This window comes from Salvia splendens, chromosome 15 (genome assembly GCF_004379255.2).
Source record: "Salvia splendens isolate huo1 chromosome 15, SspV2, whole genome shotgun sequence".
Lineage (NCBI taxonomy): Eukaryota > Viridiplantae > Streptophyta > Magnoliopsida > Lamiales > Lamiaceae > Salvia > Salvia splendens.
In genome coordinates this window covers 2,917,475-3,028,821 of record NC_056046.1, presented here as the reverse complement: position 1 = coordinate 3,028,821, position 111,347 = coordinate 2,917,475, and the positions used below count along the sequence as shown (strand labels likewise).

The window sequence follows — 111,347 nt, the reverse complement described above, 5'->3', positions numbered from 1 at the left end:
AAATAAATAAGTATATAGAGATAAAAAAAAAATGTGTTTATTAATGGGAGATGACCCAATCTCATTAGAGAGAAAAAAGTCAAAAAACAAAGTCTACTATGTTTACGACAAACCAAAATGGAAAGCGCGTCTATATGATGCCGCGCTTAAAACACAAAATTTAATTAATGAAACCCAAAATTGCATTTTCTTTTCTTTTTGTACGTTCTATTTTACAATTGTATTAATGGATGGATTGAGCAACAGCATTTGCAGTGTTATGGAGTAGTACTTAGAAGAGGATCTAATTTAAAATGGTTATATATATGAATTTAGATGTGAGGAAAAAAAAATCTCAAAACCGAATTAATATCCGATCATAATCAAATCAAAATTTAATTTTTTTTATATATTGTGCTATTTCGGTTTGATTTTGATAGTTTTGATTTTTTTTTGAATATTTGGATATGTTTATGCAATTTGGTTTTTATGTTCATGCCAATTTTTATAATTCGGATTTAAGTTTTTTATGGAGCAATTTCGAATTCCAGACTCCTATTACGCAAAGAAATTAGAACAGAGTTGAATTTGAGAACGAGATTACTCGATACATCATGTATTTATTACTCCAATATTTGTATCAAACACATTATCATGGAGAGCAATCACGTGGCTTACAAGAAATTTGATGGATTATGGCGTCGGTACACGTGTGAACGTATAAATTTTAAATTTTGACTTCGTAATTTTGAGACAAAAATTTACTCATGTTAATTATATGGCCTTTGCATAACGAATGTTATACGAATGAGTTGATCCTCCGGTTTTTGTTGAGGATCTTCTTTTATCATGATTCATGAGTTTACGATTAAAAAATTGGATTTAGATTTTACAACATGATTTATCGACAAGGAAATCTTGTGGGTCAAAAATTGTGTATATTAATATATGTAAGTGTCCACTATAAGGCGAACACCCAAATAGCCCCGTCCCAGTTTTTGTCCATAGCCCCAGTTTTTTTGTCCACAGCCCCAAATTTTTGTTTCCGCCACTATGGTGGACACTAATAGCCCCAAAATTTTTATTTTAATGTTTCAAGCAATTATGAATAAATTTATCGGACTATACGTAATTAGAAGAAAACGACTATACGTGAAGAAATTAAAATTAAAGTACAAATTTTCGTCGTATTAAAGTACAAATTTTCGTCGTATTAAAGTACAAGAAAAATTATACAACGAAAATTTAATCTAGTGCAAATCACAAAGGTGTGAAAATAATGAATAGAATGGGGTGTATTTATAGGTGAATTAAAAAAAAATTCGCCGCCTACCGCCGCGCCGGGCACCGCTCCACTATAGGAGCCCCGCCTATCCGCCGCGTCCGCCCCGGAGTCGCCGCATGCCCGTCCGCCCCGGAGTCGCCGCATGCCCGTCCGCCTACCGCGCCCACACTCCTCGTCCGCCCGAGGGCTGACGTTACCTCCACTATAACCGCCCCGAGATCGCCCCGGCGGGGGCTATAGCCGCGTCTATACCATAGTGGACACTCTAAGATTACGGATGCGTTACAAACATATGTAGTAGTATTCTTTTTTTTTACTATTAAAATACCTTTCAACCACTAGTGAAAATTGAAAATCAAATTTATTAGATTCGAAACTCCTTATTGGTTGAGGCAACTCGAGTTGTAATCAAATTTATCACTTTCGATAAATATGAAATAAGTGATCCACAATCGGAACTCACATATGATACATGCGTATAAAATCAATTAGGACTATATTTCCCCCAAACTTCCTCAAAATATTTCCACTTTTCAGCATTATTTAATTTTGTTTCGACACGTATATCCGATCAATTTCTTTTTATGAATCCAAATATATGTTCGACTAATTATTTAGTTACTCGATATGATATACGCCCAAGCACAAACTAAAGAACTAAGAAGATATGAAAGAAAATGGCAACAAACTCCTTCACCAGCGTCCAAATCAGAGCCCGACACCGGTTGCCTCCGGTCGAGTTATTCACCCGCTACCCGTGGTTTTGATCAACTCGGAGTAATTAAAATTTATTTTAAAAAAATATTAAAAATAATCAACAATGATTCTTTATCCATGTAGTTTAGTCATTCAAACCCTCGACCTATAATTATTGTCTACTACTTACACGTCGGGATCGAAACCCTATATTAATTGGATGACTGACGATAGTTGAAGGGTGGCTTCTTGTTACTAATACAATTAACATGCTTACAACATAATTTTTGTTTTGAACAAGCCTATGTACTTTATTTTTTATTTCTTGAAATCTATAATGTGACAATACTTAATTTAATCAGCTTGTAGGCAATTCATTAGCAACAATTTTTACTCATAACTAGGAGGATTAATTGTAATCAAATTGATCAAATCATACCTAAATAAATGATAATTATGTATAATTAAAATGGGATTGCTAATAGTAGCAAAATTCATCTAAATTAAACAGAATTATTGCACGAGTTGTCGAATATGGAAAATGAAAAACAAAAAGTACTACTACTACAACCAAATTAATAGCATGGGGGAAAGAAATCAAATTAGTTGAAAAACCCATCAATAGTTCAGATAGCAATCCCAATCAGTCAAGTTACATTAATTGCGTGTTATTTACGTTGATTTTACAAAAAAATTGAAATGATATTTCCTTTATGTTCATAAAAATAGCAAATAATGAGAACTCAAAGATTGAACCGGAACTCAAATATTAAACATAGTCAATGACTGAATTCATAAAACAAAGATCCGGCTGAGGTTGACTTCTCAGTACGATTATTGGTCTTATACAAAATACTTGGATAATTTTTTAAAAAATTGATATTTGGTTTTATTGGAAAAATGTGATTCAGGTATTCAACCAGTGTGCTCATTAATCATAATGAAGCCAAAGCTGTCGAAATTGACTAATTATACAATATTTGACTGTGTCCCTTCCTCCATATTGCCTTTGTCATAACATAGAAAGGGGCCTAACAAAAACAAAATGCAGAAGCTTTAAATTTATTTTCGATTTAGATAATTATTATTTTGACCAATTTTATTTAATCACATATGTGTTCATTTTACCTTTTGATTTAGGATTAAGTACTACAAAATAAAGTCTATATCGTTTGAACATATATGCGATATAGAGGGAAAGTGAAACCGTGTAATAAACACTTAAATTAGTTTAATTCCACAAAATATATCAAGGTGTACATAAAAAATACATGTAGGATTTATCTATTTTTCTCGATCTCAATTATCGAATTAGTAAACATATCTTTGTTTAGATTCAAACTTAGGAGTATATTTGTCTATGTAGGGCAAATTTTGAGTTTTGTGACAAATAAGTAATGGAGGAGAGATAAACAAGTAAACAAAAAATTTTAGATTCAAATTCATGTTTATAAACTCACAAAAGCAAATTAGATGCATAAAGTTCTTCGGGAATCTACTATGCAATTATCCTGGGGTCAAATTAAATATTTATTCCATAAAACTATTAGTAGAATTTTGATACTAGCTAGTTTGACTTTGTAACTAGCCAAATAAAGCTATATACACACGAAACTTCCTTCCATTTGGGTTATTTTTGATGGGGCAAAAGATATAATGGTAGAAAATTCCACTCTCATCAGTAAACTAGTCTTCATGTCATGTGGAATATAACATGTCTATTGAAATCCTGAGTGGTTTTGACTGAAAAATCAATGTTTGGACAATCTTCTTAAAAATGGATATTTATTTTTTTGTTATGTAACTTAAATATAAGAATTAAAATAAATTCAACTCTTTTCAATTAATTCAATTTGATTAAAAATATCTGTTCAAAACCATATCTTCGTCACTTAATACCTACGTAGTCAATGCAAAACGAATCACGCCACAAATAATACATTATTTTAACTGGAAATTAAATTGGAATTATTGAGACTCCACATACAAATAATACGAACAATAATTTCTCACACTAATTTTCAATATTTATTTAAACTTAAATCGTTTTATTCAAACATTTTTTGTGTTGTAAATAACACAATCAAACACGTACGATACCATAAACAACACTTAAAACTAACAAGAAATCGAAAATGGAAAGTGCATACTAAAATAATAATGCCATATAACTTCCTCCATCATACAGACTTTACTTCCACACTATATTTGGGTAAAGAATTATTTTACTACCCTGTAATTGCATTTTATGTAATTTAGAAATTTTCAAAACATTATTTTCTAATATTCTTATTCAAAATATGAAACCTGGTGAGTAACTATAGAAAAGGAGATATGTTGAATTGTAGCTATGGCTAGTAAAATCATTTACATTGACTGAAAATTCTGAAATACTAGACATACATGTTCTACATAAGAATAAATTGGAAGCCATATAAAAATCAAAGCTTATAACACACTCCAATATTTTACAGGCTCAGAGTGGTCAAATTTGGGAATATTAGCATCAACTAATTGATTGCAACAAAAAAAAATCCAGTTACGACCTTTCAAGATTTGACTATTCTCATGACAATGAAAGGTGTTTACTTTGGTGACTATCAACCAAGAAAATCAAGCTTCAAATATTGCTTCTTACCAACTAACTAAAAAATTCGATGATTTCCCCCCTTTTCCTATTATGATAATTCAATCGTAGTACAACTTTTCTTTCTTTAACAATTTCAAATATCATAGAACTGTTTAAGAGTGAATACAGTACATGCCAAATCTAAATCAGATTTATATTATTGACGTGTCACATTAGTTTTTTCAGGTTATGTACAAATAGTCAAGATCACTTAGCGATTTCGGATTGGCTAATTTCAAGTTCACGCAGGCAGCCCATTCCATGGTCCACCTCGCTCTCTTGCACTGGACGATAAGCCCCCAACCAAATAGTATCAATAATTGTGAGTACTAAAAAGTTAGTCTTGTATTATCCCTAACTAGCTATGCAAAATTTGCAATCACATTGCCAAAAAACAATGATATTCTGATACGAGGCTTATCTAGTTTAGCATATCTTCTTTTATTATTTTGTTTAGATATTATAGGGATTTAACATATCTTTTTATATCCACACATATTATAAATATGTGTGTAGTCTTCCATAATATTCAGTCAATCAATATATGAAATTATCGATTTTGGCTCAATTAATTGTGCATCAAGAAACCGTCTTTACCGCTGCCGACGAGAACCTCTCTCGCGCTCAGCAACCCTCTGCCGGAAGTCTTCGCCGACCCAAATCTCTTGGGCGCTCGACGGCTACGGTCTTTGTTCTTGATTACGTGTGGAATTCAAAGTTAAGGAGGAAGATCCTTAACAAATTGGTGCTTTCATTGAGAGCTCATCCTCCGTCTTCTTCATCCATCACTCAAATCTGCATGCCGCCAACCGGCCTCCTAACCGGAGGCAACGCCCAGGAGTTAGGGGGGCGATCAAACCAGACGTTTCACGGCAAGCGGTCGCTGCGGTGATGGACAGCAGAGGACGCGGCGCGACGAACCGGAATCCTGCAGCGCACCGCGCGATGTCACGGGGCGTTCGACCCTACTCCCTCGGAGCAGGACAAAATTATGGCGCGGTTCGATCAGTTGGAGTTTAGATTGGATTCGATGGATAGGCGGGTCGATAAGTTGGAGGCAATCGATCGACATGTGACAAAATTGCAGGCATCAAAAGCAGTGTATCGACGTTACTCGTCCAACTAAGATATTGATCCCTATTAGGAACCTACTCGTTTTCGCCCCTACCACGAACAGCCTTCCGGCTGGCCGCCACCGCAACGCTCACCCCCAAGTTGTTGGCCCGCACAGCGGCGCTGGCACGCCTACGAAAGGCAGCAGCAGACACACGCCTATAGGCAGCAACACGAACCTGTTGCTGCACATATGGATCCCCTCAATCGGTTTAGCAATTCCCCGGCAGCCACAACCCAAAGCCGATCCTGCCACGAGGAGCCCACTGTTGTGCTACAGCCGCTGCTCAGTCCGACAAGTCTCCAACACTCAGCAATACCACCGATGGCATCTGCTGCTGTCCCACCTCCCTCCTCGCATCTACCAAGTACCCGCCCGACTACGCAGCTTGTTTCTTGTGAAGAGATGCACTTGGGAGTTGAAGATGATTCACAAGTGTTAAATCAAGGGGACTTGCGGCTCAGCGTGATGGAATGTCATTCTGTGAAGATGAGGATGATTCAGACTTGCATTGGGATGTGGTGGGAGTGAGTGATTCATCTTCATCACCATCATGTGTTGATAATTGTTCACAACAGAAGTGTTTGGACTCTGATGATGATTATGAAGATGATAGAGTAGATGGTGACGAGAGGCGTTCCTACAACCTCACTGCTGTGGAGTTCCAGCTGTTAAAAGTCCCTGTGCAGCGGTTCATGGAGGACAAGCAGTTTGGGGGGGGGGGCGTAGAAATGATGCCGATGTCAGGAGCCGGTGCATGATCTGGAGCCTCCTCCAAGTCCCAACCATCAAGGATGATTTTGTGAAGACGAAGGCGAGAGAGGAGAGGGACGGCGTAGAAATGTTGGTAGGAGTCATAAGTGAAATGATGGTGATCTTGTTCCTAATCGCATTCAATCCAGGAGGTGACGTTTCAATGCGTTTGTTATCGTCGACTTTGCACGTGGTTCCGTGGTTCCCATGTTGAGGACAATGTGGATTTAAACCGTTGGGGAGTTGATACGAGCCTTATCTAGTTTAGCATATCTTCTTTTATTATTTTGTTTAGATATTATAGGGATTTAGCATATCTTTTTGTATCCACACATATTATAAATATGTGTGGAGTCTTCCATAATATTCAGTCAATCAATATATGAAATTATCGATTTTGGCTCAATTAATTGTGCATCAAGAAACCGTCTTTACCGCTGCCGACGAGAACCTTTCTCTCGCGCTCAGCAACCCTCTGCCTGAAGTCTTCGCCGACCCAAATCTCTTGGGCGCTCGACGGCTACGGTCTTCGTTTCTTGATTACGTATGGAATTCGACATTAAGGAGGAAGATCCTTAACATATTCATTACAACGTTATTAACTTATTACTACTATAAATCATGATATATGAATCCCCATGTAATTTCCCACTGTTTTCATAATGAAATCACTTGTGTCAACGATCATTATCACTGATTTTTTTAATTTTACATGGAATTCAAATATATGATCTCGGGATTAGGAGTTTCAGACATGAATAACACGGACAAAATAATCAGATTTTTAATTGGTCAATCTTTGAAATATGATTCCGGTCTTAAAAATTAAATGAGACAAAAACAGTCAAAGATTATTTCACATCAGTGAAATTGACTTATGAAACTCATCATTCAAATCAAATAAAAATAGACAAAAATGAAAACAATAAACTAATTATAGGCCGCTGTGATATTTTGGTAGTAGTATTTATCAGTTTTTTGACTCAATTTATATTACTATGTTATTGGGGGTGGCTATGGAAAGATGATTACTACTCCCTCCGTCCCGAGCTACTCGCTCATTTCCTTTTCGGCACGGAGATTAAGGAATGAGTGTATAGGAAAGTCAAAAATGACGGCTATAGGTGAAAATTTTTACTAAAAATGGAAAGAGTGCAAGTAACTTGGGACGCCCAAAAAGGAAATATGTGCGAGTAGTGCGGGACGGAGGGAGTACAATTTTCCGTGATTCGCCAGTAACAATTTTACCATTTTGATAATATTTGTTTTAAGAGAAATATTTATTATTATATGATACATAACTATTAGCTCTATAATAAAAAAAAATCATATATTATCGTTCCGAAATAATCAACCAAATTAAAATTTATAAATTAAAATATTTGAAAACTATAGCATTTATGATATACTCCTATGTAAAAAAAATTAATTAAATATTATTGAAAGTAAAAATTATTAACAAGATATTGTGAAATCAATTTGTAGAACAAACGATCACGTTCGAATCATTGAAGGCGCCGTGTGAACAATGTGATTTGCCACAACGTGTGGTCCCAGTCTCCAAATTGACTAGAAGGGGAAAAAAATCAATTATTAAATGTCACATTATTGATGTAGGAGTAGAATATTACGATGGCATAACTCATGTATTAAGGTTATTTAGATTTAGATGTCATTACATACGTATCGCTAGAGTTTGTATAAGTCAAGTCAATTAACATCACCAATTTTCATACTCCCTCAGTCCCATAGAAGTAGGCCCTTTTAAGATTGACACATGTTTTAATGAGTAATTTGATAAGTAAGAGAGAAAGATAAAAAGTAGTTAAAATTATGCAGTGGATCGTGGGGTCCATAAATGATAAAGTAAAAGAGAGGAGAAAAATGTTGCCATAAATGGATATTGGTTATTTCGATGAGACAGACGAAAAATGAAATATGGCCTATTTGTATGGGACGGAGTTGAGTATGAAATATCATGTTTGGGCAACCGGAGATGATCATCTATTCTATGTAGTAGTATTAAAATAAATTTAGACACAAAAAATTGCCATGCTTCAAAATAAGAGGTCATTACAGTGGACTTTGTAACCTAATTTATTTACTCCAAAATAAATCGACGTATTTCTTTCTGCAACTAACCAGGTCATTAGATTTTGTCAATAACTAAAATACTCACTAGTGAACTCGACTTATGAACACCATGCCTTCGGATAGACGGCGGTGGGGTCACATGGTTCGGGTGACCCCATTATTATCCTCCGAATACTGAAACGCTCAATTAAATTCGATTTTTTGAGCCACTATAAGGGTGTCCACTATGAGACCGCCGCGCCTATAGCCCCGGCGGGGGTGATCCCGGGGCGACTTATAGTGCAGGCGACGTCCGCCCCGGGGCGGACATGCGAAAGGGGGCGGATGGTCATGCGGCGAAATCGGGGCGAGGACGTCGCCTGCACTATAAATTAACTCTATAAATACCACTCGAATTTTTTATATTTATTTTCTAAATTAACTCTATAAATACCACTCCTCCACCACCCATTTTTTCACCATGTTCACACTCTCCCTTCATTCACTATCTACACTTTCACTCTCTAAAAATGCACGGTGGAGACGACGAATCACCCGGCTCGCAGGAATCGGGCTATGGCGGCAATCCTTCACAGCCGTCGGCGGCTATCCTTCACAGCCGTCGGGATATGGCGGCTATCCTTCTCAGCCATCGGGATATGGAGGGTCTCCGTCCCAGCCGTGGATTTGGAGTCAATCTCCCCTACTGTGGGCATCGAGTCCAAACCTTCCTCCATCTCAGTCGTGGAGGTCTTCTCTAACGCCCCAACCTTTTCAGATGAATCTAAGACGCTCGGCGTTTGGAGATTACATACCCAACCTCGACGCGCTTAACCAGCCTCGTCCGGAGTCCCCTTTCCTATCCAGCCAATCTCCTTACACCGAAGCAGATCAAGACGCTCTGGATACCATGATGGGTCTACTCAGTTCCGGCATCCCGGATATGCCTCAGCACGGGTGGAAACGCCCATTCCGACCCGAAGCAGTGTCGGGGGCGGGGGCGGTAGGGGCGGCGGTGGCGGTGGCGGTGGCTCGGGCAGTGGCGGTGGCGAGGACAACGACGTCGGCAGTGGCGGTGGCGAGGGCTCCAAACGGGGCAAGCTCTACACCAAAGCGGAGTCCATTGCCGTGGCGAGAGCGTGGGATGCCATCACGTCGGACCCCATAGTGGGCACCGATCATACCGAGGGGAGCTTTTGGAGGCGCGTCCTGATGGCATACAACGAGTTCAAACCTGCCGGCTCCCGAGAGCGCGACCCAGAACAGATTCGTAAAAAGTGGTCTAGGATTCTGCCGGCTACGAAGCGGTTCGCGAGCATATACCAGAACAACCTTCTCCAAGCTGAGAGTGGCTAAAGCGAAGCAGACGTGAAGACCCCGTCGATGGGCCAATACAACACGGAGGGCTGGCCGAAGTTTACAATGTGGGAGGAGTATCTAGTCCTCGCGGATTATCCGAAATTCAAGGACATCTGCGCGCATGCGGTCACTGGAGCTCCTGTGCCGAAGCGTACAAGACACAACCTTGCCGGGGACTACAATAAAGGAAGCGGCTCGCACTCATTCGAGCAGAACGACGAGCAAGTCGAAGAGCCCGCCACTACACACACTAGGCGAAGAAGGCCCCCCCGGGACAACAGGCCTCTATCCGCAGCGCCAGAGGGGCTAGAAGTGTCTCCCGCCTATCGTCGGTCGCGTCTGGATCGCGCATCCGGCAACCCTCCCCATTCCCACAGCCCATGGTTCCTGGTCTCCCACGAGGTCTTGAGGGAGAACCTAGATGTGCAGTTGATGCAACAACTGCAGGACGTCTGCAGCAAATACCTAGCCATCGATGACCCGTACATCATGAATATATACCAGAAGCTCATCACTCGGATTGAGGGAGGAGGAGGAGAAGAAGAAGAAGAAGACGAGGAAGCCGACTCCGACACCGAGTAGACGGTGGCAGAGTTTTTATTTGTATTTTATTTTAAATATTCGTTGTATAATTTTACCATTTTCAATACAACGAATATTCGGTCCCAATTACCTCGTTTTCTAATTATTTACATTGCGATGATTTTAATTGTACTTGATTGAAACTAAAAACATTTTAAAATGAAAATTGATTATAAAATTTGGGAGCTATTGGAAGTGTCCACCATAGTTACGAAAATAAATTATTGGGACTGTGGACAATAAAATTGGGACCGTGGATAAAAAAGGGAGCGGGGCTATTGGAGGGTCCGCCTTGGACACTTTAAACTCCATGTCTGGCAGTTCCGACTCCATGAGAATCTTCTCCCGAATTCTTTAATGCTACCATATTGTTATTGAATATTAAAATTTTACTCTATAATAGTAATAACGCTGTTTCGTTACAATAAAAAAAATATGACGACTACACATTTAATGGGCTTCTTAAAGCCCAAATCAAGTCCACGTACCAAAAAATATTTCAAATCCAATTATTTACATTTATGAGCTGCATAACTAATTTGTAGCTGAAAGTATCATTTCCACTAATCTCTCTTAAAAAAAATCAAAATCGAAACAAAATTCTCTAAACCTTTGCGCAAATTCGGTCGAAAACCCCTCCGGCGACGGCGAACGAAGGAATGAGAGGAGCTAGCGTGATCCTACGCCGTTTAGTAAGCCGTCGGGCACCGTGCCTAGCTTCTCGATCTTCTTCTATCGGCGACGACCTTATTGTGTCCTCCTCCGCCGCCGCTGCTTCGTATTCTACTCTGATCCTCGCCGAGGATGCGCGACCACTTTTTGCTACAATGGCTGCCTCTGGCGCCGTTTCAGCTTATCACCTCTCTTTCACGAATCAGTCGCGGAACTTCTCCTCTGCTGGCTCGTCAGGTTGTTTCTCTGACTATGTAGTTGCTATTGACAAGCTTGAGGATTGGTTTTCTTATGATTGTTGGATCTGTACGGTTTATTTTCATTTGAATTGAGTTTTCATTTGAAAATATGTGTTGAATTTGTTGCACTCCTTTGTAATCTAGAAGGAATGATCATGATTTTAGACGTGGGGTGGATTTTATTTTTATTTGTGGATTCGAGTGAAGAATATGTTGAATTTATGAATTGATAAAGGCTAATGCAGTTCTATTTCTCAATCATGTTAAGGGTGATTATCTAGAGAAATAGATTCGTTGTATATGTACATGTGAAATGTAAGTTTTAGGGTTCGTTTGTTTTTTTTTGGGGGGGGGGGATCAAATACTAGTACCATGCATTATTCGATTATGGTTGAACAAGTATTTGCCTATGAGATGAATCACTTAATGTTTTCAATCCCAGGTGTTATTACTTTTACGTGAACTTAGGAGCTAAAATTGACCTAGATAATCATGTTAGATATGCATTATTGATTCACAGATTCATTGAAGGTGGTATCAATCGAGTCTGAGGAACAGTTTAATGATTCAATTCGCAAAGCTGAAGGTATATTGGTAAAACACTTTTTGTTTTCTCGCATGTTCTTAGGCAAGTGCTGTAACATAGCTTATTTTAAGTTTAGCCTGATCTGAATTTATATCTTATGTAGAGGAATCTCAGCCGGCAATATTCTACTTCACAGCAGCTTGGTGCGGCCCCTGTAAGTTTTGCTAACAAATGTACTGATAGTAATCTGAATGCATTTAGTAGTTAAATTGTTAGTGCAATTGCTGACAAATATTCTGCAGGTAGACTATTATCACCCATGATCGGGCAGCTTACTCAGAAGTACCCACATGTAACAACCTATAAAATAGATATTGATAAGGTTCGATGCATGTCAAACTCTTTATGTCATCTAGTTCTCATGAGTTTGCTAATCTGGTAGCTTCATCTAATGACATTCTCAACTTTGAAAATGTGCAGAAAGGGATAGAAAATGCTGTGAGCAAGTCAAATATTCACTCTGTGGTAAATCTGCCATCTCTTTTGATGATTGCATTCAGTTTTGTCATGATTTTGTGAAAAATGCTCAAATGAGAGATTCCAACAAGCTATTCATGCCCTAAAGATAGTAGATCGTAAGCAGTAAAACAACATACTTATTCCTAAATATCTAGCTTGTATTATTTTGTTGTGTGAGTGTATTTGTAATAATACAAAAATGGTGCATGGATGGGCATGGAAGAGTTGATGATTCAGAATGTAGGATAGTTAGTTATGCATGAAACACTTTGTGAATCGGAACACATGGACACTTTCATTTCTCTATCCTGTATGCTAGATAGAAAATTTAAGCCTAACTCATCTGCACTCCTTCCAAAACAATTTCCATTGACTAAAACTGGGAGCATTTCCCCCCCCGAGTTTTAGGTTCATGTTGCTGTGTAACTGCAAGTATATTCCAGCTCTACTTTGTAATCTGTCTTTTGTTTAATTTAGTTTTCTTGCATGTAAGAGTTATCCTATTGCAGCCTACACTGCACTTCTTTCAGAACGGTAAAAAGGCCGGTGAAGTCATTGGTGCAGATGTTGAACTCTTGAAGGACACCATGGAATCACTATACAAGTGAAAGCAATCATGCTTTTGCATTTGTGCTTGAACTTTCTGCTGGAAGACCTTTGTCCAAAAGAAGTTTGTCATGCAGACAGCATTCCATGCTGTTCTCCCTTCAGAATCCAGTTTCATTTGTCATCAGAAATATTTCTTGTTTTCTTCACTTTACTGTATGAAGTTGTTCTGTGTTCCTCAAGATCTAAATATTGATCTTCTTTCTTGGCTATATGAATTCTTTTCGGTGCCAGAAATAATTCCTTTATTTGTTGTAGATGAACTTGTAAAATTTCAATATTCTTAGTTTCTTACTACTATCTGAAAGATAGAATTAACATAATAATGAACTCATTCCTATTGTGGAATAAATGTTAGTGGATTCTCCTTTACAGGAGTATATGTTTTTAAAACAATTCTTGATGGTTTCATTTTGTCAATTAAGGGTGATGATTTGAATTGTTTTTAAAACAATTCTTGATTGTACATATGATTTTTGAACTTGTGGACTTGGGAGTTTGAATGTGATTCGTGTTATGCAAAATAAATGTGATAGCCTAGCCAGGCCTTTTAGCCAGTTTCTTCAGCTGTGCTCTTCTTCCTTTCGATGACTCACAAGAATACTGGCATCTGGTTTCTACATACTTCTTGAACTTGGAGGCTGCTTTCCAAGGTAATCTGCCACTTCCCTGCTTTGCATTTCTACATTTTATGTGTCATGATGCTGTATTTGTCTCATACTGTTATTTAATTGTCAAGTTAGTAATAGTATTTATTAAGGTAAAGTAATGGCAAGAAAGTTTAATCAATTTTGCTGCAAACATGTGTCTGAACTAGATTTGGTATCTTCATTAGACAAGGTGTGCAAGGAATTTGAACTGAGTGGTGTGGCCCAACTGCTAATTAAACTCCAATAAATATTGAAGCTCAAGGAAGGAGTACTCACTTGCTATGGAGTTGTTTTCCAGGAATATTCTTTTGACTCTACAATTTGTGGATAATTGATTTATAGGTATATGACAGTAAGATGATTTTTATGTTTATAGTTAGTAATTTTTATTATTTACTATTCCTAATTCCTTGATATATTCGACTCTCATTATCCAAGAAATATGACTATTTGATTAAATTTATGATGCAGTGGGGAATGTTTCTTGTTCGACTTGTACAACCGACACATGTACGTACTTGGTTAGGCTTACAAGGTAAATTTATGATGTACCCTTTTAAGTGTGAACTATGAAAACTATAGAACTCCCTCCATCCAACTAAGTTTAGTTATTTTATTCTCTTTATTTTTCCTATTTTATTCATCTTTCTTTCTTTTCAATATAATTTTTTAATCTTCGTGTTTATAAGTTTTGCTTCAACTTAGTTAGGACGGAGGAAGTATATTATTTGTGTGGAAGAAGTATATCATCTTTCTCAAAATGCTTCAAAAAAAATTTAAATGACTTTCAGAAATTCCAAAATAGTTTTTTTCTTAGGCCATCAGCAGTGGGGCACCCTAAGGCACGCCACGTCAGCATTTTTATCCTCCTCCTTCTCCACCTGCAGTGGGGCGCCCTAAGGCGCGCCACATCATCAATTTTGTAATATTTACAAAATACATGCGAATTAAAAAAAAACTAAAATACATTTAAAATACGAATTTTAAAAACTTCATTCATTTAATAAAAATTAATACATTACAATGCGAAATAATAAAAAACGCAAATTCAGCGACGGCGGTTACGAGCCCACACTTCTTCAATCATGTCGCTCATGAGCTGCGCATGCTCCTGTTGGTTGTGCATTGAGGCCTGCCTAGATAAAACCTCATCGAAACCTAACGGTAACCCTCTATCGGGTGTCTCGGTCGATGTGCCGGCAGAGCTAGATGCACGGTCGTCGTCATTCCAATCGGTGATGCTTCCGCCTTCACTCTCGACTATCATGTTGTGCATGATTATGCACGCATATATGACATCAGCGATGACTTCCTTGTACCAGAAACGAGCCGGCCCTTTCACAATTGCCCACCGTGATTGGAGCACCCCAAATGCCCGCTCTACATCCTTCCGCGCTGCCTCTTGCTTTTGCGCAAATAAAACCCTCTTCTCACTAATCGGGCAGCTGATCGTCTTTAGGAAAACTGGCCACCGTGGGTAGATGCTGTCGGCCATGTAGTACCCCATAAGGTATTGGCGTCTGTTGGCAGTGAACTCTATGGCCGGGCTGTTGCCGTTACATTGGTCGGTGAAGAGGGTGGTCGAGTTGAGGACATTGATGTCGTTGTTCGACCCGGCTACGCCGAAGTAAGCATGCCAGATCCAAAGCCGATAGTCAGCGACGGCTTCGAGGATCATCGTTGGGTGGCTGCCCTTGTATCCACTTGTGAATTGGCCTCTCCACACCGTCGGACAGTTCTTCCACTGCCAGTGCATACAGTCGATGCTCCCGAGCATCCCAGGAAACCCGTGCGCCCTCTCGTGCATCTGCATCAGACCCTGGCAATCAATGGCTGTCGGCTTGCGCAAATATGTGTCGCCATAGGCCTCTACTATCCCCCGACAAAAGTACTTCAGACACTCGCGGCCTGTAGTCTCCCCACAGTGGAGGTACTCGTCAAAAAGGTCCGCCGTGGTGCCGTATGCCAACTGACGAATAGCAGTCGTGCACTTTTGCAATGGTGTAAGGCCGGGTTTCCCGATGCCGTCCTCCCGAAACGTGAAGTATTCTTCACGTGAAGACAATGTACGAACAATGCTGAGAAAAAGGTACCTCGACATTCGAAACCGGCGGCGGAACACAGTCGGGCCCCAACGTGGTTGATCGGCAAAATAGTCTTCAACCAGACGCATGTGAGCTTCCTCGCGGTTGCGTCGGACATACGTCCTATGTCGAATAGGACGATGAACTTGCTCAGCCGCCGCCTTCTCGCGCTGCATTTGCGAATAGCATGCCGCCATGGCCTCTTCAACGGCTGCATCTAATGCTTCGTCAATCGAACGACCGGAATCAGACGAACTAGAACTATTGGTGTCTTCGTCGGGATTCATTTTCGTTGGATGTTGAGAGAGAATATGTTGAGAGATAGTCGATATGTTCGTATGCACAACTGAATGAGAAACGAGATTTATATAAAAAAATGAAACCGCGTGCCATCGTCCGCGGCCTTCACAATGGGGTGGACGATGTCGCGGACGATGGCCATCGTCCGCGACCATCGTCCGCGACGTCCGCAATGGAGCGGACGATGGCCATCGTCCGCGGTTTAAGTCGCGCCCGAAGCATAGGCCGCGACTATCGTCCGCGGCCTATTCCACACACCCACAGTGGGGGCGGATGATGAATGGCGCGGACGATGCGCGCCATCGGGCGTGCCATCGTCCGCCCATTGCGGATGGTCTTAGCTATGATTGAAACCCAATTTAAATTATGCATTGGTAGAAAATGATAATTTGTGTGGGTTAGTTTCTTCGTGGTTCAATCTCTTAAAAAATCATTTAAAATGACACAAAAATTAATGCACAATTAGTAATTAAAAGAGATAAGAAAAAAGATAGTTAAGTAGTGATTGTGGATAGGGAGATTCATATTATTATTAATGTTTGATGAGTTGTAATGGTGAGCCGAGACCATAATGATATAAGTTGTAAATGAGTTAGGTATAATTTTTCTATAAATAGAATTATTCATATTTTTATTGGACTGACCAAATTTTTTTGAAAGGTGATTATATTTTTAGAGACTTTATAACCTCTGATTATATTTATAGTTTTATTTACAGCACTAGCTGTCACTTCTTGTCTTGGCAATTATAGAAGATATTGCGCTAGTCATTTCAATAAATTGCACTTTGAAAAGAAAAGGATGATTCAGTTGGTTGGGCAGAGGCCTATTTATACCTATAAATGCAATACCTACGCCTCTGCGTCAGCAAGACTGAAATGAAAAGCATACATGAGATACAAATTACATAGAGCCATCTGTCAAAATAGAGATTGAAAAATCATTCAGCTATTCCCGTCCTGTCCCAATCCTCTTTTCATTTGGAAATGGCTATTTTCCACTGGCATAAATGGTTTAGAATAATAATGTTGAAAAATCTGATAATATATATGGTAGCAGTATTGGGAAGGAAATTAGTAGAAGGAAAATAAATGGAGAGAGAAGATGCATGGCTTTGATTTGACCTGACAATAGCAGAGGTAGATAGGTAGATGTAGTAGAAGGTGTTAAAAGTGACTTCACTAATGGTAAGACAGTAATCCAACAAGCCGCCAAATTAGAAAACAGAAAGAAGATGCTAGTTGCTAAAAGCCTGACCTTGATAGGGATGGATGCGATGAGACGACGAATACCAAATCTCTCAGTCACTTACTCCCTCCGTTCCTTGTTAATAAAGGCATTTCTTTTCGGCACGGAGTTTAAGAATAGTGTGTTAAATGGATGGTGAAAAAAGTAAGAGAGAGTAAAGTAAGAGAGATGAAGAGAGAATAAAGTAAAAAGAAGAATTACTTTTTGCTAAAAATAGAAATGACTCAATTAACTTGGAACTTCCCAAAATAGAAAAATGACTCTATTAACATGGAACGGAGGGAGTACTAATCACTCGTCTCTCTTACACACACATTAACTCATATACTGAAACTTCGAATTAGTGCTTGCCTTAGAGTTTTGGGCCTGCAATATTAAGAAAATTTGTCTCTCTTGTTGCTATGAAATGAGTACGAATTCAAGAGACCCCATTTAATTCTAATTTTATGGCACTTTTTTAGAGTAAAGTTGGACCAACTCCGAATTGGTTTTGAGCCATGTACACAGAGAAGTACTGAGAGAGTTGCTTGTATTCGCACACACATAGTATATTACTCCTATGTAATAGGATAGTGTTAAAAAAATAATAATCAAATCCTAGTGCATAACCAAATAACTGAAACTATTTAAGACATTTTTAGATTGATTTAGTTCATAACATGGATGTCATTTTTAGATTGTTTTAGTTCATAAGAGTTTAGAGCATCAGCAATGGCGCCCGTCCCGGCGAAATTCCGACCGGCGTGCCGGAAGTCTGCGCGGGACGTCCGCCATTGTGCAAGGGAGGCACGGATACGGACATCCGCTGCCGCCACCGGAGTTCCGCGGATATCCGTCGCGACGTCCGTGCGGACGTCCGCCATTGTGTAGACTCCCACGGACGTCCCGATTATTGCATTAATTTTTTTTATTGTGGGAAGTCCGTTGGGATGTCTTTGGGGATGTCCTTCACTGTACAGTGGGATATCCGTATGACGTGGCATCTGCTGTGGAATGTCCGTATGACGTGGGAGGAGGTGTTTTTGGGATGTCCGCTGGGACATCCGCACCACTGCTAATGCTCTTATACCCCTCATGTGAACTAAACGATATTAAAATGAATGTATTGGTATTTAGACATCCGTGTTTTCAACATCATCCATTTTTGATACTCCGTAATAGTTGAGATTTGATCATTAGTAATGCATTACTAGAATTTAGTTTTTTTTATCACTACCCTTGTGCAATATGTGCATGTATTCAATATAAATCTTATTTATGAGAATCTAGACTCTTAACATAGTTGCACATGCATCATATAGGAGTAGAATTTATATCTAAAAAGAATGAAGGTTTCTGATTTTTCATTATTTGATTTTCTTGCATGATAACATTAGCTTAGGGAGTTTTAATGGTGTAAAGCTTAAGTGGCCCAAATCAAGTAGAAGACAAAAGAGTTCAAAATGAGAGTGTTAATATAGGGGGGGTTTTATCACACGTCGCTCGCACATAGTTTTTGTACACAACTATGTATTACCCCCACTAACAAAGTATAGCGTGTGTATAGTATATATTTTGACAAGGTATATGTATACGACATAATTGAATTATTGATTTATTTCCGAGAATAATGCCTATGGATGAAAGTTGGACCAATAATTGTGCAATTTTGGTCCTAGTCTGCACCACATCCAATTATAGAATCATCCTCAATTACTTTGACCAATTGACTGGCTTCTATTGCTAGATTTACCCTTTTCCATCTTGCTCTTTTCATTTCGATTTTGAACTCTTTACCATTTTCTATGACAGGGACGAAACATATCATGTGTATACCAAGTTGTCTCTCAGAAAAATGGTCAGTTCCTTCTCACCCATTATAGAGCTGTATTTTGTGCTTTTTTCTCTTTCTAATCCCAACATCTCTAACTACTATTTCAATGTTGGTTGATTCCTTAGAGTATAGTTGTCCCTTGCAATTATATGAGCTGTGTGGTCTTCTCCTTCATTATTCTGACCGTGCTTTATTTCAATAATTACATTACCGGGGTTCTTGTTTTATCGTGGTCTTTTTTGCAAAAGTTCTAGTTTCATCGTGGATGAAACGTATTTTGATGTAAAAAAATCGTAAAGTAAGAGATATTAGAGAGAAACAGTGATGCTAGTATTATTAGCTGATAATAAAATTTACCGCATGAAAAAAATATGAATATTGATTCCGGATAAAATGTGTATTAGAGAACTTAGTATGTACTTATTGTTATATGAGAAATGTGAAAAATTAGAATTAAGGGTTTATTGCTCCCTCCATCTATTAAAAATTATCTCATATTTTCATTTCCCTATATCAATCAAAATTAGTCTTATGCTAAAAATCAAAAGTAATTCTTAATTAAAAACCTATATTTTAATCTTTGTCTCCCGCTTTATCAACTTTATATCTTTCTCTTTCATATTTTACAAATTTTGTGTTAAAATATGTGTTGTCTATAAGATTATTTATGGTTCGACGGAGAGAGTGCTATGTTAAACAATAGAAGTACTTGCTACATCCGTACCAACTAAGTTTAGTCAAAACTTTTAGGTCGGAGATTAAGAAATTATGTTGAAAAATAGGAGAGGGGAATAAAGTAGTAGGAAAGATAAAGAGAGAGTAAAGTATATGATGGAATAAAATACTCCTATGAGTGATGAGATATTATGTTTTTTGCCAAATAAGAAAATGACTCAACTTAATTGGGACATTCCAAAAATGAATATTACTTAACTTAGTTGAGATATAGCAATTATCTAGTAGTAATTCTTGTAACAAGGTATCTAAACTGCTCCCAATTTGAAAATCACGAGGCTTCATGGCTATCAATCATCATTGCTTTATATATGTCGAAAAACAGATTTCAGAGAGTGGACCATGTTGCTGGTGAGTATTATTCTTTGGTGCTAGAGAACAAGAACCTTAATCACGTCAAAACATTATTGGTATTCTTCTTTAAGACTTTTTCGAATTTATGCTGCTTTGGAAGGAGTACTATTTTATAATCAGATTCCTAGGAGTGCTTCTGCAATCTCCCATAACTTTGATACAACCTCCTGCAGGGTGCCCGCACCCTTTTGTTGCACCACATTTCTACATTTGCTTTATCAGTTAAATAGGTTAATTCTTACTATCATGACTCATAATACTAGTTTTAATTAGTACTAAAAAATGTGAGATGCACTATAAAAAAACGGGATTAGATTATTGTGAGTGGAGAATAAGATGCACAGATAAAAAAGAGAAGCTTACTACCAATGGGTTGCAGTGCAGAGAGCTATGATAACTTTGAGGCTACGGGTTCAAAATCTATCATCCGTTGAGAGACTTTCGGCCTAAATCCCCAAATCGGGTCGAATACACTTGTGGTCAAACTTTAAAAAGAAGGCTTACTGGAATTAGTTGAAAATTTTGACTCCTTCAGCCCTTCCACTACATTGTATCCTTAGATTTGATTCCTTTGAAAATAACGTGATTATTTCTAGCTTTCCAAATACTCTGATATTCATAAATTGCATTTACCCAGTTTTACTACTCCACTAAATTACAACAAATTGAGCTCTTTGATTCATGAAAGAACAAAACAGAGATGAATATGGAGTCCGTTGGATATCGGAGAGCCACCACTCTTTTTTACTTTTCAGGCTCTCCTGCGTAAAATTCAGTACCCTCTGCCAAGACTAGCAATCAATTAGATTTTATTTTATTTTATTTTATTTTATTTTATTTGTATATTTATGACATGAATTCTCTTTTAGTTTCTCTGAAACTCAATTAATTAATGTCTTATTAAATTAATACTCCATTTCTTTTTTTTTTTTGAATAGAGTTTAAGAAATTTAGATGTTTATTGTACTAAATGGATGGATAATAAAGTAAATAAAATAAATTTAAAAGAAAATTTTGAAAATAAAGAAGGAAAATAAATAAAATAGTGAATACAACCTTCTCCCGATTCGAAAGGTTGGTAGGCTCACATTTATGAATAATAGATGCTCCATGTAGGAAAACGATAGTGCTATATATCCAGACAGCCTGCATTGTTTATATTAAAACTCAAATAACGAGCTACACTTATGTTCTAAAAATAGTAAATATACACTACTCCTATAATATAACCCATAGTTATCTCTTAATGTCGTATGCGGAGAAATAAAATGCAGGTTGATATGGTTGGCCATTGAATAGTCGCCACGTGGCACTTCCCCGTTAATCCGTTATGGCTCTTCAGACACGGCAAGCCTAATTCTAATTTATAGAGGTCGGGCCCACCCCTCCGCCACCATGTGAACTCCTCAGTCTCTCTCTCTCTCTCTCTCACACACACAGACACACAGTATATATATGTAACTGTACGTGTATAATGCTGTGGCCTGTGTAGATCTTTTCTTTTGTTGTTCTAATCAAGAATAACATGTGGCCTGTGTAGATCTTTCTTTTGTTGTTCTAATCAAGAATAACGTGTTATGGTGATATTTCTATCAGCATATAGCACATGCTATCTTCCTTTAATATCTGAAGAATATTGCAAAACAATTAATTTCATTATTTTTTGAGTTGTCTTACATTTTCTTTTCCAATTTCACTTGTGTGAATGTATACAATAATAGGACAAATAAAGTATTTTATCTGCAATGCAAAAAGTTAGTATTAGGTCATCTCCAACCATTTACATCAATCTCAAACTCATTTTTCTATTTTTTCAGTTCTGTCATATTAAATAGTAATTCTACTCCAACCATTTACACCAAACTCAAAATCTAAAAGAATATTCCATATTCACCTACTTTTTTTACTTTTTCAATCTTAACTACATATTTATTTAAATTACACATTAACCCCACAACACTTTGTCAATAATTTTCCAAATATAATTAAATAATTTGAATACAATTATTTATGATAATATATTATATTTATATATATTAAATATATTATGCATTCCATAAAATTATTTATATTAAATATAATTTCACAAATCATAGAAATTAAATAATTAATACTAATAATTAATATAAAAAATATACTATCAATTGACTTTTTCAACTAAATATTAATGAAACCGTCTGTATCCTAAAACAAATAAATACTCTCCATCATTACATTGTACATATGATAATTAATTAGCCCATCTCATATATGTAATTAATTAGCCAATCTCAAATTCAAAAACAAATACTACATATGTTTAATTAGCCCATGCCATAAACTACATTCTAACTACTAAACCTAATTTTCTCTCTTCCATCGCCGCTATCTTCTTCTATCTCCCCCTTCTACGTATTTTCGTTTAGTGGTTGCATCTCCAAATTTTCTTCTTCTTCTTCAATCTTCCCCTTCTCTGTATTTTCATTTTCAGTGGCCGCATCTCCAAATTTTCTTCACAAGTTCTTAAACCATCTACAACTCTCTATAATTAGGTAAGTCGTTTCTTCGTCCAATTCTTCTTCTCCATATTTCCGTTTCTGCGCATCTCTTATCTCTCTGTCTTCTTCGAATATCATCAAATAGGAAGGACTCAAATGCAATTTCAGATGAGTTTTGCGTCGTGCTACAGTGCTACTGCAAAGATGGAGTAATAATGTTCAAAAACGCAAAAAAAGGACGATTTGGGATGCGTTTTGGAGTATGATTGGAGGAGTTTTTTCACTGTAAAATTGCGTTTTGCCGTATCGTTGGAGATGCCCTTATTATTCGTAGTAGTAGTATATGTTTTTCTACCCTAAGCCAAAAGCATCTAATATTCCAATAAAATTATTAGTTTTGCCGAATACATTGCCGATGATATAGTAGATTCAATACAATTTATATTTTGTCGTGATTTTGCTAGTATTGCTATTTATTCCATAACTATGAGAAAAATAACAATATTACTAGCTACTCCTACAACATTACTTATGAAATTTCACATGGATACTCAAATCTCGAACATATTTGTAGGGGAAAGTATTTCACTTTCCTATGAAATTACTCTTTATTAGTGCAAGTATAATAAATTTATAGATCTAGAATTATCTATTGTAAAACTACATTGTGTTTCGAGCGTGTCACACTCAGTTTCTACCACCAATATTTATTACTACTAGTAAGTAATTTGTCCAATCAAACATACAATAAAATGAACAGAAATAGGTCAGTTAATATCACAACATCTCCATTTTTCTTAATAGTATATATTAAGCTCCAGCAACCGGTGAAAAATCGGTGATAAGAAAAAGCTTAAATGTGGCCATTTCCAACAAAATTAAGCTAACAACTACCATCCTGGCTGATACTGAAGCTAATATCCACAATTAATTTAATATTTTTACAATATTAAGCATTAATACAACCCATTGCATTTAACATGGAATCACTCCGCTTTATTTACGATTCATCACAATTAATAAAAAACTATATTCTCTATCATTATTATCAATAAGTTTTATCAAGAAAGTGGAGACCTCTGTGGCGCTCCTTTTCTTCTATTGCCAAAAGATAGCATTAGAAGTCCCCTCTTTTTCTTGGATCCTCCATATCCCTCCAAAATGGAGCTCGGGGTGACGTGGCCGCCCTCGTCTGCCATGTCAACCCTCAGGTCTTCGAATTGAGAGATGGAAAAATCTGAGTGGTCGAATTTGTACAAGATTTGTGAAAGATTCTCGCCTTGGTAAACCATGTAGTTGACCTGTATTCATTAATATTTACTGGTTAAATAAAATACGAGATACGAGATCAATCCTATCTCAAATAAAAGTAGTAGAATTAAGTAAAGTAATTTGACCTTGCAAGAGAGGGAACAGAAGTGGAATGGGTCCTGAAGAATTCTGTAACATGTGTAACAAGAATTTGCAGAGCCATTGCAAGATCTCGATTGCGGCCTTTGATTCAAGAATATCACTTTGGCACTGTTTATCGTGTAGGGCTGCAACAATTTGTTACCAAAAAATAAGAAATTTTTTTATGATCCACTCTTTTTTAGTTTCATCCATCGAAAATGATTTATTTTTATAATGAATACTCTATAGTCTCTACTTTATTTTCTTTTCTATTATCGCACAAAACAAAATTGTAGAGTATACAATAAAATAGACCACCTCTATATGTATATTACTAATATTTAAATAAGACCATCACATTACACCTCATTTCATTTAATGAAACCAAAACTATGGCAATGCATCAGTCACAAAATGTCATGACATTTCATTTAATGAAGCCAAAAATGTGGCAATAGCATTGAACTTGTAAAACTATTTATAAGTGAATGAATTTTATAAGATGGATTCAAACCTAAGAACTTTTTAACCTTAATTAGACATAATCATACTTTAATTAGTATTCATGCAAATGAAAACACTTTGTCAATGTGATTACAATTCTATCTCTCATATAATAGCATTATGTAATTCAAGAATCGTAATTCAAAAAACAAAGATTGTCACAACAAGCATAGAATTATGGCTCTACTGGGAAATAACATGGTACCCACGTTTCCACCAAAAGAATTTGAAATAAAAGAAAGTGGGTATGGTTTTGTGATAACAATAATTTGAATACCTGAATGTATGAACAGTCGATGAGCTTTTCGAGGTCGTCCAATCTGATCACATCTTGGTAAACATATCTCCTTACCTATACTCATCATTGCAATTATATCATTATCAGGAAGTGTTCGATTCGTTAAACAAGATAACATATGACTATATGAGGTAGCCAGTAGGTCAAAATTGGGTTTGTCTAGGATAAATTAGTGATACTTGTGAGATAGCATTATAGAGACGGATTGGCCGAGCTTTCTAAGAAAAAGCAATTGAATAAATGACAAGAATAGACATGAACTCTAGTAATGAGTAGTTAGGACAAATAAACATTCCCATAATGGATTATATAGAGTAAATTACTAAATTTGGGATAATTTATGCTTCTACTTGGAAGTCTGAGATGGCCAAATCGTTACTTATCAAAATATCGTTATTTTCAACCAAAATTAAACGTGATTAACTTAAATGTAACCAAATTAAGCTGAAAGTTCAATAATTGTCCAACAAACTTTAAAATTTGTCGTATTTAACCAGATTTAGATCAAAGTTCACTAGTGTAGCACTATTATTACCTAACTATAAACAAGAGTCAAATAAACATAAAATGTTGACATCTAACATTCTTGGAAAAATAAAAAATAATATGGGGAAGTGTGGACAAAATAGATAAAGGGGTCAAACTGTGGTTTTGAATGAAAGCAACAGGTGAAGAAATTGGATAGTATACAACCCTTCTAAATATGGCTATAAAAACAAGTGTTTAAAGTCGTTGCCAACATGTCCAATAGTAATCTTCTCACAACTCATTTATGACAACCCTAATTAACACATGTAATAACAAAACAGTACTCACTAACCTAATTACCGTACTCTTAATTCTATTCATTGTTACGACAAATGTTTGTTCCAAACTTATCTAAAGCATATTATAGAATAGTACATTCAATTTTATCACACATTCTATTCCTAATTTGTTCATCTTTATCTTCTATTTCAACCTTACGTTCTTGTCACGATTTATTGACCTAATATTATCATTTGTTACTACCTAATGTTCTCGAATTGTCTGAATTGAATATGTATATGTGCATGAAAGTGAAGTATTGAATTTATTCAGCCCAATTAATCAATTGTACTTTAATTTTTGAAAGTTTATCAATATTCCCAATCGAAAAATTCTCAATTTAATTTTTGAAATTAATCAATATTTTCCGGAATTCATGATGTTGAGCTGATGATTGATGTGTATGCTAATTAACACACACACACATGTATGTATAGTTGTAGTGCATATATTCAGCTCAATTATGCTGGGTTTTTCAATTTCCAATAATTGCACTACAAAATGATCTTGCAAAATTGAAAATTTCTCAATTTAAAGTAATTGAGTTTTTTTTAAAATATTTAATTTCGAAACTTATCAATATTTTCCGGAATTCATTTTGTTGAGTTAACTTTAGACCAATTGAAAATTAGGAGAGCCAGATAGATTAATTTGAGAAATTTTTGTTTCAAAAACAAAATGAGAAATTATGCAAACACACATATATATATTTGTTGTTGAGTATAATTGTAGTGTGTATATATGTATATGTAGAGAGAGAGAGAGAGAAGGAGAGGAAATTAATTAATACCTGAAGGAGAGGGTGGGAGGGGTGATGAGAGAGAAGGCAGTGAGGGCAAAAACTCTGGCAACAATTCAAGCAGAAAATGTTCTTTTCGTTTTTCCTGCAATTCTGGTGGACCCCACAAGCAGCGAAGAATGATTCCGCCATTAAACCTTCAAGCCATGCAGGCTTCATCGCTACTACTCTTCTCCCTCTTTCTCAAACACAGTCAAGAATGAGAGCAAATTACTATTTTAAATGAGGGGAAATGAAAGAGTGTTGGTGGCTGCTGAAATTAACCTAATTATATACTAGTACGTCTGTGCATATGGTAAGCTACTTCTATTTTTATTTTATTTTATTTTATTTTATTTTATTTTATTTTATTTTATTTTTTTCTTCCAAACTTATTCAGACTACCAAGTAGGAGTACTACTAATATCGATATGACAAAATGTTGAGTAAAAAGATTTTGAATTAAATATTTAGTGAGTCATTAATTCTATATTATTAATTAATCTTTGGGTGAGATAAATTGTCAGAGAAATTATACATGTAGTAAATTATTAACAATTTTTTGATATTATAGGAGTATTATATTTGAGGTAAGGCTATACGATATCACGAGGCTACATATCCACTGACTATTTATTTTCTTTCTTAGTCGCTCTCAATAAAGTCACCCTGCATTTATTCATATTCCTTATTACTAGTAATATTTATGTATTTCCATGCAAAAATATTGGCTAGTTCAATACTCCTATAAATTTTTTTTTATATTATACTGAATTCTATAGTTTCGTTTCTTTTTATGTCTAAATTTGTCGATGTTGATTTGACTTAAATGTCCCACGATCAAACTTAATACTACTCCTATTACTAGCATATCATCAATTTTCGATTGCAATAATTTAATGCCATTTTTATCATAACTTTATAAGTACTTCTGTTTAATGTAATTAATTTTTACAACTTTAGGATTCCATAATTGAATATGTCATATTCGAATGTGTCCGAACCGAGTATTCAGAATTTAATTAAATTAGCATATAAATTTTAGATTCTCGGTTAATTAAAAGAGCATTGAGAAACTAAATTAAATACTGTGGCACGACTATATTTAATTCTCTCAAAAGGCTGTCGTAGCCGCGTGATTAAAATAGGAAGGAGTAGGAAATATCAGGAAACCGAGTACATAATTTGGGCCAATTTATTTAAATATTGGGCTTTTAACTTAAAAGGTAATGGGCCTTTAGAAACTATATTCAATTTAATGACCTATCCAACTTCTTATATTTTGAGGTTTAATTCTGAATATTGTTGAATAGAAGAGATCACCCTTCGATTTATGAATTGGGACTTTCACGGGTCTAATATATTTTCTGGGTGTTTGGTTTGCAAGACTGTATCCGGGATTAAATTTGTAGTGTGTTTGATTCATGAAACTCAACCCCACAACTCAACCCTAGATGAATAGTTATGGGATAATTAGTCATAGCTAACCCCTTATTACTAAAATAATCTCACAACTCAATCCTAGATTGTATCTTGGTATTATTTTATCTTGGAAACCAAACACCACCTTTGTAGATAGGTGAGAATAAAATTAATACTTTTGTTTTCTAGGAAGGATTGAGGAAAAGGGGAGGTGCCGAAAGAATTATTAGTATTTTTTAGAATTATGTTGATATCTTGGAGTAGAAATGTACAATACTAGAAGTATATAGAACTCTATAGAATATAAAATAACATAGTATTAGAAATTTTGAATTGAAGTAAGCAATACAACATTTTGAAATATTTTTGTATATGTTTGAAATTTTAATCGAACCCTTATAAAGAAAATATTTCATTTCAAGCTCTGCTTGTTATTTATGTCTTAGGTTCCAAATTTCTGTCTTTAATTAAAACTAAATATCATTATCTGCATGTAACTCTCATTTATATCTTCTTGCATTACTCTCTCTTTCGTCCACATATTTTAATCAGCGCAGTTGTCGGTGGCGATGAAAAAAAGGTTTAAAACCCCTACACTGAATTAGTTTAATTTGTTGGCGCAAATCGACAAAAATCAAAGCTAGATTACGTGCTTAGTGTATATAAAAAGGTAGAATAATCGCATCATTTTTATTTGCAAAAAAGATAACCACATTTATCTTAAATAATTGGCTTTTAATAACATTTTTTTCGATTTGCTTTTAAGAACGTAACTAGAGGTACTCACCTTGTCATTCATGAGAGAATAGTGCATAAATGCATTAGATTAATGTAAAATAGTACTATAGTTACAATTTTGGAATCCAAAAGACGATCCCATAAATAAATTATTAATAACCGTGAGAAATTATTTTGCTATAATAAGTCATAAAATTATGGCACTGTAAAGTAGTACTATTATTTTGTTTTTTAATTTAATATGCAATTATTAAGGTGCAATGGCTACATCTTCATAACAACTGTTGGGTGATTTCAAACACAACAGGTCACCTAAAATAATTATTTTTTACATGGAAATTTTATAATCATATAAATCAAACAAGAAAAAAAAAGCTTTAAATAAGTTTTAATAGTTATAATTATTTATAAAATCCAATACTAAATATGGGCAGATTCCCACATTGGTTTTCATATTTAATACTCCACTTGATAGTACTTCATACCTTGCTTGGATAGTACTCTTTATATTGGATTTATTTATTTGTAATCTGATACTCCTAAAATAGAAAGTATTTATACTAATTTACAATTTCAATTTATATGCATGTCACATTTATATTCCATTTATTAGACTTGAAAATATATAATTCTAGCATGGGAAGTCCTAATGCCCCCAAGTTTGTTTGAATTTTTTTTCTTATTAAAATAATGTTAGTTTTTAAAATTAATCTATGAAAATAAAATGTACTTGACGTATTAAATAATCCACAACTACACAAAGAAAGGGAAAATGTACTATAACTTTTTGTATTTAATAAAATTTAGGGACACCCACCCTATGATTAGATCGATGATTAGAGGGAAAAAGCTTTCTATTTTTTAGAGTTTTTGCATAATTATTGATGAAAAAACATATTATTAAAAAAAGACAGGTCCATGATTAAAACCGTATAACCACTCGTGTCCCAAATCCTTCATTAGTGATCGGATTAAGTCGCACTAAATTCCCTAAATTACCCCTGACCTATCGCACCACAGCGCCGAATAGTTCTGTAATTCCGCAGCTTCGGAAGGAGTACTTTCGTCATTTCAAACACCTTCAAACTGATTCTTGTTTCACAGCTGCTTTCTCTCTTATTTAACCACCAAACTGAAACTACAAAATTCTCTCTCTTCATTTCGTTGCATATATAGAAACTCAATCTCGCTCTGTCTATACTGCCAAGTTAGCCGATAGATCTGGCGGAGATCTAGAGGAGATTCGAGAATCACGCGATGAGGGAACCGGCGTCGGAGAATAATGCGCTGCCGCCGCAGTCGCTGCTCGAGAGGGTTAAGGATTACGGCCAGGAAGACGTGTTTGCGCTGTGGGATGAGCTGTCTCCCGAGGAGCGAGACGTTCTCGTCAAGGATATCGAGGTCAGTTGCTCGTTTTAATTCCGTGTGGAGGAAATCTGATTGAGAGATTTGCGTTTCGTGGTGTCGGATTTTAGTTCGATCACATTAATGCGTCAGGAGTTAGTGATTCGGAATGATTTTGAGATCGGTGTTTAATGTGAAGTTGATGAGTTTATTGCGTGGTTTGATTTTTGAATTTTGACATGTGTTTGTGAGATTATATTGTTTGAGTAGCTGATTTTATTGTTTGAGCGTGTCTGATTGTTTTAGGATCTTAAAGTTAGTTTTGCATTGCTGCAGGGTTTAGATCTTCCGAGAGTTGATCGGATTATTCGGTGCTCATTTCGGTCTCAAGGTATTTTCATAAATGGCAATTTCCATATTTACATGTGTAGATATACTGGTTTTGTATGTGTAATTAAGGAAATTGGATTGATTGTGTAGGGATACCTGCAGCAGCAATAGAGCCAGTTCCAGAGAGTAACGTTTCTACGGTAGAGAAGCGGACAATGGAAGAAAGGGAGAGGTGGTGGAAGATGGGATTAAAGGCCATATCAGATGGAAAATTGGGCGTGCTACTTTTATCTGGTGGACAGGTTTGTTTGATCATTCACCATTGATGATAAAGATCACCTTTTTTGTATAATTCGTTTTGGGTTGAGTTTTAGAGATAGGCCAAACACTTTGAAGTTTGAACAGAGTATTTGCTTGAAGGCATTGTTATTGGTTGATGGGTGGAAAAAGATGGTTGTTTTGGTGATAAGAGTTTGGCGAAATGTCACTATTTATGCTAGTGCAAGATGACTTCCGATGATTCATTTCATGACTTATTGGTATATAGGATAAGAAAAGTATGCTTTTAGACCTAGTAAACATCATACTTCATGGAGCTTGCGTGAGTTTCACTTCTTTAAGGTAATTGCATCTGCCACATATATATGGGAAGTAAGTACATACTAGTGCATGACTTAGTTGAGAATACTGGGATCGAGATATATATTCTTTAACGACTTAGTACAAGTGTAGAACATAACTTAATATATGCCTGTAAGATAAATGATATGCCATTTTGGGTCATTTACATGCAACAATATGTTGCCACTTTATGTGCATGTAAATTGTTGTGTTCACTTGTAAGTTTGCATACATGGAATTGTTCCATTACCGAACTTTATTTCATGTAAGTTACTCTTCTCTGTGGTGATATTTTAGCTCCTAGCTCGGTAGTGGTTCTTCACGTTCCCATTCTGATTTCTGAATCTCCTGAATGTAGGGAACTCGTCTTGGAAGCTCAGATCCAAAAGGGTGCTTCAGTAAGTATAGTAGGCATTGCTTTATTTAGATAAGTGCTTAAGAAGCGATACGCAAAACTATAGGAGAAAACTTTCATTTCTTTGTTCTTGACGAGATGTTCATGTGGTCCTTGCTTGCCTGCATAAAACAACTCAACAGTAAATATAAATCCACTGGTCACAAAAAGAAATAATAATTTTTATTAGTTGTAAACTCACTTTTCAGTCATTATTGTGATGCATTAATTGTTTGATGCAAGAGAAAATGTCCTGTTTACACAACTTCTTGTCCTTGAAAAGTTACTATTTTCTCGTTTCTTATCCTTTCAGACATCGGACTTCCCTCTGGGAAATCACTTTTCCAACTTCAAGCTGAGCGAATTTTGTGTCTTCAAAGACTGGCAGCTCAATCTGTCAATGAAGGTGTGTACTCCTATACCACGAACTCTTCTCATTTGTTAGACCTGCAGCCTTGATCACTCTGAAATGTGCAGGTGCAAATATCCCACGTATACATTGGTACATAATGACCAGTCCATTCACTGATGAACCTATCCGCAAATTCTTTGAAAGCTGCAAGTATTTTGGCCTTGAAGCCGATCAAGTAAGAACATTCTGGCTATCTAGTTGTGTGAGTTATAGGATTGTGAACAACAGTGACTCAGTGAAAGTGGACTACAGGTCACGTTCTTCCAGCAGGGGACAATTCCTTGTGTGGCAAGAGATGGTAGATTCATAATGGAAACTCCGTACAGAGTAAGATTCGTTGGCAATTACCTTAATATACTTCCATATTTTTACTATTTCTTGATAAGTAGTGTTTTCACTGTTTTGACCTGCATAATACCTGTTATGATTAGTTTAATTAGGCATCAGCATGTATGCTTGAAAATAAGTTTTCAGAAAATCTCAAAAAGTGTACTTAATTTTTGTCTTTGTTGTCATTTCTGTAATATATGCAGTTTATTAGTTAGTATATACCTAAAAACATCTAAATTTCCAAAGCCAGGTTGCAAAGTCTCCTGATGGGAACGGAGGAGTCTATTCAGGTACAGTACATCACGCAACCTGCTTGCATCTACAGTATTCTTTGTTGTGACCCTTTGTAGGATTAGTGGTATATATTAGGCTAACAAGAAAACATAAATTGACAGCTTTGAAATCATCAAAGCTGTTGGAAGATATGGCTTCACGAGGGATCAAATACTTGGACTGTTATGGAGTTGATAATGCTCTGGTTAGTAGTTTTTTTCCTTTTTTTTAGTTTTGAGGTGGTGTTTACTTTGATACATGTTCCAAACATAACCAAAATGAATGTCTTGTAAACAGGTGCGTGTTGGAGATCCAACTTTCTTGGGTTATTTCGTTGATACAGGCGTGGCAGCTGCTGCCAAGGTTGTCCGAAAGGTAAGTCAACTTCAGTTATTTGTACAAGAAAATCCAACTGTGATTGCCATATGCCATATTTATTGTTTCCTGTTTATTTATTGGATGAAGGCGTACCCACAAGAAAAGGTTGGTGTATTTGTTCGCCGAGGGAAAGGTGGACCAGTGTCTGTGGTTGAGTACAGTGAACTGGACTCGTCAATGGCTAGTGCAATCAATCAGGAAAGTGGTCGCCTTCGCTATTGCTGGAGTAATGTACTAACCACACCCTACTCGTTTTCTCAACCTCCAAATTCCTTACTTGTTTCCCTTGAATATTGCAATGGCCATTGTGCTTCTGGATTGTCAAATGCATTCAAGGATTTCACAAATTGCTCATGAAGTTATGTAGTATGGAGATGCTGTTTACAATTCATGCATTTTGATTTTTGATAATAAAATTTGCAGGGAAATAATGTGGAGTAATTGAAAGAGCATAAATTTGAACATATTTATATCCATAGGTCAAGCTAAACTGCTGCTAGTTCGTGCTTGCAGATGCTATCAAGTAGGAGATGTCGGTTCAAAAACCGAAGAATGAACTAAATCTTAGAACTGTTTTAGTTTGGGTGCCTATGATACATGACCCTTTTGCTAATGAATGTAGATATTTTCTGGTGCCTATGACATGCTTTGTTGTCTTATATCAAAACATGCACCTTTTCATTTTTATTTCCTTTTCTAATGCATCCTTCCTATTTCAGGTCTGCCTACACATGTTCACCTTAGACTTCCTGAATCAAGTAGCAAATGGCCTTGAGAAAGACAGCATGTCAGTATTGTCTGTGTGTCTATTCATGTGTATGCGTTTTTGCTGCCATCTCAATTTTACTATTTTGAGTGCAGCTATCATCTAGCCGAAAAGAATATCCCTTCAATTCACGGACACACGCCAGGGTACAAGCTGGAGCAGTTCATATTTGACGCATTTTCGTATGCCCCTTCCACAGCACTTTTTGAGGTACACTCACACCTCTACTCCTTCTCACATATACCAAATGTTATGTCCTCTCCAAATATGCACCATAGTTAAGGAAATGAATCCATCCATTAACTTTGATAGGCATTGCGTGAAGAAGAATTTGCGCCAGTAAAAAACGCGAATGGATCAAATTTCGACACCCCAGACAGTGCCCGTCTGCTTGTCCTTCGCCTGCACACTCGTTGGGTGGTTGCTGCTGGTGGCTTCTTGACTCATTCAGTGCCCCTATATGCTACTGGTACTACTTTAAATATAACTAACTTTACTTCTCAAATCAAGACCTCCTAAAAACGGGTTTGTTTGGATGATGAATTAGGCGTGGAAGTTTCGCCTCAGTGTTCGTATGCAGGAGAAAACCTCGAGGCCATCTGCCGTGGAAGAACATTCCACGCTCCTTGTGAGATTGCATTTTAGTTTTTCAGAGATTATGTATCTGATTTTAGCAGCGTGTGTGATTTTTGTCTTCTATTTGAGGCTTTGTAAATTGTCAGTGAGAATGAGATTTAGATTTTTTTCATTTGGTTTTGGCCTTTTGGGGATGGCTGTATGCTTGAGCACTTCTCTTTTAGCTTTTGTCATATTTTTTACAAATCATCTTTTTGTAAAAGAATGATTTGTTGAATGGGATTCGTACACAAAATTACATTCGATTCGTTTTTTCAACAAAATGGACTTGGGTCCAGCACCAAGCACTCCATTTATGTATTTTTTTGTGTATTCCATATCAAAATTTAAAATTTGTTTCACTTCTGTTTTAGTGATTGTGGCTTGTATATTTGTGTATGGCTTAATTACAATTTACACCAAATCTCAATAAAAGCAAATTCACAAAGGAATTTCAGAATTTAGATATAACATCTGCAATTAAGTGGAGAATTTATGCTTGTATACATATAACAATTAAAATAAGATACTACGGAGAACAGTTTATTATGCCAGTAGTGGACATTCCCTTTTTAGCATTACAATAATAATAAAAATTGAATTGCCATAATACTAATAAAGATACTAAAAATGACTTTCTACCTTAATCAAGTTGTAATTAATTTTAACCCAAATTGAATTGAGTTATAGTTTATTTTATTTAAATGACTTTATTTAAATTATTGTTGCAATAAAGCATTAAACTAAAAATAAATCCTTTAAAAATAAACCATTCAATATTTTTTAAATAATACTACAAATACATAGTATTAATTTCCCTATTGTAATGTAATAATTTAAATAATACTACAAAGATTTAAATAGTTCATTTTTAAATAACACTACAAAGATTTAAATAATTCATTTTTAGATAACACCACAAACATTTAAATAATTTATTTTGAAATAATATACAAAGATTTAATAATACTACAGAGATTTTTATTCTTAAAAAATCACAAAAAAAATACATAAACAATAAAAAAATCACAAGTTTGGTTCTCAAATCAAACTAAATGGACAAATATTACCCTCAAGGGCTAAAGGATAGAATAGTAAAAATCGAAACTTAATTTTAGATTTATGAAATTTTTAACTGAAAATGTTATTTTGTAAATATTAAGCACTTAAGGTGCAAATCTCACTCTAAGTAAAATTAATAAAAAAATGCAATAAAAAAAACCAAATATCGAAGAAAGGAAATCAAATTTCAAGATTAAACCGACTGAAAAACCCCAGTTAGGGTTCAAGGCTCTCTCTCCCTCCCTCTGACAAGGTATGCATTCGATCTCTCTCCTCTCAATCTATTCTAATGCTCAGCAATGTAGCAGACATTCGTAAGATTTAGCGACTTTGAAAGTATTCCTGCATTAATTTCAATCGGGAATTTGTTTACTGTCATCGGGCTAGTACTCGGTTGAAATGGAATAAGATTGTTCAATTTATCCTCCCCCCTTAGTTTTATGTTTATTAGGATTGCTGTTTGGAAGGTGGTGGATTTCCGATTCATATGTATTTTAGCTCGAGGTTTTGGATCCTATCGATTTTTCTGCAAAAAGGAATTTTATTTAGCATAGAAATGGTGCAATTTGAATCTCCATGAATTTTGGGTTATTTGCCTTATTGTGATTATGATCTTTTGTCGATTGTAATTTGTTCTACCTTTGGATTCTCTTGCTCATCTAATTACTCGAGATCGTTGTTTATTTGTGGCATTTCCCTTTTTTTCAGACTCTAAATGACATTGGTGAGTTAAAATCAATCAATTTACAACTGGGAGTTGGAAATGAGTTTGCTTGTTCGAGCCAGGCATCGTTTATGCAATGGATCTTTCAGTAAACACATATACTCTCCGGTCGTTGCATCTGATAAGTCCGTAACCAGACACTATGCTCAAGCTGCAAAGTCTGAGAATGACGATGAAGAAGAAATAGAGATAGACCAGAGGAGGCTTCCAGCTGATTACGATCCTTCAAATTTTGACCCCACAGAGCACCGGAGTCCTCCATCAGCTACGGTCTGGAGACTCGTTGATGAAATGGCTGCACTCACTCTTGCTGAAGCTGCAGAGCTCTCTCTTATAATGAGGAGGAGGTTGTCGATGAAGGATGATGTAGTCGTTGGGGTCATGAAACCGGGGGCTGCTGGGGTTGCTGGAGGAGCGACAAAGGCGGCAGCAGCAGCAGCAAAGGCAGACATAAAGCCTGAAAAGACGGCCTTTGAGCTGAAGATCGAATCTTTTGATGCAGCTTCGAAGCTCAAGGTGATTAAAGAGATACGGAGTTTTACAGACTTGGGGCTGAAGGAGGCTAAGGAGTTGGTCGAGAAGGCACCGGCCGTGCTTAAGAAGGGAGTCTCGAAACAAGAAGCAGAGCAAATTATTGAGAAGATGAAAGCAGTTGGGGCAAAAGTGGTCATGGAATGATCTTTTTGCTCTTTAGACATTTTCTCTAAGTCCAGTTATTGGGATATTGAGAAAACAATATAGTTCCATTGTTTGATTTGGATTTAGTAATAATATTGGAGGTTTCATGTATGTTTAGTGTCCAAATAGATTTCTTATAACTTCGACGTGAGACTGGACAGATCCTTACCCTCTTTTGAGTAGTGTAGTAGTATTACATACTACTCCATAAAAGAAGTAATGGTGGTATTTGGAGTATTAGATTTTCATATTATGGTATGATTTTTAAATTTTCAGATCTTGATATAGGATTTTCAGATTTTTAGAGTATATTTTATGCAATTTTGGATTTTATGGATCAGATCAGATTTTATAACTAGGATTTCATATTTTTGGATTCAGATTTCGAACAATTCGGATTGAATCAGATTCATTTTTCATAAAATTTCAAATTTTCTGATCAACCAAAATCCGATCTGAAGTCCGAATGCTCACTCCTAGAATGGATGTTAATTTAACCAAGTTACTATATTGTTCATGATGAATAAATGTTAAAGAAAAATAAAATAATTAACAGATCCTTACATATTATGCTCTCAAGAAACACCCCCAAAAAACAAAGAAGTTAAAAAAGCAATTGCTATAATATTGGGCCAGACTTATTGGGCCGCACCAGTAACTAGAGCCCACTAGCCGACGCGATTTTGGGTGTCGAAGAAATCGGGTTTACTTCTGAAGAAAATCATAACAACTTTACAACTAAACTTAACGACTAATCCAAGAAACAGGCGGCGGCTCCCGTTATCACCGCCACCGTCACCGCCGCTCTACTGCCGTGTGTCTATCCTCCCCTCTTTTCCCACAGATAACAATCTGCAGTTCTCGTTCAGTTCTCCAGCTCGAATTCTTCAGCAATGGATCTGGCGGAGGAGCTTCAAAACCTCAGCGTTTCCGACATCCTCAAGGAATCAATTTCGATCCCCAAGCAATCCCCAAAAACTTTCTACCTCATAACCCTAACCCTGATTTTCCCCCTCTCCTTCGCGATCCTCGCTCACTCGCTCTTCACGCACCCGATCATCTCGCAGCTTCAATCCGACTCCCCCGCCGCCGCCGCATCGGACTGGTCGCGCCTCCTGATTTTCCAATTCTTCTACCTCATCTTCCTCTTCACGTTCTCGCTCCTCTCCACCGCCGCTGTGGTATTCACCGTCGCCTCGCTCTACACCAACAAGCCCGTTTCCTACTCATCCACCGTCGCCGCCGTCCCCAGCGTGTTCAAGCGCCTCTTCCTCACATTTCTGTGGATCGCCTTGTTGATGGTCGGGTACTACATCGTTTTCATAGGGTTTCTGGTGCTCCTAGTCTACTCCGTCGACACCAAGAATGTAGGGCTGTTTGTGTTCTCGATTCTGGTGGTTTTCACATTGTTTTTGGGGGTTCATGTCTACATAAGCGCATTGTGGCATCTAGCCAGCGTTGTTTCAGTTCTCGAGCCCCTTTATGGATTTGCCGCCATGAAAAAGAGCTATGAGTTGCTCAGGGGGAGGACATACATTGGATTTTCGATTGTGTTCGGTTATCTGACTATCTGTGGAGTGATCAATGGCATTTTCGCATCCATTGTGGTGCACGGAGGGGATGATTACGGCGTGTTTACGAGGATTATGGTAGGTGGATTCCTGGTTGGGGTGTTGGTGATAGTGAACTTGATCGGGTTGTTGGCGCAGAGTGTGTTTTACTACGTCTGCAAGAGCTACCATCACCAGACAATCGATAAGAGCGTGTTGTACGATCATCTTGGAGGATATCTTGGGGAATATGTGCCTCTTAAGAGCAGCATTCAGATGGAAAACTTGGATGCTTGAATCCGGTATGGCTATGTGCTAGGGATGTGAAATTCCGTAGATTTGAGAATGAAATTCGTAAAAAGTTGAAAACATTTGGAGAAGTTTGTGTGAATGTCTGTTTGGGATGCTTTTTCAATTGAAGTTGTGCTGTTTGTGTCTGCCTTATAATAAATATTCTTTGGTGTTGAATGCTTGTTTTCTTTTGTCTTTGGTAAGATTATTGACTTTGTTAGCTGCTTTGTTACCTATACATGGCCTAGGAATAGCATGTGTAGATGTATCTTATGCGTTCTTGGTTTAATTTGGTTCTAAGTTGTCAAACCTAGTTAAACTATAGTTAATTAATGTGTTTACTTTGTTTGCCAAATGGAATAGTAGCTCTGCATCTACTAGGGCAGAAGAAAAATCAAAACCATTAAACTAAAGAGGGACATGGTTCACCTTGTATTTACTGTGGTAAATATAAAGTAGTAAAAAAAGGAGTTGGTTCAGTTTGTGTCTATTTTGATGTTGCTGGTTGACTGCATTTTTTGTACACTGAATTAGCCAAGAGAATATGGAGCTTAAACTTCGATTTGAGAGTTTTCTCTCTATATTTTCTGTATTTGTATCTTTTTTTTTATAATAATTCAAACCTTATTGGTTATAATAATGTTGATATTTGAAAGACCTCTGATATTATATTTCTCCATCCTCATTGCTATACTAGTATTTGTGCATCATCTAAATGCGTTGTTAACCTGCTGAATTATTTTGCTTTAGGCTGGACCCAAAATCATCACTACGTGATAGGTAAATCGTACTATGATGTTGGGAGTTTGATCGATTAAATCACATAGATATGTGCACATCTCAGTATATGATTAAGTATTCATAGTTATTGGAGGATCTCAAGACCCCCACAGTAGCTTTAAAAACTAGTGTCATGGATGTTCGTCAACCTTGAAGAGAAGGTGGCACGAGTACTTTTCCCATTTCTCGCCTATGAATATGCTGTTTCCAAAAGATGCCAAATGAACTATTGGCTTAGGGTTGTGTGGCAGGTTTTAGATCTCCCAAATCATGAAAGTTAGGATAATTTGAGTTCCCCTATCTTCTTTCATCAAGTTATCCATCATTCTGATAGTATATGTGATTTCAAAAATTAAAGGTGGATACTGATTTTCAGAACTGTGGACCAATTTTCATGTGGTTGAAATTAGGCTTAAGAGCAAAGAGCATGGATGTTGGCCTGAACCCACTTTTATTACTTTTTTACTCCCTGCACTTAGGCAAGAGCACAACCCTCACATCCATGCCCTTCCGCAAGGACAAACTCAAGGGTCCCACCATTCTATTATTCAATTTAAATAAAAATATTTTCACAGTATTAAAATGTATTAAAAATACCCGGAATACTATTACAAATTACAAAAAAAATTAAAAATTACATAATTAAAATCCTAAAAATTAAAAACTACATAATTAAAATCTTAAAAATTAAAAATTACATAATTAAATTCATAAAATTAAAAAAACCCACTACTCGTGGTTGAATTTTGCCCAAATGTGTTTGATCAGATCTTCTTGTAGCTCAGTGTGGGTTCGGGTATCGCGCATTGTGTTTCTTGTTTCGATCCTCTCGCCCACCGTCGTATGCACACCTCGGCATGGGGGAGACCTCGCGGTTGAGCTTCCGGCTTCATCCTCGTCGTAAAAGTTAGCCGCCCTCGGTCCTTCGTCTGCTATAATCATGTTGTGCAAAATAATACACGTGTACATGATGTCGGCTATATTCTTAACGTACCACAGCCGAGACGGAGCCTTCACAATGTTGAATTGGCCTTGAAGGACCTCAAAAGCTCTTTCGACATCTTTCCGAGCAGACTCTTGACGCTGAGCAAAAAGAACTCGTCTCGGGTCTTGCGGATTGCTGAATGTCTTCACGAAAGTCGACCACATTAGGTAGATACCATCGACGAGATAGTAACCCATGTGGTATGCATTTCCGTTGACGGTGAAGTCAATCGCTGGTGCTACACCATTCAAAATATCATTGAAGAGTGGTGAAGAATAGAGCACGTTCAAGTTGTTGTTGGATCCGGCAATACCGAAATATGCATGCCAAATCTATAGGCGGTAGTCGGCGACCGCTTCAAGGATAAGTGTTGGGCCGCCGCCTTTGTAGCCGCTTAAGTGTTGCCCCCTCCAAGTAGTCGGGCAATTCTTCCACTTCCAATGCATGCAGTTAATGCTGTCAAGCATACTGGGAAAACCGTGGACTGTTTCGTGAAGATTAAGCAACCGTTGACAATCATCGATGGTTGGTGCCCGAAGGAATTCCTCACCGAAAGCAGAACGAACGCCGTCGCAAAAATTTTTAAGGCATAGGATTCCAGTTGACTCACCGACATGCAAATACTCGTCGAAGAGGTCAGCTGTTTGCCCAGTAGCAAGTTGTCGGATGGCACAAGTACACTTCTGCAACGCCGAGAGACTTTGCCGACAGGTTGCGTCTGTACTTGTTTGAAAGTATTCAATACGGGCGGACAATGTGTTGACAATACGCATAAAAAATCGTTTTGACATGTGAAAATGGCACCGAAAGTAATCTTCTGGAAACCGCGGCTGGTCGAAAAAATAGTCGGCAACGAGCCTTTCGTTGGCTCCCTCCCGGTCACAAGGGATGTAGCGGCGAATTGATCTAGTTGGTTGAGGAGGAGGGGCGGGGGTAGTGGCGGCGACATAGGCTTCATAGACGGTACACTATTGTTCATAGTATTCTTGTTCTTCGCGCTCCGCTTCCGCCATGATATCGGTGAAATCCATTTGAGAGGGTTTGAGTGAGAGAGGAAGATGTAGATGAGTTGTATGAAAAAATATGAATGAAAGATGATTTGATGTGAAAAATGGATGATGAATGTGTGTATTATATGTGATTTTGGGAATAAAAAAGTTATAAAAAATCAAAAAAAAAATTCAGAAAAACTGTAATAAAACGGCCATATTTTTGGGAATCTGAAAATATATATTTTTTAAATTTTTTATATTATTTTCGATTTAAAAAAAATAAATTTCCAACTGATGATCCGTTGGCCAATAGAAACGCGCCATGTAGCTTGCTCAGCGGCACAAACGTGCTCAATGCATCGAGTAGCGCCGTGCAAGCAGCGGGAGTGCAGCAGCGGCGACAGTGGTGTCGCGCCAGCGGCACGGACACCGTCCGTCCAGCGAGCACCGCTGCGGATGCTCTAATATTCCACACATGAATCCCCATCATGGGTCTTTATCTTCACTATTTTCCTGTTGTACATCTTTTTCTGTCTTCGAATGTGGTTAGAGATCGTGAGCTCAACTTGAAAGGTATTGACGGGATCTGAATTCACGACCTTTTAACTACACGGTCGATTTGTTTGCCAACTTTGTCAGCTCAAGGTGGCATGTAAGTTGAATTAGGAAATAGAAGTTGCTATTTGATGTTCCTTTAAAGGCTTTTTCTCGTTGATAGACTCACTTGCCTAACCAAAATTTGATGGGTCATTTTCTCATTTATGCATATACCTATGAGGTCCAAATATTTTCAATTAGTTTCCATATGTTTCTTTATACGATTCTAGTCATAAAAATGCCAACTCGAATTTTTGGAGCGACTTATAGATATTTTATGCATTATTAGTTCGTATGTAGCAACGACATTGCTAGATGAGTATAGGCTAATATGTTGAAGTTTGTCTTGTTTCAATTATATGAGCGATCATAGTTTCTAGAATTAAAAACAAATAAATATTCAGCTCCCCAATTATGCTGATCATATTATTGATTTATTGGTGCACAAAACAGTATTTCATGTGAAATTTTTATAATTGAGTGATGAGATTTAATTATTGAGTAGACGAATATTTTAGCTATTTATGGGAACGTCGGTTAGAATAATAGCCTATAAATATTGAAATTTATTTAAATTTTGGTTTTGTGTACACTTTTTAAAATTGTACAATTTCGCGCACGAATTTAAAAATCAATTTGACAGAAAACCCTTAAATAGGGTTGAAGATGTAGGAGAAAATGATCTTTCTCTATATCTATTTTTCTGCTCTACCCTAAACTATTGTAAACCTAAAAATCTAAATTATGAACATGTCATTATTCATATGCAGTTAATGTCATCATGATGGAAAATATACCTATTTTAAGTTGATGTGAAATCATATAGTAGTAGTTTTTAAAGTTGTTGTGCAAAATAAAAAAAATAATAATAATTTAATAATTTGTAGTACTACTACTCCCTATTTTATTACTCAAGACGTTTTTGTCACGTTAGTCACATGTCATTTTCTGATCTTGCCAGAATCCGGTCTCATTAGTAAAATATGATACTAGTAAAATTAAATTCAGTAATCACTACACATTTTTAAATTAGTAAGTACGTTAAAGTAGAATTTGCTAAAACTAAGAAGTAATCTACAAACAAATGATGTGATTTTAAATAATGCACCAAACCACTTCAGTGTGGTCTTTGTAGGGTTGCACAAACAAGACAGCATTATACGCCAATTGAATCTAATAGTATCTCAAGATGTTAGGTAACATAATTATAAATTAGATTATCCTAAAAATCTGATGAAAATTTCAGAAGTGGACACCATTAAGTCGATGTTTAGTCAGCTACAAAATAAGTGAGCATGTTATATCGGTCGAATCTTGTCCCCATTGTATTTGCACCACCTCTTTTACATATAATTAATATTTATTTACAATAGATTTCGTGGTGAAATAAAATTATAAATCTTGAGTTTAAATTGAGATGATAATTTTATATCGTCATTCTTGGATAGTTAATTTGAATGAAATATTTAGTTGCGTCGCCTTATTCGTTTGGATATAAACACTTTTTGTGTCCGAGGATGATCCAGTTTAATATGGAGTAGTAGTATTTAAACATGCATCGCCCTAATAATATAAGTTTTTTAATCTTAGGGATACGAAACCTTAAATCTTTATGATTGCTTTACAATTAGTACTAATTCTTTTTCTAATCAACTAACCAATAATCCAATATTCTTATATTCATATTGATCCTAGGTTTTACAACTCCACAATCAATAAAATATGTCTACAAATCCATAACTTGCTTGATTAACTGGAATTGAACATAAAAAATTTAATAATTGAGAATCACATTACTTTTCCGAAAAATTGTCAAATAAATTGGGCCATAGGGTTTTATAAAATTTTTAAGAGAAAATATAAGGTTTCGTATTTGACTATGTTATAAGCCCCACAAAGCAATCTTTTTTTAACTCTTTAATTCTTATAAACCTGTTAATAATATGGATTTTGTGCAAATCCCTATGTAAGATCTCCATCCACTAAAGTAAATTATAGAAAAACTTTAGAAAGTCTCAAACTCTGAATTTAGAAAATGTAACATTCATTAATAAAAACATTTTGCATAACACAATCAACAAGTTTGGATAGTAATCTCATGTATAAATATGAGATTTCTCAAGGTGTTCAGACAACGAATGGACACATTAGAGAGTGAAAGCTCTATATTATTCAACCCTTTTCAAACTCTAGAGGAATTTTTTTGGGATATTCCATTTTTCTGAAAATGAAATCAAGGATTCAATCAAACCTCACCATCTTTCTTTTCTCCAATACAAAAGGTGTTGGTGAAATTATTAAATACTGTAATCTTCGTATTGCATAATGATATATACGATAAAGAATCCAGTAATATACTTTGAAAATAAGCCATGTAAATAATTTGTAAGAATAAAAATCTATTACGTCATTGTTAATAACAACTAATATATATTATAGTAGTATGGTCATGTTAATGTGTACTGGTATTAATCTAAAACATGTGCTGTTAATCTAAAACTGCACGGGAAAAAGTTGGTACACGTGTGCACGACATCGAAAAAGCTGTAAAAAAAAATTGATGGAAAAAATAAAAATACACTCATTTAAATATGAGTTGCTATCCCTTTCAAAAAAATGAAATGATTGCCAATCATTTCTTCATATAGGAATTATGATAAGTCTGTGTTAAAACGGACGCCTTTTAAAGTGACACCATACCATAATTTCTAGCCAATCTTTTATATATATGAACGAATGATCAGTTGCCATGTGGCAATCATAAAAAATGTTCAAGGGTAAATTTTCTCAGTGTGCAATATCCAATACGCTAGACTGCAATCTATAGATTGCAGTGTAGTGTTTATACTATTGCAGTGTAGCGTTTATAATATTGCAGGATACGTGGTGTCACATTGTCACTTTAAGAGGTGTTGTCATTTTAACGCATCCCATTACTGATGTGTTTAAATTTTTTCAAGCAATTCATATTTTTCTCGTGTAATATTTTAAAGTAAATTTGTACTATATTTTTGTGTTTCATTTTGTGTGTTTATGTAATTATGGCCATAAATTATCTAACTACACCAAAAAAAAAACTTTTTTTTCGTAACCAACTCTGATAATTATTGGAGCAAATTCGTATTGATTTAGACTTCATATATAACTTTCCCCAGATAAAAACTTGGTAACATTTTATTTTAACATTAATGATAATTATTGGAGCGAATGTAGGACCCTAATTCATTTTGATTTAGACTTCATATATAACTTTCCCCAGATAATGGAATTAAACACCAATCAATTTTCATACTATTTCTGATGCAATTATTTTTACCTTAACCTTTTTCTTCCAGTTATCTACTAGTATTTTTTATTATTTAAATAGCCTAGTAGATAATAGAATAATAAATTTAATTGGTTTAATAGTATAAATATCAATAGAAATGTCTAACTTTGCTTCTGACACGTAATGTTCATTTTAAAGCCATTAAAAAACATTAGTGCTAGCAATTTATTGTTAGATTGGTTTGAATTATTAGATCGTGACGCCACACCTATACATATTTAAATGTAATCGTTAAGTCGTCTTAAAAAGATAACCTGATGACGAATTACAATTTACAACTTGCGTATATACTACTTTTGAATAATTATTTGTCAAAGCAGCTCTAAATTTTGTTATACATATTTCTAATATCCATATATCATGGAAGGCGCTAAATAAATTACATATTCTAGTTCGACATGAAATAAAATTATCTAATAAAGTAATTGATTGAATATAGTAACATTTTCGTCAATAATAATTCACATCTATTTATATTTCGGACATCGAAAAATAAGATTAACATGGTTCATAATTACATGTTCAAAATTTGAGAAAACGAAAAGCTAGTAGTATTATTTTTTTATCTGTAATTTATTGATTAATTAAAATTTTAAAATATAACGACAAAGTAAAACATCGAATAATACTCTTTCTTAAATAAATGTGCAAATCAAATCTTTTATCGAGCACGATTCAGATTAATTCCTAATGTCCATGTCATAAATCCATAACTGGTTCATAGTGAAAATATTATGAAAATAGTACTTTATCCGATAAGTGACTGATATTTATTTTTTTAATCCTACCATTATAAGTAATTTAGTATTTTTAATGTTAAAAACATCACATTTACAAATATTAAAATTTTAATATTTTTAAATTTAATTTTCTCGTCATTTATCTTAATAAACACTATTATTCTCTAAATTTCAATTTGAAAAAAAACAGTTGATGACTTGAAATAAGAAAAACAAAAGAGAATTTATTAATATTATCTGATTACTAAATTGATATTTTCTGACGAATAATTAAATCTCTGGCGCCGTTGCAGAGTTGGGATCGCCTCTTTCAGAAATTGTACCACGAGCAAATAAGCGCTAATTAAATTCAACACGTTAGTCAAGATTTTGTAGCGTTTTTACTGTTTAATTAGCATTCGATTCTTGCGATTCAACCCCTCAAGATTTAGCATTTGTATTATTCAGTCATTCAAACAAAAATCGATAATATTTTAAAATCCACGTGGCACTCACAAAACAAGCGATACACACACTGTAAACACTGATGTCAATGTAATGATAGAGAGCAAGACTTCCAGAGAGAGAGAGAGAGAGAGCTGCGGGTGCTCTGTTTGTAGACATACTTGAAAGCTTAATCAAAATTCAGAGAGAGAGACAGAGAAATTGGTTCAAGAAAAGATTCTAGTAGGATTTACAGCAACTTTCACTGGAGAAAATCAAGATGATTTCGTTGTCAGCTGATGAGAAGAAGGAGTTGGCTTTTGCTACCTGACTCAAGTTGAAATTTTGAGGGCAGCCCACTTCAGTTGTGCATCACATGAGTTTTTTTGCCTTTTTAGGATATCAATGAATGAATTCAAGGCCTATGTGGCTGATATTTAGTTGACCCCACATCAGAATTCCCTTTGCCAGCCTAGAAACATTAATTCTTTTTACTCCTCTCTTTTTTGTTCTTGTTTTGTTCCACACCCCTTTGTCCCCCTTAGTATCTTGATCAAGGTCTGGATTTCTCTTTGCAAGATTGAATCTTGAATCTGGGAAAGTTGGGATTCTTGAAAGCAAGGAATTTGAGCTTTTCTGGGGAGGAGGGTGGTTGGACTTGGAATCATCTTTAGAGAATCTTTTCTTGAAATCATAGGTTGAATAAAGATGGCATCTGGAGGGGATTTTGATGAAGAGTGTGAAACAAAAGGGGAGATGTGGGATTTGGACCAGAAGCTTGATCAGCCCATGGATGAAGAGGCTGGTAGGCTTAAAAATATGTATAGAGAAAAGGTAATAAAAAAAAGAAGCTTAAAGTTGTTCTGCTTTTTTGATGTAGTCTGGTTTAGTGAGGATGTGAAGCACATGATTGTAACAGTATTTGGAATTTGTTCAGCTTTTCCATCCTCTTCACTTTGCCTTTTAGTTGACATAGAATCTTTATGATAGTTATTTGTGTCTTTTGATATTCACTTTTTAGCTCTTAAATTCACATGCTTTTGCTGTGGAGTTGTACTGATTTGCTGCAGTTATTGGTCATCTGAATAAAGTTCTGTTGTGTTTATTTGTTGCTTGAAAAGATTCCTGTTGGATTAGTATAGGCAGATAAAAAGTGTAGACTATACTAATCTATCTCTTGCTAAGATGGATTAGAATTTTAGGGTATTTCAAGGCCTTTGATAATTTCTATCATTTGAGCTAATTTGGCTTGATTTCTATCTCATTACATGGCTAGAATTGAAGAAAATCCTAGTAAAGAGGATAAAAATAATCAATCATGTATCTTATCAATCTTCAAAATATTGAAAAGTAGGCATGATTGGATTATTTTTGGGACTTATGTGAATCTGTCTGTTATTTTGTTTAAAGAAATGAGATATGGAGCTAACACTTAATGACTTGTGGTTAAACAGAAATTCTCGTCGCTTTTGCTCTTGCGGCTTGCATTTCAGAGCCTGGGAGTGGTATATGGAGACTTAGGAACGTCTCCGTTGTATGTGTTCTACAATACTTTTCCACATGGAGTAGATGATACGGAAGACATTATTGGCGCTCTTTCGTTGATTATATACTCACTCACGCTTATACCTCTCCTCAAGTATGTTTTCATCGTGTGTAGAGCAAACGACAATGGTCAAGGTAAGGTTCCCTTGTCGGATAATGATTTGCTGTGGCTTTGTTTCTGTATTTACTATGTAGAAAAGGTTAAGAATGGAAATCGTGATAATGGATCGTTCTTCTTCGGCTTGTGCAGGGGGGACTTTTGCGCTTTATTCTCTACTTTGTCGGCATGCTAAAGTGCGGACAATTCCCAATCAACACAGGACTGATGAGGAGCTGACAACCTATAGCCGAAACACAGTCCATGAGCGTTCTTTTGCTGCCAAGACGAAGGCATGGCTGGAGGCAAACGCGTTTAGAAAAACTTCCCTTCTTATACTAGTACTTGTCGGGACGTGCATGGTGATTGGCGATGGGATTCTCACCCCTGCCATATCCGGTAACTATTATGTTCGTTCATAACTTTTAATGCTTGCATTTCTATTCAACACTTAACCGAACTCATCAATGACCAAAATGAACTTATATATCACAGTTCTTTCTGCTTCGGGCGGGATCAAGGTGGACCACCCGAAGATGAGCAATGGTATGCAACTTGTTCTTGTATCTTGGTTTGTTGTATTGTTACGAGATTGAGCTTCTATTCTTTGATGCAGATGTTGTGGTGATTGTAGCCGTGATCATTTTGGTTGGATTGTTCAGCATGCAGCATTATGGCACGGATAGAGTCGGTTGGCTTTTTGCTCCGATTGTATTGCTTTGGTTTCTGATTATTGGAGGCATTGGTATCTACAACATATATAGCTATGATAGCTCGGTTCTGAGAGCCTTTTCGCCCTTGTACATATATCGATATCTTAGAAATGGAAAGAAGAAAGGTTGGACGTCCCTTGGTGGAATCATGCTCAGTATCACAGGTACAGATGACTTCCTCTGTATCCCTCTCCATCTCCGTCTCTTTCTCACACACAAACTAATTTTGGGTGCTCGTCGTTGCAGGAACTGAAGCACTCTTTGCTGATCTTGCTCATTTTCCAGTTTCTGCTGTGCAGCTTGCTTTTACCGTTGTAGTTTTTCCTTGTCTTCTTCTAGCCTACTCGGGGCAAGCAGCATACCTCACGCAAAATCAAGATCATGTTTATGATGCATTTTATCGATCAATCCCAGGTATGGTTCAACCTTAAATTATCATGTCTTTGCTCTTGTAGACTCAGAAAATGAGTATAGAATTCCAAGAATCGAACGTGTCATGTTAAATACATATGAAGCTTAGTTACAAAACACTGCTTTATCATAGTTAGATCTTTGTAAGATCAGAAGACGTTTTTGTTCCTGACTTAGTCGATTCGAACATCTTTTGTAGAAAGAATATACTGGCCGGTTTTCATTATTGCGACTCTAGCAGCGATCGTTGCTAGCCAGGCCACTATATCTGCTACGTTTTCAATCATCAAGCAGGCGCACGCTCTTGGCTGTTTCCCAAGAGTCAAAGTTGTACATACATCAAAGACGTTTCTCGGCCAGATTTATATCCCCGACATGAATTGGATTCTCATGGTTCTTTGCATTGCTGTTACTGCTGGATTCCGAAACCAGAGCCAAATTGGCAATGCTTATGGTACGTGTTCATGCTCGACTCGTATATATTGTTTTCGTTTCAGTTTCTCTTTTTTCAATATAATGTATGTTGGTTCTTGTATGAGAAAACATTGATAATGATGATATTTTTCCTCCGATTTCATCGTTTCTACTGCCGGTGATGCTAACAGGCACCGCTGTCGTCGTGGTCATGCTCGTTACCACGCTTCTTATGACTCTGATAATGTTGCTAGTCTGGCACTGCCACTGGATCCTCGTCCTATTGTTTACGTTTCTGTCGCTCGTGGTGGAATGCACGTATTTCTCGGCTGTGCTTTTCAAGGTCGACCAAGGTGGTTGGGTCCCGCTCGTGATAGCCGCCGCCTTCCTCCTCATCATGTACGTCTGGCACTACGGGACCCTGAAGCGCTACGAGTTCGAGATGCATAGCAAGGTTTCGCTAGCTTGGATCCTAGGCCTTGGCCCGAGCTTAGGTCTCGTCCGTGTCCCCGGGATCGGGCTCGTGTACACCGAGCTAGCCAGCGGAGTGCCTCACATTTTCTCCCATTTCATCACCAACCTCCCTGCCATCCACTCCGTGGTCGTCTTCGTCTGCGTGAAGTACCTCCCCGTCTACACGGTGCCCGAGGACGAGCGGTTCCTCGTGAAGCGGATCGGGCCGAAGAACTTCCACATGTTCCGGTGCGTGGCGAGGTACGGCTACAAGGACCTCCACAAGAAGGACGACGACTTCGAGAACAAGCTGTTTGCGAACCTCTTCACGTTCGTGAGGCTCGAGGCGATGATGGAGGGGTGCTCGGACTCGGACGAGTACAGCCTCTACGGGCAGCAGACGGTGCAGTCGATGGACAACGGCGAGACGTCTACTTCGAATCTTGATTTTACGATCTCATCGGTCGACTCCATCGTCCCCGCTAGGTCGCCGATGCACGTGAGCACGACGCACACGTCGTCGGGCTGGGAAAGCGGGCAGACGGAGGGGGATGAGCTGGAGTTTATGAAGAGTTGTAGGGATGCTGGGGTGGTTCACATTCTGGGGAATACTGTGGTTATGGCAAGGAGGGAATCGAGGTTTTACAAGAAAATAGCTATTGATTATATATATGCTTTTCTTAGGAAGATTTGTAGGGAGAATAGTGTGATTTTTAATGTGCCTCATGAAAGCCTTTTGAACGTTGGCCAGGTTTTCTTTGTGTAATATTTTTGTTTACAATTAGTAATAAAGAGGGAATTTTGTTTAATTTTATTCATTTTCAACCTTTGGTTTAGTATTGATATGTATAAATATTCCTATTACGTAGAGTTATTTTGAGGTGAAAATTATTTGAATCATTATAAATAATCCATATTAATATGTAGTATTAACATATTACTGCCATATTTGAAGAGGTGCATTAAAATTATTTGTAATATATAAAACTATTGTTTGCTAAAACGTAGTACTATTAAATTTGTACAAAATTATAATTTGTATATTTATATTATATTATCTTGAAAATACGCATATACAGTGCAAATAGAATAAACATTAAATTAAAATGTAGTAACAATAGAAAACTCTGAAATGCATAACGAACCCGTAAATTTTATTTAATATTTTACACAAATATAAAACATTGTTCTTTTACATTATCTGCAAGGAAAAATATGGGGTGAAAAACTATATTTTCTTTTTTTTGATCATAGGTAAACATTAAATGTAACATGTGTATTATATCCCCATTTGATGGAAAAACTCTTATAAACACAAAAATCACTTAGACAACTGGTTTCTGAGCTGCAAACGCTGGGGTCTTGGTGGTGCAGGCTGCCGACATTATACGCAGGCGTCTCGCGATCTCTGTGAATGTCGGTCGGACCAACGGATCCGGAGCCCAGCACTGCTCCATCAGCAGCCTCCACTCTGCGTCGCAGAAGTTTGGCACCGGTGGCCGCAGCGTGTTGTTCACTATACCACCTGTGCATAATATTACTATGTTATTATTAATTCCTATTTAAGGGGGAAAATCGCAAGTAAGAAAACTAACCGATGATGGCTCCATAATGCATATTGGCGTAGGGCTCCTCGCCCGTGAGAATTTCCCAAAGCACGATCCCGAAAGAGAAGACGTCGACCTGCATAAAGAGATATAGGTGGGGTTCATACAGATGAAGCAGCAGAGCCTAGCAGCATCAACTATGGTGAATGAAGTTTATCCCATTCTTTTTGTAGCCATGTTTAGTAGGAGATTGAATTTAGTTTTGTTGAGATCTTACCTTTTCCGAAACCTTGCTGCTGCTACCGTTTAACAACTCGGGAGCCATCCATGGAAGGGTGCCACGCACACCACCGGTGACCAGTGTATTTCTTTTGATTTTCGACAAACCAAAATCACCAACCTGAAAATTTTGATAGGAACTTGTCTCAAGCATAGTTATAATCTCTCATCCCTCCTACTTTAGCTATATTTTTCAAACAAAAATAGATCATTTATCATGGGGCCAAAGGATGCTAATGAACGGACCTTGCATATGGGTCGGGATGAATCCTTCAAGTTGACGAGCAGGTTGTCACATTTCAGATCAAAGTGCACAATGTTCCTCGAGTGCAAATATTCCATTCCGAAAGCTGCATCCATTGCTATGATGAGCCGCTTGCGACGATCAAGATGCCTGAACAAATCCCATGTGAAAAAGCGTCCATACAAGAAAAGCAGGCTCCGTATATAGCAGAATAGTACCTCTCCTTGGAAACCAAAGCATGCCTCAGGGACCCATTGACCATGAATTCTGTGACAGTTGCCAGTGTCCCTCCAGGGCCATCTTGCACAACGCCATAAAAGGCCACCACGTTTGGATGGTGAAGGTTCGACAGAATTTTAGCTTCATGCCAGAACTCAGATGACTACAGAAATATCAAAAGAAGATGGAAGTCATCACATAATTGTTGCAAATAGATATAGCAAAGTGAGAATTTTAGGAACTTTTGATTTGAAGAGACTTACCAATCTTTCCTGCTCAGATGACCGGCCCATGAAGCAGGATTTCTTGATCCTCTTAATAGCAACATCTGTTCCCCTCCATTTACCATGATACACGGTCCCATAAGTTCCAGAACCCAATTCTCTCAACTCTTCAAGATCTCTGTTTTGAATAATCTGAATCAGAATAAAAGAGCATCTATTTTCAGATAAGGGCACATGACATCGAATAAATATAGGATACATTTAGTTCTTGCTGATGGGTAAGATTTTATGTAGTTCATACAGGAACAGAGTTCTATTTCAGGAACAATATAGTTCAAACTGGTGAAACTGAAAAGGTTCCTTTCATTTTTAAGCAGCAGAAGATACACTTAAGTTCAGCGGCTGTAGTATATGAAAACAGTCTCCATACCTGCAGGCTACTGGAATCGAACTCTCCACGGGAGAGGTCAACCACTGGGAATCCTGAAGGCTGAGTTGCTTGCTTCGCATCCTTGAATAGGTAAACAGATTAAATAATAGGCTTAAAGATAATAATATCTCAAAATCAATCACAGTCAGTAATACCTCTTGATTAGACCCAGCTGTACTTGGATTCATTGATTGATTAAATTGAACACCAGTAGCCTGAGATATATCATAATCCGAAGGCAAAGGCATATTTATGGCATCAGGTTTTGCAGGGACAGATGATTGCTTCCGATTTTCAGCATCAGGATTTCTACTGGAATCTACGTTCTCTGCTGTAACTTGACCCGAATAACCATAATTTCCAGATGCTTCTTCTCCAATGTTTGCTTGAGAAGATGAGAATGCTGGATGATCCTGATCCATAAGAGAAGTATCGTTTCTAGGATGGTCTCGTGCCAAATTCTGGAAGAATGACCAATGTTGAGGTTCATGATTAGTCACGTTCACACTCAAACCAGGAGCATAGTTATGAAGTACTGAAATGCCAGCAGAACCGTCCGCTATTCTAGCCTGAGAAAATATATCAGATAAAAAATCATGTGGAAACCGATCATTAATGTCGATGAGGATGCTTTCATGCACTGAAGTTCCAGCACCAAGATGAGGATTACTTTGGGTAGCCGCAGAAGAAACATCTCCCCTACCCAAATCCTGCAATTTTTCGTCATTGGCATTTTTATCGAACCTGTTCTGATGAAACTCCATTGATGTCTGAGTAGATTCATTTTGGGGATATTCAGAAGTTCCATGGTTTGTTATGGGAGTTGTCGTAGAAGTAACACCAATAGGAGATACTGCTGCACTCACCTCAGCCTTGTTTTCTGGTACATTTTTATCATAAACAGAAGAAGCTGTCACACTGATGCCACAGCCATTATCTGCCAAATTTGGAGATCCGTTAACTTTCCCCTCAACAACTAGAGAATCCACAAATGACGAGTTTCCAACACCACCAACTGTTCCTGAATTGGCTGTCACATTCCAATCAGTCAACTTATCAACTGATTCAGTAATTTGATGTGACACATCTGGTCGAGTCACCAGGAGTTGTGGATCCAAAGAATCTTCAGATTTGAACAACCGGTTAGGTCCTGACAGTTCCCTGTGTATTCTTTCTGAATGGAAGATGCGTTGAGGAAGAACATCTGATTCGTGGCTGATGTCTTTTGTATATGCCTCATGTTCGCCATGACCAGGCACTGCAGCAGATGGGTAAGCATTATCATCATTTTCAAGTCTATTCATCTTTGAGTACTGCACAGTATTTGAAGGCATGTAGTTCTTTGTGTTATCATGGTTCTCTTCATTGCCTTTTGTTAGCATCATTGAAGTACCGTTGTCTGCAGCTTCACAAGGAGCAGATATTTCAGCTGAAGACGCCGTCTTCCCATCATCAGGAGACTGAACTTTAGGGAAGTCACTACTTCTGCTGATTGCACTCCCTCTGTTCATCTGTGTTTCCATCGGAGAGACATCTGGATCTTTCTGAGATTCAGTTTTTTTCTGGAGAGCACTTTTATAATCCATGTTTTTCTCCGTCCCTGGTACTCCTGGTGCCTTAGCATTATAACTCCCATAGAGCTCCCCCATATTAAATGCCTTCTGAGGACCCATGTGGCCAATGGTAGAATTTTGGAGTGTGTTCTTCGCAAGTGGTGCATGATTTGAAGTAGAAAAACCATAATCATATTGCAATGTGGCAGAGGGTGGAACTCTGATTTTCTCTTCTGCAGTAGGAAGGATGTTCATTTGGTGGAAACCAGGTGACAAATTCCATTCAGGCTGCTGTTCAGGCTTGACAGTATGCACGTGGTGACCTCCTGAGTTAGCCTCGAAAGCATATGATGAACTTGGCAGCTCTACTCTGGAAGATGGATCTGGTAAAGATGAGACGCGCTCTGGAAGTACAGTACTTCCTGTAGCCAAGCTAGCCCCAGCTTGTCCGGTTTCTCTTACAACACTTGAATTCAGTAACTCATCCAAATTGTTTCCTAAGTCCAAAGCAATTGAGTTTCTTCTTGAACCGAAATCCATACCATTTACTGCAACAACGTATTGAATCTCAGAGTCACCTTCTGTGCTTTCAAGAGCAACCTGAGAATCATCCAAGTCATTGTTTGAAATGAGAAAAATCCTTAATTTCTGGGATCCACCATCATCAAAAGCCTTCAATTCTTCCATCATATTCTGTAGGTCCTCATCAGAGGATACTGATACCAATGCATCAAGATCCTCACCAGGAAGCTGATATTTAATAGAATGAGGTTCATTATACATTGCAGATGCCTTTTGCTTAAGTTCCTCCCATGAAATATCCTTGTCAATCCGGAGAATGCGTGTTTCGCCTCCAACATATCTAAGTTTTCTATCACTTGGTCGAGGCATAATTGTACCCCCAAAACTGCAGAGCAGCTTCAGTCTCCTGGATGAGCCACTAGACGATCCCAAAGAAGAACGACTACGGAAACTTTGAGACCTCGAATATTTCAATGAGTTTCTACTCACTGATTGAGGCAGCTGGCCAATGGGTTTTTCTTCTCTAATGGGAGGATTGTTTGAAGGATTTTCACGCTTTTCGGTAGATGGTAACAAGGAAGCCTCAGGCCCCCTCTCAGCACCTCCAATACGAGATGATCCACGCATGCTTTGAAGATCCAGAGGTCTACTTTCAGTATGAGCCTCAACAGGTGGATTCAGAATATACTGCTGCCTGGGATTCACCCTTTCCCACATAAATTCAAAAGAAAACTCCTCACCTGTCTGAAAGGAGTAGTGAACAGGTGTTGCACCAGTACTTGAATTAAGGTTGGCCGGTCTTATATTCATATTCATATAGTTGGAAGGATCCTGACTAAATCTCTGGTTTAAATTACCCACACCTTCATTCCTATTCCCCACAGAATTATAACTAATATGTTCAGGCATCTGCTGCTGGTCCTTAAGGAAATTTCCTTTCATTTGTTCCATTCTCAATTCCTTCTACTTAACGGGGCAGGAAACTACCCCAATCAATGAACTTATAGTTCTCAATCTGGCGCCATAATAAGAACTACGTTATTATTCATTTCTCAGTTCAGTTTTCTAACTGAAACAGAACAATAGCGTTCCGGATGCAACCCTGCAAAATTTATAGATCCTTCAGAAGAACATGAGCAATAAATAAAAGACAAGGAAGTTAAAAAAAATGGAAAATAACAATGAGAGATATACAAAAACAAGATTTACAAATTTAAAGGAGAGACTATAAGATACTTTGAGCCGCCTCTCGCTATTCCTTGATCTAGCAGATTCCCAAACAATCAATAAAGAAGTAGGAGTATATTAAACAACTAACTTGCAGCTTAGGCCCAGCACGACGCACCTCAAAGATAACCTTGCCATTTGTAACTGACTACAAATTCAGCAAAAGCAAAACATACAGAAATTCTACTTTGACTTTATAGATTAAATATAGGATTCTGAGCATAAGTATACTGAAGAATAGCTCTCACATAAATGCATTGAAATACAAAATATCAACCTAAATCGCCTATTTCACATTTGTTTGCCATTCCTAATGAGAGGTTTTTATACTATTAGATTAACGAATACAGCAAAACTTCTTTGCAGTACAACCTACAACCAATCCAATCATCCAATTCACAGTCAAATACAGAAAATAAATCACGTCATATAAAAAGCCAAGGATCACAATCCAGATATCTTCCATTCAAAAACAAGGATCTTAAACAAACTAGAAAGCTCATTTATCAACAACAACTAAATCAATCACAACTTCCTCTTAGAAGTTCCGAGTTCGCAATCAGGAAATTAACTGATCCACACAACTTGTGCAAAAAGAGTAAAGCGAAATAATAGATCATACACAGTTCACACAGAATCGAGACAGATCAGCTGAAATTCCTAAATTTCGCAAAAAAAGTTAACTGATTAAGAGCAATATACCTGCGACAAGCGTAAAGTGAAGGTTTTCCCTCACCTCTGTTAAAAGCAGTATAAACTATAAAGTGGTGGATCGTCACCAAAAAATCTTTTTCTTTCTCGCTCTAGTCTTCTCTCTCTATAAATATAATTATATATAGAGCCTACACACCAATGAACGAAGGTTTTCTTTCTCTACGGTATTTTTCCCTACAGTTGTGACCAGTGCAGGCTAAACTCGGGTCAGTAAAATCAGAATCGCTGTTATTTTAGCACTATTAGTGGAAAAAAATCACAGGATGGGAGGGGTAGTTTCGTCATTTGATGGAACCAATCAAATTTCATTCTTCAACCACACGAATATTTTATTATAATTCGCTCGACAGATATTATTGCGTCTATTTGCACAACGAATGTTCGTAATATTTTAAATCGCAGACGCAGTTTAGTGTACGTGTATGCTACGCAACTATCCTATTGGTCGAGTGCGACTGATTGGAGTAACCATATGACTGCTTGTCTATGAATTCTATTGGCGGTGCATGAAACTCGCTTTGACGGAAGTGCTCAGTTACCTTCTGGCGTTGACGGTTTTTTGCCTTTTATTTACCTTTTGGCTTTTAATTTGTAGGGATTGTTAAGATTTCAATATTGTTCTAATTAAAATTTATTACTAATTCATATGAACTATAGTTTAATTTATCATTAGAATTCACCATTTATAATTTATTATATTTAGTTAATGTTATTGATTCTTTTGCTTTCTAATTACAAAGTGTAAATTTTGATATAAAATTATTTGTATTATTAAATCATTGAATGTCTTTCACATGAGTTCACTTGTTTTAGTGTTGGTAATTTAATTGTAATTTGTGCACTTGGGATCTATTTCTTGAGTAGCGAGTTTAAGTTTAAAACTGAATCGATGTTATCATTAGCTAGCACTAACTTTTACGAACGTGTCCTCAATTTTAGGAACACTAAGGTCATCCGCAACGTTGTCTCTTTTCCGTCTCTTAATCGTCTCATCTCTTAACTATTCATGGGCCCCACTGTACTTTTCACTTCATCTCTTAACCAAGAGACAATACATGCATCCCTTCATCTCTTAACCATCTCATCCCTTAACTATTCATTTAATTTCATTTTTTTATTTCCAACAAATTCAATTAATAAAAACACACTTTATTAAATAAAATAAAATTACAATTTAAAATCCTAAAAAAACAAAAAAACACATAATTAAAATCTTAAAAAAATAAATAAAAAGACATAATTTAAAATACTAGAAATTAAAAATTATACACTTAAAAACTACTCCACCTGTAGGCGGAATAGGGTGGTTGATACGCCGTCGGGGCCGACGAGCCTTGGGTGCCCGGCGTCGACGAACCGGAACCGGAAGCACCCAAGACATTGTACATGCCCCCCCCAGTCGCCAAACGTGTTCAAGTCATAGCCGCCGGAGCCGCCAGAGTTTCCGTCACCGGACATTTTGAGATGAAAATTGGAGAGAAAAGAGAGATGAATTGAGAAGAATAGATGTGTGTTTGTGTGTATAATGAAAATAAAATAGGAGTATTTATAGAATAAAAAATAAAAAATTAAAATATTACTGTTGAACGATAATATTACCATTTTTAATTTTTATTTATTAATTTTTTTATTAAAATCGAATTTAAAAAAAAATATTTATTGCGTCAGCATGACGACGCCCACTCGCGGGCCGGCGAGTGGGCGTCACGCCTAGCGCCAACGCTCGCCACGTGGCGCTGGCGCGTGGCAAGACGTCTCGCCAACCCACCCTCCGGGCAGAGACGCCCGCCGAGACGAGACCGAGATGGATGGCTGCATCGCCGTCTCGCTGCCGTCTTGTCTCTCCGAGACGAGACCGAGACGAGGGCGAGACGCGTTGCGGATGCCCTCAAAGGTTTGGATTTTGATGAAATTGTTTCCTACTCCATGAATCAAGTAATATTGCATGCACTTGATATTTCGACACACTTGTATGATCATATTCATGAGGTAACACAAATCGAAAAGGTAAATTATAATAATACTATAGTAAAATTAATTGTTTTCCAATCGTTTCAAGCTAATAAATTTATAGACAAAGAATGAAAAACAATTTAATTAGAAACTTTGTTCTACTACTCCTTTAGTCTCAGAAAATAAGTGCACACTTTGATGTCACCTAAATTTTAATAATAGTTAGATAGTACATTTTGTGGGTGGAGAAATGAGGGCTTTTTTTAAAATATGTAATGCGGAGTATATAAATGATAGTAAATTATTAAGAATTTTGTTAGGGAGTTTGCACTGTATTGTAGGAAATTTAAAAATGAAAATGTGTGAGAGAGAATCAGTTTAAATTAGTTGAATTGAATCTAGAACCATTGAGTAGAAGACTTCTTGAATCAACAAAACAAATATATCTTGAAATATGAGTACAAGCATATATAGTATTAGTACTTACTCCATAGGAAATAAGTGAATCAAGAAAATTTGCCAATTTAGCTGGAGAATGAACACCAAATCATACTACTAGTACTATATTAACATGCAGATTAGCTATTAAAATGCAACGACAACAAATTAAGGAATAACAGTGAGTAGCTAGTTTATTTAAGTTCATTCCCATGATAAAAGAAATGAAAGACCAGTCAATAATATAGATAAATTTAATATATCTCGAAGGAAAATTCAACACCAATACCCCATCATCAACTAATTAGAGTATAGACTATATCAAAGCAAATAACTAAGAAGCGATTAGCTAGTAGTAATTAACAAGTCAATAAATATGTACTAGTATATATATATATATATATATATATGTCCATTGATTACTAATTACAAGCTGTACATCCATTTCAATCTAAGTTTCGAACATCCTAATTTGGTGATTCAAAAATCCAACAAAACCCAAAAAAGTGGTTTCTATGACCACATACATATGTTGAAACATGAATTTCTTCAAATCCAAAGCAAGTCCACTATCGAACTTAAATGTCTGACAGCTTAATCTTCTATCACCAATTGGTTTATTAATTACACGCTTTAGTGAATGAGACCGTACCCAGCCTTGTAAGATATGTCACTCCTCTTCATCATTCTTGGTAATTGCATAAGTATCGGGGGCGGGGGGCGTTGGCGAGCATGAGCAAGCATACAGCGACGTCGCGATCCTCCTCGGTGGGGTCGGGGGCGGGCGGGGGGATGATGCCGCGCCACTTGCGCTCGGGGTGGCAGCGCATGTGGCCGAAGAGGGCCTTGTCGGACCAAAAGCGGCGGCCGCATTCGGTGCATGGCGGCGTCATTTTAGCGGCGGGTTTGGGCGGCGGGCGGAGGAGCTTGGGGCGCTTCTTTCTAGGGTTTTTGGGGGCGGCGCCGCCGCAGCTGATGGGGAAATCGGAGAAGAGGTAGCTGTCGATGTTGGTGTTGGTGCTCTCCATTTAAGACGGATCACAGTTGTAAGGCCCAATTTGGCAAAGCCCAAAATTTAAATGAGACTTTGTAGAGTAGTTTTGTCTTAGTGGGCGAAGTGGGAATAACCGTCTCAACCGCCACTTTCTCCAATTCACACACACAATAGATACATGCCAACATTTTGTATAACCGTTTCAACCGCCACTTTCTTGATATAACAAAAGTGGCTTCTTGCAACTCATTTTACTAATTTTTTTTCTATTTTCATGTAATAATGTAGCTACTACCACAACAAATTAATCTTATAAGGAAATAAAATTAAAGATACAATTATTTCGTTCGAAATAATTTTAAAAATAGGCAAAATTTAGATCTGAAAAAAAGGACCGCATTTGTGGAGTACTACTATATTAATTCTTGTGTCTCTGTAAATAGTGTTTCAGTATATTGTTCACTATTGTGTTAAACATTTAGGTAATGGTAAATAAATGCACGATAGATTAAGGCCGGGTTTAGGATTTATAGTTTCCCAATTTCAAACATAGTTAATTTGTGTAGACAATGAATAACGAGTGATCTGCCTAATGACAAGCATTACACATCTAAAAAATAATTCCAAAATTAAAGAATATATAGACAAATAATTGGCGAGAGAGACATCAAAATATCGAGAGGGCCCCTATAAACGAGTGAAAATCAACCATAGCAAAGAAATCCTCAACCGTCCACGTCGTGTCTTTCATTTCAATTTAACAAAATTGGATTCCTCATAGTTCACTTATTAATATTTAGTGTCGTCGTTGTTATAAGTTCGTAGAAGAATACAAAACTAAGTACTATATACTTTGTTATACAATGCAAAGAGAGAAAAAAACGTACTAAGAAAATCATGTATGTATGACAGACTCCTCCGACATATAAAACCTCAACGAGCTTCGAATTCGAGACATTATAACACCAATCTATCTACTTCCATCGCTAAATCGACACCGAACGACTTAAAGCTATTCTTCATTTTTGAATAAGTCATAAGACCCAGTGCACCATCCCCTTCACAATAAAATCGCTGGGCCACTCAAATAATTAAAGAATTCACTCATTCAAATCGATATTTTCTTGATGGAAAAATCGTACATATATGCAATTTCCTCCCCCCTTCCTGGCCTTCCATCAAAAACTACTTTGCCTATTGGTTGAAGTTGATTTGATTTTTGGTCGGCATTATTATTAATTTTACTTTGGTCCACATATATATTTATTGATTGGAAAAGTAGAAAATACACCATGCACGCTTGTACTTGGCGCCTTTTAGAGAAATTAATTTTTTTGCTGATGACCTAAATATATAGTAGGAGTATATAATTACTCAAATTAAATATTAAAATATCATATTGTGCAATGTCCACCACCAGTGGTTGATATGGTATCCCTTTTTTGTCTCTACAGCTGACTCAAATCTATACTTAAAAACTTAATTAAATAGATACATATCAATCTTTATTGTCGCATGTTGTTGCAAAGAATATTTAGACGTTCGGCGTTAATTACTTATATATGTGCAAATATATTTGATATGCTGACTTTAGAAATGACCTATTTAATGTGAGTTATTAATAGTTATAAATGTCATGTGACCAATAAATAAACACAGTCTGTAAATGCCTCTATAATAATATATATTCATAAAACTTTTGCACGTCGAAGAATATCTGATGATCTAATTTGTTCATATTATAATATTCTTTAGTACTCCATTTTTGAGTTTATTGTTATGTGATTGATAGAACTGTCATGTCAATCCAACTTAATGATAGCAATTGCAAACAACATTAATATTGTACTAATACTAAAGAATTGGACTCGCTAGCTAGGCCCCACCTCCTCACCCTAACCAAATAAATAAATTAATTAAATATCTCCATCGAAATGAAGAAATATACTTACATCTCAGCGTTGATCGAATTTGAATTCCAAGCCGAATTCCACCTATAGTTTTATTTAATAGATAAGTGACATCAAGAAGCTAATGGAATCTAGTAATGTATTGTTAGTTAAAGACCTAGGAGTCAATGAATCATTTTATATAGTACTTCATCCATCCTATTATAGCTGAGTCGTATTCTTTTTTTTTTTGTATCACTGCAGTTGAGTCATTTTCTTTTTTGACAAAAAGTACTTTACTCTTCCTTATCTCTCTACCTTTTTCTTTTCTACTTTATTTTCCTTTTACCTAACTCATTTAAAACATTTTTTCTTAAAACTCATGTCGAAAAGAAATGTTTCTACTAAAGAGGGATGAGGGAGTAGTCATTTTAATAGTCTCCACGAAATAGAAATATGAAAAAGGATATTTGTAATCATTCATCTCCAGTCATTTATTTACCATATTAAATAAATAAGAAATTAGAATAAATATATTATTAATTAACAAATTTAGGTAAATTTTTGACTTACTTTTGCCCTTGGAAAAACAGGAAAGGTGGTATATAATGGAAAGAGAGGCTGGCAATCCCAAGTAGTGGGTTTAGTAGTTAGAGAAAGAAAGATTCTGCATGAAAACCTTTCCCTTTATCCTTTGAAATACTAGATTTTAGGGGGATGGTGTTATTGTTTTTAAAAATTCATGAATAAATATATATACGAAAAATGTCTTTTATTTATGTTTATTTTTTGAATGCTACAACCTCTTGAAATATTTGAAAAATTATTACCAAAATGTCTTTTATTTATGTTTATTTTTTGAATGCTACAACCTCTTGCAATATTTGAAAAATCATTACCAAAATCGAGAATATGGTGTCTCATTTTTTGTAGAAATATACTGCTTAGTAAATCCAGCAAAAGTTTCTCAATAAAACAAATGACCAACTAATTAGAATTAATAAAAAAGTTCAGTGGAGTTCTAATTAAGAATTAACCCGCCCCCATCTTCTCTTCTTTTCCAATACGCATTCATCTTATTTCTATTCCCAACCTTTTTTATCCGCTTGTCTCTATCTCTAATAGTCTCACCTTTTCCAGTCATAATCTCCAACACTTTCATCGCCCCGCGCCGGTGTCATCTTTTTCATCGTGTCAGATTGTCTCCATCTATATAAGAACTTTAAGCAAAAATATAATAATATACGTATTAACAATATGTTATAAACACATATATTTAAGTTTGATGCTAATTAAGAAAATTATTTAATGAGAACGTGAACTTATGCCATAATAACAACGTATAAATATATATATTAAAAGCAAAAACAATATGTAGAAGATTTAGAAGAATACATAAAATCAAGCAAAATTTTTGCAGAATATAGCGAGTGAGTGAATTATAAACTATCAATTGTCATCTACTCTCTCCCAAACCTAAACCCTTGTTTCTATCTCCAATAGCCTCACCTTTTTCGGTCACAATCTCCAGCACTTTCGTCGCCCCGTGCTAGTGTCATCTTCTCCATTGCCTCCATCTATATAAGAACTTTTAAGCAAAAAATAATAACAGTATAAACACATATATTTTAATTTGATGCTAGTTTAGAAAATTATTTGATGGCAACATGAACTTATGCCATAATAATAATGTATAAATATATATTAAAATTAAAAGCAAAAATAATATATAGAAGATTCAGAATGAATACCCAAAATCAAGCAAAATTTTTATAGAAAAAAAGCAGGTTGAAGGAATTAGAAACTATCAATTGTCATGTATTTATAGTCCAAACAAATGAATTGGGGGCTATTCTAAAACCTTTCAATTTCCTCCATTTACTATAAAGATATTTAAAAACCTTTCAACTTTCACAATATTAATCCCTACAAATTGTTCAAAATAAATTTTAAAACAACAATTTCGGTAGTGAAAATGGAAACAAAATTAGGGGTTTTAGGCGTTAAATGTTAAATATAGTTAAGAATGCAATAATATAAACTATTGTATGTATAATAACTTTTAGAAAATGCAATGGGCAACAATTTCCGTTACTTCAAATGAATGAGTAATGCACCAATTTCCCAATTTAATGATATTATGTCTCTCCTAGCTAGTAACTGAAGACATATGCATAATAATTTATCAATATATTATTATAGTGTCAGACACAAATAATATTGTATAAATACTACTTTATACTAAATTACTAATAGTGCATGTATGCATATGCACATGTCGCATTCTAGAAAAGTGTGTGTATATCAAAAGTTTATTAGTATGAGATAATAAGTGTGTGTATATCAAAAGTTTATTAGTATGAAATAATTGTGGAATTATCTCGTATTTATACAATTGGGTTAATCAATTTATACGTTTTAATTTGTATAATTTCTGTAGAAATTTAATTTGTATAATTTGTACAGTCAAACTTTTAAATTGAATTATGATTAATACAATTATGAGTAATGGCACTTACAATATCATGACTAAATCCAACGTTTAATGATACGCAAATTAAATACAAAATTACAATTAGAAGCCAAAATTTATAAATATTCAAAAGTTTGCCCAAAATTCATAAATATTCAAAATAAGGCCAAAACTCGCATTTTATATATAGATAGATAAATAGATTTGATCAAACAATCGACCAAGAGTTGATGCAATTAAACTAATTCACAAAGTCTATGGACGCATTAAAGTATTGGTCAATGAACGCATTAAAGTATTATTGATTTATTATCACTATATATCTATTGGAATCGTCTTTTTTGCTAGCTTAAGATTTTTCCACACCCTGTGGAAAATTGATAAATGAATATCTCGACAACAGTGAGAAACTACGAGGAGATTTCAGTATAGCTCACTTGAAAATATTAAAAAAGATAAATGAATTTTTCCACTATTTATAATTAATAGGGTTTTGCAACAATACTTCATCTCATCTCACTACTCACTAGAGAGAACTATTCCACCTTCTTCTCAAGGTAAATTTCAATTCAAAAACCTCTTGAATTCCTCTCTCTCTCTCTTGAAAGCAGTACGCAGTTTCTCTCTTTTCTTCTTGATAGAGAATTTTTATGAATTTCGAAGAATAATTTAGGTTTAATTGATGCATTAATTGTGAATTATTTTATTGTATAAGAATTAATTTCCCCTTCAACCTTTTGTAGATCGAATCCATGGGTATTTTTGTCTCCAAAACCCGGAGAAGATCGAGACGCGACGAAATAAATCAGAATCAAAATGGTAAGTAGGTTAACATGATTTATGGTATTTCCACGCATAATTTTCACCTACTATATACATATTCTTAAGAGCGCATAATTTTATCTCAGGTAACTGGTTTTAACCGCGAAATCTACTTTCCAATTCATGACATATTTAAAATATGCTAGCAGTAAAAATATGTAGTAGTACTATTTATTTATATGGGTGTGTATATCGACTGTACCTACAAAAGTATATTACTTATATTTATTTATATATAATTATTTTTAAAAGTGACAAAGATAGAGTAGTTGATTACGAATCTATGCATGAGGATATTTTTCCATGTCATGGATTTGTCATTGCATATAGTTGTCGACATTTTCTAGTGGAATTATTATGGTACATAGACTAGGAGTCAACATACTCTGATTTTTATTCTGGTTGTTGGAAATTCGAGGTAGTAAAACTGAACTAACTATATTTATTCTTTCTAAGTTGATTCGCCGTTAATGAAAATTCCATGTTCTAGATTGGTTCTGGATGGAAAATTTCAAGCAAAATTTAACTACTCCCTCCGTCCCACGGAAGATGACCCCTTCCTTGGGCGACACAGAATTCTATGCAGTTTTATTTGGTATGTTAGTTTGTTTGTGACAAACTAAAAAGGAAAGTGGACAATCTTCGATGGGACAGATGGAGTAATTTTTTACTCTTCAAATCGGATTTACGCAGACTTTTATCGTAAATGATTGAATGAGGTTGATATTTAAAAAAAATGTAATATGGATTATGGGGTACCGGTAACACCAATACTACTATATTTGATCACTCAACTTTAATGTTTCATGCACGATCAATTTTCTTGTCTATTCATTTTCGATTTTATTGTATTGTTATTTCTTATAACTATATAGTACTCCTCCATGAATTAGTAATTGCTATATTAATGATTATTTGAGTTTATTGTTTCAAAAAGTTGATAAATTTATAAGATAATTTAATTATTTTTCAGTTGTATGCAAACTCACGTACCATAATAAAAAAAAGTTCATTTCTGGTTATATTTTCAAGTTAAAGTAGAGACTTCCGCAAGTTGAGAATTAAATAAAATAGTGAATAATATCTTATTGAAAAACAACCATAACCATATGTTAATTAAAAAAGGGACAAGCCAGGATTTTAATAGTATGACGCTGAAAGCATATTTTTATTATGAACAACTTTGGATCGGAAAAATTAAAATTGTATATATAAAAAAAATAGAAAGCAAGCAAGCACCTTTGCAAATGAACAAACCCTATACATGGACCCCCTTAACTTAAATGGCCTATCATACATATAATATCCCAATTCCAAATCCTAAATTCTAATAACTCGTTTTCAATGATTTACGACATCACCACATACGACAAGACCTTTACTGTAAAATTGTGTTTATGAAAAGCCATGTTATTTGGCTTTTCATTCTTATAACCATGTGAAATTATTATTGGTTTGATGTCATAATCTTTCATTTTCTCAGTTCTCTCTCATGTATTTTCTACCGTCTTAGCTTGCATATTAACAGCATTAGTTGTGTTACTTAGTTCTTGACTATATATTAAGTTACATATATACATTTCTGTGAAGAATAGTCGAGATATATTCCTTCCTACAGAGAGATATCTCGACTTGACTTAAAGACAATAATTTGCTTTCTTGTAACCTTTATTAAATTATTTTGAATATTTGTATTTTCTTACTTTTGTTTAGTTGTAATAGCAATGACTACTTATATTTCTAACAACACTTTCATTACGTGGAAACGGACACTGCCCCTTGTCTATTACTCCATTCGTCATCTCATTCAGGCACACCTTTTTTTAATTGTTAATTTGTTTCAACCAAGATGCTTCCTTTCCATATTTAGAATAAAATTTATCTCTTCTTTTTCCTCATTAAAATATTTATTTATTTTTTTTTATACTCAACAAGCACCTAAAAATCTCATGTAATTTAACAAATCCTTCTCAAACGTTTGAGCAGGCGGAAGAAAACCACCGAGCCGGGAAGTTGTGTTGCACGCAGCCGCACTCAAGGGTGACTGCGCTGCAGCCGAAGATCACTTCAGAGACAAAAACTTGATCAAACATCCCATAACAGAAGGAGGTGAAATCGCATTGCACATAGCTGCTGTCGAAGGCCGTCAAGATTTCGTCTCAAAATTGTTAGAGGTTATGGAAAGAGAAGACTTGGCAATTCAGAATGAGAAAGGGTGCACTGCACTATGCTTTGCTGCAGCTGGTGGCCACATTGGAATTGCTCAATTAATGTTGAGAAAAAATCCAGATTTGGCAAAAGTTAAGGGTGATGAAGGAGTTTGGCCCCTCTACATGGCTGCATTGCAAGGATTTGGTGAAATGGCTGAACTTCTCCTCATTCCCTCTAATATCGCATCTTGGACCCAACTAGAAAAGGCTGACTTGCTAACGTCAGCAATCGACTCAGGGTTGTATGGTAATGTTCACTAAACAAGTAGCGAAAGTGGGTAACTCTTAATTTTTTTTTATTTTTTAAATAATTATATAATATTATTTGTGTTTATTAATTAGATTTTGCTATAAAAATTGTGAGAGGTGATGAAACGTTAGCTTTGGCTAAAGATGCAAATGGCCTGACACCGTTGCAAGTGCTTGCGCGAAAATCTGTGGATTTTTCTAGTGACAATGGCCAAGGATTTTGGGACAACATTATGAGAAAAGGTCAGTGTTCAAATATGAGCAAAGTTAATTGAGGCAGAGAGTAATTTTCTCTTTTTTTGTAACAAGATGTTGCTTACCCAATATTTTCAGTGCTGAACTACATGAATATGTCAAAGACCGACGACGTGAATGCAGAAAAGGGGGATGCCTACACATTAATGGATTGTTTGTGGGAAGCTGCGGAATCATGTAAAGAAGATGTTGAAGCAGGTACCGGTCATGTATCTGCGCAATTATTTTTTATAGCAGCGGAAGCGGGAAACGATGAATTCTTGGTAGAGCTATTCAAGAAGGACCATAATTTACTATACAAAGTAAACCAAGACGAGCATAGCATATTTCATGTTGCAGTTCGGCGTCGCTATAACAGAGTGTTCAGCTTGATGTTAGAGCTGGGTGGTACCAAAGATTTGGTAGCATCATACATAGATGACGATGGTAACAACATATTGCACTTGGCTGGAAAATTAGCACCTCAAAATCAGCTCGACAACATTCCTGGTGCACCTTGGCAGATGCAACGGGAAGTGTTGTGGTTCAAGGTACGAGGTTTTTCATTATAGAAACATTAATTTATATACTACACATATATAGGGGTAGTTTGGTATATACTCCCTCAGTCCCAATAAATATGAAACATTTGGATTTCGGCACGGGATTTTATGTAGGGTTGTTTTGTGAGTTAACGAAGAGAGGAGAAAAAGTAGAGATGATGTTGTTGAAACGTTTCATTTTTTATGGGACAACTCAAAAAGAAAAATGTTTCATTTCTAATGGGACAGAGGGAGGGAGTTCCTGATATTTTGGTGTTCTTACTTGTCAGGTTGTGGAGAAGCTCGTCCGGCCCGCATTCCGACACAAGAAGAACTCGGAAAACCAAACGCCCCACGAGCTATTCATGTCCGAGCACAAAAATCTGCGTGCGGATGCAGAGAAATTCATGAAGCAGACTGCGAAATCGTGCATGCTGGTGACGATGCTGATAGCGACGGTGGTGTACACGGCAGCCTTCACGGTCCCCGGCGGGTACGACGGAAGAGGCGCCCCGATCCTGGAGAAGAGGAAAATGTTCGTGGTGTTCCCAGTTGCGGAGACGGTGGCGACGCTGTCGTCGCTGACGTCGATGCTGATGTTCCTGTCCATCCTGACGTCGCGGTACTCGGACGAGGACTTCATGGTGAAGCTGCCGTTCTGGATGGTGGTGGGGGTGGCGACGCTCTTCTTCTCGATCGTGGCGATGATGGTGGCGTTCTGCTCGTGCTTGCTGTTTTTCGAGCACGGGTGGGTGGCGGTGGCGCTGCTGCTGATGTTTCTGGTGATTGTGCCGGCGATGTTTGTGGTGTTGAAGTATCCTTTGTTGAGGACTATCTTAAGCTGCACGTATAGCTGCACCTGGTTGTTTCGCTCCGATGGACGCCTGCATTCGTAGGCGCCTTGGTGCACGTGCTTGTCACGTGATAGAGATTATGGTTTATGAAATAAGTGTGTATAACATAAACTCGGCATTCCACATATGTTGAAGATGTATATATATGTGTGTGTGTTTTTATGCATTACATAATTAAATAATTCTACTCCTCCCTAGTTTTCGAAGACTACACTACTTTATTTATTATTTTTATATTTTGATTCATCGTGTAAAAATAATACTCCTTCGTCCCGCTTTAGCAGTCTCAGTCACTTTTGAGCACTCGTTTTGTGAAAATGATAATAAATAGTTAAAGTGGAGAAATCGTAAAAGTACAAGAGAGTATAACGTAGATAAGACTCTTCTCTACATTATTCTCTCTCGGACTTTACCATTTCTCCAATTTAACTATTTATTATCATTTTTACAAAACGAGTGCTCAAAAGTGACTGGGACTGCTAAAGCGGGACAGAGGGAGTATATATTTTTATTTTTGATAATATTTTTCTCCTTAAGGGAAGCTTCGTTTTCTACTAAACTAATTATACTTCAACTAATACTCCCTCAATTCCCTTATAATTGAGTCATTTCCATATATACTAACTTTTTCTTATTTCTTACGTTACTCTTTCTTACTTTATTTCATCTACTTTATTCACTTTTTACTTTATCCTCTCGTACTTTTTTATTTATTTATTTAACACACTCAACATCCCTTTCCTAAACTTCATACCGAAAAATTTCGCCTCTATGAGGAAATTTTTTCTTAAATATCTCTCCTATTAAAATGGTCTTCACTCTTTATTTGAAAACAAAAACGAGCTAGAATAAAATAAAACGAAAAAAAAAGAGAAAAAGATCCTCAATTGATGAATGAAATTGTGGTGGTTAGATTTTTCTTTTGTCGGGGGTTATAATTGTTTTTTTAATCATTTTGCTTTTTAATGTCGAAATCTGTTCTTTTGATTTTTTTTAAATAAAATTAATAAAGACAAAATAAAATAAGGGGATATTTCACTCAATGATTAAACGTAAAACTCGTTTTCTTTCTTTCATATCTCAATTAAGGGGATATTTCACTCAATGATTTAGAGATTCCTCTTCAAAATTGTAGCTAATCGTATCCACTCACTCATATACACATACATAGATTAATACTACTACAACTTGTGTATGTAAAGATCAAGCAGAGAAACAATGGCAAATTTTCTACTCAATCTTCCAAACAATTTCAGAGCAGTTTCCGTTTCTGCCTCTACTTCCTCTAATGGTAATTCTCATCTCACATTATCATCCCCAATCGATTTTCTCATCAATTGAAATTATCTTCACTCTTAGATAAATGATTTCTCGATTTTCACATTTAAGATTCTGGGCAACTTGTCTGTCTAGACCCATAATTTTTCAATATCCTAATTGCAAGATTGTAGTCACTTAAATCATGGGATTCCCTTAATTTGAATTAGCTAGAGAAGCTTTTAATTATATTCTTTTTCAATTTTGGGGTAAAGTGTTTGTATTGATGTTCTCTAGTGACACATGAGCTGCTGGATTTTGTTTCATATTGTTACATTACGTTTGCAAAAAAAATGTAATCTTTGTTCCTTTATTATGACTTCAGCAAGGGAAACAATTTCATATTTTTGTAGTCTCTAGTTATAGTTGTGTTAGGATCTTCATTGAAATCAATTTTGTTGCTTGTGCTTGTTATTTCACATTGCACTGGAAATTGAGGTCAATACAATAGCTAGTTAGTTGGTTTATCCTACGGTAGATAAATGAGATTATTGATTTGTTGTGTAATAGATCAAGTGTTGCGAATCTAATTTGTCGGTGATTTGTGGATTCCAGGATCACCTCCTACTGTGCCTCAACAGGGAGGGCCAGTGATTCTTGAACTTCCTCTGGATAAAATCCGGAGACCTCTCATGCGTACGAGATCCAACGACCCTCAAAAGGTGAAGGAACTCATGGATAGCATTAGTGAAATCGGGCTTCAAGTACCTGTAAGCTCGATATCTCCCCCCTTTTTATGCCACGTTGAGGCTATGCAAAAAGATCTTGCTCGCTGTTAGAGATAATACTCATATATAGGCATTTATAGTAGTAGTAGTAGTAGTTTCTTATCCACATTCCACGATTAGGAAGACGAGTTTTTGTTCAAGTAGGGCTTGTGGATTTTGGGGGAATAGGCATCTCATTAGATTATAATCTTTCTACCTCTTGTGCAGATAGACGTGCTTCAGGTAGATGGTGAATATTATGGTATGTATTGCATTCGCTTAACTTATTCAAGATATTTTGTTATGGCCTTTAGAGCTATTCACCTGTGATTTGTATCTCTGGAGGTTTTTCCGGCTGCCATCGGTATGAAGCTCACCAGCGGCTAGGGCTGCCGACCATACGTTGCAAAGTTCGACGTGGGACAAAGGAAACACTAAGGTACTCCTGAGTTTTGGTATTCTCTATCGATCATTCAACTTGTTGTATCATTTAATCCTGCTTCATTTTTATGTTTTAGGCATCACCTTCGCTGACGGCACAAATTCGGTAGTAATGTTAAGTGTTACCTCTGTTATGGTGGGATGTAAACTATAACTAGATCTCATCTTATGTTGTAGTAGTAGAATACATACTCTATATATGTATATGAATTTTATATAGTTCTCTTTCTCAACTTTGAAACCAAAAGAAGTTAGATAGTGAAATTACAGTGAGCCAAGAATATAAATAATATGATCATCTCTGAGAGTGAATTGTGTGGTGTGTTACGTTTATAGAGCCTTTTCATCAAATACTGAAATTCTAAAATGCATGTGCAATCATAATTGTTACTACTACTATCCAATTATTTTGCATTTAAATCTATGAATTTACTCTTACATTTTTAGAAGAATTAAATTCAAAAGAAATTAAAATCTTTAGTTTTTAACTGCGTTATTTGTAGTAAAAAACAGACTATTAGTTCTCTCTATCTGAATAAAACTATAATTTTTACATAGGCCGAATAAGATAAACAATGTTAATACATCCTTGAAAAAGGAATAATAATGATGATTTGAGTTGAACCAAATATACAAAATTGCTTTACGAATCATCTATCTTCATTTATATGATAAAGGACCAGATCTTGACTCAACGAATCTTGGCAAGGGACTAGGACCGGTGCTAGTTGACGTGGACCCTTCCGCGAATTTTGATTTGCGGCTTAGGTTGTAGTCCAATGGCCCAGATCGCCTGACATTTCGATTTCTGCTGTCAATGCTTCTCATGCTGAAATTGTCCATCTCATACTGATCTTGGCCGTGGGTGGACGAATGTTTGGGATAGCCCGAGTCGTGTGTGTTGGATTGTGGAGTTGAATCACCACGTGGTTCCCTCAGCGAAGGGGAGGCATGGGCCAGGGACATGGCCGGAGAATGCCTTGGCGAACCACTTATTGGTGTGAAGGGAGTGGCAGAATTCGAGTAGTATTGGCTGTAGATGGAGCGGAGAATGGTGTAAGGCACGTGAGACTCCAACGTGCTCCGTGGAATGTGTGGCGAGATTTCGCAGATTTGGTCGAGAAAGATTAGCTTCGCCATGAGGTGAGACCTGCAGAAACCAGTATAATCGACATAAGCATATGTAGAGCTCTCTCTCACACGCACTGACATTTTCAAATTACCTATTGCTTTCACTCCAAGAATCCAGAATTATTCCTGCAGAGAACTTGATGAAAAGCTGCATTGTGGATTTTATGCTTGCATCTATGGAAGAGTAGTTTGGTGCCTCAGGGTCCAAGGGTTCACTAATGTGGCCATTAGAAAGAGAGTGCTTCTGTCGATACTCTCGTTCGAGTCTTACGAGTTCACTTCCCGCGATTACTGCACATATGCACCTGATAAAAAAAATTTAAGTCCCAAGATTCCAAGATCATTCATATGTGATTGATTATTGCATACCTGGCTAAACAATGAACGTTGTTGCTGAAGCCTCCAGTTTCGACGTTGAAAGCAGTTGTATACCAGATGTTAGATGTCATAAAAGTTGCAAAGAGATAGGGTAGCAAGCTCCATGATCCATCAGTGGCACCCCCAACCTCTTCCAGAATCAATCTAATCCATGCGAAGTCGTGATCACCAAACACGTTTACAGAGTTTGCCACTCTTCTCATTCTCCTGATCTCCTTGGTTTCCGGTATCTCATCAGGTAAGTGTTTTGCAACGCCCGTTAGCAGTGAATGAATCAGAGGAGCGCCTTCTTTTAGCACAATGCCTGAAGCTTCGGCTAAAAGGGAATCAAAAGCAATGGCTTGCCCCGCCTGAATACAGAACCTAACCATCGTATCCATATCGACTATCTGCTTGATATTCGCTTCAGTTTCCATCCTATCACCAGAATGCATACTCCCTGCAACTGCCTCCAGATTCTCACGATTTGCACGCAATGTTGTGTCAATGCAGTTCAGGAGAGCTGCTGTGTGCTCTTTTAGCATCCGATCTAACCGGTCAACTCCGTAGCTCCCAAAAGTTCGAACAAACGCTTTCAGTTCCATGAGGTCAGTTACTGACTCGGCAAAGTATCCACCAACTGGCCTTGTGCTCTTGAAGCATCGATGAAGAGGTGCAAAGAGGATTCCGGCACCAGCCACGTCCTTAACAATGTTTTCGATGTACCAATTGCATACAGCTTCAGTAGCTGAGCCTGTTTGTTGTTCAGCGGATTTTTCAAACAACTGTAGAGAAGAAACAGGACCCGAGTAGGTCTCAGCCAGGAGGATTTCACGAATGCCATTGGTGAGGTCCATGCTTACGTGTTGCTCTGCGAGATGAACTATGGAAGTATGTCTACAGATTAGTGACTCCAAGACAGAAGGTCTCTGAAGATCAGAATCGGTTTTCAGGACAGTGAGCAATCTCCTTTTGAAATTCCCTAGGATGCACTCTCTCATATACTGCATCACAAAGAGAAACGAATTGAGAATGAAGGGAGTCGGGTATAATAATCTAAAATTTATAACCAATGAGCAACTTATACAACCGAAACGGGGCACTTACCTCTCTCAGAACAAAAACATGGTTTAATACACATATAGGCTCCATGTCATTCAGGACAGAACATAGATTTGTCAACCTCTGCATTGCAGCTTCTAACCTGTCACCAAAACAGAAATTTGAAAATTCGCCAACTAGAAGGTTAACAAGAAGAAATCATAGGAGACTCACATTTTGATGGAGCTATTATTTTCTGGATAGCTCTCATAGCCGGGCAAATGAAAACCATACGAAGCTTTTGGGGACTTCGCTGAAGGAATGGATAATCTGGATGTCAAGTTCATGAGATTCGCTGCTTGGTCTGGGAGAAGCTGAAACTTATATAGAATTAATACAAGAAGAACAACGTGCTAAAACAATGGTTCACAGCTCTGAAGAAAACAAAGAAGTAGTAGCAACCTGCATCTCCAGGGAACCAAATCCTCCATCCGAGTCAAGAATATTTATCAAACCTTCCAATCCTCCCATTATAGATTCAATTAGGGACTCAACATATAGAACTGCATCGCGGCCTATTTTAGTCACCTATATTTAAAAGAGTTGAAGTTATGGATTCTGGCGGGAGTTCTTGCACTAAGAAAACTGTAAGAAAATAACAACTCTTGATGACTTCGACTTGAACTAATGTGAGGCGTTGAGTTTTGAAGATACCTCCTCTGGAACAATTGGAGAGGCACATTCTGGAAAACTGCTAGCAACACCGAGCCAAGCACAGCAATGCTGGGGACGGCCCTCAGGCCCAAACATGGTGTTGCGGAAAACCTACAGTACCAGTTGAGTCGTGTCAGTATTATACTATATTTATTCCATCTCACATCGGTTATGTGACATAGTCTAGCTTAGTCTCTTGTACTATATAGATACTCTTCCTATAAAATCTGTACACTGCAACTTACAGTTGTAAGATGTTGATGGTTGAAGTAAAGTTTTTTCAGACCCCCAAATTTTGATAATTGAGCTTCTAGCTCATCCACACATCTGCATACATGCAAAATGTGTCAATTTTTTTAATGCACAACCTTGGAATACTGTACTTATGTATGAAGAAACTAGAGAATCAAATCTAAGAAGTTGCCAGCACAACTATGACAAATTTGTTTAAATTATAAAAAGATCAAACCGCATGTACAATATTCTTTCAGGAGAAGTTTGGCTAAATTGAGAACCTGGACCAATTGTATGCGGCATTGCCTTCTGACAGTAACCCCTCTTTGCCGGTGGACACAGTAGCTTTCTCTAAATGTCTAATGTTGATTGATGAACGCGCAGAAGTGACAATCATCAACACGGTTAACCAATCTTTGCGCAAGTCCTGAATGTCAGAAAACAACCAGTAACTAGATGATGTAGGAGAAGTGGTGAAGTAACATTATTCTAGAACTGAACTCGAGAAAAATGTAGGTTGATACACTGTGCAACACAGGACTAAACAGCTTACCGATAAATCACATGAGATTGTGGAAATATTTTCTCCCTGGGGTTTTGGTATGTTCTCTAGATGCAGAACAATCCTTTGGAAAAGTCCCTTTAGAGTAGCATCCAGGTCAAGTGCCACCATTCCAGGAGTGCCAAGCAGGAAACGGATTCTACCGGCACAGGATGATAGGTATGATAAGGCATAGCCTCTAATGGCTGAGAGAAAATAAAGTTCTAGATTTCAGTAATAACTCAAATAAAAAAGATATTCAGATTATGCCATTTGCTTTCCAGCAACTATTGTTAGCATTGACAAACTTTTCCTGCAATACATGTTTTAAGCCTTGGGAGGGCTCTGGAAAGCTACAATCCTACAATCCTACAACCTAAGGCTAAGTTGAAGGTATAATCAGGCCCATCAGAATTCATACACTCTAAATTTCATGTATAAAAATTCAATGGGGTAGGTCACAGCAGACACGGACAAAGACTTCCTTGGCAAGGAACCTAACCTGCAATATATTTGCGGACCAGACAGCAAAGCTGGTCCATCCCGTCCAATAAGAAACCAATGGTTGGGTCATTTGGATCCTGCATTGTAAAGAAAGTGACAGAGTTGAGTGTTTAGGTGTAGAGCAATTACCAAAAAACGAGAAAGATAAATTTATTATATTTCAATACAAGAAACAGATCAAATAAAGAACTATCTCATGATAAAAATACAATTCAAAGATACTTCTCTTACATTTTCTACTGACACAACTCGAGCTGTTTTGGATTTGGAAGATGCTACTCCGACGTGCTGAAAGTACCATAGAACCTCACTCTGTGCAAAAGCTAAGGCAGAAAAAACCATCTGCACAACCAGCAGCAGGTAGAGCTTAATATATATATATATAGGGGATCGTTATTCTCCTATTCATCCCTTAGATCCTTTATTCTTCTTAATATGGGCCGTTAGATCTCATTCATCAACGGTCCAGATGATCTGCATTATTACACTATAATGGTGCATTATTAGTCGGTGTGCATTATTCAACTGAAAATCTGCATTATTACACTATAATGGTGCATTATTAGTCGGTGTGCATTATTCAACTGAAAATTTGCATTATTAAATGACACGTGGTACCAATCTAACCGTCGGATGAAAAAATCGTGGGGCTGAGATTAAAAAGAATAAAGAACAAAAGATACAAAAAGGAAATGAATACATCCCTATATAGGGTCTTGTTAGGTTGAGATTTTTTAGCTTAATTGAGAATTGAGATGCATTTTCAGCCACTCATTTTGAAATGTCAACTAAGGGTATTATCGTCATTTCATTTCAATAGCCAGAATATCAAATGTCAACAACTCGTATTAAAATGTCAACAACTAAAAAAAAAATTATTTTTTTATTTTTTTAAAATATTTTTAAATTTTTTTTTAATTTTTTTAATTTTCACGCGATGTCAACTACGATGTGTAGCCTGCACATCAAATGTTAATAGCCCTGCACATCAAATGTCAATAGCCTGCACATCAAATGTCAATAGCTTATAGTTGACATTATATGTGTATAGGTGATATGAATCATATATGTAGTTGACATTATATATGTGCAGTTGACATGAATTGTATATGTAGTTGACATTATATGTGTGTAGTTGACATGAATTGTATATGTAGTTGACAAAAAAAATAAAAATAATAAAAAAATAAAAAAAATAAAAAATCGAAAAAAAAAATTAATTTTTTTTAAAAAAATAAAAAAATATTTATTAAATAAAATGTATGATGAAATTACCATTCTGCCCTTTCACAATTAATTAATGTAAAAATATTTTCCATGTGGTAAATTCTGGACCACTCATTTAATAAAAATGAGTGGCTAATAATGCATCTCAATTCTCAATTAGGCTAAAAAATCTCAATTGATCACAACCCTATATATATATATATATATATATATATATACACTGCCATCTAACATAATGTAAATGAATTAATTGCTCCTTTCTTTCTCTGATCCTTACTCCCTCAAACAAGATACATAGGAAGAATGGGGAAAATGAAAATTCATAACGCCATAAACATGCGTACCTGGATATTAGGAGCCAATAAACTAGGTTGGTCAGTAAAAAACAGGACCATCCTTCCAATTTCCTGCTTCAACATTATTCTCCTTTCATGGTGTATGGAATCACAGGAGTGAAGGGCTTGCTCATGTACCTCACTGGCACAGTCGAAACCCACATCAAAAGGTAATTTGAAGAGCTATAAGTCACAATTTATAAAAGATCCAAACAATAAAATTGAGCTGAACTTGTGTCCAAACAACAAAATTGTTCGTGCTGAAAATGTAATGAAGTTACGTGTAGAAGTTTTTAAATACAAGTAGTTGCCAGTTGCCAGTGCATCTTTATACGCGTTACATGCAGATTTTCCAGCAATATGGGATATAGGCTGGATCCTGGAGGTGCAATTTTGGCATTTTTTCTAATCTTTATATGCAAAGAATCAGATTGTGCTTCTTCCCAAATAGGCAGATTCAATGAGTTAAATAAGAAAATCTGCATGTAATACCTGATCATTTTCTCTACCTGCTTTGCAACACTATATTCTAGATCTGCTTCTTTTTGCTTTGTTCGTCCAGACTTTGCCATCTTTTTCGATTCCAAAATTCGTGGTAAAACATATAACTGATAGTCCTCGTGCAATAATATATACTGCCACAAACAAAACAAAATGGTTAGGGAAGCTGTTCTTACTAATCCTAAAGAAAGAAAGCAGTCACGATTGCCAAGTTTAAGATTTAATATAGATGACATGATACAAAATATCCCAGTCTCGCCATACATAGTGAAGAACAAAAAACTTTACCATTTATTAAAGGGGGAGATTGGTGATTTTTTATGTAGCTGGTCATGAGAGGTGCAGAGAAACCCAGTTGTAAAATCCTCTTCACCACATTACCAGCAAATTTATTGTTGTTGTGCAATACTTGCATTGCTTAAATTTTGATTATAATTAGCATCCCAAACCCAATTTTATAATTACTTTTACCAAAAAAGCCTAGTTACCAACACAGGATAGAACTAGCCACCATAACGCAAACCTTAAGTGTCGCATAAGCAGGTTCGCAGCAAGGGATATAGAAATTATAGAACATTTAGTTACATTAGGAATGTCTAATGGAAAGAGGTTTGAAGGACTAGCAGTGCTCCCATAGTTTACAACATCATTATATTCCTAGCAAAACAGAATGCAACAAAATACAAAGACATAAAGATGTCTAAATGTAAGAGAGATAGACTTACTTCATCCCTGAATAGTGTAAGAACTAAGTTTTCCTTCAGCACAACCTGATATGAGAATGAGAAACAACATGAAGGACTTAAGCTATAAATGGAGGACTGTATACAGTGAATCAAAATATGGTAATCATACAATGCAACCAAAATATCATGGAGAACATAGTTGTAACATTATTAAGATAAGAAAGGGGGGTGGAAACATAGTGTACCAAAGCAATGTCAATGCTGGTCACTCTAAGAAGCTCATCTGGACAAACCAAATATCCAAAGAGCACCCACTCACGATATGACGTAACATTCGCAAGGTCCTGAGCTCTCTGCGTTTATTGTAAAAGACATAAAGAATCAGTTGTGTTTATTGTAGCTTTCTTTGTAGAAATGATTCGTTGTTTCTATGTTAAGTCATTCTGCAACCTTTTGGAACATGCAATAATGGATCAGCTTGAAAAAGATGGCTTGTTACCATAGGATGTGCAGAGTTCGTAAGTATGTCAGGGTATCTAGGATGAAATGGGCTCAGAAAACCCTCATTCCGCAGCTTCCGTGTATCTGTAGATAAAAAGATAATTGGGCCAACAGCCTCTAAAACCTGATATAAAAATTACAGAATCAAAAACAGCACAATCGAACTCTTTATTACTGAAAGTGCCATGTAGATAATTAATTAACATTCCTTGAAGAGCTAAGAAAGGATCTAAGGGTGAAATTTAATCTTCAAAGGAAGAAATGTAGGCTGAGAATATAACCTCTCCAATCCTAGGACTGACAAAATTAAGATCTTCATGTAACCCCTTAAACGGTGGATCATAAGAATCAACAAATTGAATTAATCTGGAAGTGAAAAAGGAAAAGAAAATTAGCAGAAATCTGGCATTCAAGAAAGAAAACAGATTAGCAGTTTGTAAGACCTTCTTTTATAAGAAGCTGAAGTTTATGTACTACGATTAATCATACATCATTAACAATACCATATTTCTTCATAAAGAATATGTTATCAAACATCTAGAGGTGGTAAAACACATAAAGCTTGTCAGGAAGTCCACCCCAAAAAATCGTATATTAGATCAGAAGTTATCTCACCTATGGTAAAAGTCACAATCACGATCATTCCGTGCCATGGAGTACAAAAGATTGTATGTTTGCAGCATCATTTTCCTTGGTATCTGTAATTAAAATATTTTTTCATGTAAAAGATAAAATCAACTAAATTTTTAGCTGAAAATACGAAAGGAAACTGATCACTATGCCTTCAACAGACTTGCCTTCTCAGAAAATAGATTAACACGAACAAACGAGCAAAAGAGATCCATGAAAGCATGTAGTATGAGAGAGTTTTGGTGTGGCTGCAAGGAAAGAGGGCAAACAATTAAAAAATATTTATTGGTAATAATACAGTGTCAACAATAATAATTTTTGGAGATTATCATCATGAGTTTATCATTTTGTCGAGAAAAATATTTCTAATCAATAAGATATACAGAACCATCACATGGATAATGAAACATTCATACATCTCCAGCTTTTCAACAAACTAACTAATACTGTTTCCATTCCATACCAGCAACGTAATCACAGTACTGCTTAGGTCCAGAATAAGCCGCAAAGACTGTTCTCGGAATGCCATCAGGTCAAGAAGTAGCTGATCCAGAAAATGGAAATAACCATGAAATAAGTAATGTGCAGTAAGTTGATATTGGACAAGCTAACACGAAAAAATACTTCTGAAGTCCCTTGTATTAACATTTAATGCTTTTTTGTGAATGAGTCCCTCAGCCCCAACAGGAACGAGAACAACTGCTTGAATCTTGACCAGTGACTAAGAAATAAAAGGCAACAATAGCAATGTCTTACCTGAATCCATGGCTCCATACTCTGTAAATGAACCTCAGCACTATCATACATAGCATCCAAAGCAAGCTTATCAGCCTACGCAGAATTCCATGTAACACTGACACACTTTAAAGCCAATTCAAATGACAGAAAATTGCATAAAATGTTTTTCAGACAAACTAAAAGGATATTAAAGTGCTACCCGTTCCAGCTGCAGCTTGCTGTGATGTTCAGGAAACTTCTTCTCTAGCAAAATACAAATCTTTGGTTGGTTAGGGAACAGACCGGCTTTCCAAAACGCTTCAGAGTAGGCATGATTAACCAAATCAGGATAATCCAAAATCTGATTAAGTCTATACATTTTCGCCATTAGCCCTTCAGCTACATGAGTGAGCTGGTAAACCCATTGCATGTTCAGACCCTTCTGCGATGAACTGCTTGCGCTTTGGCTAGTCACTCCTTCAGCTCCGCCATTACTCCTGGCTGCTACGTCAGGACCCAAGTACTCAGTCCACCTAGTTGGACCCTCCCATTCTCTCGACCTCACTGATCCTTGTCCAGCTGATAAAACATCCTGAGCTGGGAAATTCGGCCTCGACTTTGCCATCTCTATCACTCTCAATCAGAATTCTCAACCAGAAACAACACTCCTTCCTGCTGAGATAAGATAATTTACAAGATCATACAAATTCAAACTCCGCCAAATTTCTCAAAGAAAAAGAAAATAAACTTTCATTAAACCTCACATTGCATAAGAACTAGCTTCAGCATAAAAATATCTCGAATTCCTAAATTCCTATGCTCAATTAGAAATTCGGAACAATTAAACATCCGTCATTCTCATTGTCAAATTCCGCATGAAACAAACAACAAAAACGCTAAACGAACACCTAATTCCCGATCATGGCAAGCAATTGGTAATTCTACACGAACAATAAGTGACTACTAAATTCTCTCTCTGCGCGTATAGTTAGGTATACAGAGAGAGACGATAACAATACCAGTAATAAGTTGAAATGAGGAAGTTAGTGGAGCTCCGCTACAAAAATTGAGCGCGAGTAACAACAGCTCCGTCGAGTTCAGATCTAGCTACTGCTACTTCAACTATTACTACTCTCTATGCTATGAATGGCGGTAGTAGCAGATATTACTCCAACTAGTATATAGGAGTAGTAGAGTATTGAATTTACAGACGCTCCAATACGATGAGAGAGAAATAGAGACAAGTTGACAACGAGAGAGAAACAAGATGCTCTCTGTTGTAATTTTATTTGTACTGAATATTTAATTTTTGGATGGCTGCTTTCTCTATCTTTATTTTTTTCTTATTAGTAGTACTCCTACTAATATATTTTTAATGATTAATGAATTCAGACATCGTGGGTTATACTATTGAATTTTAATTATATATTTACCTCTATTATAATTGAATTTTATAGTAGTATTTTGAGTTTCTAAAAGAATAAAAAGGTGTGCAAAATACTCAACAATACTAGTAAGATTTAGTTATGAAAATAGCACTCACTCTATTTATAAATGGAAGTACTCTATAAAATAATTAAATATACTGTAGATCAATTCTGATTTATCTTACTTTTATCAAATTTTAAATAATAAATCAAAAATAGTCAAAAAGTTTCATTTATCACATCTGATCAAATTTACCTTTATTTTATGTTTAAATTTCATAGACTCGATAAATTGCACTACTGCTATTCATTCATAGGGAGTAATGTATCAAAATTTTACACCTGCAAGTCAACTCGTTGCATTCACCAAGAAAAAAAAATCATGAGACAATTGTGAATTTCTAATATTTCGTATATACAGAACACACCTGGATTTAACCAAATTTCATAATTTTATAGCTATTTATTTTTATATTTAAAATTAGTAACCACGAAATTAATCAGAGGAATCGCGAAGATGAAGCCTTAACAATCATATAATCACATCGTTGATCACACTCGTAAAGGTAGCTCTCATTCTATTAATTTTTAGTCGTTGAATGATTATACCTAATCAATACTGCATTAATAGCACTATTACGATGTTCCAGAATATTAATTTCGAACCAAATTACGTCACCCTCTGATAAATATTTGGATGAATAAAAAACAATGACGTAAAAAAGATGCCAATACCATTATCATAATTTTAAATTAGAAAGTGGGGTTTCATGCGTGCCGAATAAGGTGCCTAAGCCAAATTGTGGACAACATACTTAACTTTGACATCAAGCCTGAATCATTATATATTTACTGTCACACAGCAAAAATTAGAAAGCATACTAGGCTTAATCAAAAGTATTATAGCCAAAAAACGCCTATATATGTTTACAACACGCAAAAAAAATTATACTGGCAACTTTACAAAAGTTGCAAGAGATATAAACAAGAAATAATGACTACTTGATGAAGATTGCGAACAATAATTACAAATTTAAAATGGGTATTTTAATATGAAGATTGCTAACATTCTACGACATACAAAAACGGCTAAGAGAATGATTATGGCCCAAAGATGATCAATTGGAATCTTGATTTGGTAGATCAGATGTAACATATATGTAAGAAATGGACAAAAAGTAATGACTTTATTCAACAAGGAAAAAGAATGCAATGGCAAAAGTATACTAAATATAAGTTGTTATGTAGATGGTTGTTCTACCTGACCCAGAAAAGCCCACAGTTTCATCATCATAATTTGTATGGAGTTGGTTAGCATATGATAATATTTAAATTCTTAGAAAGTGGGGAAGAGTCACTTTCTTCTTGTCACATTGCAATTTGGTACTAATAATCTAATGAAACAAAAATTGCATTCCTAGAGTCTCACAGATTCAAATCCTAGACACTGCCCAGGTTTCTCGAGTGCCACGTTGGCTATGAATCGCCAACGTGGCCCAATGATCAACATTTCATCATCAGTGGCACTCAAAGAAGCATCTTCAATACTTTCAACAAGGACAAGCCATATATTATACGTATCATCTTTAACTGGAAAAGAGCTAATTTCTTACCAGTAGCTGACCTGACCTGACCTTGTTAGGCTTCTGATATGGAACGCTCGTATTTCAACCATCCAACATTGTACGATCTCCTCTCGTTGACACTAAAGGAAGGGCATTTGTCTCAAAGAATGGTGAATAATCTAATCAGTTTGGCTGATCTTCGATTAGGGCATTTGTCTCAAAGAATGGTGAATAATCTAATCAGTTTGGCTGATCTTCGATTTTCTAGTGTACCGTGATTTCTTACGACCTTGATCTTCCGTCAGGGGGATATACCGGGAATCTGGGGAACAAGCGGCTTGGGCTTCTTGATTTTCTCAACCAGTATGGCTTGAGTGGTGAGGATCATACCAGCAACAGAGACGGCATTTTGAAGCGCACATCTTGAAACCCGGCAAGGGTCGATGACACCAGCAGCAATTAGATCTTCGTATCTCCCAGTCATTGCATTATACCCGAAATTCGAATCAAAAGCTCTGATTTTTTCCAGAACCACATCTCCATCAACCCCTGCATTTGCTGCAATTACTTTTGCTGGTGCAAGAAGTGCCTGAAATTTGTTCCAAAGAACAAAGGTAAGAACTGTAAACAAATTAACACAAGATATACAGATCCCATTTACTACAAAAGCAAAATCAGTATATGACCCCAAGAACTGAAATAGCAATCTCGTCTCCAATTGAAGTAACTAGCAAGATGTGTCGAAAGAAAGCACTATATGATCACAAAGGTCACAAACCTTTCCAACAATGTCTGCACCAATCTGCTCATCTGGGTCTTCAAAGGCATCCTTGATGGCAGGTATTTGCTTTGAGAGATGTATGTATGTGGCTCCGCCACCAGGAACCACTCCTTCAGCCATGGCCGCAAATGTGGCATTTTTTGCATCTTCTATTCGTAGTTTTCGATCTTCAAGTTCAACTTCCGTATGAGCCCCAACCTTTATAACAGCCACCCCACCACAAAGCTTTGCAATCCGCCCACTTAGCTTTTCTGCTAGATATTTGCTATCAGTTTCAGCTAGATCCTTTTTTATCTGCATTATCCTGGCCTTAATTTCAGCTTTAGTGGAAGGATCCGCCACTATAGTGGTGAAATTGCAAGTAATTGTTACTTTTCGAGCAATACCAAGCTGATCAGAAGTTGTTGTTTCAAGAGCCACCCCAAAATCTCCCGATATAAAGTCAGCTCCTGATTTCAGAGAGACATAATTAATTGCATTACAAGGAGAAGCACATGAATTTGAAGTTTCCATCTTGTATGTAAGTAACTTTTAACTTAAAAGTTTTGAGAAAGTACAAAGCAAGCATGGAAATTTGCTCCATTCATTTTCATAATTTCTTTTGGCTGTGATCTTTAAATTTGTCATCTCTAGAATATTAACATTTAAACATACCAGTCATAAGAGCAATATCCTGCAATATAGCTTTCTTTCCTTCTCCAAGACCTGGACATTTTACAACGGCAACGTTAAGCACACCTTGCATTTTGTTCAAGACTAGAGTTTCCAGCACTTGCCGAGATATGTCTTCAGCAAAAATCAGTAGAGGGACACTCAATTGTGTAGACTTCTCCAGTAACGGAACAATCTCCTTCAGGCTGGATATCTTTAGATCGGTCACCAGAACTCTGGCATTCTCAAATTCCACTATCGATTTATCCTTATTTGTGACAAAGTGCGGCGACATGTATCCTTTATCTATCTACAAGAAAAGACTGCCTAAACAAAAATTAAAGAAATAATGAAAACTAAGGCAAAAGATAATGCTATGTGTACAACGAGAACAACTGTATATCAATTCACTAAACCTCATATTCAGATTCTTTCGAGAAGATGAAGAAAAAAAGACCAAAAGAAGAAATAGTGGTAAAGTATGTGGTCGGTTTACGTCTGCTAAGAGGAAGCAAGGAATTCTAGGTTCCCAATGTCTTCGAGAATAATGCGTTATAGACAAGTCAGTTTATGCAGAATACCTTCATTCCTTCATCGACTGTCACAGAAGTTTCAGATGATGAAGACGATTCAATTGATATTACACCATCAGGGCCAATTTTCTCAATAGCTTCAGCAATTAAGTTTCCAATATATTCATCATTTCCAGCAGACAATGAAGCTATGGCTGTAGAAAAGGGAAAGACAATTCAGAGATGCATAATGAGTCAATGACATATGTGTTGGATAGAGGAAGAAGACAAATCAAACCTTTAATTTCATCACTGCCCCTTACAGCATAACTTTTCTCACACAAAACCTTAACCAATTCTTCCATTGTCCTCTCCATTCCTTTCTTTAAGGATACAGGGTTAGCCCCATTTGTGATAGCCAATAACCCATATCTAATCATTTCTCGGGCCAACAAAATCGCAGTTGTCGTGCCATCACCCGCCGACCCATTTGTTTTGGTTGCAACCTGCAAAACCCACGACGAATGTGATGGCCAGAAGATCGGGTGTAACATATTCTATCTCATGACATTCACAAGGACATTGAGATTGACCTCTTGGATTAGCAGCACTCCAGCATTCTCAACTGTGTCGGGAAGCTCTATGGCCCGGGCAATAGTTACACCATCATTAATCACTTTGAGTTTCTCAGACTCTGAAAGGACCACGTTACGGCCTGCATTGTTTAACACAACAATGCAAATAAGAAGTAAATCAATAGACCATCTATCAGCAAGCCCTTCATAAAATGGGGATAATTCACTAAGTAATAAAAAGCCGCAAGGCAATCAGATTACCCTTAATTTCACAAAAATAAAATCAGTCAACAAAAACAGAGTTATAGAATCGATTATTGCGGACTTGCAATTCAAAAGTACTGAAGATACAAACACATGAAATCATGCTACTGAGCGAAAGCATCTCCATAACTTCACGGCGACATTTTAACAACGAGTAGTTCAAAAATTCAGCTCCAGACAGCTGGGAAAAGGCATTACCAGCACAAAATATCCAAATTAGATATTTCAAAAATCAAAAAAAAAACGAAGAAGACGTAAACCTTTCGGCCCCAAAGTCACAGAAACAGCATCGGCAAGCTTATTAATCCCCGAAAGTAAAGCATCTCTGCATTTTTTGTCAAATTCAATTCTCTTCGGACCTGCTTTCACCACTAACATCGTCTTCCTCACGCTGTTTCTCTGCCACAACCCATTTGGATTTGATTTTCCACGTAATCCCTAAACAAAAATTGAAAGCAACTTGAGGTGATATTCTGCATAAATTGAACCTACCAAAACAAACGAAAACGAAATACGTATGACTTACGGAGAATGAAGCACCAGAATGCAAGAACATCGGGGAAGAAAATGGCAACGACATAGTTTCGAATTTGATGCTGGTAAACAGCAGTAGGGTTTTGGAGAGTTTCTAATTTCTATTTTTATTGATAAGGCAAAAATTCGTGAGTGATTATTTGTAGAATTTTTGAACGTCGGTCTATCTTTCTTTGTTATATTTTGAAGAAATTCAAAGAAAATAATTATACTCATTCAACTCATATCTTAATTATGAATATCAATATTTTTTCAGCATTACAATTTTAGATGAAAATAAATCTAGTATTCATGTTTCATATCCAAATATATATCTGTATTCTATTTAAACAAGAAAATAACAATGTGCTTAAAAACTAACTTGCTCACTGGAATTCAAGCATTCAAGCATAATATAAATGCGGCACAACACATGAAATATTATGCATAACAAAAGGGTAATAATTGCAACCATTTATCACCCTCGTCCAAATAATGTGGATACATAAGAAACAAGGAAATTGAAAAGAGGGAATAAAATGTAGAAATCCAAAATTCCTTCTAAGAAAGTTATTATTGTGGCAATAATTTTTCTCAGCGACTAGCATCTTCTTTTTCACAGAACTTGGTATAGCGTTCAGGGTCCATTAAACAGGGGAGGTCACTGTCATCCTCCAGCTCTACCTTTATGATCCATCCATCTTCGTAAGGGCTCGAATTGACCTGAATGAAGTTAAGAGGTGAAGATGTTTACATAAGTAAGAGGACTGAATAGATGGCGGAGACAATATAGCGCAGGGAGCTGCATATATGCATAATTCTTTGGCGCCGTTCATCAAGAATTCAAGCAACGGATATATAAACTACCATCAGAGCAAAATCGAGTCATGATAAAGAAGTAGGATCTCAGAAGCAAGTGCAAGATATGTTAGTTTTCACCATTATCAAGGTGAAGCACTTCCAGAAATATAGTGTGGTAAAGAAACGAATATTTGGATGATGCAGCAACAGCACAAAAAATGCGGCAACACATGGCTGACAAGAAGCATATAACTGTCATATCATCTCCTTAATCATTTTGGACCTAAGGAAAATTAGTATGATATCCTAATAAGTATCCACAAAATGAACTCGGATAACCATGAACTCTGATAACTGCAAGGAATCAATTGCAATTTCCACTTCAGGGTATCTCATTCTTTTCTTATTAGCTGCATGAGCTACTTCTCTTTTCAGATCTCATTTTATTCAGCCATTGAATAGTCTTTTGCACAAAAGGGAAGGGGTCGGGAAATGGTAATAATCAACTACCAAGAAAAAATGATGAAGCTCCAATAGGATATAAGGAAGAGTTGTAACCACAGAGCTTCAGTTCCGTATCTAGAAAAATCGTGTTTCATAGAACCTAAATAGTTGTCATGGAAACAAATGAATAGTACCTTCGCGAGAATTGGGGGAGTGGGAGCAATCTATGACTAATATGCAACCGTGTTAACAATGTGACAATCAAGTTAAGCCAGAAACAAGAATTTGATCTAAAAAAAGCTCACCAAACCAGGAGAATCACTGAGCTTTTTGTTAACTTCGACCACTTTCCCTGAAACAGGCGAGTTCACATCGCTTGTAGCTTTGACACTTTCAACAGCACCGAAACTTGCACCTTGCTCTACCTTACTCCCCTCCTCGGGTAGTTCAACATAGACAACTTCACCTAGGTGGTCTTGAGCGTGATCTGTAATACCTACGGTAGCCGACTCACCTTCCACTCTCACCCATTCATGAGAATCGGCATACTTTAGATCCTTTAGAACTGCATGAATTGAAAGAAAATTGTTTTCACAATTCACATATAGAAGATACATGCCATGGAATGTCACACCTATCAATAAACAACTGGAAAATCAGCATAAATTGCAATGAAATCTGTATGGTCCATCCCCAATGCTCACCCTACCTACACGAGTGCCTAACGATGAAGAAAAACTATCAAAAACATTACTCCACATTTCGATACAGCCACACTGCAACTCTAATTAGTCCTACCTCCTCAAACTAATTTACAAATATCAACCAAGCATATCAAGTAATTTAGCATATAGAGAGAAATGCATATCGTTCCGAATCCGGGAGAAATTCCAGAGAGCAAGACGTCTCACTATACACATAAACAGCAATTAATAAGAGCAGCAGCGATCTCATAGCAATATAACACCAAACCGCATATTGGAAGATCAGATCCTTCACAGCACAACAGATCACAATGTTTCCATCAATTAACCAAACACATAGAGCACACGAATTTAATAGAGTCAAAAAGCCAAATCAAAATACGGATCAATACACACACACACTCTTACCGGTAGCAAAGCCTCTGCAGGGAACATTGATCCTTAGGTACGAAGCAGCTCTAGTTGCCCACAAACTCCTCGCCATTTTCAAACACAAACACCTGAAATCACCGCTTCGCAGCTCTTAGTGTGTGTTTTTTTTCGGTGGAAAATTCCCTCTAATTACGATTTTTTAGGAAAATTGCACTCTACGAATAATAGGTTGGTAGGGTAAAATCGAGCTCTATTTTGAGTTTATTAATCAAAAAGAGATGATATTTATCCACCGGTCCCAGCCGATATTGGAATTACATTTTCTTATTTAATTATTTTCAGATAGTTATTGTTTTGGTTCTACTTTAATTATGCAAAACCTCACCTAATCTAAGTGCGGTGGAAAGTAAATTAAATCACCTACCATAATAAACCCAAAATATAAAATACCACAACAATTATAATTGGATGTTCTAGTGTTCGATTAAAGGAGATAACCTCAATCAGTTGGTATTAAAAAAAATCAAACAAATTAACCCACGGTGAGATGTTATAACAATATAGAAATCCATCAAATTTATCCACAGTATGTTTATCACTAGAGATGTCATTCATTTCCTATAACTCATTATTATATGTATCCATAAGATCTGTTCGATTTGAAAGATCATACTCCTATCTTATGAATGGACGTGTATTATGTTTTGTTTATAAAATAGAATTTCACAATTTAATCTTAGATGAATAATTATATGATAATAAATCATAACAACCGAGCGACATCCTAAGAATAAGTTTGTGAAATTATTTTAGTTAAAGAGGGAATATTATTCATATAAAATTAAGTTATGAGTTTATTTTAATTGGAAGGGTGACTATGACTTACTAGTATCATATATACATTTTAAGATTACCGAGCGACACCAATACATATACAATCACGTGATGTAATTTTAAACCGAACATGCCCAAATAATCAATGTCGGAAAGTATATCCAAATTTAATTCATGCATGGCCAACAATGAGTCATATTTTATCTCAATTTTAGAAATTCATTAAATTTATCTCTGCTTTTTAATAAATATATATCAATTATATTCAAATTGTTAACTTACCAATTACTATTTGTTAATATTTTTAACTTGTGTTAAATTTTGTAATCAGAATTTCGTTTACGCATTAGAATCGTCAAGAGAGATTTTTTTTCCAACAATAGATTATATAGGAGAATATTACTATTTTATTATTATCTCAGAAATTATTAAAATGTAGTTGATTAAATTAATAAATTTTCGTTTATGCATTAGAATCGTCAAAAGATGTAGAAGAAGAATTACATTTCTTCCAGCAATAGATTGCATAGGAGAATATTACTATTTTATTGTTATCGTCAGAAACTATTTAAAAATAGTTGATTATATTAATATTATTTTATCGTAGAATTAATAAAATATAACGGGGGAAGGAGACAGTACTATTATTCTACTCCTATTAAAGTTAAAAATATAAAATTATCAAAATTAGGATATCTTATTATAATTCTACAATAAAATAATATCAGTGCTATCCAAACGGGCCCCACTCCGCGGTTCGCATCCCCACCAACCTATACATATATAAAGGCGCTTCCCAAGTTTTTTATTCTTTACGCTCGCTCAATCTATTTATGTATGCTAAAAACTTGATTAGAAAGAAAAAAGGATTTTGCAGCTGATTAGAAATCTAACGATTTGGCTGCCAACGCGCTGAAAAAGAGGGATAGTTTTGACGAAATCCTCTGCCGGTTATATCGATATCTCAATAACCCTAGCGTGTTGGTGAAATTTCTCCGTATCGTTATTTTTTTGGTTGAAAGAGTAGAGAGAATCTCGTTTAAGTAAGCGTTGTTGTGATATTTGTTATTTTATGGTTTATAATTTAATTTTTGAATCGTCTATGCAATATGCATCGTGGCAGTTCTGGAATTCGTGAAGTATTATCTGCATTGGATGTTATTGTTTTTATTTTTATTTTGCATTGAATTGTTGTTTATTGCTGTTCGGTAGTGTGTTTTAATCGTCACACTGCGATTTTCATTATCGCAGTTATGAAGTTGTTGAAGTTTATTTTGTGGTATTGATTGGATATTGCTACATTGCCGCAACATTATGTTTGATTTGGAGGGATAGATTTCTTGTTTTGCGTAGCATGGAGAATTTTCACAATTTCATAGCAGCATTGTACTGTGTTTCTCCATTCCATATGATTTTCGTGGTTCAGTGATTTCTCGTTTCCTTGTATCTAGAGTGGTGGTTTTAGTTGGAAGGTTATAAGAAAACATACATCTGTGATTCGTTAGCAATTGGAAAACTAATCGTAGAACATAAAAAGTTCTGTCTATCAGCTAAACTGGTTTAATGTATAGTGCTTTAAACTTGAGAACATACTCAATTTTGGCTTATGTGCTTTGCTTGAGGTTCCATTAAATATATTGATATTTCATTGAACCAGTAGAAATACTCTTCGCTAGACTTGATATCACCATTTTTCTTCTTGTTTGTTGATTTTTCATCTTGGATTTCTCAACTTTTCAACCTTAATTTCCCGAGTCCTCAAAAGAAAACTGAGACTTTATTTTCTAATGCAGATAAATTTTAACTAACCCCTTCCTTGTATGCTAATTTCTACAACCTGGCAAATCCACTTGCAGGTGGAAAAATGGACTACCATGAACATGATAATGTGGCTTCTGGGAATATTCCTGAATTTGGTGCAATCTTTTTTTGCTAACACTGAGATCAAGAAAGAGTGCTTGCAACGGAATATATTTGCACTACCATCTTCCCATACTGAATTTGTGACACATGTCAAAGAGGGAATGGTTTTGTTCCTGTTTGAAACTAGGAAGAGAGAACTCTTTGGAGTTTATCAGGCATCCTCTGATGGCGCAGTGGACATTAATCCCCATGCATTTAGTTATTCAGGGCAGCATTTCCCCGCACAGGTTCGTTTCAGACAAATATGGCATCGTGATCCAATCTCCGATAACGAATTCAAAGATGCCATCATAGAGAATTACTTCTCTGCAAGGAAATTCAACATCGGCCTGTCTAAAGATCAGGTTTGGAAAGCAGCTATCCTATGTTAATGTTATAGTATCAAACTTACCAAGGAGATCAAAGCAGCTGCATGTTATTTTGTTTAATTTCCTTCTATTTTTTGTGTAGATTCGCAGACTTCTTTATTTGTTCAGTTCAAGAAAGATCAAAAGTAAGATGCCTGCTGAGCCACGATCTGAAGCTATTGTTGAAGTATCTGCTAAGGAGAGCAGACTGCTAGGTGATGACAGACATGAATTAAGTGAGAGACAATACATGGCACCTTTGGAATATGATAACCATGTGAGCTCATTGACTAGAGGTAAAGAAGATGAATTCTGGATAGATAATAGGGCCAATGCTGAAGGGAACATGTATCCTTTTCCTCGTGATGATTTTCTGGCTAAAAGGAGAAGATTAGGAAAAGAAGGCAGGTTCACAACTAATGATGTCGCAGGAAATGCTTTATATGGCCATGGTTACCAAAGTACCTTTCGCACTGGTTCCCCTAAAGATTTCTTGGATGAGGTAAGAACATCTGCCAATGCTGGCAGGTTTTTGTCTGTTCAAATGGGAAATGAAGATCAAGTGAATAATATTCAAACCCGTGCTCAAAGCCCATGGTGATTATACTTCTTTGCAGAGGAGCACATTGCGGGATGACTATAACATACGCAGTGGTCGTCAACAGGCATTTGCAAGTGATAACTATGAGACCCTGGCTCAAAGCAAACATCTGAGTGATGATAATAGGTTCTTGTTAGATGATTGTGTGATAAGAGACTGTGATACTAATGTGGATAAATCTGTGGCCATTAGTGATCATGACCTGAATTTATGTAGGCAGGAAAGAGAAATGGTAAACGATCGTGAGTGGTTGATTGAGAGGAAATTGGAAAATAGATATCATTTGGACTGCCGTGGTAGCACTATTAGTGCCATTGATCCTTCTGCTAGCCATTTGCATAAAATAAGAAAAACAGATGCAACTGGGAGGTTTCAAATCGACGGGAATGAACCTCGTTTTGGAACATGTTCAGCCGAAGGCTTCTCTTCTAAAACTGTTTTACATCCAAGGCATTGTGGTTACAGGATTATCGAGGGTAGGAAGTACCCAATTGTGGAAGGAAGATCAACTGAAAATATGGTGGACAAAGTGTCACCTACAGTGGCCACAAATGCTGGATATGTTGCGGATGAAGACATTCAAATTCTAGATAGTGCAAGGTATAGAAAGAGTGATAGAGTAGATTATAGAGACCCTAGTCAAACACATACTGATCCTGTCATGTCAATGAAGTACCCTTCATTCTCCAAGCCGGAACAAAATTTATCTTCATTTCCTGACAAGTTTCCGGAGGAACAGTTCTCTCAGTTTACCGTCTCCCATGGTTTCCACCTCTCGCCATCCATTTATGAAGATGCAACTATTACAAGGACTGTCCCTTACTCACCTGACTACCCTAACCTTTCTCATGGATGCTCTTCATCAAAGGAAGCTAACCAAAATTCCACTTCAATGCATAAAAACGACCTGCATGATAGCTCTTTAGAGAACTTCTATCCTCTATCTAGTAATAGATTGGAGCAATATCCTTCGGAATCCGAAAATATTGGCAGATCTCAAGATGCCACACTTGAATATAGGAATAATGGTTTTCCAACGAGCACATCATGCCTCCGGAGTTCTTTGCTTCGGGAATCTTCCAATTCTTTTTTAAACCTGGACTTTTGTACTGACATGGATCTGAATACCTCTGCTCCTGTTAATTACAGAGGTTTGTCTTCAAAGCTCTCTCCACACTGCACTGATCCTGAAAACTTTGAAGGCCAACAAGGGTTGTTAGCTTATTACCCCAAATCAAGAGACCATGATTTTGCATTTGATAGATATCTTCCTGACGCATCAGAAAATTGGAGAAAGCATGGGATAGGCATGTCGGCTGGCATATATTCCAATTGTTCCGAATCACAAGATTTGGGCACGGATATTTGTCTGCGGGAAAAAAACTTGGCAATTTATGGGAATCAGCACTTCAGATTCTCTAGAAATATGGATCCCAGGGAACTCCACAAGAGTTCTGGAGCTAATTCACAGGAAAAGTGTTTTTAGCCGTTTGTCTTCTAAGCCATCACAGTTTAGTGAAGACAGAAATGATATTGATCTTAATCATCAAGACTGCTATATCGATGCTACAGCTGATGAACTCATGGAGATGTTGAAGCAGGATGATAATCTGTCACCAAGAAAGCTCAGGAAATCTGGAGTTGTTGGACAACCTAGAGAAAGTGCAGTCCATGAAAAGGAAACCCAGCGTCATATGGAAACAGAGCATTGTTCAATGGAGAAGAAAAGGCTGAACAGCGCAACTCAAGCTACTGCAGATAGTATGGATGAAATCCCTAAAGAGACTCGAACTTTAAATTTCAAGCGTCGTAGTGAAAGAAAGAAATTGGTCGGGATTAGTTCTGGTTCAGTCTCTCATAGTAGTCCCACAGATGCTAGAGAAGTGGTCAAAAACTCCACTAATTCAACTTCAAGACGCAAAAAGCTGGTTAGACCTGCTTTCAGTAAAACTGATACTGCTAGTAATGCTGCTGCATGTGGCAATGAAACATCACAGCCTCCTGTTCCAATCCTCGAAAAGGATGACAAACAGAGTAGTGAGACAGCCACTAACGTACTTGAATCTGAGATTCCCACTGGGAGTACCAATGTGCTGGCTCCACACACTCGTCAAGTTATGGACTGTAATAAAGAACCCCCATATTCGAGGAGCAAAAAGACGCATTCGCTCCTATATTGCCAACTCCAAGTGTTGAGCATGGAAAAGATGACATCCATGTGGGTTGTTCCAAGGTTCCATGGGAAACATCTCAACAGATGATTCAAATTTCTGTTGAAGGTGGTTTAGCCAATGATACTGATGGTACTAGCATCACCAGCTTGGACCTTCCAGAACCATCTTTTGGAGGGGTCGAACTTGGTTCTGTTTGCAAGAACAGCGAGGAGGTTCCAAGGGAAACATCTCAACTGATGATTTCTGATATTCAAGTTTCTGTTGAAGGTGGTTTAGACAAAGATACTAATGGTACTAGCATCACCAGCTTGGACCTTCCAGAACCATCTTTTGAAGGGGTCGGACTTGGTTCTGTTTGCAAGAACAACGAGGAGGTTCCAAGGGAAACATCTCAACAGATGATTTCTGATATTCAAACTTCTGTTGAAGGTGGTTTAGCCAAAGATAATGATGGTACTACTATCACCAGCTTGGACCTTCCAAAACCATCTATTGAAGGGGTCGAACTTGGTTCTTCTGGTTGCAAGAACAACGAGGAGAAACTTCTAAAGAAAATGAAAATCATACTAACTACTAAGAAAGATGTGAAGGCTGCTTCTTCTTCTCAGTGAAGCCCACACATGTTCCTTGGTTTTGCTATGGTTTCCGTTCCTTCATCTGTGTGCAGAATCCGTGTACTAAGCATCAATTTATGGATGTGCCAGTGATGGAAGCTATGTCATTTGTTTCTCTTGAAAGCTACTCCGGCACTGCTGCTGATTGGTCAGGCTTCTTCCACTGCCACGCTCATGCCTTGCAAGATGGTTTTGCTCTTGCATTCTTCTCTTTCACTTTTTTACTTTTTTGAATGATTTTGGTGAGATGAGGTGGGATTGATTATATGCATCCCTCCGCATAATCATCTTGTCATTCATTTCGTGTTAATGGTGAATTTGCTAGAATTGGCTGTGAAATGCACAATTCAACATTCCCTGTTTATTACAGTAGATAATTGTGTAGTTACCTCATCGGCAAAGGTTTAAGCTATGTTTTTTTATAATTTAAATGTTTTTGTTACATAATGTTGGCGCAGTGTCCGTTGATAATTTGTGTGCGCAAATAGGAGAGAGATATGTGAAAGTGATGCTTGGTAATACTCCCTCCCTACTATTTTAGGAGTTACGGTTGATCAATTTCGGGCTTCCTCCGTTGGGATAAACTAATAAAAAATTCCTCTAATGCGCTTAATTGAAATTGTCCAACCGGTTTGATTCCGGTCAGATTTTCTAGAAGTATGCAACTATTTTTGACGTTGTTAAAATTTAAAAAAAACATTGAAATTTTCAGAAAAGGTCGGAGAAGATCATCAAAAACTGACAATTTTGAAACAGAACCACTGGTGAAATCGTAACAAGTAGTTCCAAACCAAAACTAGCGTAATCCTTGGCCAGGTGGCATCCCTAGACTAAAACATCAGTCAACACCACTTGGAATAACTAAATTTGTATGTCAATTATTCACCAAAACAAATTAATTTAACTTAAATAAACATCCAAATAATTACACCCTCTAATGAAGTGTAAATCAATTTCCATATATGCCATAAAAATTCAATTATGTAAACTTCTAAACTGATCTAATAACTTTAACTATTGAAGCCCAATAAAATGACCCAAACTTTCAAAGGGCCCAATTAGAGCCCAACTCATCTCTCTCCGATACAAGCAGAAAAACAAATTCTGATTACTTCATCTCAGATTCCGGCGACATCCTCGCCGCTGTCGATCGCCGGGTAGCCGATTTTGCTTTCGTCGCCGCTTTCTTCCTCTCTCTACCTCATTCTCGTTATCTCTCTCACCATCACCTATTCACTTTCTCAATTCCATTCACAGAAAAAACACTTTGTCCTCTCTCTCCGGATCCAAAGGCGTCGGATCTGCTCGGAAGGCTCAACCAACAAGCACAAAGCTCAAGGTCACTTATTTTCTACTAGTATTTTGTTTTGCACTTCTCTGTTTCTGTTCCAGGTTGATGATAATCATGCTCCATTTCACATGAAATTCACGGAACAGAAAAATCGATATGCTTCGTCAACTCCGCACGCGGCGGCGCCCTCGCTATGGCGCGCACATCTGTGCCCTGATCGCGGCGGTGCTCCTCCTCCTCTCGGTGTCTCTCCTCTACAGCCGCCTGTCTTTCTTCAGTTCGCAACCACAAGTGCAGCACTCCCTTCATCACTCACTCGACGATTCCTTCAGCCCTCTCCGCGACGATCTCGACTCCGAAGCCCTCGCCACCACCAATCCCAACGACGATCGCATCGACGAGCACGACGACGCAGTTTTGGAAGAGGGCGGGAGCAACAACAACGAGGAAATCCTCGCCGACGAAGAGGATGAGGAGTCCACCGCCAGTAAGTCTAGTTACTTTTTTGACCATGTGAGCGGCGTGGTTCGGAGATCTTTCAATCGGCGTTCTATTGATGAATGGGAAGATTATGTTCCTTTCGATCTGATGCATAGGTCTGACTTAGGGTTGGGGGTTGGTGAGTCTAAACCTGTGTTTGGATCGGACGATGTTTTGGTGGATGATAAATTGAGAACGAAATTGAGTCAAGTTAGGAAAATTGAGGATGCATTGCTGTTGAAGGGGTCTGTGTTGAGGGAAGGGTGGGGAGATTGGTTCGAAAAGAAGGGTGATTTTTTGAGGAGGGACAGGATGTACAAGTCAAATTTTGAGATTCTGAATCCTTTGAATAACCCAATTTTGCAGGATCCTGATGGAACAGGTGTAACTGGATTAACTAGAGGCGATAGGATTTTCTTGAAGGGTTTACTAAACGAATTTAAGCGAACTCCGTTCTTGGCTAAGAAGCCATTGGCTGTTTCTGAATCACAAGATGTCGTTGTAGGCAAAAAAGGCACTGACCATGATAAGGAGGTCAGTAAAGTGGGGAGAAGGGCTTTAACCAATGACAATATTCGCATTGTGAGGAGGAATGAGGGTTTAGAGAGAGATTACTATGCAGATGGCAAGAGGTGGGGTTACTATCCAGGTTTGGATGAAACGCTGTCGTTTGGGAATTTTATGGATGCGTTTTTCAGAAGAGGAAGATGCAATATGAGAGTATTCATGGTGTGGAATTCGCCTCCATGGATGTTTGGTATTCGGCAGCAGAAGGGTCTGGAGAGTCTTCTACATCATCACCCAGCTGCATGCGTGGTGGTGTTTTCTGAAACAATAGAACTCAATTTCTTTAGTGGATTTGTGAAAGATGGGTAAATTCCTTAACATTTCAAGCTTCTACTTGTTGTCTGTGGCATGTTTATCTTAAAACATATTCTTACTGGTCAAGTGCAGCTTCGCCTTTTTTCCTCTGTTGTACATAATTTAAAGTTTCTTTTCAAATCTTTGAAGATATAAAGTGGCTGTTGTGATGCCAAATCTCGACGAGCTGCTGAGAGATACACCCACACATATATTCGCTTCAGTTTGGCATGAGTGGAAGATGACAAAATATTACCCAGTTCACTACAGTGAACTTATCAGGCTCGCGGCCATCTACAAGTGAGTGACTGAATTGGGTTTGAAACTGATGTATGTAAAGTTAACTAGTTTGATTGAATTGCTAGGATGAGGAATTAGGTTAAATTCCCGCTTCAATGAAGAAATGCTGCTTAAATTAAATATGATGTATGAAGAAAGATATAGATCTTGCATTTGTGCATGATGGTTTCTTGATAAATGTGGATGAAGTGAACTGTTCAGCCTAACCGGTTTGAAACTTTGGGTCCTATAATCCTATTAATGACATGTTAGGGTCATGGGATTTATTTTCTCCAAAGCATACGTTTTGATTATGCCTGTGTTTGCTTAATTTAATGGTTGACAAATATCCACATAATATTAGACAACAAGAATATGTAGCATGCCAACTATTCTGTTAAGATCATGATATGCCACTGTACTTATATCTTGTTTTTTTATGAACTTCAGATATGGTGGAATCTATCTTGATTCAGACATTGTAATGTTGAAACCTCTAACTGATGTCAACAACACTGTTGGATATGAGGATGGGCTTACTGGCAAAACTTTGAATGGTGCAGTGATGGTGTTCAGAAAGCACAGGTACTTTAGAAATTCATTTTCTGCGTCTATGTATTTAAGTTTTCATCTTTCTCCGGCTCCTTATGTATCTTAGTCTCAACTGTCATTTACAGCATATCTATTTCTTATATTGTCATCCTCTGTATAAAGTTGGTACTTCAAATAAATAAGAACAAAGGAACTGATTTATATGGTCAACACTAGATTGCATAGAAGGCCCTTAATTGAAACTTTCACATGCGTGCATAGATTCTTAATTGACACTCTTATTTCTACACAGTCCTTTTGTTTTATCATGCATGGAGGAGTTTTACACATCATATGATGATGCTCAGCTGCGGTGGAATGGAGCTGATCTTCTGACAAGAGTGGCCAACCAATTTTTCAGTAACAAAGGCATTGCTGGTGTGAATGCGGAACTCCTGTTGCAACCAGCTTCTGTCTTCTTCCCTTTCGACAGTAATATAATCTCAAGGTATATTTGTGCACTGCTTTTACTTCAAACTTCATCCTACTTGTCAACATCGCTTCTTATGATCTTTTCTGAAACGCGTCTTTTGATTAGACTCAGCTCTGCGTAAGTGTGGACAATCTGTTTCTTTGCATTGTTATTAAAGTTGATGAGTTGCATAAGGCGTCGAAATGCCAGAAAACTAAGTGTTCAACATTTCCTTTAGTAATCCCCATATTGAGATGACATGTTCTCTAGTTAGAATATATTCCATTTTGCATTTAGCCAGATGCGAATCCTATCCTTTAGTTTGAGCTCTTTGCTGTTTTAATCTGCTCACACTAGCTATTCAGAGTTTTCCATTACACGCGGCTACTTCTTAACATCTCGAACCTATTCTCAGATACTTCACTGCTCCGCGGACAGAGATTGAAAAACATGACCAAGATGATCTCTACAACAAAGTTTTGCATCAATCAGTCACCGTTCATCTATGGAACAGCGCAACGTCTGCTCTGATACCAGAGTCCGGCAGCCTTGTTTTCAGGCTGCTTAATCAGTTTTGTATCCATTGCACTGATGTATTATGATGATCTACTGTTCTCTTTTGGCCTATTGCTATCTGCGTGTATATATTCAAGAACCCTAATAACAATTTTTGAATGTGTGTGATTTATAATTAGCAGTGCGGCAAAATATGCTTAAATTTGTTTGAGTTTTTTACAATTTTACTGCTCGAACGTAGAATATGAAGACCATTGTGTTGTAGCTGTGTACAGTAATTTTAATTTTGGAAGCTAGAATAATATGATTGTAAAATTTTATTTTTGCTTCCTTGGTGGGACTACCAGTGTTTACTCTTTTCTGAGTCATAGTTTTCCACCTACAAACCATAATTGAATCAGATTAATGCTTTAGAAAAAATCAATATTTAAAACAAAATAGATACATAAACCTACTACTCTATAACAAGTACAACTAATCAACATAAACACCTAACACCAGCAAAAATCATTAATATTCAACAAACTTAATTATTACCAAAAGTTGGCCGAAGGTTGAAATGATCTAATCTAATGCATTAGGTCCAAAGCACCTCCTCCTCACAGGGTTCCACACCCACTGCACAAGGTACTTCCTCCCTTTCACCCCATTCAAATTGTAGCCATTCCCCCATGAGTCCTTACTCACAACTCCCACATAACCTCCACCACCACCACTCCCATACACACCCAAGCACAGGTCAGCTATCTCGGTCGGCGCGACGGGGTCGTCCCCGGCGTACCACGCGTTGATCAGCGGATTGCTCGACACCTCAGCAAGTTCGTGCGCAATCACACTGATCATCCCGTCCGTCCCAGGATCCCCGTTGGGCGGGCCCATGGTCCCACTCCCTCTCGGGGGAGTCCCGCCCCCGGGCCACGCGAATGGGTAGGCACACATCCCAGGGCACTGGGCCCCACTGTGGCCTATCCACGCGTAGGGCACCGTGACCCTGGCCACTGACGGGAAAGTGAAGTAGTGGAACCCACAGACTGCCCTGCAAAATTCCTGAACCTGCACGTCGTGCGAGGTCAACACTAGGTACAGACCGTTACTGTAGTTGAGGGGGAGTGCGCGCCTTTTATTACTCGATGTGACAGCGTTCTTGATAATGGACTGCATGGATAGCCGTGTTAGGTATCTACTATGGGAGTACGCGTCGTGAAAGTGGCCTGAGAGAGCCACGTTTCTCGTCACATTTGCGCCCGTTTGGTCAGTATAGAGGGTGACAGTGCGCCACCAATCAACGACAGATGGATATGGGGCCGGAGACGAAATAGAGGATATAAAATCAGTTATGGTGGATTGATGGTTGGGATCCCATCTACCATACCATATTATATAGAGGTTGATTGGGGATGCAAGAACTGGTCCCATGTGATATTTTAGGTCTATGAGGTCTGATGATCCCTCATAGTTCTTTTGTTGGTTGTAGAAATAATTTGGTTGGTTTTGGCTTCTTGAAATTGCAAGAGAATGGAAGAGAGAGGTGGAGAACACTAGGGTTAGGAGATGTAGACTTTGCATCATTTCTTTCTTCTTCTTGAATTTTTTTTTTTGGGGGAATAATGAGATTGAGGCTTAAACTATGCTACAAATATCTCATATAAATAGAGGAGGGTGGTGAAAAAGGATTCTTCCATTTCTTGTGGTGGGCTAATGGGAGCATGTTCAACATAAATCATATTTCATAATTTCCTACTTTTAATTGATGACCATGTTACACTTTTTTTTTCACCTTTAATTATTCCTTTCCCCACAGTTGAAATAATGGTAAAGTAGGAATTTGAAACTTCAGTAATTTGAGGTGATTTAGGAGGAGTTGTTGAACTTGTGATCATGTGATTCGAAGAGTACTACTATATTGTATGAAAATGAAATTTATTTAGATTAAATTCGTAGAAATTTTCATGATTAATGAAGTAGTACTAATGATTAAATGGTAATTTTGACCTGATGAACAAAATTAAGGTATTAGTCAGACTAAACCTCAATCATTATTTCTCCACCAAATTTTGTCGAGTTGTGGCAATTGAGATTAGTGATTTTGTTGAAAATGACTACATAATTTAATTGTGTTTAGTGTTCTTTTCCTTGAAAAAAAAAACTATTGAATTATTTGACCTAAATTGATTCGATGTATTTTGTCCTAAAGCATACTTTTGCTACAACAAGGAGTATTTTTCAAGACAAGGATAGATGCCACACATGTCAAGACGCCAATGCAATTAAAAATCTATCAATTTACATATTAATACTTTTGCTTCAATTTATGATTATTTTAGCAGTTTGATTTTGATAGCATAAAGAATAAACAGTTAGTCAAAAACTCGTCGGTTGAGAGATGTAATAAGTGTCCAAAAATTAGACAGGGTGTAAATTCCCATAAAATTAATACTCCTACTTTAATTAATCAATGTGGTTGGTAGATCATCAATAAAATATTTAATTACCAGAGGTAAATACCTAGATAGCATTTCGACACCAGTAATAACTAAAAAGGGAGTAATTAAGTAGCAATGGATAATTACCAGAATTTGTTAATTTACCTAACACCAGTGATCAAGCAGTACTTATGGATAATTATATATTCTTCATAAAAATATCAAATAAAAAATCGACATGCACAGATCTATTTTTTGTTCTTTGTTTTTTTATTTTTTTTTTATATTGGTTCGTTTCTATAAGTACTAGTACAATTTATATGTAAAAAAGGTTAAAAACTTAAAATTAGATCATTAATTCGCTTTTTTGCTTTAAGACTTGTATAATCAACGACATGCTTTTAGGCAAAACAATTTATCAAAGTTGATGAGATATGTCTAAGAAAGAAATAGATAATTATAAATGCGTTGAAAAAGCGTTAAATAGTAGTCATAGTATATCTAAATGATGGTTAAGCAAAAGTTACTTTTTTCCCCATAAATCTTCCCCCTTTTTCATGAGAAATGATTATATATCCATATTTATAAATTCTTGACCATTTCTATAGTTTTTTTAATTGTGGTTCAGTTTCTAGTATTTAGTGGATCAGTTTTTCCATTACTCCGTTTATCATGCTTAATATTCTTGTCAACACTTTGGAATTTTAATGACAAAGACACAGTGAGAACAAGAAAGTGAAGATGGCTGAAAATGCTCCAAATGAGGAAAAGTAAATGCTCAATCATGTGAGATTTATTATATAAAGAAAAAAAGAGACAAAATGAGAGAAATAAAATGGACCACTCCCCGCATTTTGCGTCTATGATTATCACATGAATGATGTTATTTTAGATATTTTACATTACAAAGTGGTTCATAAATATTGATTTATCGAAAATAAATTATTATACTATTACATATTCACTTTTATAATAATTTAGACGAGCGTGAGAACCAATTTTTATAACTAAATTAGCATTTATATGTAAGTCTTTCAAATAAAACAATTTTAATGATATATTTATAATGAAGCTAATTTAATGAGGAAATAATAAAATTGGTTTAAATAAAATCGATCCGGTTTGATTTAAAATACATCCGTATTAATTATACATACAATTTATTTGCGTTTATCTTCGTTATTTTATGTATGATTTGTGTGCATAAACTGATAAACGGCATGATCAATGTATTGTTTTAAGTATCAATACCCACTACATGTATATAACTAGTTGTCTAGTTTAAAAAATTAACCCAAATCGCGTTACAATTCAGACGAGAATGAGAGAATATTAAGAAACATAGTAGTTTCTATCTTCTACCAAACAATTTATAAAAAACATCAATTATTTGAATTAGTTAGAGGATCTAAAAAATATCTTCTTGTGATAATATTTTATGGAATAACGTAACAAATTAACAAACAGTATTCTGTGCGCTGCATGTGATTCCTTAATCCGTGACTATAATTGTTCCTTTGTGTCTTTTCCTCTTCCAAAATTTACAAAATAGAAAAAAAAACAAAAAAAAACACACTCAGTTATTTGGAAATTTCAGTAATAACTGATACATGCAATGTTAATAGAGTTATAAAATATACTCCCTCCATCCACCATTTAAAGAGCTCTTTTGACTCGGCACAAATTTTGAGAAATTGTTTAACTTTGTGAAAAGTAAATGGAGACTGTGCGTGAAATGTGGGACCCATTTAAAATACTACTATTAGTTTTATATTGGATTGTGAGTGTTAAAAGTTGGTGAAATGTGAAGTCCACATATTAAAAGTGGAATAAAGTAAACAGTTCTATAAATCGTGGACAATCTAAAATGACAATGATTCTTTAAACGGTGGACGGATGGAGTATACTCATACATTGAAGAAAAGTCTAATTTCGAGTAGTAGATATACACCCCATTTTGCCAAAAGAAATCATTTTATATATTTATTTTTAAGTCTAGCTAACGTCTTAAAAAATATGTAAATCGGTCAATTGGTACATGTAATTAATCATCCTGTTATAAATTGATGCAAGTACATAGTATCTTTTTCGTATATTGATCTAAGATTCTAAATTATTCCTATAAAATTACTATATTGGTCCTAAATATGGGATGCCTGATATTGGGCTCTATCTGCAATATTATTGGGCCTTCTGTAATCAGGGACCAATTTCTTGAAAAAAACAGTATTTCTGTATGTGGGTTTTTAATTCTAGAAGTGTTTGATATTTGGTGACTGCTGAATTTCTTCAAGACTTTAACTATTTCTGTGCTCTTTTACAGATTTTAATGTTTCTTTGTTACAGTTTTTGTAAGATTTTTTCGTAGGATGTCTGAAAGAGAAGAGTAAAGCATAAGAAAGAACTAATGATGTTTTCTGAATTGCAAATGAAGTCAACTTTGTAATAGAAGTGGTATTTATTAATTACTGAATTACATAAAAAACTGATCTTGAGGCATAAACTAGTTAAGAATTTGATGTATACTTGTGTTGATTGATTCTGTTCATTCATTTGAAAAGATGTCACCTTTTTCAATTGAACTATACATAGCTACATAAATGTGGGTCTTCTGTGAAAAGAGATCAGAGAGTTCATCCATAGTTATGAATTGGTGTCTTGTTTTAGGAAGATGAAGAGAAATGCTAATATTTGAGTTTTGAATCTTTTGATAGTGTTTTATTGATTTGCTAACAAAGTCCAACTTTGTAGAAAATGGTGTATTATTTCATAGCTAATGGATGTTGATGCATAAACAAATTTAGAATTCAATAATTTTTTTGTGCTAATTGTCAAACATACCAAAATTGAGGACACAGTTAGAGGATGAAGATTTGTAATTGATATAGAATTAATGTGTATTACATTGTTCTAGAATAGGTTGATCCCCTACCTAAAATACATTGTAATTTTCTCCTACATAAGGAGGAAGGTCCGAAACTACACACATATTGAAATACAAAAAGAATCATCTTCTCCCTAAACACTTTCTCTACACTTTCTCTATGAACTTCAATCGCCTAACTCTCGATTACCATCTTTGAGACTAATGAATGTATACTTTGGTATTGCTTTCTTGAATCTATTAGATGATATCTTTGAATCAATACTTGGTGTTAATTTCTTGAATCTGTTTGTTACTTGGTACTAGTTTCATTGAATCTTCTTGATACAGCTATGTACATAGATATAGGATTTTATTTCGAACCGGGATTGTGCATACATAGTTAGCAGTTATACGTTTCTCGTCTAGAAAAGTGTGGGGGGTTAAGGAAGATGCTAACATTCGAGTTTTGTTGAAGATGTGTGATTTGCTAATAAAATCAGCTTTGTAGATAATGATACAGGTATTACATAAAAAACTGATCTTGATGCATAAACATGTTTAGAATTTAATGGCTTTCGGTGCAAATCTACATGTACTTGGTGGTAGTTTCTTGATTTTATTTATGTACAACTATGCATGGAGCTACATAGATGAAGGATTTTATTGCAAACCGGGATTAGTGAGTTTCTCGTCTTAAAATATGTGGGGTTTTAGGAAGATAGAAGAACTGCTAAAGTTTGAGCTTTGATGCAGATTCAGCACATCTCTGAAAATGGCGCGCTCGGCTCTGGATGAGATGTCAGCAACTGGTGCTTTCGTTCGTACTCCTTCAACTTTTCGTAGCTTCATTTCTAGGGACCCCTACTCCTCCCAATCCCCCGCTGAAGCCGGGAGGTATCATTTGTATGTGTCGTACGCTTGTCCTTGGGCTTCAAGGTGCATCGCGTACCTCAAGATCAAAGGGCTCGACAAAGCAATAAGTTATAGACTTATAGTGTAAGCATGTTCACACATGCTAGTAACTGGTCTGGTGGTAGTGTGGCTAATGTCTAAGGCGAAATGTGTCTCATGAAAGGATATTTGATCTTTGTTTGTTTAAATTTTCTTTGATCTATCAGTCATGCAAGCCAATATGGGGGAGAACGAAGGACACCGATGAGCACATGGGATGGATCTTTCCCGTCTCCAACGATGAGGAGCCGGACACTCTAAATGGAGCGAAGAGCATAAGAGAATTGTACGAGATTGCAATTTCACAGTTCCGGTAGGTATGTTTTGCTTCGGATAGTAAAGATTACATTTCCAAGTATAGCAGTATTTGGATGGCTTGATAGGTTTGTGCCTTTTGGTAGGTTATTTGGGATAAGAAGCTCAAAACAATTGTGAACAACGACATTGCTGAGAACCTCTACCCTCCTCACTTGCAAAACAAGATCAACCAAGTAAACGATTGGGCGTCTATAGATGCGGATTTGCAAAGAAACAAGAACCCTACGACGAGGTACACATCCGAATACTAGTTTGTTCGATTTCATGGTCTGTTTCAAACAAATTTTCCTTTACCTCTGCAGGCTGTAACGAAATTATACGAAGCTCTAGACAAATGTGAAGAGTCTCTCACCCTGCAACGGTACATGTGTGGCGATTCACTGACTGAAGCAGATGTACGCTTGTTCGTCACCCTCATAAGTTTTGACGAGGTAATTTTACGCGTAAAACATACTACCTCCGTCCGTTTAAAATATAAACTTTTGAAACGACATGCGTTTTAATACACAATTATTAAAGTATGAGAGAGATAAACAAAAATGACTCATGTATTGTTAGTAGAAAATGAGTCCTACGATCCCACCTCATTAGAGAGAGAATTTTTTCTAAAATAGAAAGTGCATAATTTTAAGGGACCGACCAGAATAGAAATAGTTATTGTTTTTAAAGAACGGAGGTAGTATGATACATCACGACTTTGACCTTCGTATTTATTATCTATAAGATTCCAAATGTGTTGAATCTGATCATCCAGGTTTGGATTTCTATTGCAGGTTTACGCGGTTCACTTCAAATGTAACAAGAAGTTACTACGCGGGTATCCAAACATCTTCAACTACACTAAGGACATTTTCCAGATCCCGGGAGTTAGCAGCACGGTGAACATGGAGCACATCAAGAGGCATTACTACGGAAGCCACCCGGGCATCAATCCATATGGGATCATTCCACAAGGTCCAAACATCGATTACTCAGCTCCACACGACAGAGACAGGTTCTCTAAGTAGGGTTGTTTCGGTGAGTCGTTTTATCAGCTTGTAATTTGCCAGTGCAAGTTTGCTTTGTTTGAGTTCATGTGTAATACAAGCATTGAGAAATGAATGTATGTTATAAGGTTTTCAGTTATTTGCTTGTTCATTTCTGGTGAAATTAGTTAAAAAGGTTAGATTTTTTTTGTTGTTGCTAAACTTATTGTAATAAAAGCATTGATTTTTCAGTTATTTTTTGTTGGATTCATTCATTTGCTTGTCCATTTAAGGATCGAAGGATACACAATAATTTACTCATATTCTAATAATTGGAGGGTTTGAGGCCGGGCTGCCCCACGCGTCGGTCCCGCTTCAGTCCGGTGGTGGCACCAGAGTATGCAGTAAATCCGATCGCTGCTATAAAAGGAGGTGGTCAATGGGGGTGAGTTTCGTTCGCTAATACACATTTTAATTTTACGAATAATGATCAAAGTATAGGGATATCAATCGAGCCAATGTTATCAGATTTTGGATAAATTTTCATCAAATTGTAGGTTAATCAGGTTGAAAATTTATCGGATTAGAAGATTACACTCATAATGCTACATTTAACTTAACATGTGTATGGTTCTTAAATTAATACTATGACGAATAAAAATAATAATTTAATTTGTTGATATCTATTAGATAATTAACTTGTTAAAAAGACAATTTTTTAAGAAATGCCCGGTAATAGACATTTGGTGGGTCCAATATTTTAATAAAAAATAATACTGTGATAATTTTTCGGGCCAATCGTTGTAAAGGACTCCACATTGATTCTGGACGGCCCATAATAATCATGAAGTGGAAATGGTGATTTTTTATTTAAAATTTTCACAATCGACACTAGAAACAAAAATCTGGAAGAGAGTAGGGTTCCAAAAATGAATTATATGTCACCAATGTATATAAAGTAATAACATGTCTATTTGGGAGCAGAAGTATTAAAAGTCCTATTTTTATGTTTAAAACAACATTACATATTAATTGCAATCATAAGATTATTTATTCGAAAATTAGAAAGAATCGAACCATATGAACTTTGTAGCCTGAAATTAATAGTTTCCATCTTCGATCTATAGTAAATACGTATATATATTGCACTAGTTTCGACTATATAAATCTATGGAATCCAAATTTAATTGGAGAATTGAGAAAATATAAGCTATTTGATTGGTATTGGATTTTATCCCTGCAAATGGATAGAATTTTGTCTTTTAATCTACTGAGGGAATAAATGTACACGAGTTTAATAATAATAATAAAATAATAATAATAATTATTATTATAGAGGGAATGAATGTACACGAGTTTTAAATATATATATTTTTAAAACGACAGATATAATTAAACCACATGCAAATTTCCGGATTTTGTGGATTTTGTTGTTATTTTATTGGACGCAAATTAATATAATAAATTGCCGAAAATAATCATGGCCCAATAACCCGACCATTTTCTACAGTGAGATGTGGGCCGTGGGCCTTATCTTATCGGGTGGGCCAATCCGCATAGGGCCCACAAATAATTAAATTGCAGAAAAGGGAAAAAATAGTGCCACATACCATAGATATTTCAAGAAGGCCTATAATTGATTGATAGAGTATATGATTATTATATATTTATATATAAATTGAGAAGACATTTTGCCAACGGTTAATAGACACCATTCTCTAGATATGCTTATCCTATAATAAAGTTTTTCCACCCTAAAACTACACATGTTATCGATTATCAAGTAGTATTGGTTATGATTTCCAAAATATTAAACTAAAATCGGATCACTTGAGCTAGTATGTTGGTTCGAATTCCGTTATCAAATCAGAACTACCGTATGCAGTTTCAAACGGTCCAATTTACAATTTGTAAATAATATTCGAACCATACTAAAACTGTTGTACCTTAGCCTCACTATCGATTATTGTATTATAGTCTCTATAAAGAGATTGATAACTTACTTTTTCACTTATTATTAAAAATTAGTAGTCATTTGTTTTAGAGGAATAAATGGCAATATAGAGTACGGTCTAAAAAATTATACAGCCACTTTATCATTTTAGTGAACACATAGATAATGGATTATATTAGTATTGTTTATTTGTATGGGATGAATAATATTTTTGTTAGTATCTTCTCGGTATATACTCCTGTCACGCCCGCATTTTCTAAGGATAGAAAACACGATTAATCGCGACTCGGGGAGGATTAAAGAAGCGGGGAAGAAAGGGGAAAATAACACAACTCGACCATAGCTCGAAACAAATGGGAATAGCTCGAATAAAATCAAAGTATCTCAGCAATCAACAACTCAAAAATAAATATTATCTCAGCGATACAAGATCTCAAAAGAAGGACAACTACTCAGCGGAAGCATTTGAGAGAAGAAATATGCCACGTGTGAAGACATGACACATTCTAAACACTTAAATTTCTTCAACGGTCTTGCTCAACACCCACCGCACCCCGTCACGCTCAATCTGCATATTTTGTTAAAAAGAAATGCAGGGCTGAGTACTTGATGCACTCAGAGGACACATGCCAAAATAATTTTCATAAAATATTGTGTCAGCATTTAAAAGTGAACTCGGGGTTTTATAAAAGACCAAGTCACCAAAACATTTTCTCGCTCAAAAGTATGGCCGTAACCCATTTTTCTCTCTCATCGTACCATATCTGAACTTCATATGTGAAACGAGAACGTGGCCACATTCTCGATCACTGGACCGGCCAACTCGAAAGATAGCGCACGATCCCCTCTGTGTACACTAGCTTGAATAGGGACTCACTCCCTAGACAAACCCGAATTTGATTTAACTCATAACTTCTAGTAGGGACTCACTCCCCACTAGGGCGATCAGATAGACACATCCACAAAAATAAAATACGGCATGACACGATATATTTGGAATTTAAATCACATAACTCATACTTGAAAGATATTGCGTAAATTTAAAAGTAAGCCTACACAATAATGTAGGATAGAAAGCCCACCTCGTTCACTTAAATTTCTTAACTTGAAAATTCTCACTCCGTCCTTAACTCGCTTGCGAAAGAAAATCCTTCTTAGGCAGCAGAAAACTCTCTTATCCGACTCGGTCTTTCTCTAAATTTTACTTCCCGATTTTTCTTGGTATTGAATTTATGTGTTGAAAGATCATGGGATTGATT

The 111,347-nt window shown here is 36.4% G+C and overlaps 15 protein-coding genes and 1 pseudogene across 25 annotated transcripts; 10 read left to right on the top strand and 6 right to left on the bottom strand.

Moving 5' to 3' along the window:
- The first annotated feature begins 11,020 nt into the window (after positions 1-11,020).
- LOC121768091 (thioredoxin O2, mitochondrial-like) lies at positions 11,021-14,298 on the top strand. 3 transcript variants are annotated; one of them, XM_042164449.1, is made up of 8 exons: positions 11,021-11,379; positions 11,902-11,967; positions 12,071-12,121; positions 12,210-12,289; positions 12,388-12,432; positions 12,936-13,685; positions 13,939-14,024; positions 14,154-14,298. In XM_042164449.1, exons 1-6 carry the CDS (start codon positions 11,130-11,132, stop codon positions 13,032-13,034), a joined length of 591 nt encoding a protein of 196 aa, XP_042020383.1. In that variant the 5' UTR covers positions 11,021-11,129; the 3' UTR covers positions 13,035-13,685; positions 13,939-14,024; positions 14,154-14,298. The 3 variants fall into 3 exon arrangements, with proteins under 3 accessions (XP_042020383.1, XP_042020380.1, XP_042020382.1); XM_042164446.1 differs by having other exon boundaries at positions 13,868-14,024; XM_042164448.1 differs by having other exon boundaries at positions 13,850-14,024.
- Positions 14,299-23,571: 9,273 nt separating this feature from the next.
- Positions 23,572-26,721, bottom strand: LOC121767781 (protein RGF1 INDUCIBLE TRANSCRIPTION FACTOR 1-like). The gene is made up of 4 exons (XM_042164107.1): positions 26,485-26,721; positions 24,867-24,941; positions 24,091-24,231; positions 23,572-23,994 (listed from the first exon to the last, which is right to left on the bottom strand). Exons 1-4 carry the CDS (start codon positions 26,650-26,652, stop codon positions 23,755-23,757), a joined length of 624 nt encoding a protein of 207 aa, XP_042020041.1. The 5' UTR covers positions 26,653-26,721; the 3' UTR covers positions 23,572-23,754.
- A 3,057-nt stretch (positions 26,722-29,778) lies between these two features.
- On the top strand, positions 29,779-34,379 carry LOC121768790 (UDP-N-acetylglucosamine diphosphorylase 1-like). The gene is made up of 15 exons (XM_042165342.1): positions 29,779-30,033; positions 30,313-30,367; positions 30,457-30,608; positions 31,286-31,325; positions 31,635-31,727; positions 31,799-31,908; positions 31,986-32,060; positions 32,314-32,353; positions 32,459-32,541; positions 32,634-32,711; positions 32,802-32,945; positions 33,434-33,501; positions 33,576-33,690; positions 33,793-33,949; positions 34,028-34,379. Exons 1-15 carry the CDS (start codon positions 29,890-29,892, stop codon positions 34,123-34,125), a joined length of 1,452 nt encoding a protein of 483 aa, XP_042021276.1. The 5' UTR covers positions 29,779-29,889; the 3' UTR covers positions 34,126-34,379.
- A 931-nt stretch (positions 34,380-35,310) lies between these two features.
- Positions 35,311-36,899, top strand: LOC121767312 (50S ribosomal protein L7/L12-like). The gene is made up of 2 exons (XM_042163554.1): positions 35,311-35,410; positions 35,866-36,899. The coding sequence occupies exon 2, from the start codon at positions 35,921-35,923 to the stop codon at positions 36,557-36,559; it is 639 nt and encodes a 212-aa protein (XP_042019488.1). The 5' UTR covers positions 35,311-35,410; positions 35,866-35,920; the 3' UTR covers positions 36,560-36,899.
- Positions 36,900-37,189: 290 nt separating this feature from the next.
- On the top strand, positions 37,190-38,577 carry LOC121769232. The gene has a single exon (XM_042165970.1). The coding sequence runs from the start codon at positions 37,453-37,455 to the stop codon at positions 38,404-38,406; it is 954 nt and encodes a 317-aa protein (XP_042021904.1). The 5' UTR covers positions 37,190-37,452; the 3' UTR covers positions 38,407-38,577.
- Positions 38,578-46,356: 7,779 nt separating this feature from the next.
- LOC121768862 (potassium transporter 11-like) lies at positions 46,357-50,687 on the top strand. Its single transcript, XM_042165450.1, has 8 exons — positions 46,357-47,079; positions 47,700-47,925; positions 48,041-48,286; positions 48,383-48,433; positions 48,504-48,764; positions 48,847-49,014; positions 49,211-49,465; positions 49,617-50,687. Exons 1-8 carry the CDS (start codon positions 46,954-46,956, stop codon positions 50,642-50,644), a joined length of 2,361 nt encoding a protein of 786 aa, XP_042021384.1. The 5' UTR covers positions 46,357-46,953; the 3' UTR covers positions 50,645-50,687.
- Positions 50,688-51,011: 324 nt separating this feature from the next.
- Positions 51,012-56,981, bottom strand: LOC121767504. 2 transcript variants are annotated; one of them, XM_042163786.1, is made up of 9 exons: positions 56,826-56,981; positions 52,977-55,998; positions 52,822-52,902; positions 52,431-52,583; positions 52,167-52,330; positions 51,951-52,098; positions 51,703-51,825; positions 51,474-51,561; positions 51,012-51,403 (listed from the first exon to the last, which is right to left on the bottom strand). In XM_042163786.1, exons 2-9 carry the CDS (start codon positions 55,845-55,847, stop codon positions 51,204-51,206), a joined length of 3,828 nt encoding a protein of 1,275 aa, XP_042019720.1. In that variant the 5' UTR covers positions 55,848-55,998; positions 56,826-56,981; the 3' UTR covers positions 51,012-51,203. The 2 variants fall into 2 exon arrangements, with proteins under 2 accessions (XP_042019720.1, XP_042019721.1); XM_042163787.1 differs by having other exon boundaries at positions 56,860-56,924.
- Positions 56,982-64,944: 7,963 nt separating this feature from the next.
- Positions 64,945-69,701, top strand: LOC121769053 (ankyrin repeat-containing protein At2g01680-like). 2 transcript variants are annotated; one of them, XM_042165716.1, is made up of 7 exons: positions 64,945-65,141; positions 65,328-65,403; positions 67,393-67,863; positions 67,959-68,108; positions 68,199-68,318; positions 68,460-68,650; positions 68,932-69,701. In XM_042165716.1, exons 2-7 carry the CDS (start codon positions 65,337-65,339, stop codon positions 69,535-69,537), a joined length of 1,605 nt encoding a protein of 534 aa, XP_042021650.1. In that variant the 5' UTR covers positions 64,945-65,141; positions 65,328-65,336; the 3' UTR covers positions 69,538-69,701. The 2 variants fall into 2 exon arrangements, with proteins under 2 accessions (XP_042021650.1, XP_042021649.1); XM_042165715.1 differs by having other exon boundaries at positions 64,947-65,141; positions 68,199-68,650.
- An 844-nt stretch (positions 69,702-70,545) lies between these two features.
- On the top strand, positions 70,546-72,193 carry LOC121768821 (sulfiredoxin, chloroplastic/mitochondrial-like). The gene is made up of 5 exons (XM_042165388.1): positions 70,546-70,786; positions 71,368-71,522; positions 71,748-71,781; positions 71,865-71,958; positions 72,038-72,193. The coding sequence occupies exons 1-5, from the start codon at positions 70,714-70,716 to the stop codon at positions 72,051-72,053; spliced, it is 372 nt and encodes a 123-aa protein (XP_042021322.1). The 5' UTR covers positions 70,546-70,713; the 3' UTR covers positions 72,054-72,193.
- A 299-nt stretch (positions 72,194-72,492) lies between these two features.
- Positions 72,493-84,252, bottom strand: LOC121768819 (protein NAP1-like). 7 transcript variants are annotated; one of them, XM_042165381.1, is made up of 24 exons: positions 84,120-84,252; positions 81,300-81,754; positions 81,119-81,193; positions 80,826-80,906; positions 80,530-80,610; positions 80,348-80,430; positions 80,014-80,098; positions 79,731-79,856; positions 79,477-79,584; positions 79,271-79,315; positions 78,537-78,679; positions 78,054-78,186; positions 76,714-76,824; positions 76,481-76,559; positions 75,991-76,184; positions 75,719-75,864; positions 75,449-75,530; positions 75,204-75,314; positions 74,952-75,077; positions 74,724-74,863; positions 74,556-74,652; positions 73,461-74,452; positions 73,184-73,396; positions 72,493-73,110 (listed from the first exon to the last, which is right to left on the bottom strand). In XM_042165381.1, exons 2-24 carry the CDS (start codon positions 81,702-81,704, stop codon positions 72,621-72,623), a joined length of 4,146 nt encoding a protein of 1,381 aa, XP_042021315.1. In that variant the 5' UTR covers positions 81,705-81,754; positions 84,120-84,252; the 3' UTR covers positions 72,493-72,620. The 7 variants fall into 7 exon arrangements, with proteins under 7 accessions (XP_042021315.1, XP_042021316.1, XP_042021313.1 ...); XM_042165382.1 differs by having other exon boundaries at positions 81,300-81,751; XM_042165379.1 differs by lacking the exon at positions 84,120-84,252 and adding an exon at positions 82,099-82,359.
- LOC121768820 (chaperonin 60 subunit alpha 2, chloroplastic-like) lies at positions 83,675-87,538 on the bottom strand. The gene is made up of 8 exons (XM_042165387.1): positions 87,381-87,538; positions 87,115-87,292; positions 86,609-86,730; positions 86,314-86,521; positions 86,085-86,230; positions 85,507-85,813; positions 84,850-85,301; positions 83,675-84,660 (listed from the first exon to the last, which is right to left on the bottom strand). The coding sequence occupies exons 1-8, from the start codon at positions 87,432-87,434 to the stop codon at positions 84,373-84,375; spliced, it is 1,755 nt and encodes a 584-aa protein (XP_042021321.1). The 5' UTR covers positions 87,435-87,538; the 3' UTR covers positions 83,675-84,372.
- Positions 87,539-87,778: 240 nt separating this feature from the next.
- Positions 87,779-89,948, bottom strand: LOC121767101 (glycine cleavage system H protein 2, mitochondrial-like). The gene is made up of 3 exons (XM_042163295.1): positions 89,725-89,948; positions 88,918-89,177; positions 87,779-88,090 (listed from the first exon to the last, which is right to left on the bottom strand). The coding sequence occupies exons 1-3, from the start codon at positions 89,798-89,800 to the stop codon at positions 87,962-87,964; spliced, it is 465 nt and encodes a 154-aa protein (XP_042019229.1). The 5' UTR covers positions 89,801-89,948; the 3' UTR covers positions 87,779-87,961.
- A 1,421-nt stretch (positions 89,949-91,369) lies between these two features.
- LOC121768308 lies at positions 91,370-96,574 on the top strand. Its single transcript, XM_042164763.1, has 4 exons — positions 91,370-91,565; positions 92,379-92,789; positions 92,896-93,294; positions 93,410-96,574. Exons 2-4 carry the CDS (start codon positions 92,397-92,399, stop codon positions 94,877-94,879), a joined length of 2,262 nt encoding a protein of 753 aa, XP_042020697.1. The 5' UTR covers positions 91,370-91,565; positions 92,379-92,396; the 3' UTR covers positions 94,880-96,574.
- Positions 96,575-97,183: 609 nt separating this feature from the next.
- On the top strand, positions 97,184-100,813 carry LOC121769118 (uncharacterized protein At4g19900-like). Its single transcript, XM_042165815.1, has 6 exons — positions 97,184-97,520; positions 97,619-98,824; positions 98,964-99,113; positions 99,543-99,677; positions 99,937-100,131; positions 100,511-100,813. Exons 2-6 carry the CDS (start codon positions 97,629-97,631, stop codon positions 100,695-100,697), a joined length of 1,863 nt encoding a protein of 620 aa, XP_042021749.1. The 5' UTR covers positions 97,184-97,520; positions 97,619-97,628; the 3' UTR covers positions 100,698-100,813.
- Positions 100,814-100,873: 60 nt separating this feature from the next.
- Positions 100,874-102,258, bottom strand: LOC121769119 (protein EXORDIUM-like 7). Its single transcript, XM_042165816.1, has 2 exons — positions 101,149-102,258; positions 100,874-100,990 (listed from the first exon to the last, which is right to left on the bottom strand). The coding sequence occupies exon 1, from the start codon at positions 102,178-102,180 to the stop codon at positions 101,176-101,178; it is 1,005 nt and encodes a 334-aa protein (XP_042021750.1). The 5' UTR covers positions 102,181-102,258; the 3' UTR covers positions 100,874-100,990; positions 101,149-101,175.
- A 4,414-nt stretch (positions 102,259-106,672) lies between these two features.
- LOC121768651 lies at positions 106,673-108,176 on the top strand (annotated as a pseudogene).
- Positions 108,177-111,347: the final 3,171 nt, after the last annotated feature.

Excerpts from the sequence above, each read along its gene's own strand:
- LOC121768091 (XM_042164449.1), top strand. The coding sequence starts at position 11,130 with ATGAGAGGAGCTAGCGTGATCCTACGCCGTTTAGTAAGCCGTCGGGCA. Across the intron at positions 11,968-12,070 it reads TTCAATTCGCAAAGCTGAAG|AGGAATCTCAGCCGGCAATA; the intron begins GTATATTGGTAA and ends TATCTTATGTAG. Across the intron at positions 12,433-12,935 it reads AGTCAAATATTCACTCTGTG|CCTACACTGCACTTCTTTCA; the intron begins GTAAATCTGCCA and ends ATCCTATTGCAG.
- LOC121767781 (XM_042164107.1), bottom strand. The coding sequence starts at position 26,652 with ATGAAGCCTGCATGGCTTGAAGGTTTAATGGCGGAATCATTCTTCGCT. Across the intron at positions 24,232-24,866 it reads TCGACTGTTCATACATTCAG|CCCTACACGATAAACAGTGC; the intron begins GTATTCAAATTA and ends AAATTGTTGCAG. Across the intron at positions 23,995-24,090 it reads TCTGTTCCCTCTCTTGCAAG|GTCAACTACATGGTTTACCA; the intron begins GTCAAATTACTT and ends TAATGAATACAG.
- LOC121768790 (XM_042165342.1), top strand. The coding sequence starts at position 29,890 with ATGAGGGAACCGGCGTCGGAGAATAATGCGCTGCCGCCGCAGTCGCTG. Across the intron at positions 31,909-31,985 it reads TTGGCCTTGAAGCCGATCAA|GTCACGTTCTTCCAGCAGGG; the intron begins GTAAGAACATTC and ends AGTGGACTACAG. Across the intron at positions 33,691-33,792 it reads CTTCCACAGCACTTTTTGAG|GCATTGCGTGAAGAAGAATT; the intron begins GTACACTCACAC and ends TAACTTTGATAG.
- LOC121767312 (XM_042163554.1), top strand. The coding sequence starts at position 35,921 with ATGAGTTTGCTTGTTCGAGCCAGGCATCGTTTATGCAATGGATCTTTC.
- LOC121769232 (XM_042165970.1), top strand. The coding sequence starts at position 37,453 with ATGGATCTGGCGGAGGAGCTTCAAAACCTCAGCGTTTCCGACATCCTC.
- LOC121768862 (XM_042165450.1), top strand. The coding sequence starts at position 46,954 with ATGGCATCTGGAGGGGATTTTGATGAAGAGTGTGAAACAAAAGGGGAG. Across the intron at positions 47,926-48,040 it reads AGCAAACGACAATGGTCAAG|GGGGGACTTTTGCGCTTTAT; the intron begins GTAAGGTTCCCT and ends CGGCTTGTGCAG. Across the intron at positions 48,765-48,846 it reads AATCATGCTCAGTATCACAG|GAACTGAAGCACTCTTTGCT; the intron begins GTACAGATGACT and ends TCGTCGTTGCAG.
- LOC121767504 (XM_042163786.1), bottom strand. The coding sequence starts at position 55,847 with ATGGAACAAATGAAAGGAAATTTCCTTAAGGACCAGCAGCAGATGCCT. Across the intron at positions 52,331-52,430 it reads CATCTGAGCAGGAAAGATTG|TCATCTGAGTTCTGGCATGA; the intron begins GTAAGTCTCTTC and ends ATATTTCTGTAG. Across the intron at positions 51,404-51,473 it reads GCATTATGGAGCCATCATCG|GTGGTATAGTGAACAACACG; the intron begins GTTAGTTTTCTT and ends TATTATGCACAG.
- LOC121769053 (XM_042165715.1), top strand. The coding sequence starts at position 65,337 with ATGGGTATTTTTGTCTCCAAAACCCGGAGAAGATCGAGACGCGACGAA. Across the intron at positions 68,109-68,198 it reads GGACAACATTATGAGAAAAG|TGCTGAACTACATGAATATG; the intron begins GTCAGTGTTCAA and ends CAATATTTTCAG. Across the intron at positions 68,651-68,931 it reads GGGAAGTGTTGTGGTTCAAG|GTTGTGGAGAAGCTCGTCCG; the intron begins GTACGAGGTTTT and ends CTTACTTGTCAG.
- LOC121768821 (XM_042165388.1), top strand. The coding sequence starts at position 70,714 with ATGGCAAATTTTCTACTCAATCTTCCAAACAATTTCAGAGCAGTTTCC. Across the intron at positions 71,523-71,747 it reads AAATCGGGCTTCAAGTACCT|ATAGACGTGCTTCAGGTAGA; the intron begins GTAAGCTCGATA and ends CCTCTTGTGCAG. Across the intron at positions 71,782-71,864 it reads GGTAGATGGTGAATATTATG|GTTTTTCCGGCTGCCATCGG; the intron begins GTATGTATTGCA and ends GTATCTCTGGAG.
- LOC121768819 (XM_042165381.1), bottom strand. The coding sequence starts at position 81,704 with ATGGCAAAGTCGAGGCCGAATTTCCCAGCTCAGGATGTTTTATCAGCT. Across the intron at positions 79,585-79,730 it reads CGAACTCTGCACATCCTATG|AGAGCTCAGGACCTTGCGAA; the intron begins GTAACAAGCCAT and ends CAATAAACGCAG. Across the intron at positions 76,825-78,053 it reads TATTGGCTCCTAATATCCAG|ATGGTTTTTTCTGCCTTAGC; the intron begins GTACGCATGTTT and ends CTGGTTGTGCAG.
- LOC121768820 (XM_042165387.1), bottom strand. The coding sequence starts at position 87,434 with ATGTCGTTGCCATTTTCTTCCCCGATGTTCTTGCATTCTGGTGCTTCA. Across the intron at positions 86,522-86,608 it reads GAGTGCTGCTAATCCAAGAG|GTTGCAACCAAAACAAATGG; the intron begins GTCAATCTCAAT and ends TGGGTTTTGCAG. Across the intron at positions 85,814-86,084 it reads CAGTCGATGAAGGAATGAAG|ATAGATAAAGGATACATGTC; the intron begins GTATTCTGCATA and ends CTTTTCTTGTAG.
- LOC121767101 (XM_042163295.1), bottom strand. The coding sequence starts at position 89,800 with ATGGCGAGGAGTTTGTGGGCAACTAGAGCTGCTTCGTACCTAAGGATC. Across the intron at positions 89,178-89,724 it reads CTGCAGAGGCTTTGCTACCG|TTCTAAAGGATCTAAAGTAT; the intron begins GTAAGAGTGTGT and ends CAATTCATGCAG. Across the intron at positions 88,091-88,917 it reads TCAGTGATTCTCCTGGTTTG|GTCAATTCGAGCCCTTACGA; the intron begins GTGAGCTTTTTT and ends AACTTCATTCAG.
- LOC121768308 (XM_042164763.1), top strand. The coding sequence starts at position 92,397 with ATGAACATGATAATGTGGCTTCTGGGAATATTCCTGAATTTGGTGCAA. Across the intron at positions 92,790-92,895 it reads TCGGCCTGTCTAAAGATCAG|ATTCGCAGACTTCTTTATTT; the intron begins GTTTGGAAAGCA and ends TTTTTTGTGTAG. Across the intron at positions 93,295-93,409 it reads CTAAAGATTTCTTGGATGAG|AGGAGCACATTGCGGGATGA; the intron begins GTAAGAACATCT and ends ACTTCTTTGCAG.
- LOC121769118 (XM_042165815.1), top strand. The coding sequence starts at position 97,629 with ATGCTTCGTCAACTCCGCACGCGGCGGCGCCCTCGCTATGGCGCGCAC. Across the intron at positions 98,825-98,963 it reads AGTGGATTTGTGAAAGATGG|ATATAAAGTGGCTGTTGTGA; the intron begins GTAAATTCCTTA and ends AAATCTTTGAAG. Across the intron at positions 99,114-99,542 it reads AGGCTCGCGGCCATCTACAA|ATATGGTGGAATCTATCTTG; the intron begins GTGAGTGACTGA and ends TATGAACTTCAG.
- LOC121769119 (XM_042165816.1), bottom strand. The coding sequence starts at position 102,180 with ATGATGCAAAGTCTACATCTCCTAACCCTAGTGTTCTCCACCTCTCTC.